This window comes from Podarcis tiliguerta (genome assembly GCF_965153285.1).
Source record: "Podarcis tiliguerta genome assembly, chromosome: 6".
Taxonomy (NCBI): domain Eukaryota; kingdom Metazoa; phylum Chordata; class Lepidosauria; order Squamata; family Lacertidae; genus Podarcis; species Podarcis tiliguerta.
Genome location: NC_139539.1, coordinates 1630110 through 1773440, shown reverse-complemented (window position 1 = coordinate 1773440; position 143331 = coordinate 1630110). Strand labels below are relative to the sequence as shown.

At 49.7% G+C, this 143331-nt stretch overlaps 1 protein-coding gene across 1 annotated transcript; it reads right to left on the bottom strand.

The window, feature by feature from the left end:
* Positions 1 to 37531: 37531 nt before the first annotated feature.
* CTNNBL1 (catenin beta like 1) lies at positions 37532 to 133910 on the bottom strand. Its single transcript, XM_083447438.1, has 16 exons — positions 133767 to 133910; positions 109518 to 109703; positions 108781 to 108887; positions 104607 to 104746; positions 99790 to 99887; positions 96128 to 96221; positions 94572 to 94663; positions 91834 to 91906; positions 91471 to 91529; positions 90079 to 90227; positions 79236 to 79417; positions 53798 to 53895; positions 51041 to 51121; positions 44360 to 44497; positions 43142 to 43214; positions 37532 to 37771 (listed from the first exon to the last, which is right to left on the bottom strand). Exons 1-16 carry the CDS (start codon positions 133794 to 133796, stop codon positions 37683 to 37685), a joined length of 1689 nt encoding a protein of 562 aa, XP_083303564.1. The 5' UTR covers positions 133797 to 133910; the 3' UTR covers positions 37532 to 37682.
* Positions 133911 to 143331: the final 9421 nt, after the last annotated feature.

The following is a 143331-nucleotide window of genomic DNA, read 5'->3' as shown; positions in this document are numbered from 1 at the left end:
TTCTCTTTTAAAGCCATCCACGTTGGTAGCCATCACTGCCTCCCAAGGGAGCAAATTCCATAGTTTAACTGTCCAATGCATGGCTTTCTTTTATCAGTCCTAAATCTTCCAACAGTCACTGGATGTCTGTGAGTTCTAATGTTATGAGAGAGGAGGAAAAACTTCTATCTATTCACTTTCTCCATGTCTTGAATAACTTTAAAAACTTCTCTTACTTGCCTTATCTCTAAGCTAAAAATCTCCAAATACTGCAACACTTCTTCATAGGGGAATCATTTTATTCCCTTGATCATTTTGGTGTCCCTTTTCTAAACCTTTTAAAATTGTACCTTTTTGAGGTGAGGTGACCAGAACGATGCAGAGTCTTCCAAATGTGGGCACACCATAGATTTGTTTAATGTAATTATGTTATCAACAGCTTTATTTTCAATTCTTTCCCTAAGGATCCCCCCCCTTTTTTTTACAGCTGCTGCACACTGGGTCATCTTCACTGAGCTGTCTACTATGACCTCCAGGTCTTCTTCCTGGTCCATCCCTGCTAGTTCAGACCCCAGGAGTGTATGTGAAATTAAGACCTTTCCCCCCAACATGCATCACTTTACACTTGTTTACATTGAATTGCATTCACCATTTTACTGTCCACTCGTTCAGTTTGAAGAAGTCCTTTTGGAGCAGTTCCCAACCCCTTTTTGCTGTAACAATTCAGTGCCCCCAGCAGACTTGGCTCCTTATCTCTGCAGTCTCCTTATTCTCCTTTAGCACACCTTTGACTCCCTTGCCATCCAAACTAACATGGTCTCCCACTTCATCCGGTGAAGATGTGGCTCTCTAATGAAAATATGAAAAACATCACCTTGCCAACAAAGGTCCGTCTAGTTAAAACTCTGGTTTTCCCAGTAGTGATGTATGGAAATGAGAGCTGGACCATAAAGAAGGCTGATCGCCGAAGAATTGATGCTTTTGAATTATGGTGCTGGAGGAGACTCTTGAGAGTCCTATGGACTGCAAGAAGATCCAACCTCTCCATTCTGAAGGAAATCAGCCCTGAGTGCTCACTGGAAGGACAGATCCTGAAACTGAGGCTCCAATACTTTGCCACCTTCTGAGAAGAGAAGACTCCCTGGAAAAGACCTAATGTTGGGAAAGATGGAGGGCACAAGAAGAAGGGGACAACAGAGGACGAGATGGTGGGACAGTGTTCTCCAAGCTACCAGCATGAGTTTGACCAAACTGCGGGAGGCAGTGGAAGACAGGAGGGCCTGGCGTGCTCTGGTCCAGGGGGTCACGAAGAGTCGGACATGACTAAATGACTGAACAACAACAACAATGGAAATATGAAGATGCCCAGCTCTGTAATACTGGCCACCCAGCTACTGGGAGAGGCATACACGGGGCATCTCTAAGTCTGACACCTGAAAAACTTTAGATTGGAGCTCCCTTTAGATTGGAACCAAGGCAAGCATCTTGAGGATGCAAACCATGTACTTCATCTGTGTGCTCCCACTTCACTCTGGACCCTCCAATCCCACGTGAGACAAGGATTGCATCTGACATTTGCGGCCCCAGCCTCCCTTTCCTTTTGCCTTTTTGAATACATTTCATTCCGGCCTTCCTCTTGTCACATCTGCCTCTCAGCATCTGGATTCCAGAGAAGATCTTGGTTATTTGCCCTTTTTTAATTTAGAAAAAGGAGACATGGGATTAATGATCAGCTGCCTTGCATTTCAATGTTGGTTTTCTCCCTGCCCGAGAGGAGTGCCATTTCCCGCCATAGGGAAAAGTCCCCCCTGATTTCCCTCATAGCCTGTCAGTGGTAACTGCTCTAAGATTTGTTCTTTTAATCCAGAATCAATAGCAAATTTCATTTAAAAATAAATTAAAGCCGGCATTGGAAATCATTCACCATGTGGGTTGGGGCTATATGTGGAACCGTCTAAATGGCTCCCTTTGGCTCATCCATCACTGCCACGAGCGGGGGGGGGGGGAGGGGGTGAGAGAGAACTCGGCAACAGCACTGATTCATGGGAAGCCTATTTAAATGTATCAGCTCTTAACAATGAGTAGAGAGAGACCTTTTAACATGCACTAAGAGGAGCTTATCAAGGAAAGGTGGCCAAGGCCAGAAAAGGGGTCTTCTGTCTAGATGGCAGCAGTGACTCCTCCTCTGAGGCACGGCATCATTTCCCAATCCTGCCTTGCAGGGAGGAGAAGGCGGCTGCTCTGCAAGTCCAGTCGAGCAGGTGGGACACAGCTTACTGGAGGCCCTGTTGGTGATGGGTGAGCTATCACTATCTCAGCTAAACTTTGGTTCCTTCTTTCCAAGGTCCCCTGGAGAATTATTTGGGGAACCGCAGGGTCTCACCCACCCACAAACACAGCTAAGAGTTCTCAGGTGCTGGATGAGTTGACTGAAGAAGCAAAGTTGAAGTGGGGTAGGGGGGAAATGTACTTTTCATTCCTCTGTCCGCCTCTCTCTCTCTCTCTCTCTCTCTCTCTCTCTCTCTCTCACACACACACACACACACACACACCCCACATTCCTTGTCAATTCCTGGGACTAAATTCTGGATACAATAAACAGAATTGCATCTGCCATTGACACCACAAAGCTCCCAGCTCAAAGCATGTACAAACTTCTGTGTGCTTCTATATTTAAAGGTAAAGGGACCCCTGACCATTAGGTCCAGTCATGGCCGACTCTGGGGTTGTGGCGCTCATCTCGCTTTATTGGCTGAGGGAGGCCAGCATGACTAAGCTGCTTCTGGTGAACCAGAGCAGCGCACGGAAATGCCGTTTACCTTCCCGCTGGAGCGGTACCTATTTATCTACTTGCACTACATGCTTGCGAACTGCTAGGCTGGCAGGAGCAGGGACCGAGGAACGGGAGCTCACCCCATCGCAGGGATTCGAACCGCGACCTTCTGATCAGCAAGTCCTAGGCTCTGTGGTTTAACCCACAGCGCCACCCGCGTCCCTGCTTCTATATTTACTTACAGTAAAATCCTTTGACTCTTTCCTTATAAAGAGTGTTGTGAAACAGGGCAGTGTTCCTGTCTAAACTCTCTTTGGCATATTCTTCTCCCTGTTGCTCTTGTGTGCCTTCAATTCGACTGCAGATGTTGTGTACTTCCATTCAAGGAGGGACGGGGGTCTGTTCAGCCTGGCACATCTCAGCGCCAAGACAAAAGTGTGATGGATTTTTATCCATAAGATGTTGTTTGCAGATGTCGCAGCCTTGACAGCACGCTCTGAGGAAGCTCTTCAGAGACTCACCAACCATTTTGCCCAAGCCTGCCGGAAAGACCAACACCTTGGGCCAGGACATCACCCACACTCCACACATCAGTACTGGTGACCACACGCTTGAGGTGGTAGACAGTTTTGTCTACCTGGGCTCCACCATAACTGTTGGGATGTGATTAGATGCTAGGAGAGGATATATTTGCCTAAGCTCAGACTTGCAGGTGTTCTCACATTGCTGGCCTGGTGGAGAAGATCAGAAAGAGTGTGTGCCCGGGCAAGGAGGAGAACATATAGCTATGCCCTCTTCCTGTCAGGGCACAAGGGGAGTGTTTTCACAGGGCTCCTTCTAGCAAGTTTAGAGAAAAACTCTGTGAGCCTCAGCTCCTTCATGTGCCTATCTGGCAAGAATTGTTGGGTGAACTGCATTTAATATGCCACGCTAACCAGCAACCTTTCCATTGATGCTGAGCTGGACAAGCTTATTGTCCAGGCAGCTACAGCAATGGCTCAGAAGGGTATGGGAGAATTTGATGCTAATGACCCACACCAAGATGAAGGTCTACCAGGATTGTGTTTTGAACATGCTGTTTTATGGAAGTGAGTCACGGGCAACCTCAGGAGGAATGCCTAAATGCGTTCCATATGCACTGTGTCAGGAAGATTTTGGGCATGACATGGGAGGACAGAGTCTCAAAGAAAAATGTGCTCTTCCAAGTCCAAATTCCCAGCATGTTTGCACCAGGCCAACTGGCAGACTAACTCTGTGTTACAAAGTTGTCTGCAAATGAGGCATGAAGACTGGCAACATCAACCTCTTGTTGTTTAGTTGTTTAGTCATGTCCGCCTCTTCCTGACCCCCTGGACCAGAGCATGCCAGTCACTCCTGTCTTCCACTGCCTCCCAGTTTGGTCAAACTCATGTTCGTAGCTCCGAGAACACTGTCCCACCATCTCGTCCTCTGTCGTCGTCTTCTCCTTGTGCCCTCCATCTTTCCCAACATCAGGGTCTTTCCCAGGGAGTCTTCTCTTCTCATGAGGTGGCCAAAGTCTTGGAGCCTCAGCTTCAGGATCTGTCCTTCCAGTGAGCCCTCAGGGCTGATTTCCTTCAGAATGGATAGGTTTGTTCTTCTTGCAGTCCATGGGACTCTCAAGAGTCTCCTCCAGCACCAGAATTCAAAAGCATCCATTCTTCGGTGATCAGCCTTCTTTATGGTCTAACTCTCACTTCCATACTATTGGGAAAACCACAGCTTTAACTATACGGACCTTTGTCAGCAAGGTGATGTCTCTGCTTTTTAAGATGCTGTCTAGGTTTGTCATTGCTTTTCTCTGAAGTAGGAACTGGCAAGCCACTCCAGTATCCCTGCCAAGAAAACTCCATGGACAAAGACAACAGGCATATAAAACATCAACCTCACTGTGTAGGAATTCCTTGCAGATGACCACAATGCCTGGAAACAGGTAGGTAGGTTGTGGAGTCATAGCAGTGAATCATAGAATCATAGAGTTGGAAGAGACCACAAGGGTCATCGAGTCCAACCCCCTGCCAAGCAGGAAACACAGTGACCAGAGGATAAATGACCACTGGAAGGAGCACAGAGTGAAGAAACAGCCAGGTGCCTGGATGCCTTCTTCTGCCCCAGCTGCAATAAAACATGTCTCTCCTTTATCGGTCTCTACAACCAGAGCAGGTGCTGTAACTCTCCACTGGCGTGACTTTACCCCCGATGGCATTGTCTCTCAAGGCAGACAGGTACCAACAAATTTATAAAACGCTCAACGTAAGAGCTCTCTGCTTAGAATCTCCTGCTGTTTTTTTTAAATTATCGGTAGCTGTGGGGTGAGGGGTCTGAGATCAGATCAGAATTCAGGGGAGGGGTGGTCAACACCCCCTCCCTCTTCCCCTCCTGATTAAGATTGTCCCCTGACCTCAATTTATGCATATGATTGTTCTGAAAAATAAACATGTCTGCAATTAAAGCAATATGTGCTGTGAAGTAAACATTATAAATAATTTAATTTTGATTGTGTGGAATGTTGTAGCAATGTCTGTAAAAAGCAATGCAATAAAGGTCACACTCTTTTTTACAAAAGAAAAGCAAAAACGTTTGCTCCAGGTGTGTTGACAGAACCCACCTGAATGTGTCCTGAATGGAGTTCTGCCCTCACCCAATTTTATTTTAAAGATTTTTGCATACAATATTAATTGCATTCATTCATAACAATTTCAATATTTATATAGGGGTTCTTGCCACCCCCAGACTTCCCTCCACTCCTTCTCCGGTTTCCATCTTTTGTCTCTTATTTTTCCTGCAACTAAGTACTTTAATCCAATCTCTTAAATCTCCCTTTTCCATACATTTTATTACAAATGCTAATCTAACCCTGCTAACGTTTTTAAATGTTTGCAGTGCTCTTCCATGTAATCTATAAAATTAATCCATTCATAAAAAAATTAAAAATCTTGGTGTCTAATCTTCCCAGTCAATTTTGCCATTTGTGCAAAGTCCATCAATTTCAGTATCCATTCTTCTTTTGATGGGGTTCTCTCTTCCTTCCAGCCCTGGGCGTATATCATTCTTACTACTGTCGTCACATACATAAACAGGACCAAATTTCAGGAGTTCTTATTCCCCCACCCTCAATTTGTGGTTGTGGAGTCCTGTATCACCAGCAAAGCAGTACAACAAGCAGGTAAGGAGAGAAACAAGAAAGGTGTGCAGCTTGATCGCCTTGGTGGAATCGCTCTTTGCCTGCTGCTATTTCTTTTGATTAGAAAACCCAGATGGTTAGAAAGTTTTGATTTAGTTTTAGTTTATTGTTATTTTGACTTTGCGAAAGTCTTAAACTATTGCTGTTCTTTCCCCTTTTTTATAATTCTGTCTTTTTCATAAATTGCTTTGAGGTGGGTGGGTTTTTGTTTTGTTTACAATCAAGCAAGCGGTGTATACATTTTTATGAAATAAATCAAAAGTCAACAAGAGCTCCTTGGAGAGTAGGGGGTTAACAATGCCTCCCTCCCTCCCTTTATGGAAAGCAGCAGAATTGCATCTGGCTTTGGGCAGATCACATTTGCACAGAAGCTCATTAACCACTCTGAGCTGGAGGGGGGGGGGACTTTGAGGGGGTGGGAGGCCTTTGATTCCTACATCAGCTGAGCATCAGGAGAGGGCCAACTCTGTATAACAAGGCAGAGATAATTGCAAGCTTTGCTACCGTCCCCAGGTTCACAGCACAGAGATGGATGCATTTAGGAGGGATCACTTTTCTGGGTGCAGATCCTGGTACGTGCACAGCTGGGAGTTGGAAATCCCAGGAGCTGGACGCATAGCTGTCAGCTTTTCCCTTTCCTTGCGAGGAATCCTATTTGGAATAAGGGAATTTGGAATAATTTGATGGCGCGTTGACCTTAGCCAGCAAATACTTTTTTTGGTTTCAAGGCTTTGAAAATTGAGGTGCGCATTAGATTTGATGGTGCATTAGATTCACATAAATATGGTATGTTGGAAGCCGCCCAGAGATGCTGGGGCAATCCAGTCAAATGGGTGGGGTATAATATCAACAACAACAACAAAGTGGTACCTTGGGTTACAGATGCTTCAGGTTACAGACTCCTCTAACCCAGAAATAGTACCTTGGGTTAAGAACTTTGCTTCAGGATGACAACAGAAATTGCACGGCGGTGGCAGTGGGAGGCTCCATTAACTAAAGTGGTACCTCAGGTTAAGAACGGACCTCCAGAACGAATTAAGTTCTTTACCCCAGGTACCACTGTAATAATAATGGAATAAGATGCCTCCTATTTTCATCAGAGAAATGTTGGAGGGTATGGAACAACTGTGGATGGGGTGGGCAGCAGAGTCACCAAGGGATTAACACAAGAGGGGAAGGTTGGGGGAGGTCTTCAGGCTATAAAAAGGAAGGGCTTGCAGGGAGGGGGAGAGAAAAGGACAGGCGCAAGAGGAGGAAGAGGAGTGGCCATCAAGTGAGGGACTCCCAGAGGAGGAAGGCAAGAGGGCACTCTCATCGCCAGAGTGAGGCCCAAGCCAGGAGCTAGAGGTGGTGGAAGGGCCATGGGAGACCCTGCTTCACAGGTGGGGGTAGACCAAGGAAGGAGATGGCTCTACAGTGAGGGGTGTTTGGTGCCCCTTCATCTAGAGAAGGTGTGGGGAAGCTCTGGCACTCCAAAGGCTGCTGAGTGACAGCGCCCATCAGCCAGGCAGGGTTTGGGAGAGACTCCTTCCTGAACTCCTGGAGAATCATTGCTTCCGGTCAGTGTAGAGAATACTGAGCTAGATGAACCAATGACCTAAATCAGAATATAAAGATTGTCTCTTGCGCATGTACATGGTCATCGTGTTGCCTAGACATTGCTGACGTTCTCTTTGCAACACAGGGGTTGGTTTTGCTAACTCGGTATAAGGCATCTTCCTATGTGCCCATGTGCTTTTCCTTGGTGCCCTGTGGCTGGAGCAGGTGGATCTCCCAGCCCTGCAAGGGGGGGGGGGGAGCAGAGGGTGGAGCCTGGCAAGGACTTGAGGCGGCTGAGTTGCGTTGCCTCATCATTCTTTTATTTCTCTGTATAAATAATTTACTTTCCAGAGAGAGAGGGGGGGGGGGAGGCCTTCCAAGCCCGGCCCACTCCTATAAACCACCCAAATGTAGAAAACACAGGCATCGGATTTGCATAGATTATTGCTCCGCGCTGGTACAGAGTAGGTGGCGAAGCCTTCAAATCTCGTATTAGAGACTATTAAGCTTTGATTTTATTGTATCCTCTTATGAAGGGGAACTCGGCAAAGCGGTGATTTGCGATGTGCTTCTCGCACTTTGCGGGGAGGGGGGACACGAATTCTTCTCCCTCAATATGTTGCGTGCATAATGTATGCAAACAGCCTTGCCTAATGCAGCATTTATGGGTTCTCACCATTTATATTTCATGGCCCTCACTCTTGCATTTTACTTTCCCCTATTAACAGAGAGAGATTAGACCACTTAACCAGAAAATCAGGGAGAGCAATGAATGCATTTTTAATAACGATAAATGTGCGCCCCATCCCAAAACAGGGAAACGGGGGAGAAATAAATTTAGGGATTTAATCTGACCTTTGTATATATAAAAAAGTCAGCATCCTTCACGCTCGGTGAGCAGTTGTGGCATCGCCGAAGTCAAGAACCGACAAGTCCAGGGAGATCTTGCAGCCCAACCTCCCTCCTCACCGGCCGAGGAAATTAAGGCAGGAGATTGCTGTGTCCAGCCAAACAGAATGTATAAATTGGATTCATATAAGCTGAAATAATGTGCAAGGCAAGGTTTGCTTGCTGGCGCCTTAACTTCCTCTTGCAATCCTCGACTCTCCAATAATTTGCAAACCGCCCTTTGCTTTGGATGGTGTATGCATCCTCCTTACATCCCAGAATAAGAGGGCCACACAAGGCCACCAGGTCTGGGTCTGGGTCTAGAGGGAATTCCCCAGGCATTCCAACTTGGGGGTTCCATGGCAGAAGGGGCAGAAGAGAGGTGGGCTATAGACTGGGCTTTCCCCCCCAGCTGGAACTCAGTTCTGGCACCCCTCAGTTGGGTCCCAGCCCCTCTCTAGGGGGCACCATGGCCTTTCTAAGAGAATGAGGGAGGGGTTCAGGGTGATTTTTTTCCTTAAAAAATAGCACTGGCTGTAGAAGTCCATGAAAATTAAGAAATTGGAGGGCAGGATAGCCAAAGTGTGTTAGCTGGGACCAGCTAAGTGGAACCTAGAAACCACAGGGGAGGGAGTTCCCAAAGACAGCAAAAATGGGGAAGGGCCACAAAAACAACTATCTTATTTGGCTGAATTTTGAATAAAAATTCTTCAGGGTCTCTACAAAGAAGAGCAATTAGCCCTCATGTAGCACGCCATGTGGTGCAGTGGTCAGAGTGTCAGACCAGAACCTGGAAGAGCTGCTGCTGCTGCTGCTGTTGTTGTTTAGTTGTTCAGTCGTGTCCGACTCTTCGTGACCCCCTGGACCAGAACCGCCAGGCCCTCCTGTCTTCCACTGCCTCCCGCAGTTTGGTCAAACTCATGCTGGTAGCTTTGGGAACACTGTCCCGCCATCTCGTCCTCTGTCGTCCCCTTCTCCTTGTACCTGGGAGAGACCTGGGTTCAAATCCCCACTCAGCCAGGAAGCTCACTGGATGACCTTTTGGGTCAGCCACTCACTCTCAGCCTAACCTACCTCACAGGGTTGTTGTGAGGATAAATAGGAACTGCATACCACCTTGAGCTCTGTGGAGGAAAGGTGGAATAGAAATGCAACAAACAAACAAACAACTGTGTGGGTCCCATGTTTTTTAAACTTCCATTGGGGTTTGGTGGTAGTAGAAGCGCCCAGTGGTCTTTCATGGCACCAGGCAGTTCCCTCCATATCCTTCAACTCCAAAAGAGACCACTCAGCTGCATCTGCCCACTGGGGCTCCCTCATTCATCTCTCTCTCTCTCTCTCTCTCTCTCTCTCTCTCTCTCTCTCTCTCTGCTAGACAGTAATTCATAAGTGATGCATTTTGCATCTGGCAGCAGGGAAGGGGGCAGCTGCAATTAGCCATAACTATTTCATTTTAGTCAAGCGTCCCATTATAATTTGCATTTCACCTTTTAATTGCATGGTGGAGAAGATGGGAGCCGGCTGCCTACCAGTTGCAATGAGAGAAATATGCCGGAGCTATAAAAAGCCAATGCCTGGAGAGACCAGCCCAGAGAACTTTATGGGGAGATTTTATTTACTGATGTAAAAGCTAATCCGGCTTCTGTGTCTGGGCTGCCTTTGTGTGTTGCTCTTTCCCTTTCAGTTGGGTGAGCACCTCTGCCTGGGCTCTGGATAAAGCCTGAGCCCCTGGGTCGGGGGGGGGGGGAGAGACACAAGAACCAGAAGGTTCCACCAAGAAACAAAACCAACCAATTGCCAGTTCCCCCACCCAGATCACCCTGAGCAGGTCAGAACCCTGAGGGTGTCCCAGGCAGGGAACCAACACAATGCTCCAGCCAAGACTAGCCCAGGAAGATGCGCTTTTTTGAGGCAAAACAGAAAATGCTGTCTGTCCCCCCCCCCCGCCACCATGAAAAGTGGGGGGGGGCAGGGTCAGAGGAGGAAACAGGGCCTGTATCTGCCTCTCCTCCCAACCAGCTGCCCTGAGGCTACTGCTTCCCCAAGCTTCCTGGGTGGTCCAGCCCTGGCTTCATCAACGCTGATTGGAGGGATGCAGCGCCTGCTGTGCTTTGCTCAGTTCTTCCGAGGGGGAGAGAAATCAATATGTGGCTGTTTGTTTTGCATGCAGCAAATATTTATTTGTTTCATTTCATTTACATTTCGCTTCTCATTGAAACATCCTGAAGCAATTTAACAGTAAATAGCAAGTGTACATTCCCAAATCAAATGGGATTCAGGACATTCTAGAACAAGACGTTTTTGGTTCATAGCATTGCGATTGTCCCGGCTGCATCACCTGCCAATATAGTTATCCGCAACCCAGAAAGGCACAGACCCAGCAAACATCTCATTTTCCCCACATGGAAAAGAACCACTCAGCCGGCTGCAACAAAGACCAATCTCTCACCCACGGACCCACAACTCTCCATGGCAGGTGATGGGCTAATCCAGTTGGAGTCAAAAGTTCTTCACAACACCCATAAAGAGTGGAGCTGAAAATGAGCAAAATCCACCCACCAAGCCTTCCCAAAGGAAACTGTTGGGTTGTATCCACTGCTAGTCCTCCCCAGAGTAAACCTACTAGATGAGTGCCATTAATTTCAGTGGGTCTGCTCCAAGGAGGACTTGGTTGGACGTTATCCAGATTGGATTGGAGGGCAGCTCAGGGCCAATGTCCAATGAGTATCTTGGCCACAATCCAACACGGTCAGGCAATGCTCCTCTGCCAGTTGAGTCCCAAGTCTTCACACATCACTCTTGTGCCGAATCATTTGTGGCAAGGAGTAAGAGAAATGCATGTGTGAATGTGATCCTTCCTGCTGCCGAAAGGTGAGAACAATTTGTGCACCATGTCACATCAGGACATAGAATCATAGAATCATAGAATCATAGAGTTGGAAGAGACCACAAGGGCCATCGAGTCCAACCCCCTGCCAAGCAGGAAACACCATCAGAGCACTCCTGACATATGGTTGTCAAGCCTCTGCTTAAAGACCTCCAAGGAAGGAGACTCCACCACACTCCTTGGCAGCAAACTCCACTGTCGAACAGCTCTTACTGTCAGGAAGTTCTTCCTAATGTTTAGGTGGAATCTTCTTTCTTGTAGTTTGGATCCATTGCTCCGTGTCCGCTTCTCTGGAGCAGCAGAAAACAACCTTTCTCCCTCCTCTATGTGACATCCTTTTATATATTTGAACATGGCTATGATATCACCCCTTAACCTCCTCTTCTCCAGGCTAAACATGCCCAGCTCCCTTAGCCGTTCCTCATAAGGCATCGTTTCCAGGCCTTTGACCATTTTGGTTGCCCTCCTCTGGACACGTTCCAGTTTGTCAGTGTCCTTCTTGAACTGTGGTGCCCAGAACTGGACACAGTACTCCAGGTGAGGTCTGACCAGAGCAGAATACAGTGGCACTATTACTTCCCTTGCTCTAGATGCTATACTCCTATTGATGTAACTCAACAATGTAGGGCAGCCTCCCCCAACACGGTGCCCTCCAGCTGGCAGCCCATCCACCTCAGTCAGCCTCAGCCAACGGGGGTTGTCACCCAACACAGCTGGAAGGCACCACAACTTCCACCGGGCAGTTCCAAAAGTGTAGCATGACTCAGTGAGCATTGCAAGGCATGGTGGGCTTCACTGAAGTTGGCTACAATTTCTGACAAGGTGGTTGGCTTCAGCCCACAACTCTGGTCTGTCTTCCTTGTGGCAGAATGGTCTCAGATCAGGGATAGCCCTCCAGATGTGGCTGAACTACAGCTGCAGGAGGGGAGAGGGCTCTTGCAGTCAAATCCTGCTTGTGGTGCTAACTAATGGTATTAGTTACTTGTAGCATTTCACAACAGCTGTGTGGGCCTCACTTGGTTCAAAGTGTTCATTAGCTACAAAATTTAAGCACCCTCCATCTTGTTCCCAATAGTGATTAGTCAAAGGTTCTGAGCAGGTTTGGTTAGGCTATCGTGATGCACAGACTTCTAAGGCACGTTGGTGATTAAAATCCCATTGAAATCAGTTGACCCACTGAGCTTGAAGGACAATGAACTTTCATTAGGATGGGCCAATAATGACTTTTTTTGCAAGCTTTCAGGAGCCCCTGATGTTCTCTGCTCTCTCTCACCAGTGGGCTAAAACTCAACGTGTGCTCAGAGTTCAGGACACGCCATTAGCCTGACAATGCTGCCCGCTTGTGTGGGCACCAGACCACTGCTGAATGTGCCATCTGGATCTCAGCATGAGGGTGCATGCAACAAGAAGCAATCTGCTCCAAGGGCAATCCTCACGCTGAGCCATCTCCACCCACAACATCTGGAGTTCCACACCACTACCAGCTGCCAGGAAAGGCCACCAAGAGTAGTCCTTACCAACTGCAGCTACAAAGGCTAAACAAGGGGACTGCCAGGAAGACGGCCAGCCAGGCATGTGACTGCCCCATTGTTTATCTGTGCCTTTAAAATGACAGTCCTGGATAAGGCCTTCCAGATTTTGCTGACTTGCAGCTCCCATCAAGCAACAGCTATGAAGATAAGAATAGCCTGCAGGATCAGGCCAATGGCCCATTTAATCCAGCATCCTGTTCTCACAGGGGCCAGCCAGATGCCTGTGGGAAACCTGCAAGCAGGATTCAAACACAAGAGCAGCCCTCCCCCCTCCTGGGGTTTCCAGCAACTGGTATTGTTATAAGAATTTTAAGGTCTTAGATATGTTATAAATGTCCAGAAATGTACCAAGCAAACACGTACATAAATATATAAACCGCATGTTTGGAATCCCCACCGAAAAAAAGGCCTGAACAAATTGACCTCAATTATTTCTCTGCAAGGTCAAAGTGGGAAACCTCCCCATTGTCTCTTTCCTCACAAATCCTGTCTTATGGGCACTTTTAAGATATTGTCAGGGCTGGCTCCGGGTCCCAGCTCACCAAGGACCAACGCTAGCCGATAGTACAGTATCAAAGTCTTTATTGAAGAATAGTCTCCATTTACAAGTCTCAGCGTCCCAGCCCTACGTCTGGACTTTAGACCGGCGAAGCTCTGTCTGGATCTCCACCCCCCGTGCACCAGTTCAAGACTCTAATCTTACTCCACCTCTTCCTTCTTTCTCTCTTCCTCTGGGTCTTACTACCCCCCGGGGTCTCATTCCTCCTGGACTCTTCCGACGCGGAGCTAGACCCCTCTGACTCCTCCCCCTCTCTTCGGCGGGCTTTAGGACCTGGCTCCTTACCCGGGCTGCCCACCTTGCCGCCCTCCTGTACATTTGAACTTGGCGCGCGCGCGCGTTTTACTTTCCGGATGACCGTTTCCTCGCTCCCTGACGAGGGTGTGGCCACTCCTGCCTCACGTTCTCCCTCTGCCTGCGCGCTCCCTGATCCCGATGCCTTAGACTCCTCCCCCCTACTGCTCTCTGGGGGGGACGCTGGTCCGGATTTCCAGCTGCTACTCTCTGAGTCCCCTTCTTCCCGAGGTGTCCCCCTGGGCACTCCCCTTGCCCTGACCATGGGGGCCCCTTTCTGTGAATCCTCCGAGTCACTGGAGAGACTCAGAGATCTTGGACTACTGTCGCCGCTGACATTTCCTTCCGACTCCTCCCCCTCGCTCTCTGTTTCTTCCCTCTCCAGTGACTCTGCTCCTGAACCCCTGACAGATATGAATAGGGTGTGAGCTGTGACCTGGCTCAGGAACTAAGTATTTATCATTACAGAAGACTGGCCAGGCTCTGCAGGGTATCCAATCAAGTGAGCATTAACAGGCAACCTGCCAGACAGGAGATAAACAACGACAGGAGATAAGTAACGCACTCGGATTTCTGCTGTAGACCGCCCTTTCTGTGATGTAGGTATGATGTATGGAGGGGTGGTCTTGCGCTCCAGGGCAGGGAATTTAAAATGTCTATATAAGGCCTTGCACGCCATTGTTCTGGGTTCCTCCTCCCTCCTGCGTGTGATGAGTGAGGACCCTGTTGCAAAAGATCACTGACGATCAGGCTTACTAGCTGCTTTGCTTCTCAATATTCTCTGGTTGCCCTCTGTTATTTTCTCCTAGCAAGAGGGAACCTACATAAGGACTCTATATGGGCTCTTGGATACCCCATAAGGGGGAAAAGGGCAGCTTTTTGTATACAACAGTATCCAGAAGCATTGCTGCCTCCAACTGTGAAGGCACAGCACAGCCATCTATAGCCTAATTCTCCTCCATGAATTTGTCAAAAGCTCTTTCAAAGCCATCTAGGTTGGTGGCCTTCATTGCCTCCTGCGGAAGCGAGTTCTGCAGTTTAACTGTGAGCTGCATGAATAAGTTGCCACATTCAAGTTGCCCCTAAAAGTTGCCCCTAAGCTTGGGCTGCCGCCGTTCCTGCTTGCCTCCTGCCCTCAGTGGGTTTCTGTGTCAGGCTCTGCCTGCCTAGCAGCTGTGCCACGCAGAGGTAGCAGACGTATTAATGATCTATCTCTGGGATCCCGGTGCCGATGTTGCATAATTACATTTAAATGGCTGAAACCTGCTAAGAACTTTTATTGCATAATCAAATGTGCTTAAATCATGCTAGGTGGGAGCAGAGGAGGGCATAAATCGCGCACAAAGTTAGGAGCGTCTCCAGGTGGGGAGCAGGCCTGCTCCCCATCCATCTCCGTCTCCAGAAGATTTCTGCCTCCCCAGCCGGAGGGCAAATGGGCCCGTAAGTCATCCATGGAGGGTTGACTCTGAGGCTACAGCAGCCAGGCAGGCAGCTGCAGAGCTCAGCATCCTCTGCCCAATGATGAAGACCTTCTGTCATCCCCTCCTATCATACGAGGGAACGGGATTCTGCAGAAGGGGGAGGTTTTGGTCCTTGCAGGGTTTTCATTCACCCCGTGAAGAGGCTTACATTTGCAGGCAGTTCTGAGGCTTATATTCAGAATGAATTCAGAAAGACACTGATGCAGAAGGACAGGACATCCCCCCCCCCAAACACACTTCCAGGAGCCTGTGCATTTGCAAGAACATAAGGAGAGTCTGCTGGAAACTGCAGACTATTGTTCCCCTTCCTAGCAGCTAGGGGTGTGAGATGGGGGAGGCCACCCCCATTTCTTCTATGGCACAGAGCAACTTCTTTGGTGTACAAATCTGTAGGCGCAGACCACCCCCCGACTCAAACTAGTTCATTAAGAAAAACCCCAAACTCGGTTCAATGGGTGACTCTTTGTCATCTCTCTGCGGTAGCTTATCTTAAAGTTTTAAAGTGTCTATACACTTATCGCATTTATAAATTTTATATTTATTGTTGTACATTGTTTTAATTGTTTGTTTTCCTTCTGGGACTGTACCCCCAAGTGTGTTTTATAAGCTGGTCTCCGACCATAATAAATTATCTATTTATCTCTCTATCTATCTATCTATCTTGACAAACCTAGACAGCATCTTAAAAAGCAGAGACATCACCTTGCCAACAAAGGCCCATACAGTTCAAGCTATGGTTTTTCCAGTAGTTATGTATGGAAGTGAGAGCTGTACCATAAAGAAGGCTGATCGCTGAAGAATTGATGCTTTTGAATGATGATGCTAGAGGAGACTCTTGAGAGTCCCATGGACTGCAAGAAGACCCAACCTCTCCATTCTGAAGGAAATCAGCCCTGAGTGCTCACTGGAAGGACAGATCCTGAAGCTGAGGCTCCAAGACTTTGACCACCTCATGAGAAGAGAAGACTCCCTGGAAAAGACCCTGATGTTGGGAAAGATGGAGGGCACAAGGAGAAGGGGACGACAGAGGTCGAGATGGTGGGACGGTGTTCTCAAAGCTACAAACATGAGTTTGACCAAACTGTGGGAGGCAGTGGAAGACAGGAGTGCCTGGTGTGCTCTGGTCCAGGGGGTCATGAAGAGTCGGACATGACTGAACGACTAAACAACAACAATAGATCTATCTATCTATCCATCTATCTATCTATCATCACCTATCTATATCTATCTATCATCTTCTTTGGTTCTTCCAATCACATTGGAGCAGCAAGTGTGAGTTTTACCTTTGCACAGCAGGTTGCTTTCCTCACATGCAACCTGACACCCTTGCCTGTCCAGCAGACAAGCGAGCAGGAGGCGTTGTCAGAGGCCAAGGTCAGATTCCAGCCCCAAAGGTGGGTGTGAAGTGAGACTGGCAAGGGGGGTGGCCTGGGGAGAGACAGTGTGGCTGGGAAAGGGGTGAGGCCCCAGGAACAGCCCCAAGGGCCTGACGGAGAGGCCTGGAGCGCTGCATTTGGCCCCCAGGGCTGAAGTTTCCAAATCCTGACTTGACAAGACCCTCATGAGATGATAGTTCTGTGTTGGATGCCTTGAAGAACTGGTCTGGAGGCTGAAGGGGAAGCGATACGAATTTTGCAGAAGTTATACAAGACAAATCCTGTTTGCCTCTTTTGGGTCCCCATCTGCTTTTCTAGGACAATAAATCCAGACTTTGCTCCTCCTGCCCTGCTGTGTTGGGTGTGTGTGTGTGTGTGTGTGTGTGAAATGATTAGATGAACCAGGGAACGAGCTGAGCTGGTTGGGAGGCCCAGGCATTTTTATTCATTTATTTATTATTTTTCAAAAGACCTCTTTAGAGATGTTCACAGCCTTGGCTGATCATCTAAGGAGCAGAGACTGTCTCCCCGAGCCTCCTGCTTCCTATCTGCAAGCCCAGAGTCTCCAGGGAGAGGTTTGGTGGCAGCGACAGCTTGAGGAACCTTATGCAAAGCAGCCTAGATGCCTTCCTAATGGGTTCTGGGAAAAGCTCAGTTTGGGCAATGTAAGCGCTCCGGTTTTGATGTCCCACCAGCTGCCGGGAGCGGCTGAGAGGGTCCCCCGTGGGGCAGCTTCGCCGAGGTGCGTATCCGCTCATCTCCTCTTCTGATCCCACCTGAGCGGTGCTCTGGAGCCTCGGAGCAAGGAGGGAAACGAGCCGAAATCAGGAGTGAAGAATAATTTTTGGCAGCCTTCGGACGGGGAGAGGAGCAGGACCAAATGCAAAGAGACAACGGGGGACGGAGGGGAGCGCAGGTTTTCACAAACACAAATTCTCCCTTCTCCCGCCATTGCTTAAGATCTCCGTGGCCAGGAATGTTTTATCCGAGGCCGAGGAAAATAAAACAAAGCGAGGCAAATCGGGCGATTCCTTTCAGGTTTTTGATTCCTGCCCCCTGAAAAATCGATATGTGAAATCGTCACAGAAATAATTCTGATCTGCGGTAATGGGGCATCCTCCGCAGGGAGGCTGTCCGCGAAATACAATGCAGCGGAACCAGCTAAATAAAGGGAAGCGAGGGGGGCAAATTATTCAAAGCAAACAATCTTTTCACAGAGAAGCAGCTTCGACGAAAAGAAAAGGGGTGTTGGGGGGGGGCAGAGTGAGCTCAGTAGGTGTCTTTGCCGCATCAGATATTATCCACACAAAGCGTGAGATAAGCTTCATCCCGCAGATTTCCTTTGCCCACAGATACTCTCAGCTTCCAGATTCTAAAACTCATAGGATTGTAGAGTTGGAGGGAACCCCAAGGCTCATCTAGTCCAACCCCTGCAATGCAACCCTTTCTCTCCATCTCTGTGCAGCTCCACACCTGCCATTCTGTTGTTCTCCTCTCACAGAACTCAATTTCCATCTTGGGCATTGAGGGGCAGGGCGAGAAAACGCTGTCCTCTTTAGGCATTCTGGTTGTCACCCTCATTTACCTAACAAAGAGGATATCCTGCGCCTGGCTAGGATATAAATAAAAAAATAAAAAAATTGTCCAGTAGCATCTTAGAGACCAACTAAGTTTGTTCTAGGTACAGTGGTACCTCGGCTTCAGGTTACAGACTCCGCTAACCCAGAAATAGTACCTCAGGTTAAGAACTTTGCTTCAGGATGAGAACAGAAATTGTGCAGCGGCAGCAGGAGGCCCCATTAGCTAAAGTGGTACCTCAGGTTAAGAACAGTTTCAGGTTAAGAACGGACCTCCAGAACGAATTAAGTTCTTAACCAGAGTGTTTTTGTGATTAGTGTATGGTTTGGTATTTGTGTTCGGTGTTTGTTTGTTTGTTTGTCTTTCTTGTTGTATAAATAAAAAACTTTATATATATATATATATATATATATATATATATATATAAAGTTCTTAACCAGAGGTACCACTGTATAAACTTTTGTGTGCATGCACACTTCTTCAGATACACTGAAACAGAAGTCACCAGACCCTTATATATAGTGGGAGGGTGGGGTGGGGTTTTGGGCTAGGGAGATGTAATTGTTGGGAAGAACTGGTTTGGTCCTCTTTTTCCTCCAGACACCAGAAGGCATCCATCCCCCCCCCTAACAGACTGTTTCCAGATGTTTCTCCCACTTCTATTGGCCCCCTCTTAAGGGTGCGTGTCGAGCCATGATGTGGGAATCAGCCCTGAGTTGTCTGAACTCTTCAGTGGTTCAGTACAAAGAGCTGCTACCTGAGGATTCTTCTCAGAGGTCCAACTATCCCATAATCCTCTCTTCCAGGTTCTGCAGCAAAGGCGTTTTCTCCCAGACCTGCTGCATCTGCTTCTGGTTTTGGGTTCCTTCTGTAAACATTAGCAGTTAATTCCTTCAATGTGCGGATTGCCGCATCCACTCCCAGGCCCCAGGGGATGCCTTGACTTATGTCTGGGGTATCCAGGAGCCCCCTCCCCACCCAGCTGGATCTCTGCCTCAGCCCAGACATCCCCTCCTCATCTCAGTTCCTTTACTTACAGAATGAGAAGGAAATCTGTGCCTGTCACAGTGCAGGTGTGAAAGAGGACAGACACACACACACACACTCATGCGCACACACAAAACTGCAAATACATTTGCAAATGAAACACTTTACATAAATGAAAGGAGCTGGCATTGGCCACTTCCTGCAATAGCACTGAGGATGGAATCAAAGAACGGAATTACATTGCAGGGGGTTATGTGGCACGGAGGCTGGACTGGATGGCCATTGAGGTCCCTTCCAACTACAGCTCTAGGATTCTATGAGTCTAGGGCAGGGGGCAGAGAAGCAAGGAAGAAGCCAAAGTTTCCTGGGCCTTTGAGGAAATACATGATATCCCATCACGGCAAACTAACCCAAGAGAAGGTGATTGCAAGTTCATTTGGCGTTGTCATTGTCAAGAGCATAGGAGCATAAGAGGTTCCTGCTGGATTAGACCATCTAGCCCATCATCCTCTTCTCACAGTTGCTGAGCAGTGGATTTGTGGAAAACCAGCAAGCAGGATTCCAAGACAAGAGCAACTATCTCCCCTCCTGCGGTTTCCAGCAACTGTGATTCAGAAGCATCCCTGTCTCCAGCTGTGGAGTCAGAGCAGTGCCATCCTGGCGAGGAGCCTTTCCCCCCAGCAGCTCAAGGTGATCTATGTGGTTCTGCCCGTCTTCATTCTATCCTCACAACAACCCTGTGAGGTAGGTTAGGCTGCATTATAAGTGGCACTTTATATCAGCACATGGGACGGAGGTGGCGCTGTGGGTTAAACCACAGAGCCTAGGACTTACTGATCAGAAGGTTGGAGGTTCGAATCCCCACGACGGGGTGAGCTCCCGTTGCTCGGTCCCTGCTCCTGCCAACCTAGCAGTTTGAAAGCACGTCAAAGTGCAAGTAGATAAATAGGTACCACTTTGGCAGGAAGGTAAACGGCGTTTCCGTGCGCTGCTCTGGTTCACCAGAAGCGGCTTAGTCATGCTGGCCACATGACCCGGAAGCTGTACGCCGGCTCCCCTGGCCAGTAAAGCCAGATGAGCATCACAACCCCAGAGTCGGCCACGACTGGACCTAATGGTCAGGGGTCCCTTTACCTTTTTTATATCAGCACAAGGAAAATCCAGGCCTCTGCCTCCAAGGACCTTACAGTTTACATTTCAATGGTGGAGTGAGAGGGAAGGGAGGCCGAGGTAAGAAGCCTCTGCGGTTTCCGTGTCCTTGGGCTCTTATCACGAGCGCACAATTCCCCCCCTCCTGCCCCCCCTTTCCCGAAGTCACCCAATCCCACCGGCGTTTAAATCCATCTCCAGCCCGGCATTATTTCTCCCATTGAATAAATAGGGCAGCTCTCCCTGCCAGCGCTGCCATAAATCCTTGGCACAGCCTTCCTTTTGATTATTCCTTTTATATCTAAAATCTGCCCTTAGCTGTCTCCATGGAGCTGTTATCGTTCTTGTAACATGCTTGTGTAATAAAACGCTGCCTTTTGTTTGATCGCTGGCTGCTGGTAATGCCATCTTGTGATGCACACAGATCTCCGGGAACAAGAGGGGGGAGGGGGACACCCCCCGCTTTGGGTGCAAATGCCGGGGGGGGGGAGTGTCATTCAGTAAGATGAGGGCGGGTGGCATCAGGTCAGACATCTACCGTCACGACATCTTGCCCTTGGTGTCTCGAAGAGGCAGAAAGAGCAGCAGCTGGACATGGGGGGCAGCAAAAGGTTGGCGTCCTCTTGGACTGCAGCTCCTTATCCGCACAGGCCCAAGGAGCAGACCACAGCCTTCCCCGTCCTGGTGCCCCCCAGATGCTCAGGGCTGCTGCAGCTCCCTCCAGTATCAGCCTCCACAGTCGTGCTGGCTGGGGCTGATGGCGGTAATTCTGGTCCAAAATTTAAATGGGCAGAAATATCAGGTTCTGCACTTAGGCAGGAAGAACCAGATGCACAAATATAAGATGGGGGACATCTGGCTTGCTAGCAGTACATGTGAAAAGGATCCAGGGGTCTTGGTGGACCACAAGCTTAAAGGTAGAGGTAAAGGGACCCTTGACCATTAGGTCCAGTCGTGGACTCTGGGGTTGCGGCACTCATCTCGCTTTACTGGCTGAGGGAGCCGGCGTACAGCTTCTGGGTCATGTGGCCAGCATGACTAAGCCGCTTCTGGCAAACCAGAGCAGTGCACGGAAACGCCGTTTACCTCCTTGCCGGAGCGGTACCTATTGATCTACTTGCACTTTGACGTGCTTTAGAACTGCTAGGTTGGCAGGAGCAGGGGCCAAGCAACGGGAGCTCACCCCGTTGTGGGAATTCGAACTGCCGACCTTCTGATCGGCAAGTCCTAGGCTCTGTGGTTTAACCCACAGCGCCACCCGCGTCCCTGGACCACAAGCTTAATATGAATTAAAAGCATGATGCAGCAGCAGCAAAAAAAGCTAACACTATTCTGTGCTTCGTCAACAGAAGTTTAGTGTCCAGATCAAGGGAAGTCATAGTCCCACTCTATTCTGCCTTGGTCAGACCACACCTGGAATACTGTGTCCATTTCTGGGTGCCACAATTTAAGAAAGATGTTTACAAGCTGAAAAGTGCAGAGGAGGGCACCCAAGATGATCAAGGGTCTGGAAACCAATCCTTACAAGGGGCACTTGAAGGAACTGGGTGTGTTTAGCCTGGAAAAGAGGAGACTGAGAGGAGATATGATAGACATCTTCAGATATCTTAAGGGCTGTCACATGGAAGAGGGAACAGGCTTGTTTTCTCCTGCTCTGGAGGGTAGGACTTGAACCCAAGGAGATTCTGACTAAACTTTCAGGGGAAAAATTCTGACAGTAAGTGTTGTTTGACAGACCCCTTTGGGAGGTTGTGGCCTCTCCTTCGTTGGAGGTTTCTAAGCAGAGGTTGGATGGACATCTGTCAGGGATTCTTTAGCTCTGATTCCTGCAGTGCTTGGACTAGATGACCCTTTAGGATTATGACTACCATGTCCCCAAAGGCCATGTCTGTATGCCCAAAAATAAGAATGTTGCAGCCATTTTCATTTCACAATGCAAGACAATGGAATTTCTTGGTGATTTGCAAAACTTAGATCCGGATCAGGTTGGATCAGGTCCGGAATGGTCCTGAACCAGATTTACAAATTGGAGCCACAAACTGGATCAGTGTCTCTGTGTACGTGTGATAGGGAAAATTCTGGGTTGAGAGACTACTCAGCAGCCCAGCTCGTCGGGGTACCAGTCCCCCACGGGTCCATGTGGTCAGTAAAAGAATGAAATTCCTGCTAAGCAATTTGGAGCAAAACAGCAGTCAGTAGACTTGGATCCTTTATTGTTGCACAACAGGTTCAACAGCAGCGAGTGAACCCAGAGTATGGGGCGACATTAACTTTTAAAACTTCCCACCAGAATATAGTTCGTACAGCACCATTGCTACATCATTGCTACATCACTGACATGTCACAAAAGGGGAAGAGTAGACAGGGGTTACACTAGAAGAAGAGTTTGGATTTGATATCCCGCTTTATCACTACCCGAAGGAGTCTCAAAGCGGCTAACATTCTCCTTTCCCTTCCTCCCCCACAACAAACACTCTGTGAGGTGAGTGGGGCTGAGAGACTTCAAAGAAGTGTGACTGGCCCAAGGTCACCCAGCAGCTGCAGGTGGAGGAGTGGCGACGCGAACCCGGTTCACCAGATTACGAGACTACCGCTGTTAACCACTACACCACACTGGCTCTCCCTTGTCCAGACAAGTCCTTGGTACAATATTAGCATATGGGCAAGACCCAGGTATAAGATGAGCATAGGCAAAGACCTCTGAAGTCCCACCACCCAAAGTACAATTGACCTTCCTTTGCATGTCTGGACCCCTAGGCAAGTCCGATGATGGGGTTAGGCTTTCCTTGGCCAACAATCAGCTCAGCAATTGTCACCTCTGGGCACTTCCTGGGGTAGGAGGTGTGTACACATGTCTTCACGCTTGGGGAGGTGGCAGGGAAAAGAGCCCTTTTTCCAAGGGCAGAATAGTGTTGAAATGGAGGAAACTGGCAAAGGAGTTGACTTCACATGATTGTTAAAGCTAGGTATCTTCCCTGAGCTGTCAAGTCGAAAGGATACATTCAGGCATAATATTTGTAACATTTAACAACTTTAATTTCCACAACAACGTGTTTGTGTGTGAGCACACAGGCCTCTTATTTGTCGCTTTAGGCCTAAATTTGTGGCTTACTCAAGAAAAGGGCAGGAACTCCTAGAGGCTGCCTGTTTTGGATCCAAGCCCTTCCAGAACCACCCACTCAGTGTTTAGTCTAGACCCGGCAGACGGGCCCTCTGTTCAAGAGTCTGGCACTGGAGAGGAGGGAGAAGAGTCGTCGGTAGCTGCCTCTGCTCCTGCAAAACAGAGCTAAGCCTTCCTTTGCTGACAGAGAGGCTTCGCTAAGCCAGTTTGCCATGGAGATTGGAACGCGCTGTTCCACAAACGTTCAGAGCTGGAGAAGGAGATTCGAGCGTCTGATTGGGGCCAAAGGATACAGAATCGTAGGACTGTAGAGTTGGAACGGACCCAGTCCAACTCCCTGCTACAGGACGGAAGGAGTTAATAATTTGTCCCTTGATGCTTTTTGGCAAGCAGAGTTTCCTTGGTGAAAAGCAACCACAAAGTGTGGCCCATCACCTCCTTACAAGAGAAGGCTAAAAGCAGTGACAAGGCAAATACTCAGATCTGTTTGGGCTTGTTTTTAATTTTCTCAAGGCTGTATGATGATCACAGAGTCAATTTTTGTGGCTCGCTCAAAGACCACCAAAGTCCCACCTATCCAAAGGCCAAACCAGCTACCTTCATTGACCAATCTAACATCTCTCTCTCTCTCTCTCTCTCTCTCTCACACACACACACACACACACACAAACACACACAAACACAGAGCCTAGGCAGCCTTTCTCAACCTGTAGGTCCCCAGTTGTTGTTGAAGTACAACTCCCATCACCCCTAGCTAGCAAGGCCAGAGCTCAGAGATGATGGGAGTTGTAGTCCAACAACATCTGGAGATGCACAAGTTGAGAACCGCTGGCCTAGAGTGAGATCCCATGGTGCTGAGGAACAAGGGAGGGGCAGGAGTGAGGGGCACCTTTGGCCAGCCTTTCCCAACCTGTTGCCCTCTGGAAATGGTTGGACTTTAGCTCCTATCTGCCTTGGCCAATGTGCTAAGCATTGATGGGAGCTATAGTCAGACTGCAGCTCTCTGTAGACTTCTGCTGACCCGGGTCACTGTGCAAGAAAGACAGAGGCTGGAATACGAGGGGAGCCCCGTGCCATCCATTCCGTGGATAGGTGTGCAAAACTGAAAATCCAGCAGTAACTGCATGTGTTCACCTTGAACTATTTTTTTTAAGGGGACAGTTATGTTATAAATGTGATCATTTACAAGCAGCAAGAGCTGGGATTTTGAAGCCCCTGTGTGCTGGTCCCGGGGCTGCATGGCCTAAGTCCAGTCCTAGGTCAAGGGTAAGGAGGCTGTCCGTCAGGCGAAGCGAGGTCCAAAGCGAGGAGTCGGGCGTGGTCAGGAACTCAGGAGAGCAGGTCAGGGTGCTGCCAGGAACAGGTTTCCAACGTCATTGCTCCCGCAACCTGGGACTGGGCTGACTGGCCTTTATCTCCTCTGAGGCCTAGGGTGGTCCCGGCCCACAGGTGACTCGCCTCTCCTGGCCTTAAGGCGAGCACTTCTCCTGAGAGAACCCAGTTCCCTCCGCCTCTCTGCCCTGAGCCTCTGCAGCTCAGGGGAGGCTGGAGGGTTACTGGACCCAGAGGCAACCTCACCTTCTCCTGACAGAGCTGGGAGAGGAGCACCTGCAGGCAATGGGTCCTCGATCACCTCCGGAGCCAGAGTGGATTCAGCTGGTGTCTGCTCCTGAGGATACGGCACAGGTGAGGGCCCTTCAGGTTCAAGCCCCAGCCCCGGCTCAGCCGGCCCTGGAGGCGGGGACTCCTGTGCAGGCTGGGACTCCTCAGGTTCAGCCTCTGAATCGGACTCCCAGGCCATCACACCCTGTTGCATTCTGCATGTTGTTGTTGTTGTTTAGTCGTTCAGTCGTGTCCGACTCTTCGTGACCCCATGGACCAGAGCACGCCAGGCACTCCTGTCTTCCACTGTCACTCGCAGTTTGGTCAGATTCATGTTTGTAGCTTCAAGAACACTGTCTAACCATCTCGTCCTCTGTCGTCCCCTTCTCCTTGTGCCCTCCATCTTTCCCAGCATCAGGGTCTTTTCCAGTGAGTCTTCTCTTCTCATGAGGTGGCCAAAGTATTGGAGCCTCAGCTTCACGATCTGTCCTTCCAGTGAGCACTCAGGGCTGATTTCCTTAAGAATGGATGCATTTGATCTTCTTGCAGTCCATGGGACTCTCAAGAGTCTCCTCCAGCACCATAATTCAAAAGCGTCAATTCTTCAGCAATCAGCCTTCTTTATGGTCCAGCTCTCACTTCCATACATCACTACTGGGAAAACCATAGCTTTTACTATACGGACCTTTGTTGGCAAGGTGATGTCTCTACTTTTTTGCATTCTGCATACAGGAGCCCTTTTTCTTCTCCTCTTCTTCTCCCATCGCTTCACAAAGGGAGGGTCTGCAACAAGAGGGTTTCCAAATGCCCCCCATTGCCCCTCAAGCAAGCGCAACAGCTGCTGTGCAAATGGGCAGGAGCAACAACAGTGGCCAGGCCACGTCCCTCCCTTCCCTGCCTTCCACTTCCTCACCCCTCGCCTCCAAGTGCTTCGATCAATCATGCTTCCACTAATTAACTTCTAATTTACCTCTTTAGTCAAATCTGCTTACAACTGGAGACAAGAAAATATGGCCCCAAACAAAGAGGCAATAAATTGGCTCCTTCCCTTTCTCCAGTCCAAGCCCTGCAGGGAAATGGAAGGAGGTGGAAGGGGCTCAAGTCAGAGCTGGGCTCTGTCCCTCCCTTGAATTGCTGTCATTCGCAGGATTTGCTTTTCGAAGTGAGAAATCTCCTTCGAAGGAGGGCAGACTTGTGCGCACCTGAACACTTAAAAGACACCTGCACCTGTGCCCCAAATTGGCATCCCTTGAAGATGCTAAATAAGAATGAAAGATTGTTGTCCCTGGAGAACCTCAAAGTATTGCGACCTGCCACCTCAATCTGTGAGCAGTGAGAAACTCCAGTGGTTCCAGGCACTTACCCAGGTTGTGTGGGATGTGAAACACAAGAGCAGTCAAGTGCAACATTCCTAGAGTGAACATGTTGACACATGGGGAGGAAGGTTTGTCCAGCCAGCAGGTAAACTTCCTAGAATCATAGAATCCTAGAGTTGGAAGAGACCACAAGGGCCATCGAGTCCAACCCCCTGCCAAGCAGGAAACACCATCAGAGCACTCCTGACATATGGTTGTCAAGCCTCTGCTTAAAGACCTCCAAAGAAGGAGACTCCACCACCCTCCTTGGCAGCAAATTCCACTGTCGAACAGCTCTTACTGTCAGGAAGTTCTTCCTAATGATTAGGTGGAATCTTCTTTCTTGTAGTTTGGATCCATTGCTCCGTGTCCGCTTCTCTGGAGCAGCAGAAAACAACCTTTCTCCCTCCTCTATGTGACATCCTTTTATATATTTGAACATGGCTGGGACATCTGCATGTGACTAGAGGTGGGCGTGGCCTCACCTGTGCAGGTAACAACAAAAGCACAGGGCAGGGCAGCCATCTCTCTCTCTTTTTGACTACATGCATCAAAGCAACATCTGCTTAACCAAAGATGCTTCCAGCCGAGAGAAAACAAAGAGACTGTCTCCTTATTAGTTTCTAGGTATATGTTACTTTTCTAAGCTAAGTCTGCCTTCTGGGATCCTATTGTGAACAGAATGATGTGTGAGTAAACCTTTTTATACTTTTATAGAAGACAGTGTCTTGTCTTTTATGAGGGAATAAGGGGGAAATACCAGAATAGAGGCTTTAGTGAGCCTGAGCAAACGCATCCGCTGCAAGTTTAAAAAGCGGAATGTTACTCTGCTAAATTGTGAACTTGTTAACACAAGTTGGAAAGGCTATAATCAGACAATATATCCTCTCCTGCATCGCTGAACATTCCCAAAAGGCCATCGGTGCTGGACCTCAGTGTCTGGGCAGAACGATGGGGGTGGAGACGTTCCTTCAGGTATACTCTCTACAGGAAGCACTCAAAGAGGGAAGAAATTCCTAGAGACATATAATCACTGTGTAGGAAGGGACCCCTGAGTGTCATCTATTCCACCCCCTGTCAGAAAGGACATCCTCATGCCCAGCTGCAATCTCCTTTCTAAAAATTTGAATCCATTAGTTCAGGTCCTCCCCTCTGGAGCAGCAGAAAACCAGCTTGCTCCATCTTCTATGTGACGGCCCTTTGCAGAGTGAAAGATGGTTCTTTCATCACCTCTCAGTCTCCTCTTTGCCAGGCTAAACATACCCATCTCCTAAAACCAGCTCTGCTGGCTGTTGGCTTCTGGGGCTTGGGCCAGGTCACATTTGACTGAAAAGGTTTCTTTCCCCGGCAAACTGTGCTGTGCTTGTTAGATAATCAAGCACTGTTTGCCGGATGGATTCACATTCCGAACCGGAATCTCATTGCAAATGCAGGCAAGAGCTCTAGTCAGAACATCGGAGCAGGAGATCGCCCCGTTTCCCCAGCAAACCCTCCTCCCCACTGGATGCACGGCAGCTGATCTTCGCTTGGAATAACTTGCTCTGGGGCCTTTGCTTAATGAACTTGCTGGGGAATTAGGCAGACCAAGCCGGCATGCTTGCCCCAGCGGGGGAGAGGAAAGCTTGGCTCAGCCGCCTTGCCTTCTCCATGCTCAATTAGCAGCAGAAACAGCCAGTGGAGGAGGCGGAGGAGGAGGCACAGCAAAGGCCTCTCCATTCGGCGGGTGCCGTTGCCTGGCCGGGTGCCAAGGAGACAGCCTAGCTGCGGAGAGGCAAGAAACACAGAATTCAAATAATGGAATTGTACAGCTGGAAGGGACCCGCCGGGGTCATCCAGTCCAACCCCCTGTGATGCAGGGATCCCAGCCAAAGCATCCATGAAAGATGGCCATCCAACCTCTGCCTGGAAACCTCCAAGGAAGGAGAGTCTACAAACTCCAGAGGGAGAGAGTTCCACTGTCCAACGGCTCTCACTGTCAGAAACTCTACCCTTCTGCGATTCGATGAAATTGCTTTAAGGATTTTAAGTCTCTAAGGATTGGAGAATCTTTAAAGAATATTTAGAAAACTATGGAATAAAAGGAAACATCTTGGCAGAATTAGACTGATCCCTGTATTGTATAAACATACGTTTGTAGGGAGATAAAAAGAAATTACATAAGAAATATGTAACTGTGCGGTTTAAAGTAATACATAGACAAAGTACAGTGAAATTAATTGGAAGTCAGTTTTAAATTTATTTTCTATAAATTTTATAATTCTGTTCAATACCAGGAGTATATATGATGATAATTATATTAATCGTCTTATATCTTATAGTGTGATGGTTTGTTTCATTTTCCTGTTATTTGTTTGTTTGATTGTATGTTTGTTTACTTGTATGTACGTCTGTTTTTCATAAGTGTATTTTACATTAATAAAGATATATTTTTTTAAAAATAGAATCTACATGGCATGGCTTCAAGCTACAAGAAAGGAGATTCAGACTAAACATCAGGGGGAATTTCTGACAGTAAGAGCTTTAAAAGAGCGCCGCACACATTTGTGGAGGAGGAGACAGCGATCAATGGCTACTAGCCAGAATGGCTCTGCTCTGTCTTGGAGGAAGCTATGCTTCCAGTCCTGAAAGACCTGCATTGGCTCCCAGTACGTTTCCAAGCACAGTGTTGCTGCTGACCTATAAAGCCCTAAACGGCCTCAGCCCAGTACACCTGAAGGAGCGTCTCCACCCTCATCGTTCTGCCCGGATACTGAGGTCCAGCTCCGAGGACCTTCCGGTGGTTCCCTCCCTGCGAGAAGCAACATCACAGGGAACCAGGTAGAGGGCCTTCTCGGTAGTGGCTCCCATCATATGCAATGCCCTCCCATTAGATGTCAAGGAGATAAACAACTATCTGACTTTTTGAATACAAGGCAAGCCCTGTTTAGGGAAGTTTTTAAATGTTTGATGTTTTATTGTTTTTAATATTCTGTTGGGAGCCACCCAGAGTGGCTGGGGAAACCCAGCCAGGTATGTAGGGTATGTATGTATGTATATAGAGTCATACCTCGGGTTACAGACGCTTTGGGTTGCGCGATTTTGGATTGCGCACAGCGCCGAACCTGGAAGTACCGGAATGCGTTACTTCTGGGTTTCGGCACTTGCGCATACGCAGAAGTGCTAAATTGTGCTTTGCACATGCATAGAAGCGCCGAATTGCAATCCATGCGTGCGCAGATGTGGCACTGCAGGTTGCGGACACTGCGGGTTGCAAATGTGCTTCCCGCACGGACCACATTCACAACCCAAGCGTCCACTGTATGTATATATGCATAAATAAATAAATAAATAAGATGATGATGATGATGATAAATGTTAGCTCTCTCCAGGACGGGAGAGTTGTTCTTGTGCTTGGATCCTGTTTGCTGGTTTCTCAACAGAGGCATCTTCTTGGCCACTGTGAGAACAGGATGCTGGCCTGGCCTGATCCAGCACTCTTCTTTTATTTTTATGGGGTGGGTCAGAGATTCCGACCAAGAGAGGCCTTGGGAAGGAGACTGTGTGCAGATGCCTCTATACAGAGTTTTCTTGGAAGTGGCGCATGCTCTTTGTAGAATGGCCCTGCGATGCGGCTGGTTTTGTTGCCCTTGCCCACTGGCTGGGCTGCAGCTTCTTCCTTGCACTATTGCACAAGCGAACAGACAGTGGAGGAGCCACTCCCCCCCCCCCACCTGCCTTTCCAGAAAGCCCACTTTTCCCTCCACTCTGAAGGGATGGCAGGTGTTCAGCCCTTGCTATGGGTTTAAAGGCTTTAATCCTCCCAAGTCAGTCTTCTGCATTCATCCACTAATAGGTTTAAGAGGAATTACACACAAAACTTGCTCCATGCATACAGGGGATCTTCGACTCTCCTCTCTTGGCAGGGGAGGAGGAGGCTGGATTGGGACCTGCGAAGGAGGACAGAAGAGGGGCCAGGCAGACCTGGCCATGAGTGCCCACTCTGGCGTTCTCCTTCTCCACCAGCCCTGCTGGAATAACAGGAGGATAGAATAGTAGAGTTGGAAGGGACCCCTGAAGGTCCTCTAGTCTAACCACTGCAATACAGGAATAGCTGCTGAAGAATCCCTGTTGGATGGATCAGTGTGCAGATGATACCCAGCTGTAACTCTTTCAAATCATAACCAGTGAAGGCGGTGAAGGTCCTGTGTGAGTGTCTAAAGGCGGTTGGAGGATGGATAGCGGCTAACAGATTGAGGTTGAATCCTGACAAGTACTGTTTTTGGGGGACAGGAGGTGGGCAGGTGTGGAGGACTCCCTGGTCCTGAATGGGGTAACTGTGCCCCTGAAGGACCAAGGTGCACAGCTTGGGAGTCATTCTGGACTCATAGCTGTTCATGGAGGCGCAGGTCCATTCTGTGTCCAGGGCGGCTGTCTACAAAGCTCCATCTGGTACGCAGGATGAGACCCTCCCTGCCCACAGACTGTCTCGCCAGAGTGGTGCATGCTCTAGTTATCTCCCGCTTGGACTACTGCAATGCGCTCTGCGTGGGGCTACCTTTGAAAGTGACCCGGAAACTACAACTAATCCAGAATGTGGTAGCTAGACTGGTGACTGGGAGTGGCTACCGAGACCATATAACACATGTCCTGAAAGACTTACATTGGCTCGCAGTACGTTTCCGAGCACAATTCAAAGTGTTGGTGTTGACCTTTAAAGCCCTAAATGGCCTCGGTCCAGTATACCTGAAGGAGCGTCTCCACCCCCATCGTTCAGCCCGGACACTGAGGTCCAGCGCTGAGGGCCTTCTGGCGGTTCCCTCATTGCAAGAAGTAATGTAACATGGAACCAGACATAGGGCCTTCTTGGTAGTGGCGCCTGCCCTGTGGAGCCCCCTCCCACCAGATGTCAAGGAAACAAGCAGTTATCTTATCTTTAAAAGACATCTGAAGGCAGCCCTGTTTTTAATATTTAATGCTGTATTGTTTTTAACATTCGATTGGGAGCTGCCCAGAGTGGCTGGGGAAACTCAGCCAGATGGGTGGGGTATAAATAAATAATTATTATTATTATTATTATTATTATTATTATTATTATTATTCCCCCTCTCTTTAAAAACATCCAGTAAGAGCTGCTCAAAAGTGGATTGGGCTCCCCGGGAAGGTGGTGGGTGGTTGTTAAACAGGGGGTTCTCTGTCAGGGATTCTCTAGCTGTGATTCCCGCATTGCAGAGGGTTGGACTAGATGGCTTCTGGGGGTCCCGCTGTGAGCCAGAGCCACGCTTCCCCGCTGGAGGTCGAGGGGATGCCACGGCAGGTGGTGGCTCTGCCCTGAGACCCAGGCGAGGGCCCAAGGATGAGGCCTGCGGAGGCAGCGAGGCAGGCAGCCGGCCCCCGAATCAGCCTGGCCGGAGATTTATGGCCCTTGCGCTGCTGGAACGCTGCAGCTTCCTTTCCTAATGAATTTTTACTGCATGTGGGAAGGAGACGCCAGCCCAGCCCAGGCACTGTCCCTATTTAGTGATTACTGTTATTTATGGGCTGGCAGCTCCAGGACCGCCTTGCCAGACACACGCTAAGCCACGCTGCTCTTTCCGGAGCATCTCTCTCCCTCCTTCCCTCCTTCATGTCCTGCTCAAGACCCTTTCGGTGGAGGAAAAAGGCCTCTCCTCTCTCAATATTCACAAGCTCCTGCATTACTGGCCTGCCTGCACCTTCAGCTGGCAAAGGTGGCTGGAGCACAGTGGTGTGGAGCAGTGGTTAGAGTCGGACGAGGACCTGGGAGAGAGCAGGTCCCCATTCAGCCACGAAGCTTGGGCCAGGCACTCCCTCTCTGCCAAACCTACCTCTCAGGGTTGTCGTGCGGTTTCAATGAGGCGGTGAAACCTTGTATGCCACCTTGAGTTCCTTGGAGAGTAAAGGTTGGCTTATAAATGCAATACATCAACAAAATAGCAATAAATAAGTTTGGAAAGCATCGGAAGGCACTCCCTCTCAGCCTAACCTACTTCGCAGGGTTGTTGTGAGGATAAAATGGGAAGGAGAAAGACTGCGCATGCCACCTTGGAGGAAAGGACCTCTTTCCCCCATAACAGCACCCTACACGGGGCAAATGCTGAAATAATGCCAAATTGTTCTAGCAGGAAAGGAGCAGCAGGGCCTTCTCTGAGTCTGCTGAACGTGACCAGTGCAGAGTGAAGCTGGAACAGGCTTAACAGTTTCGGGGGGAGGGGGTGCCTTCCTTGGAGGTCTTTAAAGAGACCTGTGGGTCTGTGGGGGGTGCTTTAGCTGTGATTCCTGCAATGCAGGGGGTTGGGCTAGATGACCTTTGGGATTCCTCCCAACCCTGCAGTTCTGTGATATTTAGCATCCGACTGCACTGAGTATTTTGCTGGAGACCCCAGGAGGGGAGAGTGTGGCTCTTGCACCCGGGTCTTGCTTGGGGATGTCATGTTGGCCCCTGTGAGAACAGGACGCTGGACTGGATGGGCCCCCATGGGCCTGATCCAGCAGATGCTCTGCTTATATTCCTATTGCTTTTTCAACTTTTGAACTGTGATGAAGTGGCGGATGAACATAAATCATTCAGCAAACAGATGCTAAATCTATGCTGGAGCAGGGATAGATTTGCTCGTAGCCTGAACTCTGTGACCTGACTGGTCTCGCCTGTTTCCAGGGCTTGTAGTCAACAGCTTGTCCCCTGTTCCTCCCCTCCAGGGTGGCCTAGTGGTTAGAGTGCAGGACTAGCGCCTGGGGTACCAGGGTTCGAATCCCCCCTCTTTGGCCTTAAAGCTCCCAGAGTGTGACCTTGCTCTGCTCACTGCCTCCCAGCCTAACCTACCTCTCAGGTAGTGTGTGGATTCAATGAGGAGGCGAGACGCTGTATGCCACCTTGAGCTCCTCAGAGAGAAAAAGTTGGGTTGTAATGCAATACATAAACAACATAGCAATAATTAAGTTTGGAAGGCATTGGGATTGTAGGAATTTAGCAGGGTTGGTTAGTGACAGCCAGTCCTGGCCCAGATAACAGGAATTGTGTGCTTAATGCCTGCAACATATGGAGCCTCGTTCAGCATCCATCACAGGGACGAGATACCAAGATTGCTTTGTACTCCGATAAGCTATAGCATTTCAGGCTTTTTTTTATAATCCCCTCAAACATTTCTTTCATTTGGGAGAAGAAATGCAGAGAGGGGGCGAGGAGGAAGACAACAAGCAAGAATTATCTTTGCAGGCTTTGGGCGGGGAGCTCCCGCTGTTCTTTAGAGCCTCCTTCAATGCGAAGGGAAGCACTTTCATCTTTAAAGGTCGGTGCAAAGCACTCCGTGTCCAGAGATCGGGTGTGTGAACTCCAAGGGTCAGAGCAGGTTCTTGACTCATCGTTTCCATTGCAGGGGGTTGGACTAGATGGCCCTTGCAACCCCTTCCGACTCTGCGATTCCATGGAGTTTCTTTAAACAGGTTAGATGGCCACCTGGCAGGGATTCCTGAACTGTGATTCCTGCACCGCAGGGGGTTGGACTAGATGACCCTCAGGGTCCCTTCCATGATCCCTAATGAAAGCACATGTGTCAAGGAGGTCCCATTCCATAGAGCTGGGCTGCGGGGCAGCCCTTTCCTCTGAAAACCTGCCAGGAATCTCTCAGTGGTCCAGAAGCCGACACGTCTGTCTCACCAGCTGCACGATTCCTTTACCTGTAGCTCAAGAGAGCAGCAAGCAACACATGCATGTGGGCGGTTTTCCCCCCCTGGGGTGTGTGTGTGTGTTGTCAGTCTGGATGATGCCCTGAGTCCCTTTCAGTTCTTGGGGTCCTGTACCCACTGAGGGTTAGAGGGTTCTGTTGTTGAGCTGGTCAGGCAAGTCTCTTTGTGAGACAATGGCCTTAAAGGTAAAGGGACCCCTGACTATTAGGTCCAGTCATGACCGACTCTGGGGTTGCGGCGCTCATCTCGCTTTATTGGCCAAGGGAGCCGGCGTACAGCTCCCGGGTCATGTGGCCAGCAGGACTAAGCCGCTTCTGGCGAACCAGAGCAGCGCACGGAAATGCCATTTACCTTCCCACCGGAGCAGTACCTATTTATCTACTTGCACTTTGACGTGTTTTCGAACTGTTAGGTTGGCAGGAGCAGGGACCAAGCAACGGGAGCTCACCCCGTTGCGGGGATTCGAACCGCTGACCTTCTGATCGGCAAGCCCTAGGCTCTGTGGTTTAACCCACAGCGCCACCCAATTAAGTGTCCTCATCAGTATCCCAAAAGAATGAGCTAGGCTGCAGGAGCTGCAACCCAGCTAGCAAGATCCTACCGGCTGGCGCTGATGGGAGTTGTAGTCCAAAGCATCTCGAGGGCACCAGGTCGGGGAATGCCAAATCCAATTTCTATGTGTGCGTTAGTGCATTTGATCTCCAAATATCCCTTAGCTTGGAGAGAAGTTGGGAAAAATGCAAGTCAATACAGTATGGCCACATCTTACGCAGGGATTTATGTTGCAGATGGCGCATATGCTGAAACCACCCTCACGTGAGCATCCCTAGTGTGCTGGAGACGGTGGCACGAGAGAGACTTGCCCCCCCCCTCAACTCCCTGGACCAGAGAGCTCAGAAGCTCCTTTTGCGCCAGGTTTTCCTGGCAGGAAAAGCCCTTTTCAGCTCTCTGCCTTGCTTGCATTTAGTTGGAATTTCAAGCATTCCTGCTGCTAATGGTTGAAATCAAGTGAGCTCAATGCATTTAAGATGCAATTGTTCTGAACAGTACTCTGTCTCTCTCTGACACACACACAGGTACTCATTCCATATTAATCAGTATTTTGCTTTTCTGGACGCTGCTGCTTGACATGTCTGCAACATCTCCGAGTGGGCAAGAAGCAACCCACGCAGAAATGCACAATATGGGTCCACCCCACCCCACCATCTGGTTTTCTTGTGGTTATGGAAGGAAACGAGTTGCCTGTGGCCTCATTCAACGTGGTCCCAGGTTCTTTTGGACCAGCTTGCAGCTGCCAGTAAACAGCGCTGCATGGGGAGGCCACGGGGGTCTCTCGCATGGACTCCCTCCAGCGCTCCAAATAATGGAGGGAGATTATTTGTACAGAACGAGGAAGGAGGCAAAGGCGCCGAGAGCCTCCTTGGAAATGCTTTCACTGCTTTTCTCCAGCCAGTGGGCTCTGCAGATCCCAGGCTGGTGACCAAAATAACAGCCTCCCGGCCTGCGATGCCAACAGGCGCCTCTAAGCTTCCCTGACAAGGCGTTTTTTTGCAGATAAGGAACAAATGCTGCCAGCATGTAAATCTCTCCAAATGAGGCCCAGCCCAGGTCCACGGGAGAAGCTGCGTGGCTTTGTGCCGATGGACAGAGACAACGGCGTGAGAGTGGAGAGCCAGGAGGCAGCCGCAGCACATCCCCTCTGTCCCACAGGGGCACCTTGAAGTGAAAGGCACAGGAGGACCCACACCCAGGAAGGAGCCCCACATCAGGAGCAGGGCTCTTTCCCCACCCTGGAGGAAACAGGGCAAGATCAGAAGCTCAGGTTGGGCAGGAAGGTCAAAGCTCTGGGCGGGAAAGAGAACTCTCTATGGCAGCCTTTCTCCACCTGTGGGTCCCCAGATGTTGCCGAACCACAACTCCCATCACCCCTAGCTCGCAAGGCCAGAGCTCAGGGATGATGGGATTTGTGGTCCAACATCATCTGGGGACCCACAGCTTGAGAACCGCTGCTCTACGGGAATAGCACGAGCCTCGGGGGATGAAAAGCAACTCCAGAAAAACCAACCGCAGCAGAAGAAAAAGTTGGTTTGGGCTCCGGTCCTCAAGGAAGTTTGAATCATGAGAGTCAGAAGTGACTCCAAGGAACATCCTAGTCTAAGCAGCTATTACCAAAGGAGCGACAGAAACATCTTATCTGGGACTCTGTTCCAAGAGTTCAGCATATGCATGAAAAGTGTGTGTGCCAAGACCCTTGGAGCTGCCCCCATGGCCAGCGGGGAGAGAGAAACCTCCATACGTCAGGAGTCCACATACCAAGCAGGTCTTGCCCTTTTAAAGGAGGTCTTGAAAGCTCTTTTTGCCAGGTCTGGCCGGGGCTACCCAGCACGTAAAGAGCTTTAAGGCTCTCTGCTTTCCGGGGAGGGGGGTGGGCAAGGCTCGCTCCGCATGGTGGCTGGCAGATGCCTTTGCCAGACCTTGCCAGGGCCATCCAACTTCTGGGGGAGAATCCCAGGGCAGCCCTTACCCACACCAGGAGGGCAGAGAGCTTAAAAGCTCTTTTTGTGCTCAACCGACCACTCCAACCAGCAGAACTGGTGCTGCTACAGAGGCCACACAACAAGTATTCAACTTCTGTACAAACTTGATCATTTAGTGTGGCAGCGCCTGCAATTTGGAACTCCCTGCCTATTGAAATAAGCGCTCATATTGGCACCGGCTAAAAACATTCTCGTTTAGACAAGCCTACCCAAATGCTAAGAAAGTTAAGGTAATTCTTTTTTGTTTTAGTATTTCATATTTTGTATGCTTTTAAGTAGGGTTGCACATTTTTGATTTTTCTGTTTTCTCTTTTGTAAACCACTCGGAGATTTTTTTCCAGAATCAAGCCGTGAATAAATTTTATGAAATGAGTAAATTTTGTTTACTGATGGTTTAGCAGCTGGTTTTGCTTTGTGCAGTTTTGCTTTTAGAAATGCATAGTTTATTTATTTGTTGCATTTATATTCTGCTTCTGCTCCCCCCCCCCCCCCCGGGCCTCAGAGTGGCATAGCATGTGGCTCTCTTCCTCCCCACTTAATCCCCACAACTGCCCTGCGACGTAAGTTAAGATGAGAGGCAGTGGCTGGCCCCCACGGCCACCCCCAGTGAACATCATGGCTGAGTAGAGTTTTGAACCCTGGTCCCTCTTCCAGGCCCTGGTCCAGTGCTGTAACCACTACACCACACTGGCTCTGTTCACAGCTCTGAGCTCCTGTGGGAGAAAGGAGAGTATAAAAATGGAATCAGTCAACCCAAAGGCATCCTGGGCCCCATCCTGGGGCAAGGAAGCTGGGAATGCAGAGCAGCCGCCATCACAAGATCTAATGGTCTAAAGGACCATCAAATAGCATCAAGAACCCTTCAACTTTTAGCCTGCCCCAAACCTGGAAATAAAGTGGGACATAATGGATGCAGACATGGTTCACCACGGCCCAAGGCAATCCATTCCACTTCAAGGAGGTGGGCCTCATCCTGTGCTCCCACAGCAGAGACTCAGTCAGGAAACGTAAGGAAAAAACCAAAACAAAATATCCTTTAATATCTCAAAAAGCCGCCTAGAGGCTTATTTCCTCCAGCAAGTCCTTTCTGTGGCTCCAGAGTTGCAGCGCGAGGTCACAGGGTCCCGAAAGGGGTGGCGTTGCAGCCGCTGAGTGGGGGACCCTCAGAAATTCTCCAGCAGCTCCACAATCCGCTTCTGCTCGCTCTCCCGGAATTCGGGGTTCTTCCCGTCCCCGATGTTCTCCGCATACTCTGCAGGAAGACAAGAGGTGGCTCTCAGAAGAAGAAGAAGTGGCTGTAGCTCCACATCTGGGGCAACCCCCCCCCCAAACAAAACTGAAATCCAGGTAAGATGGGAACAGAAAGGGAGAAGCCTTGTCTTCGGAGCTTCAATTAGGAGGTAAGGGGCCCTATTAAGCAATGCCTCACCCCCCCTTGAAACCAGCAGGTATACTTGGTGCCATGTTTGGGGGCTAGTCATGGGGGTGGGAATACTGATTATGGGAAGCAGGGCAGCTGAGGGGAAGCAGAGGGGGGCAGCAGGGCCCAGAGCCTGCAGCTGAGCAGGGCATGGCAAACCGGCCCATCCTGTGACCACGTAAGAACTCAAGCAGATTCTGCTGGATCAGGCCAGTGGCCCATCTAGTCCAGCATCCTGTTCTCACAGCGGCCACCCAGATACCTGTGGAAAACCCGCAATTCTCCCAGTAATTCCAGAGGTGCCTCAGAGGGGAAAGGAGCAGCTTTCTCCGTTCCTGTGCAGGGTGCCACCCGGTCTCCAAAACAAGAGCTTGCAGAGCAAAGGGCTCCTGTTAATACAGGAGAAGCGGACCCTGCTACAGGGTGGGTGGGGGGGTCTGTGAGCCCCCTAATGCATGGGGACGCTGCTCCCCCCTCACCTCAAGCAGCACACACAAACAACGCTGCTCTGCCGCCGCCTCTGCCAGGGCTCCAGGGAGGAGAGCCTTGAATATGCATGAAGCTCGAGCCTGGCAGCAGCTGCTGCAATGGGGGCTGTGCCCTCCGTGGCTCGACTTGCTCCAACAGGCAGGGCAGGCTCTGCTCCTCACTTCCAGAGACTGCGGGGAGGAGGGGAACTGGGCGGGAGAAGTCACAGCAACAAGCAGCAGCTGCCCCCTCTGGGCTTATGTGAAAGAGAGGGGAGACCTGTGCCCAGCAGCCCTTGCAACATTTGCAGGCTGGAGGGGGGGGGGGGGCAGAGCGATGGCCTCAAACTGGGCTTACATCCCTGGACCATTTGCACATCTCTCTCGCTCCCCCAAAAGGGTGGCGCTGTGGGTTAAACCACGGTGGTTCGAATCCCCGCGAGGGGGTGAGCTCCCGTTGCTCGGTCCCTGCTCCTGCCAACCTAGCAGTTTGAAAGCACGCTAGTGCAAGCAGATAAATAGGTACCGCTCCAGCGGGAAGGTAAACAGCATTTCCGTGTGCTGCTCTGGTTCGCCAGAAGCGGCTTAGTCATGCTGGGTGCATGACCCGGAAGCTCTACGCCGGCTCCCTCAGCCAATAAAGCGAGATGAGCGCCGCAACCCCAGAGTCGGCCATGACTGGACCTAATGGTCAGGGGTCCCTTTACCTCGCTCCCCCCCCCCCAATAACTGAGGCACTGGAAGCACAAATGGGGCAAGAAGGGCAAGCATGCTATTAAGTGGTGTATCGATTCTACAAACCAGCCCTGCAATCTAGGCTTGCTCATCCCTGCTTCTTCAAACATCTCTGGTCTTGTTCCACCACAGCCTCCCCCAGCTTGACGCCCTAAAGATGTTTTGAACTACCACTCCCGTCAGCCCCAGCCAGTGGAGCTGGAGTCCAAAAGGTCAGCAAGACAGCAGGCCAGGAAAGGCCGTTCTTGGCTGGGAGTCCTGGGAGACCTGCTCCCTGCCTTGCAGGCCTTTTCCATCTGGCAGGAGAAGTGGGACCAGGACTGACTCCAGCTGCAGAAGATGAAGCTGCCGAACAGACTCTTCCGAAAGGGTCTTGTTTGGGGTTTTTTGTTTCAGGTTGCTGCTGCTGCTGCTGCTATCAGTATTAATTTGTTGCATCTTTAGATTTTATTATGCTATATGTGGAAATTGTTCAGTTTGGTTGCGTACTTTTTGATGTTTTATTTATTGTTTCCGCTTTTGGTTATGTTTGTAATTGTGTTTTTTCCATGCTGATGCAGGGGGTGGGATGCCAATGGGAAGTGGGGCGGGGGTCAGAAGAAGTCTGGGCTGAAATCTGCTCCTTTGCAATTCTTTCTCCCTCTCTGTCTGCCTTCTCCTACCACACAGGGCTGCTGCATGGATAAGTAAGAATTTCAAAGCATTTTGCACACAACCGGTACAAGAGTTGTTATTTCTGCACGAGCCGATTCTGGAATTTCTCTTACTCTGCTTGGACCTCAGACAGGAGGCTCTCCTATCATGCTCAGAAGAAATGCTACAGCCACCATTTCCTAAGGTGTGAGTCTCATCCCCCTTCCCGTTCGCCCAGAGAAAAGCCTTCGCCCAGTGCTGCTCTGTGCCAAACAAAAGCATCGGTGACCGAGAGCACACCTGGCAAGACGTGTCAAACTGCAGGCCCATCACTCAACTCCTGGAGAGCCGATTCTGGCCTTACACGCCCCACGAACCATATCCACGAGTTCTGAGCACAATGAGGCACCACCTAGCAGCCCCATTAGGGAGAGAAATGGCTTCTCCGCATCACTTGCGAAGGCACCTCAAGGTCACTGCTCTCCCCTGCATCTTCAGCGCTGGGCTGTCGAGATGCCATTAGCCACCTTAGGAGGCTAAACTGGAAGAAGCAGACAAGCGAACCAACATTCTTCTCAACCAACTGCCAGGAGGCCACCGTTTTGGGGTGGCAAATTCAGCAGCAGTAAGTCAAGTATTCTTCTGGAGAAGGTGGGAAGGTCTGCGGGCTTCTAGGGTGGAGGTGGAGGTGGAAATGGGAGGGCTACTCTGTCTGGTGGGGTGTGCCCCTTTCATGTTCCTCTACCTCCTGGGAAGTGAGCAGATGCCCACACTGCGGCACCCAAAAGGAAATCTGCTCCCACACTTTGATCTAAGGGCAGGATCCACATACGGCCAAACTGATTAATCTGCACTGTTCAAATGACTATGTGTCCCAGGGAGTGAACAAGAAGAGGCAGGAAGTATCTGCAGGCAAGGAGCAATTTAATGCATTCAAGCTCAAGCAAATAAGCTGAGGTCACTTGGAGAAAGAGATACGAGAACATGAGAAAAGTCTCCTGGATCGGGCCCTGGGCCCATCTAGTCCAGCATCCTCTTCTCAAAGAAATGGCAACAGCAATTTCATCTGGCTCTCTCTTTCTCATTCTTTTAAAATGTCTACGTTTTCTTTGTGTTAACTCTGCTGAATCAAATGTGCATTTTGTAGTTGACCTGTTTTGCAATGTTTTATTTTGAAAATTTTAAGATAGCATTTTAGCTTCCTGTTGATTCCTGCTCTGAATGTGTACTTTATTCAGTAATGTTTCATTGTAGATTGTTTTAATGTGTTGTAGACTGCTTTGCCGACAAAGGTCCGTATAGTTCAAGCTATGGTTTTCCCAGTAGTGATGTATGGAAGTGAAAGCTGGACCATAAAGAAGGCTGATCGCCAAAGAATTGATGCTTTTGAATTCTGGTGCTGGAGGAGACTCTGGAGAGTCCCATGGACTGCAAGAAGATCAAACCAATCCATTCTTAAGGCAATCAGCCCTGAGTCTCACTGGAAGGACAGATCCTGAAGCTGAGGCTCCAAGACTTTGGCCATGAGAAGAGAAGACTCCCCGGAAATGACCCTGATGTTGGGAAAGATGGAGGGCACAAGGAGAAGGGGATGACAGAGGACGAGATGGCTGGACAGTGTTCTTGAAGCTACCAGCATGAGTTTGACCAAACTGCGGGAGGCAGTGGAAGACAGGAGGGCCTGGCGTGCTCTGGTCCAGGGGGTCACAAAGAGTCGGACACGACTAAACGACTAAACAACAACAGACTGCTTTGATATAAAGTGGTATAGAAATGCTAATGCTAACAATGATGTTATCTAGCTTGGTGGCCTCCACTCCCATCAATATAGCTTTAACAAATCCCAAGAAACATGACCCCATACATGGCACTCAGAGAGAGGGAGAAGGAACTAAGCCCATCACCAACACTTGCTTCAACACTTATTGGATCTCTCACACCCCAATCAACACCCCAAAGTCCCCTGCCTCAGTAGGGCACCCAGGGTGGTCTGTCTCTCCTAGACGCCCACACCAAGGCAGCTGCACCCCCACCTCCAAAATTTCTCCCCAAAGCCCAGCCTGGTCAGCCATCAGAAAGGAGCCTTAATGAGGCCGTTGCCCCTCCCTGCTTGCCTCCATCCCCACTTAAAATAAATGGAGAGCCCAATTTCTCTCTCCCTTTGCATCCGAAGCAATTCTTGGCCCTCCCCGGGGACCCATCAGCTGTCAGGCTGCCAGAGAAACAGGGAAAATATGTAGGCCATAAAAATCAAACTAAGAAACAGGCTTCCAATTAGCATGCAAAAAAGCAGGAGAGAGAAGGGGACCAGAGCCCTGCATGCAAAGCGGAAAAAGGGAAGGAGGCAGAAAAGATGCTGAATTAGCTGAGCCTCCGCTGGCGGGGGGGGGGGGGGGGGGAGACGGGAGCGGCTTCTGCTGCTGCTTGGGTGCTCCTGCCACTCCCCACCACCATCTGGCTCCAAGCCCCAGAGAAACCCCCTCCCTCAAGAAGAACCTGTCTTCTTCCTGCAGCAAGAATGGCTGACGACTCCAGCTGTGCGAGGCTCAAGGTGAGCAGAACCCCACACCGGTGGAGAAAGGCAGGAATCCAGCTCTGCCCCCCCCCCACTACACAGGGGGAGAGGGTGGCTACCTGGAGCCTGATGGAGGACTTGAGGAAGCCCCGCTTGCCCCGGACCCTCCTAGGGTGGGTCAGGCCGCCTGGGTGCTGTTGTAACCACATGTGTGCCAGTTCAGGTCAGAAGGTGAACTGTGAATTTCTCAGGGAGACTCAGGACCCAGCATGGGGGATCTAGGTCTGGGGGGCTAGAGGTGGTGGAAGAGGAGCTCAGCAGCAATTTTACTTATTTTGTTTTTAGTTATTTATTGCATTAAGAGTCTGACCCACACTGGTTCTCTCCCCAAGCAGGCCTGCCATCGAGGCACCCCACATCTAAATTTGCAAAGGGGTCTCCAAAATGCTCCTCTTCAGCATAGCTGTCAACTTTCCCCTTTTCTTGCGAGGATTCCTATTCAGAATAAGGGAATTTCCCTTTAAAAAGGGGAAACATTGACAGCTATGTGCAGAAGCCCACAGGCCAGGAGCCACAGAGGCCAGCCCAGACCTTGCTGCAGGTGACGGCTTTGCACCGAACACGTACTTTCAACAATCTCGCAGGCAGCACAATGGGACTGGAAGGCAAGGTCTGCCCAAAGGGGGCACGGTGCTGGATGAATAGGCAGAGAGGCGGTCTCTCGCCTGGCTCCACGTGCCTGAGGCTGTGAGGCTGGCTCCCTGCTTTCTGCTGGGGCTGCTGGCCAAAGAGGAGCCTGAGTGGGACCTCAGAGGAAGCTGTCCCCCCCCCCCCCAGGGCTCAAGGACTCACCTTTGATGATGTGCCGAACTATTTTGATGGAGCTTCCCCTCATGTTCAGGATCTGATGGACTCGCTGACGAATCTGGCCAGGGAATGAAAAACAGGAGAGGGCGGGAGTGAAAGAGAGAGAGAGAGAGAGAGAGAAAGCTGCAGTAATTGTAATGGAAACAGAGAAGAAAAAACCCACAGGAGAGTTGGGGTTTTTTTTTCCAGGGAGGCAGCTTGGTTGAACTATGCCAGGATCTTGACACAGCACACTCTCACGGCCCCAAAATGGCCAGAAAGGAAAGTGCCTTTATCTGTGCAAGCAAGAATGAGCAGCCCGGCATATCTGGCCTTGGGATCAGGGCATTGCAGGGAATTGAACCCAATGACCCTTTGGAGGCCTTCCAATTCCATGATTCTGCATGTGGCAGGAAGCAGCCCATGTGGGCAAAGAAAAACCTTGCCAAATCCCTCCCGCCCCCCACCCAGGTGTGTTAGCCCAAGGAGGGGAAACAGGGACACCCAACTTCTAGAAAGGCTGCCACCTTAATTAATTAATTTATATAATAATAATAATAATAATAATAATAATTTATTTATTTATTTATATCGCGCCCTCCCCAGCCAAAGCCAGGCTCAGAGTGGCTAACAGCAATAAAAGTAACACAGCATTCTAAAATCAATTCATTTTAAAATCAATTCAGAGTCAAATTAATGGCAACCATTGGGCTAGAGTTCTGTGAGGATTAGCAAAGGAGCGGGTCAGGCTGTGCCTTGGCCAAAGGCCTGGTGGAACAGCTCTGTCTTGCAGGCCCTGTGGAAAGATGTCAGGTCCCGCAGGGCCCTAGTCTCTTGGGACAGTGCGTTCCACCAAATCGGGGCCACGGCCGAAAAAGCCCTGGCTCTGATTGAGGCCAGCCTAACCTCCCTGTGGCCCGGGATCTCCAAGATGTTTTTGTTTGAAGACCGTAAGGTCCTCCGTGGGACATACCAGGAGAGGCGGTCCCATAGGTATGAGGGTCCTAGGCCATATAGGGCTACTGCCTTCATCCCAAGCCAAGGGGAAACTCAAAAAAGGGGATGCAACATAAAATGTGTGCACCAAGCACCCCCTGATGCAGATGCACTGAGTTCTGGGTCCTCCCAGGTAGGGAGGGACAGAAGCAAAGACACAGTCCAGTGGGGGCCCCCAGACCATGAACACTGGGGGTGGGAGTAACGTGGTAGCCGTGCTGCCCTCACCTGGGGAATGCTGGCATTGCAGATCTCTGCCATGATGTAGCAGATGAGCTGGAGGACGAAGAGGCCGGCGTCCAGGCGGCGGAGGTAGAACTCATCCTCCATGTCATCATCAATGATCTCTCCCCGGCGGACCATGTCCTGGAAGCACAGAATCACAGAGTTGGAAAGGTCTCCTAGGGACACCTGGGACGCGGGTGGTGCTGTGGGTTAAACCACAGAGCCTAGGACCTGCCGATCAGAAGGTTGGTGGTTCAAATCCCCGCGACAGGTGAGCTCCCGTTGCTCGGTCCCTGCTCCTGCCAACCTAGCAGTTCGAAAGCACATCAAAGTGCAAGTATAGGTACCGCTCTGGCGGGAAGGTAAATGGCGTTTCTGTGCGCTGCTCTGGTTCGCCAGATGCGGCTTAGTCATGCTGGCCACATGACGCGGAAGCTGTACGCCGGCTCCCTTGACCAATAAAGCGAGATGAGCGCCGCAACCCCCGAGTCGGCCACGACTGGACCTCATGGTCAGGGGTCCCTTTACCTTTACCTAGGGTCCCCTAGTCCAGCACCCCACAATTTAAGAGTCTCAACCAAAGCATCGCGCAAGACCTGGAAGAGAAGCACCAGGAGCAGCTCCGATTGCAAAGTCCGCAGAAATCCCTGGCGCAGTGAAAGAGCCATTTGTTCCTGGGCAAAACCCGTCCTTGCGGGCTCCCCACTCCCCGGCGCCAGCCTGCCAGCCTACCCTCCACTTTCTGCTGGCTCTGCGCCAGCAGTAATGCATGCCACACGTGACCTTTTGCTATCCTCACGCTGGAATTTTGTTTTGCCAACCCGCGAGCTCCCTGCTGCTTCTGTGATTTATTATATGGCGGCCCAGCAGGTGTGTGGCAGTCCGCTGGAGCTATGTCTCCTCATTAGAGCGGGCACCCGCTGTACCTGCAAGACTTGGCAAGGAGGGACCCCCCTCCTGTGTGTGTGTGTGTCGCAAGCAAAAACAGAGGAAAGGCAAGGCTGCGTGACAGCGGCAAGCTCCTCTGGCTCCCCCAGCCAGCTGCCCAGCCCCAGACCTTCCTTCCCCAGAGCCCACACGAAGCAACAGAGGTCCTAGACTGAGGAAGGTCTGCAAGCAAACTGCTGAGCAAAGCAGCAGCCCACGGGAGGAGTCCAGGGGCAGCAGGAATGCTAAGAACTTAAGGCCCTAAGAACAGCCTGCTGGATCCGGCCAAAGGCCCACCCAGGTCAGCATCCTGCTCTCACAATGGCCGACTAGATGCCTTTGGGATCCTGCGCTTTCCAGAAATGGGAATTCAGAAGAATCGCTGCCTCTGACCTTGCAGGCAGAGCCCCGTCATGATGGCTAGGAGCCATTGAGAGCCCTTTCCTATGTGAAACTGTCTAAACCTCTTTTAAAGCCATCCATCCTGTAGCAGTGAGTTCCATAGTTTAACGAAGGGTATTATCAGGAGAGAATGATTTCTATTTACCTATTTATTTATTTATTTATTTATTTATTTATTTATTTATTAACTTTCACCAAAAGAGCACAGGGTGGTTTGCAACAGAAAAATACAAAACGAGAACACAAAACACATAATAAAAACAAAAATAAACCAATAACCGCGCCCCGCGCCCCCGCCAAACACACTGGAAAGGACACAGATTGTGAATCAGTCAAAGGCCTGGTGACAGAGAAACGTTTTTGCCTGGCGCCTGAAGATATGTAATGAAGGTATGAGGTGAGCCTCCCTGGGGAGAACATTCCACAAACGGGGAGCCACCGCAGAAAAGGCCCCGTTCTCATGTTGCTGCCCTCGGGAGCTCTCGTATTCCTATACTGCCCTCCGACTTCTACCCAACGGGCCTCTTTTGCCCACCTGACCAAGACCGAAAGCCAAGCAGCACAGCGTAGGACTCGCCCAGCTTCATCTTGTGGTGTGTCGGGGCCTTGAAAACACCCCCTCCTCTTTGCCAAGGCAGGTGACAAAAACAGGTGTGCTCCCCTTCCCCTGAGAGTTTGAGACCCTGAAAGGGACAACCCCGTTCAACTCCATTCCTGACTTTTCACTTCTTCCGCTTCCCTACTCCAGCTTTTCCAGGCCCACACCTTGCAGTTTGGGTTTTGGATGCTCAAAACCCGCCGCCTTTCGGAAAGCCGCCACACCCTTCTCTGGTTTGATAGTTTTAAGGAGAGGTTGGGTCGCCATCTGTCAGGGACTCTTTAGCTGTGGCTCCTGCATGGCAGGGGGGTTGGACTAGATGATCCCCAGTGCCCCTTGCACCTCGACAGTTCTATGATTCTATGACCCAGACCCTTTGCTGCAACCAGGACCTGCCCTCTTGTGACCAGGCACTGACCTGGCTTGTGGCGGCTGCCTCTCGGAGAATGCGCTGGAGCCTCAGAGACCCTTAAAATCCTGGCTCAGGATTAGCAGGAATGTCACCGGCAATCTACAAGCCATGGCAGGAGGCTCTCCCCCCTTGCCTCTCCAGCTCCTAATTTCTGCCCTTCTGCCTTGACAGCTCTTGATTTTTATTTTTTAGAAATGCGAATGGCAAGTGTTTTCGAAGCCATCAGCCGTGGCAGCTCAAGCTGACATCTGAGGCGCACGGCGCACGACACCTGCAATCCAGGATAACGAAGTGATTTGGAGGCCGGATCCGCTGATTGCGCGGGACGGCTCTTCTCTCGTGCAAGGCGGGAGCCTCTCCCCGCGGGGCTGGCAGCAAGACAAAAAACACGGCGAGCTCCGGGAAACTTAGCCAAAGCGGCTTGCCAGTGTGCAGGGAGCTGGTGCGTGGATGGCTGCGACACCACCATGCCACTTTTAAAAGCCTTGTTCACAACCACCATTCCTCCCCCTTCAAACTGTTGTTAATCTTTTTCTCTCTCCCCCCCCCCCCCAAACCCTCTCCAGCCGTCAAGATGCTAACCTCCAAATGAGTGCTCAGGTGCCATTCCTTATCTGCCGCGAGATGCCCCATGCTGATGGGAGACGACAGCAAGAAGATGGGCTCCTGTGAAACTGAAGCAAGCTCCCCTCACGGTAATGAGGCTGGACTGACAGTCGGGGAATGGCAAAATGACGATTGCCAGAGCCCAGCGGGGCCTGCTGCAGATTCAAGCAGGGAGGCTTCCGGATCCCAGCGGAGATTCTGCCCCTCTCCTCTCAGCCACCGCGGCCTGCCACAATGGGTGGCAGGATTCTGGGTGCTGGAAAATCAAGCACCAATGCCATTTCCCTTGGGTACTCCGTGGGTGTGCAAGGGGACAGGAAGTGGCTGGCTGCTTTATTGGGGCTTAGGAAGGAGCTTCCTCCTAGTCCTCTGCCAGGGGGTCCAGGAGTAATAAATAATAATAATAATAATAATAATAATAATAATAATAATAATAATAATATTTATACCCCACCCATCTGGCTGGGTTTCCCCAGCCACTCTGGGCGGCTACCAACAGAACACTAAACTACAATAACCTATTAAACATTAAAAGCTTCCCTGAACAGGGTGCCTTTAGATGACTTCTAAAAGTCTGGTAGTTGTTCTTCTCTTTGACATCTGGTGGGAGGGCGTTCCACAGGGCGGGCGCCACCACCGAGAAGGCCCTCTGCCTGGTTCCCTGTAACTAGGCTTCTCACAGCGAGGGAACTGCCAGAAGGCCCTCGGAGCTGGACTTCAGTGTCCGGGCTGAATGATGGGGGTGGAGACGCTCCTTCAGGTATACTGGACCGAGGCCGTTTAGGGCTTTCAAGGTCAGCACCAACACTTTGAATTGTGCTCGGAAACGTACTCGGAAGGCTACTCTGCTGCTTCTTCCAGTGCTTAAGAATGAAAGAGGAGCCTCCTGGATCAGGCCTGGAACTAGTCCAGCATCTTACTCTCCCAGTGGCCCACCAGGTGTCTGTGGGAAACCCACAAGCACAAGAGCCTTCCCGTCTTCTGCAGTTCCCAGCAACTGATATTCATAAGCATTGCTGCCTCCAACTGTCAATAGTCTCCACCATGAATTTCTCTCGTCCCCTTTTAAAGCTCAAGTTGGTGGCTGTCACTGCCTCCTGGAGGAGCAACTTCTGCAGGACGTGGCTTGGTGGCACATGCCCTGTTGGCACACCTTTTCGCGGCCGGGGGCACAGCAGCGCAGACCGCTCCGGCTGCTCTGTGCAAGGTAAGCACGAGTGTCAGGCTAGATTATCTCTTCCCACTTCCCAATTAAAATCAGCTGTCAGGGTGACAGACAGGTTGGGACAGCCCGTCAGGCCAGCTGGGGCGTGAGGAGCAACTGCGGTGAAGCTGAGCAAAGGCTGATGAAGGAGGCTGGCAGAGGCAAGATCTTCCTGCTTCCACCAGCTGGGGCTGCTGGCAGAGGGGAAGAGGCCGAGGGGGCCAACCCAAATCTATGCCAGGCGGGGAGGGAGGAGGACTAATCCTTGAAGGCCGGCAAACACACACACCCCGGCCCCATAAAGGGGAGCTCAAAACAAGGGAGGAGAAAACAGTGGACTGAAGGCCTGATTTCTCTCTCCAGCTTTCAGAGTTGGCACTGAAGGGGCATTTCTGTAACAGCTGCAGCCTCAAGAAGGAAGGCTCAAAACTTCTTTTAGAGGCTGAAGTGTGAGGGAGAGCTGCAAGTTTGGCACCAGATGTGAGACCCGGCACTTGCAGGGCAAAATGATAAGCAATGCAAAACGCACACAAATGTAGAACCCCTGCAGGAGGGGTCGGTGTTGGCTAACGGGAGGGACAACGTTGCTTGTTGCTAGTCACATTTGCAGAAGAGCATAAGGAGAGCCTGCAGGATCAGGCCCGTCGGCCAATCTAGCAAAGCGTTCCCAGTGAGATGAGCCGTCCCATATAAAACAGGTGCAGGCCTTGCAAGTTCTTTCACTCTGTTTGGGATGAGACATCATGGGGCTTTTAGGGTCGGCAGCTGTGCTCTCAGCCGGCAACGGATGTAGGGGGCTTCAGCTCAGAGCCCAGGTGAGGAAGGTCTGAGCAGCTGAGGAAGTTCATCTGGCCTCTGGCAAACGCTGCTGTTCCTCGTGCTCTGCATTAACCCCTTTCATGATCACCCTCTCGCAACGCACTTCTGTGCAATTCAAACCATTTGCTGCCCCACTCAAATGCCAGGTTAATTCCAAAACCCCATTTAGGCTATCAAAGCCCACGGAAGCCGATTCTCCCTTTCAAGGATGGAATGACTTAACAGTGGCACAATTAGCATCTAATTTGTAAGTCGTTATGGCGCAAAGTATCCGGCGAGAGAGCTTTTATTGAATAAACCTGCTGAGCATAATTTCCTCGCAGAACTAAGAAGAAATGCATTAAGTCATCACCTGCCTTTGCCTCCTTTTCTGCAGAGATCACCGCTGAGGCTCTATAATTGCGCCTCGTCTCTGAGGGAGTTAAAGAGCTGTGGTGGCTTTTCCTCAAAACATGAAATGGACTGGGGAAGAGGGGAGACTTGTTTGCCACAACCCGACACATTGAGATTTTCTGAGCGGCAGCATTCCTTGGGGTTCTTGCCATGTCCTGCCTGCCTGGAGGGACACCTGCTTGCTCACCTGTGACTCTGCTGCGTTTCAGGGCTCCAATGCACAGGGACGGCTGCCTTCTCCACGGGACAATGTGGAATCTGGCTTCCCTAAGTCCTCTACCAACCAAATAGAAAGCCACTCTTGGATACACTGTGCTGCTTTTTTGCTATTATTTTTGAATGGATTTGACAGACTTCGATGAAATATTTTAAAAAAACTTTAAAAACCAAACTCGTGGTAGGTATTGTTATTCCTATTCTTATTACTACAGTGGACCCTCTGGATACGAATTTAATTCGTTCCTGGGGTCCAAGCGCCCCCCGAAAAATTCGTACCCAGAGGCAACGCTTCTGTGCATGCGCAGCGGCGAAACTCAGAAAAAGAATTCCAGGTTTGCTGCGTTCACAACCTGAAGTTTATGTTACTCGAGAGTAACGTAACCCGAGGGTCTACTGTATTATTAATTGAATTTATAAACCACCCTATAACTGCAGGTTTTTTGCAAATTATTCTCCAGTGCTTAACTGAATGGAGAACAACACACACATGCCCCCTCGCTTAAGCTGGGCAGCAGGCCTTCGTGTCTGGAGGACGCTTTTGGTGAGCTTGCAGGCAGTGGGGCAGGAAGCAAGCGAGCCCTTGAGCAAACTGCAGCTGTCTCTCTAAGAACCTAAAAATTATTAATACTGTTATTTATTATTAATAATATTAATTAAATGTGTTAGTCACTTTACCTTGCCCGAAGCAACTCAATGCACTAAAAGCACAAAGAGGTAAAAGGAAAACCTGACATATGCATCAAATGGGGGGGGGGGGGTGTTTACATTAAAAACATCCCTCCCACTTCTAAAAGGCCACTGATAGTTAAAGGCTGAAGGCCTGGTTACAGAGCAAAGTTTAAGCTAGTGCCCAAAGATAATGTAATGATGGCGCCCAGCAAGCCTCTCTGGGAGAGCGTTCCACAAAGGGGGAGCCAATGCAGAAAAGGCCCTGTTCTCGTCCTCTGGATCTCTCACAGAGGGGGCACACAAAGAAGGCCCTTGGATAACGGCTGCAGGGTCTGGGTTGGTTCATATGGGGAGCTTTAGCATTTCAGGGAACTTGCAGGGACCATCTCATAATGAATTGACAGGAGGGGGTGGGGTGGGGGTGATGACACCTACATGCTTTTCTCCTTCAATCTTCTTATCGGCTGCTTGCATTGCATCCAGGTACTTGAAATATAACTCCATCAGTCTGTCAACCTGCAGGGGGGGGGGGTGGGGGGAGAGAAGAAGAGTGGAAAAGGTTTGAACTCATCACACAGCCATCCAATAATAATAATAATAATAATAATAATAATAATAATAATAATATAATTTATTTGTATCCCGCCCACTCTGGGTGGCTTCCAACAAAGATAAAATACACATTAAAATGTCACACATTAAAAACTTCCCTGAACAGGGCTGCCTTCAGATGTCTTCCAAATGTCAGGTAGTTGTTTATCTCTTTGACATCTGAAGGGAGGGTGTTCCACAGGGCGGGTGCCACCACCGAGAAGGCCCTCTGCCTGGTTCCCTGTGGCTTTGATTCTCGCAGTGAGAGAACCGCCAGAAGGCCCTCAGAGCTGGATCTCAGTATCCGGGCAGAACGATGGGGGTGGAGACGCTCCTTCAGGTACCCTAGCAAGACGAAGGGCCCACAGACATCGAGGTGCCTCTGCACTGAACAAGTTGGGCTTTTAAAGCTGGGGTGCCACATCCGTACTGAATGGGACACCGGAAAGCAAACAGCCTGCAAGGTCCTGCTCACAGACTGCACGGCGCCCAACAGCCCCAGATGCTCTGAAATCGCACTGATTCTGCTTATCTCAGCACCCAATTCCCTTCCCGTCCCCTTGATCATTGCTCCTCTAAGCTGGCCTGACCTAGGGGCTCCCTTTACACCCTTCTCCGTCTTGCCAACGCAGCTGCATCCACGTCTCCCGAGAGTCAAGATTTCCAAGGCCAAAAGGGGAGAAATCAGCACTAGGCTCCCAGGCAGGTAGTGCCAGGAAACCCACAAGGAGGGCACGGGAGCAACCTCCCTGCCTCTGCCCCTCACTGACAGCTATCTTGGCCAGCAGCCGTTGCCAGACCTGCTCTCCCACATATATTTCAGGAGACGGCAGATTTTATTCCAACGGCAGACGTCTGAAGCTCTCAGGATGCATTAGCGGCTGCTCTTTGCAGAACAAAACCAACAGCAGCCCCTGGGGACCCACTTTGCAAGTCCCACCAGAAGTGCAGGCTTGCACAGGCCCTCCCCTCCAGCGGGACATCCCTGGCTCCCTCTCCGCTCCTCTAATTGATTTCCAAAGAAGATACAGGTCCTCAGAGCCAATATCAATTTTCAGGAGCACTGAGAGCACTAACCATTTCCTTAGCTTGAAATGCTGGTGGTTTAAACTGCAGGTTTCCCCGGAGAAGCCAAGGATTAAGGACTCCGGCCCACCCTATCCATGCAGCCGGGCCAGGGCTGCGCTCCAGGGGGTTGGTGGTCTCAAGAAGGGTCCCTGAAGGAAGCCTATGCCACTACAGTCATACCTCATGTTACGTTCGCTTCATGTTATGTCCTGCGGAGATCCGGAAGTACCGGAAAGGGTTACTTCCAGGTTTCGCCACTCGCGCATCCGCAAAGCTCAAAATGACGTCATGTGCAGAAGTGGCGAATCCCAACCTGCGTGTGCGCAGATGCGCCGCTGCGGGTTGCGCTCTTTTCACCTTCAGGTTTAAGGTGCTGGTTTTAACCTTTAAAGCCCTATACGGCCTAGGACCCTCGTATCTATGGGGCCACCTCTCCTGGTATGTTCCGCGGAGGAACTTACGATCTTCAAACAAAAATATCTTGGAGGTCCCAGGCCACAGGGAGGTTAGGCTGGCCTCAACCAGAGCCAGGGCTTTTTTGGCTGTGGCTCCGATCTGGTGGAACACTCGGCCACAAGAGACTAGGGCCCTGCGGGACTTGACATCTTTCCGCAGGGCCTGCAAGACAGAGCTGTTCCACCAGGCCTTTGGCCAAGGCACAGCCTGACTCCCTCCTTTGGCAATCTTCACAGAACTCTAGCCCAATGGTTGCCATCAATTTGATTTGAATTAATTTTATAATTAAGTGATTTTAGAATGTTGTATTATTTTATTGTTGTTAGCCGCCCTGAGCCCGGCTTCAGCTGGGGAGGGCGGGATATAAATAAAATTTTATGATGATGATGTTGCGAATGGGCCTCTGGAACGGGTCCCATTCGCAACAAGATGTACCACTGATTTCATGCCACAAGACACCCACGTAGCACACACCTGGCTGTGAGGGAGAGCTATGAAGCCATGGCCCTGCCATGAAGCCGGCGGAGGGGGTGGCAGGACGTGGGCAGCAGTGTTGCACCATGGGGCACAAGCCCCACTGAAATAGGAAAAGGGCAACAGCATGGTGGGTCTTGTGCAAGAGAACTCTTTTGGAGGATTGTCATCGAATCACAGAATTGAGGAGGTGGAAGGGCCCTTCATGGGTCATCTAGCCCAACCCCCCTGCAATGCAGGAATCGCAACTCGAACATCCATGACAGGTGGAACATGGTGCCAAATGTTCACTAGTAGAACTTGTGGGGGCAGGAAAAAAGATAACTGATTGAATTAAAGGTGGCATGCAAGGGGGTCCCCAGAGGCAGTGTTTGCCCGCTCACCTGGTGAGCTTTTTATGGCTGAGTGGGGTGATTTGAACCCAGGTCTCCCAGGTCCTGGTAGCCCAACACTCTGACCACTCCACCACACTGCCTCTCACCATCTTGGATACCATTTGGACAGTATCACTGAGACAGTGCCCAATTTCTCCCGCCCCCACCAGGCTCTGAACCCCCCTCCTGTTCCCAGCTCCCCAACACTGCCCCCCCCCGCCTCTCTCACCTTCTCGCTGTCGTTCTCCGTGAACTTGTTGAGCAGCCGAGTTCTCTGCTGTCCCCTCAGATTCCTCAGGAGGGAGGCCAAGATGGAGCAGATGTGCTCTGGGGGAAGAGAAAGAGATGCACACACTCAGGTCAGGTAGCTAAGGCTGCCCCCCCCCAATCCCTTTGCCAAGGGGCAGAGGAGTCGGCAACTTCCTGCGCAGCTGAGTGTGACGGAATCATACAGTTGAAAGGGACCCCCAGAAGTCATCTAGTCCAACACCCTGCAGTGCAGTACGAAGAGAAGCAACTCGAGAGAGGCTTGCCCCTTCTCCTGAACAAGTTCCCATTGAAGGGATGGCAATTGGGACATGACAGGAACAAACGACTCCTGACCGCGGAGCCTGATTTAGCTGAAGCGGGAGCGGATTCTGCAGCTAGGCTTGCATCTATTCACAGAAAGGCCATTGTGCCAAACACGGAGTTAGGCACAAAGGCTGCCCAAAATAATGAGCTTTCTCTTGCCTGCTTTGCAGCCTCTCAGATTTTGCTGACGGGTCAAGTTCAAGGCAGCACAAGTCTTGGGAAAAGACGGAGAGCAGAAGCCCCCAAAGGAAACTACTATTATTATTATTCTGCTTTCTCCGCTGGGCTCTTGCTGGCACCAAGACCAACAGTTCCACTCCAAATCTCCATCCTGCACCTTCACAGGCCTGATCCTGAAGGGCCCAAGGAGAAGGCATCCTTCAGCGAAATGGGAATTTAGAAATGGAAGAAGAGCCCTGCTGGATCAGGCAGCCACCCCAGTGGCCAACCAGATGCCCCTTGTGGGAAACAAGCAAGCAGGATTCGAGCGCACGAGTCCCCTGCCCTCCTGTGGTCTCCTGCAAGTGGTATTCAGAAGCATTGCTGCCTCTGACCCTGAAAGCAGAGCACAGTCCCCGATAGCCGCCTCTCCTCCTCCATGAATTTGCCTAATCCTCTTTTAAAGCCAGGCGGGCTGCTAGCCAGCCCATCACTGCCTCCTGCAGGTCAGAGTTCCACAGGTTAACCATGTGCTGTGTGAAGAAGTCCTTTCTTTAATCTGCCCTGAATCTTCCAACAACACTTTGCTTCCTTGGGTTCAGCTGCAAGCAGTGGGGCCAGCAGCTACGGCTAGCAGTTGCTTATATGGCACCAGTAGCGGCCTCTGCCAACCTGGTGCCCTCCTGGGGTGCCAGCTCACATCCCCAGACAGCACAGCTGTTGGCAATGACAGGCAGCCGTGGTCTAGAGGCACCAGGCTGGGTTTAGCAGGCACCGAACAGAGTCAGAATAACAAGCAACACCAGGGTGCAAAATTGTTCCAGGTTTTGCATGACAAGGGCTCAGTCGGCTACTGTTCCAAGCCTGCGGATTGGTTTGCTAGACCCTAAAAGGGAACACTGAAGGCTCACTGCTGTGAACACCTTGTGTCTGTCTTCGCTGTAAAAGAGAAGCAGAGCTGTCCACTTTTGCACCGAGGGAGCCCAAGCGCAAATCCTCTTGCCAAGGCAGGTGCGGCTGCTCCCTCCTGCGCTCAGAGCCGGCCTCGCCTTGCAGGCATTTCAGAGCAAATGCAATTCCAACCTCTCCACGCCACCTTTGCTTTAATCCCGCCGATTAAGATTGATGAGGCAAGGGGGGCCATAAAATTTGCCTCTATTGGCTTGCCGGAGGAGAGGGGTGTCAGAATCTGTTATTTTTCAGAGAGGAAAATGCAATGTACGGAGAAGAGGGATCATCTCCTCATTGCTGTCAAGACAGATTAACATGAGTTTCCACAGCTCTGCCTTAGCCCGGGGGCCTGAGAGAAGCCGCGATCAATTGCTCATGGAATAGGAGCGACAGGCACCTCTTTGCAAGGGGCTTTCAATAAACCGGTGTCTCGGCCTTTCGCGAGAAGGGCTCTGCAACAGGCACGGGGGATCCCAAGTAACAGAGGAGCCCCTCTCTTATGCCCGGGGATCCCACACTCTGCACCTGGGCAGCGCAGGGCGACAAGGAAAAGGAGAGCCTGCCGGGCGAACAGGTTTTCTAATAAATGTTCCTCCTTCAGCAACAGATTTCAACTTGAGGGGGTGTCAATTTTTCATGCACCAAGGAGATTGGTGGAGGGGAGAGAGGAGCTGACAGCAGGAACAGGAGAGGCGATAAACCTGTTATCTGGTGGGCAGCCCGGCTCAGTGGCTCCATTACTCCGACGGAGCAAGATGGAGGTGAGCTGGAGAGACACCAACGCACAACCTGTTTGAGCAAAGCGTACAGTGGCAAGTAACCACACTGTAACACATGCGCGCACACGCACGCACACAGTCTCTCTGTCAAAGCAGAACCTTCTGCTCTAAAGGAGTGTGGGGAGAGAAATTCAGAACCCCAGGCAAGGCTACTTGCAAAGAATACCAGTCCTGGGAGTTCTTGCCTTTATGTGGAGAGATGGAAGGCTGCAATGCCAACATGACTTTGGTTCTTGCCAAAAAACTGAAGATAATCCCCTTTCCCCATGAAAGACAAAGGGAATTTTGCACTTTCTTTTTAAAGCACAGACACCAACAGCCTAGGAAATGCTGAGGCCGGACCAAATGCCGGGAGCTGACATGGCTCAGGAATTGGCCCACCTTCCCTAAGCAAGGTTCCCTCCTAGCCAAACCTGAGATCCTGCTGTTTTCGCATCTGTGGGGAGGGAGAAAGCCAGGGCCACAGCTCTCTCTCCTTGCTCCATGCCTGGCCAATCTGCTGCACATTTGGTTTGCTTTGTGTTAGCAGCGCCAGCCGCAGGGGAAAGGGGCACAACCAGAGGGGTGCGCCTGCTCTTTTGGTACCTGCTGTTTTGGTATCGTCACCAAACTAAGCACACTCAAAACAAAGGCACCAAGCACCAGGCTCAGCTCTCAGCCGGATCCGAGAGGGGCCGAAGGCGCCAGCGCACACTTTGAGCTCAGTACAAAGCGAGGCGCCTGCAGCAGATCGCATTTGATTTCTCCCCCCCCCCCCGCTGCGGGGCCAGTTTCAGCATTCCGCAGACTGCTGACAGGCCTTGGGGCGACACTCCAGGCATCGCAATTGAGAGCCTGCAGTTTTGCAAAGGAAGCTCCCAGACAGCGGCAGCGACACAAACAATAAAGTTAACTTTCCCAGCCTCAAAAGTCCCAGGGCGGGAAGGAGGAGACAAGAGTTCTGAGCCAGCTAAGTGGGCTGCCATAGGCCTCCGCTTAACGGAAAGGCAGTCGATAATTCCCCGTGGAGCCCTGATCTCTGTCTTCAGCCTGGGTCCGCCCTTTCGGCAGGGTCCACCTGTGCCAGACCACTGGGCTCCACCTAGCTCTGTGTGGCTCCTACTCTGACTGGCAGCAGATCTCGAGCGTTTCCAGGCAGGCAGTGTTTTGCAGCCCTACCTGGAGATGCTGCCTGGGATTGAACCTTCTGGACTCCAAACACGTGCTCTGCCCCTTCCCCCAATTAAAGAACGAAACCAAACCCCCAGCAGATTCACAGCCCCATGAGCAAAATGTGCAGCACAACGCAGGCACTATCTGCCCGACGACCACCGTTCTCCGCAGATAAGAGGGATGCTCTGCAACTGCGGATCAGGCGGCAGGAAGCCGGCTGCCCTGCTTTGCCATTTGAACCAGGGTGCTGGATGCCTTGCCCCGATCTACTCCGTGGAGATTGTGCTCAGGCCAGTTCCCAGCCGTCCACCCCTGGGCAAGCGGACAGGGCTGGGCTGGGGAGAGACTTTGGGATGCAGGGAGCGTCAAAAACATCCTAATGAGATTGATCTTGACTTTGGTGGCTGAGCGGCGGAATGTAGATGAGTCTATTCCGTGACTGGAGTGCTGGCAGCTGCAGGAGGTCCCGTCAAACCGTGCCTCAACCCGGCAGCGTTGTTCTGCCTTTGTTGTTGTTGTTTTCCCTTCTTCCCACCCCCTTTTGCACTGCGTTATAATGGACATCTGCCCAGCAGGGGAGGCGAAAGGCAGCAGGCCGAGTGGAAGCCTGTGCACACTCGGGCAGAATACTGATGCCGGCTCGGAAGAAAACACACAGCCCCCTCAGAAAAACCAACACGGCAACGCACAAAGCGCTGCGGATCCTCGCAGAGGGAGGGTGTTGTGGACTTCTTAGAGCAGATCCAAGATAAAACGCGGCAAGACAGAGGGTGGAGGGAGCTGGGAGGACAGTTTCCTCGCTAACAAGCTCAGGAAGGGGAGTGGAGCGAAGCCACAGGAGCCGCCTGAAGACCCTCTCCAGATCCTGGCTTGATTTTTGATGAGGAGTAGAAAGGGAGGAGAGGAGCTGGGCTTCGTGCCCTCCATGCCAATCGGCTTTGTCCGTCTGCTGCGTTTGCCAGGATGGAACAAGGTGTTCGCAAGAGGCTCCGGAGAGCTGCTGCTCACCGCCTGTTGTTGCCCCCCCCCCCAAAAAGAGGGTCAGGCTGCCTCTTTCAGACAAAGTGCTTCCCGGATCCACAGTTGAGCTGCTAGAATGGAAGGAGCCCCCCACAAGGGTGCTTTGCATTTGCCAGGGACTGTCCCAAGCCACTCCCACCTCCACAACTGGCAGAGGCTCCTCCGTGCCACAGGCACGAGTCTGTCTTGAAAAGCGATGGTCAGATCACTGGCTTTACCATGTAGACACAGAGATGAGAGCAGCTTTTGACAAGGGCATGAAATGCTCCCTTAAAGGAAAAGCTCGCTGCAGCCCGCTCTTCACCCCAGGTGTTGGAAATCAAAGCCAGGCCAGCAAGAACGTCTGCCTTCTTTATATTCAGCTATAAAGACAGCAGTGTCTGCCTGATATTTAAGGGGAGGGCATTCCAAAGGCAGCAGGTGCCACAGCATTGAAGACCTGGTCCCTGTTTCATGGGGAATGAACCTCCTGAAAAGGTATCTGCAGAGCACAGTGATCTATTGGGTACACAAGGGGTGTGAGACCAGGTATCCTGGTCCCAAGGTGTATAGGACTTTGTACACCAACGTTGCTACCTTGAACTTGGTCCAGTAGCTAACCGGAAGCCAGGGCAATTCTTTCCACAGTAGGGTGGCATGTTGGAGGTATCCTATCCCAGTGGGCGCTCAGGCCACTGCATTTCGCACCGTTTCAAACAATCAGCTACTTTTAAAATGCATTTGCACAATATCAACACTCTCAACAGATGCCTTTGTGAGGTACTGAAGGAATCACAGAATTGTGAAGTTGGAAGGGAACCCAAACGGTCATCTAGTCCAACCCCCTGCGACGCAGGCGCAAAGGAAGTACGGGATGACTTACAATGCAAAACAGGCAAAGTCGCCACTCATCGCCTACAGGTGAGGATGATCTCTGGGGCAAGCAAAGTCACGGTGGTCCTAACTGAATCTGAGGCTGTCAAGTGTCCCGCCCTCCGGTGTGGCTGCTCCTTGGGCTTGGCCACAGAACCCTGGCATGCTGACTCTTCTACAAGATCACAAACAAGGGCACAGTTCTATAAAAGTGCTGCAAGGCGCACGTGGCTGCAGCAATATATTGATGATGAGGCCGTAGTTTTCAATAAAAGTATCATTACAACTGCAAAGTGCACATTTCAGCAAGGTTCACAAAGAACCATACCGCACAAAAATAATTATTATAGCGAAGAATGCTTCAAACAGCTGACAACAGACAGGCTTCCAGATAAGGTCCTGTCTGGAATATCTTCCTCGGATGATAACGCCTTAAAAGCATTTCAAGGCCCTGATTGCAGTTTTCACTCCTGGGGTGGGCTTCAAGAGTGCTTCTCTCTCTGAAGAAGTTACCAGATTCCAAGAGGATAATGACACTGCAAGACTCAAAAACCATAGGCAGGCATGTGTGTGTGTGTACGCAAACAGAGACTTTTGTGACTGTTAAGGAAACACAGAATCCTGGCAACAGCCTAGAATGTGGAGTCGTGCTAAACTGAGAGGGAGCTGGTGTGATGGCAGCCTTGAGACACGTTGCACATTGCCTCTGTGTGCAAAAAAATCCAAAACAAAACAAAGCCCCTCTCTCGGTTCTTAGAGCATTGTCAACAGCCGTAGATGTGCTAAAGGGATCTTGTTAAGGTATTATGAAGCTGAAGAGACTGAAAATATTTGCACTGTCAATTAACCATGGTGCAGTGTGGGAGGGGAAAAAGCTTCCATGTAAGACTCGCTGAAACAAACAGGGGCTGCAGCAGAGCTCAGCTGTGCTTTCTGCCCCCAGGCTGGCACAGAAGCTCCAGCTGAGGCACAAGCAAGACTGTTTCCAAAGGACCACATGAAACGCAACTGTGGATTTAGGATCTGGCTCCCTGATAAGATCCACCCCTGTCTGAAAACCTGCCAGGGAGTGTTTGGGATTCAGCTGATGCACTTACTTGAAAGAGATCCTTCCATATTTCCCCAAAGGCTCAGGGAGGAAACACCTCGGAGCATGTAATAAATGCAGCGTCTGCCCAAAACAGGCTCGTCTCCAGCCCCAAATGCTGGCCCAAATAAGCCATATTTTGCATCTGCTTAGGGAACCATTTCCGGCTGTGCAGGAAAGGAATGTGGAAACTAGGGAGCAGCCGCCAGGAATGCCTTGCTGTGTGACTTTGCAAATTTTGCGTATGGAAGGAAACCCCTTCAATTGTCCGAAGACATCTCGGTGGGATACAGAGGAGGCAGATGCAGAAAGGGGGTCTGACCCACTGATGGACCAGTGAGCTCTTCAGCCTAGCTTGGAAATGTGCATTTGAGAAAGCCTGTGGGCAACTCCAACATGGTGCCAACTCCCAGAGCACAAACCATTCACCCGTGGATCTGACTCCCACACCTGCGAAGACAGGAGACACACCCAATATCCGTGGGGTGAAAGAAGCGGATATTGAGGCATTCCACCACAGCTTGCTTGCTGAGAAATGTATTTGTTACCTTTATATCCTGCCTTTCCATGCTTTCTCACTTCCTGGAATAAACACAGCCTTCTGGATCAGGCCAGTGGCCCACCCAGTGCAGCATCCTTTTCTCACAATAGCTGCCCAGACGCCCATTATGGGAACCCCATAACCAGGATCCAAGCACAAGAGGAACTCTCCCCTCCTGTGGTTTTCAGGAACTGGGATTCAGAAGCTCTGCTCTCTCCAACTGTGGAGACAGAGCAGAGCCATCCTGGCTAGGAACCACCAATAGTCCTCTCTTCCATGAATTTGTTTAATCCACTTTTAAAGCAGTCTAGGTTGATGGACACCACTGCCTCCTGTGGCAGCGAGTTCCACAGTCTAACTTTGTGATGCATGAAAAACTAGCACCAGAATGGTCAGCTTTGTTTCTGCGTAGCTGCTGGCTTGTTATGGGCACTGCTCAGACCCAGAACAATTCCATAACCTGCAATCTTGTGCTGGCTGCTTGGAGGGGCATCTAAGCCTCTTCCGAGGTGGTGATTTTATTATTCTGATCACACAGCCGCCTCCACTTCCCTCCTCCTGCCAGGGCTCAGTAACAGCAATGAGGTCACAGTTTGCCTCCTACTTGAGCGTTTCCAAGTCTTCCCTTTTATATTACCCCGAGTCTGAGTATGCAGGCAATTAACAAATTCATTTTCTTCAAGCTACTTGACACTTTGATTCATTACTTTCGTGATGCTGCAAGTGAGATGCATGTTTTGGTGGCGAGGCGATTTACACATTTGACGCTGGATGTCAGCTTAGCTTGTCACAGGGAAAGTTAAACAGGCAGCTGATTGAAGCTCAGAAGCACCGCAGCTCTGTGGCCCAAGGACATCTGGCACGGCCGAGCTCTGAAGCTAGCTGAGAAAGGAGGATTCAGGAGCAGAACTGGTTTGTGCCACCAATTATCCTGGGGCAAATCCCTCCACACGCAGAGAACCAATGAATTGTAGAGTTGGAAGGGACCACAAGGGCCATCTAGTCCACCCGCCCTGGCAATATAGGCATCACAACCAACAAATGCATGACATCTAGCCACCCAACCTGTTTAAAAACCTCCAAGGAAGGAGAGTCCACCATCTTCTAAGGTGGTCCATTCCACTTTCAAATAGCTCCTACAGTCAGAAAGAGCATCCTACTGTTTAACTGGAATCTCCTTTCTTGTCCTCTGGAGCAGCAGAAAACAAGTCTGCTCGCTCTTCCAGGGGACAGCCCTTCAGATATTTGAAGATGGCTATCATCTCTCAGTCTTCTGTTCTCCAGGTTAAACATACCCAATTCCCTCAACTGTTTCTCATCAGGCTTGGTTTCCAGGCCCTTCATCATCTTGCTTGCCCTCCTCTGCACATGTTCCAGCTTGTCAACATCCTTCTAAAATTGTAGCGCCCAGAACTGGAGGCATATCAACTTCGAATGTGTTTCCACGTCCCCCAAGCATATCCATGCATGAAGTGAGATGAAAAGCAATCCATGGCCACTGGAAAGCTCAAAAAGGGTTTTTTTCACTAGCTCCTCTTTTATCTGTTCTACAGATACCACACAAAGAGCTCTATGAATGGCCCAGGTGGGTGCCTGAAATATCTTTTTGCATGCACTGGAGTGCTTGTCAACTCTTCATTTTACCTGTGATTGCAAATTCTGAGTGAACCAGCCTTCAAACCCCACCACCTGTGAGAATGAAAGTGCTGTTTCATAGAATCATAGAACTGTAGAGTTGGAAGGGACGCCAAGGTTCATGTAGTCCAATCCCCTGCAATGCAGGAATCTCAACTAGGTGGCCATCCAACCTCTGCTGAAAAAACCTCCAAGAAAAGAGTCTCATCCCCATCAAGAGCCAAAGGCTTCCTCTTGACAGGCGATGGAAGTCGCTTGCTCCAAGAACGAGGCCTCAACTCGGGATGGGGCTGCCTCTGGCCACATGCACGACTCTGAACATTCTTGTGGATCTCGGCCACGACTCTGAACATTCTTGTGGATCTGTTGGATCCACAAATCTCAGGTGCAACCATACTATACTATTCTGGACAACAGCCATACGGAGAAATATGTACGAGAAATAACTAAGAAATACGAGAAATAACTAAGCAAGTATTAGACACCACCCAGAATTGGCCCTACTAAACATCTTCCAAGACAACAATGCCCATTTACACCACAAAGAACTCATAACCCACCTACTCTCAGCAGCCAGAAGCATCATAGCCAGACACTGGAGAGACCTGTCAGGAGTAAGCATGGACCCATGGTACCAAATAGTATGGGAAACAGCCTTATTAGAAAAATTCATCAATAAACTGAAACGGACACAGGGACAAATAGAAGACGACGCCTTGACCCCCTTGGCTCCCCTTTATCACATACACAGCCCAACAAGACAATGACAATAACCCACCAACAGCATACAAATCAATATGGCCCTCTTCCCCCCTCCACCCCTTCCCCCCTCCCAATGTCTCAACAAATGAAACTGATTTGTAAAAATGTTACATGGAACAAATACGAGAGACATTACACATACTTCTGTAAAACAAGAAAATCTTTAATAAAATTTAAAAAGAAAAAAATGTCAGGTGCAACTATTTCCTCAGAGCCACAAGATGTAGGCGGGAGTTCACGCAAGATGCGGGGCCTAAGATCTGAGCACAGGTGTGCTCTTTGCAGGGGCAGACATCTCCCATCAATGGGAAAGGGAAGGAGCAAGAGCCTCGGCTCCCAGCATTGGCCTTGGCTCTCAGCACCAACAAAGGGCTCTCTCTCTCTCCCTCCAAGCAGCTGACCATCGAAGGCATGAAGACATCTCCAGCCTGTATACGAAATACAGTGCATCACTTGGCTTCAGGAGAGCCTCCCGCAGCCACTGGTTTGTCAAGCATTTTTCTAGTCCCCGCTGGAAGAAAGAAGAGTTTCAGACGCTGAAGAAGCTGGCTTTGGTTGGCCCTCTGGGCACAGTTGGCCTCTCCCACTGCTGAGGAGGAAGTGCCCACCAATGCCTCCAGGTGGCACGCTTCCTTTCAGAGGCCAGCTGTGCCCTGTGCCAATGGAGCCAAGAGCAAGGTTCTGCTACCCTCAGCCACAAAACTTCTGCTGAGCTGTCTGGATTAGCTGCCTGCCTGGGAAAGGTCACTCCCTCCAAGCGCGGCGCCGCAATGCACATTGTGCGCGGCGCTCCGTCGGCTCCTGGGAGGCTTGCCTGGCTTATGCTTCTAAAGGGATCATAATCCTTAATCAAGAAGATTACAACAAGCAGCTAATCCCAAAACAAACAGCCCCAGCGCCGGGCAGAATTAAACTTTTTGGTCGACGCTAATTTCAGTCATTAATGTGACATCACTGGAAGCAATTCCCTGTGTGGCTCCCTCCTCCCTCCGGGTAACGTGTTGGGGGGGGGTGGCTAACGGGTTTCATTAACGCTAAAGGCTGCTTTTAATGTATGATACAGGGCAAACCTGGATTTGCTGCTGTGCTGGTAGATCTTGGCTCCCAGGTGAGCATACCTGTATCGTGTGATACAGGCTGCAGAGAGCCGCGACAGAGGCTCTCTGATTGTGATGGGCACTTCAAAAGTATATAGAGCCAAGAGATGTATTCGTCACTAAATGATCACATTGAGCTGAGGCTATTGGTTGGGTTTCTGTTCTGGCGGCAGCGTCTGTTTCACCTTGGTGTGATTTTCCTCCTCCTCTTCCTTCCCTCTTGAGAGCCAGTGTGGTGTAGTGGTTAAGAGCGGTGGACTCATAATCTGGGGAACCGGGTTCACTTCCCCGTTCCTCCACCTGCAGCTGCTGGATGACCTTGGGCCAGTCACACTTCTCTGAAGCCTCTCAGCCTCACTCACCTCACAGAGTGTTTGTTGTGGGAGAGGAAGGGAAAGGAGATTGTGAGCTGTTTTGAGACTCCTTCGGGTAGTGATAAAGTGGGATATAAAATCCAAACTCTTCCTCTTCTTCTTCCTCTCCTCTTGGCCCAGCTTGCCTTTGCTGCCCATGTGTGATTCTGTCAACAAGTGACTGTGCTCAGGCCAGGTGGCGTTGCCAGAAAAATCACCCAAAGCAGTGACACCGACTGGGTTGAATAGCAGTGAGAGGCTCACCTGAGGCAGAGGAAGTGGAGGAAAATGGCGCTAAGAAGAGCACCTGAAACAGGGCAAAGCATGTTTCGCACTGAGTGCAAGGTCAGTAGAGATCAGAAGCAGTTTGCAACAGCCTTGGCAAAAAACACAAAAATGAGGCTGACCGTTTAGGGTCATAGCCTAGGTCTACACTTACTGGAAGGCGCAAGTACAAACGCAGTGTTTTAGAGCAACCTGTTTTGGGGAGACCACTAGACAAAATAGTAACTTTAGCCGACATCTGCAATCTGCGCACCCCTGTGAAAACATCTGCCAGATTGTCCACTGCTTGCAGCATCTTCTCACCTAGAAAGGACACTATTTCCAGGGAAATGAAGGCATTTCAGGCCTGCTAAAACCATGACCCAGCCTCTCTTGACCAAAGTTTGATTTGACCCATAGCTCACCTGCACCCGGTAGGCAGATTCCCCCTGCTGCCCTCAACTGAGCAAAGTTAACAGAGTCAAGCACATTTTCTGCCAACATGAAGGCTGTCACGACACAAGGAGACACTGGAAGGCATCATTGGTTCTCCTGGATGTGTTTCCAGATACATGACTACCCTCAAAACTGTACGGCAGTCTCTACAGGGACAGGCAAAGGGGAAAAGCAGCTCTCCCTTTTTGACATTTGAAAAGGCTCGGGCAGCTGCAGCTCCAAGCCACTTCGTTATCAAGATTTTAGTGCCACCTGCGGACCTCATGAATAGCAATTAAATTCTAGATTTTGTCGGCTGCCAATCTTTGCTGCCCTCCATAACCTCGGAGGTTCTGGGTACAGAAATCCAGCTCATCGGGAGTGCAAAAGGTGGCAGGATTCATGAGGCTTTGTTGCAATCTTCAAACACTCCCAAGTTCACCTCGATTAAATTTATACTCCCTATCTCTGCCGCGCAGCCAGGAGATTAGGGCGCATGCTGCGGCCTCCGGGCTGAGGCAGCAAAGGCAAGCAAATAATCTCTCCTATCAAAAGAAGTTTTGTTTGTACATACAAGATCAGAAGGGGGCATAAACAACAGGCAGGCTCTCCAAGCTGCAGCGTTATCGCAGGAGCAGATAAGAGCAATAATTAAAAATTTATAGGAGGAAAAATTGGCTGCTTTGTCTGGATGGAGCGGGGGGGGGGTCCTAGCAGAGATCCTTCCCATGCCGGTGTGCTCACTTGTAACCCGGAGGCTGGAAAAGAGGCAGTCGAGTCGGTTCTGGGTGTCAAAAGACCTAACTCAGACCTCCTGAATCAGAGACAAAGGGACCCCGAGGGTCATCTAGCCCAACCCCCTGCAATGTAGGAATCTCAACTAGGTCATAACAGATGCGGAGAAGGCCTTTGATAATGTATCGTGGAATTATTTTGAAAAAAATCTATAGAAGAAACAGGACTTGGTGAAAACCTTGAACACTATCCCAGAACGGCCTGAGGGGACTAGGAGCCTCGAGGTGTCAGTCATCCCCTTTCTTCACAAAACCTCTCCAGAAGAACTTGCAAAGAACATGCAAAGAGCATCTGCTGGATCAGGCCAATGGCTCTTCTAGGCCAGGATCCTGTTCTCACAGTGGCCAACCAGATGCCTATATGGGAAACCCTCAAGTAGGGTTTTAGCAGCACTGCCTCCGACAGTGGAGTCACAGCATAGCCATTGTAGCTAGGAGACATTAACAGCCCTCTCCTGCAAGAATTTATCTAATTCTCTTTAAAAGCCTTCTAGGTTGGTGGTCCTCACTGCTTCCTGTGGGAGGGAGTTCCACAGTTTTAACTATGCACTGCTACTTACAGAAAAGTATTTCTCATTAAAGTATTAAAAATCTAAGTGGTGTGGTGGCAAATAGGAGAATTAAGAGTTCCGCAGAAATTGTTCCATTGTGAGGCATTGATACCGCACCATAAACTTCCCAGAGATAAATAGCTTTAAAATTTCTCCCCTGTAATATACTTTAATGAGGGCCCATGGAATTCTGTAACAAAAGGAAAGCTGCCCAAGCCACCTTGATGAAAGAATACATGCCGGCAGTTGGGGGAAGAGCTTTGGCTAAGAGGATCAATGTTATTCTACACATAATCCGACATGAAGTGCAGGAGGGCTCAGTTGCGTTCCATCTTGTCGAGTGTGATGCCAGGGTGGGCACCCCTTGTGGGAGCTCCAGGATAGGGAGGAAAAGGCACTGCCACCCCGCCTTCCAAGTGGGGCTCCTCTCTGCCCATGGAGACATCTGCCGTGGGAGCTGCATTGCCTTCATAAAACTCCGGGCAGGTGAAAAAGACGCCCCATCCCTTAAGGGCAACGCCATCTCTCTGCCCTTGGGCTGTCACAGAATGGTAGGGTTGTTAGGGGCTCCAGGGGTCATCTGTGGAGCACAAGAGTGTCTTCTGTTGCTCCACAGGGTGCGATCTGGACCAATGGCTTCAAGTAACAAAAAAAGGAGATTCCAATTAAACATCAAGGAGAGCTTTCTGACAGTAAGAGCCTTTGACTGTGGAGTGGAGAAGTTGGCAAGCTCTTCTTCATATGGGTTTTTTTAAACAGAGGTTGGGTGGCCATCTGTCACTGAGTCTTTTGCGGTGGTTCCTGTGTTTCAGGGGGTTAGACTAGATGACCCTTGGGGTTCCTTCCAGCTCTACAGTTCATAGAATCATAGAATCATAGAATCATAGAGTTGGAAGAGACCACAAGGGTCATCGAGTCCAACCCCCTGCCACGCAGGAAACACCATCAGAGCACTCCTGACATATGGTTGTCAAGCCTCTGCTTAAAGACCTCCAAAGAAGGAGACTCCACCACACTCCTTGGCAGCAAATTCCACTGTCGAACAGCTCTTACTGTCAGGAAGTTCTTCCTAATGTTTAGGTGGAATCTTCTTTCTTGTAGTTTGTATCCATTGCTCCGTGTCCGCTTCTCTGGAGCAGCAGAAAACAACCTTTCTCCCTCCTCTATGTGACATCCTTTTATATATTTGAACATGGCTATCATATCACCCCTTAACCTCCTCTTCTCCAGGCTAAACATGCCCAGCTCCCTTAGCCGATCCTCATAAGGCATTGTTTCCAGGCCTTTGACCATTTTGGTTGCCCTCCTCTGTACACGTTCTAGTTTGTCAGTGTCCTTCTTGAACTGTGGTGCCCAGAACTGGACACAGTACTCCAGGTGAGGTCTGACCAGAGCAGAATACAGTGGCACTATAACTTCCCTTGATCTAGATGCTATACTCCTATTGATGCAGCCCAGAATTGCATTGGCTTTTTTAGCTGCCGCGTCACACTGTTGGCTCATGTTAAGTTTGTGGTCCACCAAGACTCCTAGATCCTTTTCACATGTACTGCTCTCAAGCCAGGTGTCACCCATCTTGTATTTGTGCCTCTCATTTTTTTTGCCCAAGTGCAATACTTTACATTTCTCCCTGTTAAAATTCATCTTGTTTGTTTTGGCCCAGTTCTCTAATCTGTCAAGGTCGTTTTGAAGTGTGATCCTGTCTTCTGGGGTGTTAGCCACCCCTCCCAGTTTGGTGTCATCTGCAAATTTGATCAGGATGCCCTTGAGTCCATCATCCAAGTCGTTGATAAAGATGTTGAATAAGACCGGGCCCAAGACAGAACCCTGTGGCACCCCACTAGTCACTCTTCTCCAGGATGAAGAGGAACCATTGATGAGCACCCTTTGGGTCCGGTCAGTCAGCCAGTTACAAATCCACTGAGTGGTAGCATAGTCAAGACCGCATTTTACCAGCTTCTTTACAAGAATATCATGGGGCACCTTGTCAAATGCCTTGCTGAAATCAAGGTAGACTACATCCACTGCGTTCCCTTCATCTACCAGGCTTGTAATTCTGTCAAAAAATGAGATCAGGTTAGTCTGACATGACTTATTTTTCAGAAATCCATGCTGACTATTGGTGATCACAGCATTCCTTTCTAGGTGCTCACAGATTGTTTGCTTAATGATCTGCTCCAGAATCTTCCCTGGTATTGATGTTAGACTGACTGGGCGGTAATTATTTGGGTCCTCTCTTTTCCCCTTTTTGAAAATAGGGACAACATTTGCCCTCCTCCAGTCTGCCGGGACTTCGCCTGTTCTCCAGGAATTCTCAAAGATGACTGCCAGTGGTTCTGAGATCACATCTGCCAGTTCTTTTAATACTCTTGGATGCAGTTCATCTGGCCCTGGAGACTTGAATACATCTAAACTAGCCAAGTATTCTTGTACTATCTCCTTAGTTATTCTGGGCTGTGTTTCCTCTGCTGAATCATTTCCTCCAAATTCTTCAGGTCGGGCATTGTTTTCTTTATCGGAGAAGACTGAGGCAAAGAAGGCATTGAGGAGTTCAGCCCTTTCTGTGTCCCCTGTTTGCATTTCACCATCTTCTCCTCTGAGTGACCCCACTGTTTCTTTGTTCTTCCTTTTGCTACGAACATACCCATAGAAGCCTTTTTTGTTGCTTTTAACCTCTCTAGCAAGCCTGAGTTCATTCTGTGCTTTAGCTTTTCTGACTTTGTGTCTACACGTGCTGGCTATTTGTTTGAATTCCTCTTTGGTGGTTTCCCCCCTTTTCCATTTTTTGTACACATCCTTTTTTAATCTTAACTCAGTTAAAAGTTCTTTAGATAGCCACCCTGGCTTCTTTAGGCACCTTCCATGTTTCCGTCTCATTGGTATTGCCTGAAGTTGTGCTTTTGCTATCTCCCTCTTAACAAACTCCCAGCCATCATGAACTCCCTTTCCTTTTAGTATTACTGTCCATGGGATCTCACCCAGCACTTCCCTAAGTTTTATGAAGTCGGCTTTCTTAAAGTCAAGAAATTGAGTCCTAGTATGCTTGGCTGCTCCTTTCCGTTGTATAGTAAACTTCAGAAGAGCATGATCACTTGCGCCTAATGATCCTTCCACTTCTACCCCATTAACCAGGTCATCGACATTGGTTAGGACCAGATCTAAAATGGCTGTTCCTCTTGTTGCTTCTCCCACTTTCTGGACAATGAAGTTGTCTGCAAGGCCAGTGAGGAATCTGTTTGACCTTATGCTCTTGGCTGAGTTTGACATCCAACAAATATCTGGGTAATTGAAGTCCCCCATTACTACTATCTCCCTTCCTTTTGCATGCTTGGCCATCTGTTCCAGGAAGGCATCATCTATGTCCTCCGTTTGGCTTGGGGATCTATAGTAAACTCCCACAATGAGGTCACTATTATTCTTCTCTCCCTTAATTTTGACCCAAATGCTCTCACTTTGGCTTTGAGGTTCTAAATCTTGGATCTCTTCACAGGTATACACATCCCTGACATATAACGCCACTCCTCCTCCTTTCTTGTCTGGTCTGTTTCTCTGAAATAGATTGTATCCCTCCATTTTTACATTCCAATCGTGGGACTTATCCCACCAGGTTTCAGTGATGCCTATTATGTCATATTTAGTTTGCTGTACCAAGAGCTCAAGCTCATCTTGTTTATTTCCCATGCTTTGTGCATTAGTGTACAGACATTGAAGTCCATTAGTCATTCCCCCGTGTCTCTTATTTAAGGATTTTTTCCTCCCACCACTAGGTCTGCTTGCTGTTTGCTCCATTTGGTCTATGACATTTGGATGATCATCTTCATCAATTAATAGACTCCTACCTTCAGGAGCACTGTCTCCCTCCCCCGCATTAGTCAGTTTAAAGCCCTCCTGATGAGGTTTCTTAGTTTTTTGGCAAAAACATTCCTCCCAACCGTTGTGAGGTGCAGCCCATCGCTTGCCAGAAGTCCATCCTCAAGAAACTGCAGTCCGTGATCTAAGAATCCAAACCGTTCCTGTTTACACCATTTGCGAAGCCAGCTGTTTACTTCCACTATTTTCCTCTCTCTCCCTGGGCCCCGTCGTTCAACTGGGAGGACAGATGAGATGACGATTTGTGCATTTAATTGCTTCAATTTCCTGCCCAGAGCCTCGTAGTCTCTTTTGATCTTCTGGAGGCTATTGCTTGCAGTGTCATTGGTTCCCACATGAACCAAGAGGAAGGGGTATTTGTCAGTGGGTTTTATGATTCCTTGCAGTCGTTCAGTTACATCTTGGATCTTGGCCCCGGGGAGACAGCACACTTCCCGAGACATCTTGTCAGGCCCACAGATCACTGCTTCTGTTCCCCTCAGTAAGGAATCCCCTATCACCACTACACGCCTTCTCTTAGGTTTGGTCAGGGTTCTTCCGTGAGCGGTCCGTTCCAAGGTCGCCTGCACATTCCCTGAGGACTGACTTTGCTGCTCATCTTCATATACGTGATCGACTGTAATGAGGGAGAGATCCTCAAATGGAGTCTGCTCTTCGTCTTCCATGCTAGGGGAGAGGACCTCAAAGCGATTGTGTATTTCTAGACAATCAGAGCGAACCCTGGGCCTCCTACTTCTTTGAGTCACGTTTCTCCACATATCGGGCTCCTGTGTTGGTGAACTAGCCGCCTCCTCAGGGGAGTCCCCTGTCTCCTCCTTGGTGGAGACGGTGTGCTCTGTTGCTTCCAAGAAGAGCTCCAGCTCTCTAATTCTTTGGAGCGTAGCTACACGTTCCTCCAGTTGCTGGACTTTGTCTTTTAGGAGGGCAATCAACATGCAATTGCTGCACGTAAAGCTGCCTGCAACCTTTGGCAAGATGGCAAACATTGCGCAGGAACCGCAGGCGACTGCAGCTGTTCCCTCCCCCTCCATCTTGAGAATGTGTCGTTGGGCTTGAGAGTAGCTCCCCTAAATCTAAAAGATGGTTCAAACTGCGCGCGCCGCTGCCCTGCAACAGAAACCCTGCCTCAACAGAAACCCTGCCCCCTCTGACCTTTGACCAGGGAAAGCAGCTAATCAGCCACAAGAATCACACACACAAGAAAACCCTTTTGGCTCCTTCTTCAGCCGCTGCCCTGCAAACACTGATAAGCTCCTCCCACAGCTAATCACCTGCCTCAACAGAAACCCTGCCCCCTCTGACCTTTGACCAGGGAAAGCAGCTAATCAGCCACAAGAATCACACACACAAGAAAACCCTTTTGGCTCCTTCTTCAGCCGCTGCCCTGCAAACACTGAGTTCTATTACCTTGACAGGCAAACCATGTTTGGATTTGATCCACCTGCTGGACAGGTGTGCTCCTCTGTGCGCATGGCATCTGACTCAGAGAAAGAACCAAGGGGTCATCACAGGAACAGCTAATTATCTGCAGCAACATCCGGGAAAGCGCCCCCTTGTGAGCCGCTGCCAGCAGACCCGCTTTTGTAAGACATCGTCCTCCGCTTAGCGCTTAAGGTGCCCCCTCCCTTCCGGGGAAATTTGCCCTGGGAGCGTGTGCGTCACAAGCAGATGCAACCAACACATTTTTCACTGGCAAAGCGTTTCAGGAAGGTTGTCATCTCAGCTGGCGTAATTAGACTTCTGAGTTAATGGGCCATAAAGGCGGACAAGGAGACGTGTGCCACACGCAGGGCTTGCAAAACGTCTGGCTGGCTGCCGCTTCGGCCCAAGGACGTGTCCTTCTTCCCGCCCCAGGCAAGCCCCGCCCCGCCCAGGTATCCGCTCTGGGCACCAGCTGCCAGGAAGGTCTCCTGCGCAAGGGAAGGGCAGGCGAAGAGTCGGGGGGATGGCGCTGAAGCATTTCCTCCTAGGATAAGAATGTGGAGTGCAAAGATCAAGAATTTTGCAAGGGAGGAGCCACAGCCTAGTGACAGAGCTTTGCATGCAGGAGGTTCCAGGTTCGTTCCCCGGCAGTGTCTGCAGTTAAAAAGATTGGATGATGACAGGTGATGGGAAAGAGAGGCAGAGAGACCACCGGCAAGAGCCGCTACTGCTGGCCAGAATAGACAAGACAGGAATGGATGGAGAATTAGTTTGACCTGCAACACGGCAGCTACCTATTTTCCTAAGCAGAGATAAGAAGAGTCTGTTTCAGGATCTCAAGACCACTGACAAAAGAAGTTCCAAGTTTGCTTCTGCATTATTCTTTCATGAGGCTCTGCCTTTAGACCTCAAGGCTACTGCATAATCGGATGTTTGCAACCTCACATCTCTGCAAAGGGAGACTATTGCTTTTCATTTGGGGGAAAGAGACGCTCATGAGAGATGATAATCACCTCCCTAGGCCCAGAAAACAATGGAGGTGAAGCTGAAGGAGCTACTCCAGGAACCGGATGACTCTTCCCATCTATTCCACTCCTGCCTTTTCTAAATGGAAGTGGTTCTACATGGTCTTGTTCAGTCCTGGCTGAATTGGATCCTTTCAGCTGGAGGGCCCAGGGATTGCAACTAGCTCTCTCCACACGTACACACAAACACCCAATGGAGTCTGCCCGCTGTGTTTTGTAGCCCTTCTTCCAAGGACATGAACTTTCAAAGTTCAATATTCTGTACAAACCCAAATGCAAACCCCAAAGCACTGACCCACACAGAAAGAACACCATGAACTGCCCCAAACAGACACATTTGCACACTCAAATTATGTATTGCCTTGACACCCCACCTTTCCACCTAAGCTCAAAGGTTCCCCTCTTTACTTAATCCCCACAACAATCCTGCGAGGTAGGTTATGCTGAGCGGCACCCAGTGGGTGAGTGGGGATTTGAACCTTGGTCTCCCAGATGCTGATTTTAATGTATGGGTGTTAATATCGTGCTTGCATAGCAACACAGAAATATATATATATAAATACTGGCAACAAAACTCAACTCTAGGGTAGCAACGTTTTGAACCAAGCTATAGGGAGACCGACAGAGTCTGATCTCGGTGCTGCACTTATTACCTCAGAAACAAACACAAACACTGCTAATAAGAAAGTAAAGCTAGTTCCAGACTTCAGTTCCCAGTGGCGCTGTTTTTATGAAGTTTGCAGCAGCAAATATTACAGTTTCCAAGAGCCTAATGGAAATCACCATGGTTGATGATGACTTTGTGAAATCCCACTAGGGTATAGAATTGCAACTGCTTCTCTCTCTCTCTCTCTCTCTCTCTCTCTCACACACACACACACACACACACACTGTTCTCCATTAGTTCATCATTCTCTGCAAGTGTTCAACCCCAGAACTGCTGCCCTTCTTCTACTGACCTTGCACAATCCATTTCTTTCCACTACAGGCTTTTGGACCTGCTTCCAATCCAACTCATGCAGGTGACAGTTGGTGCACTGAAAAAGGCTGGAGCTGGTGGGCCATCTTCAATAATTGGCCGCTCTTTCCCTCCAGTGCTTGTGCTCAGCAGGACACTGAACCTGAACAAGACTCAAGGTGCATCGCTGCTATCCAAGGCAAGCTTGAGGAAATGCTCTTCGAGACACAAGCACTTCTGCTACGGTCTGGCATTTCAGGTACTTCCCAAACTCCAAATCCCAGCCCTTGAGGAAGTAAGACCCAAACCTGAGCAGAAGGTTAAAAAGGAGGGAAAGAACCAGAAGCCATCTCTGAAGCAAAGTCAGATAGCAGTAGAAAGGAGAGGCAGAGTTTGGGAAAGGTTCAGAAAAGAGAAACCAAAATGATCAAGGGGATGGAGAAAGGCTGTGACGTCTGTGACTTTTCAGTTTAGAGGAAAGGGGACATTATTGCACAGCATGGAGAAACGAGATAGGGAAAATATTTTCTCTCCCTCTCCTAACTCGTGGGCATCCGAAGAAGCTGAATGCTGGAAGATTCAGGACTGAGAAATGAAGGTCCTTCTTCACAGATTGCATAGATAAAACTACAGATGGCTTTAAAAGAGGATGAGACAAGTTCACAGAGGAGGAGAGGGCTATGGGTGGCTCCTAACCCTGATGGCTCTGCTCTGCCTCCCCAGCTGGAGCCAGCAATGCTTCTGAATCCTAGTTGATGGAAACCACAGGAGGTTCTTGCTTGCTGGTTTCCCATTGAGGCATCTGGTCAGCCACTGTGAGAACAAGATGCTGGACTAGATGGGCCATTGGCTTGAGCCAGGAGGCACTTCTTACGTTCTTGCTCCACGCTGAAATGTATTTGAAGGACGTATGCAAGGGCCAGAGGTCGATGGCTGAAGGTCTTGCCTTATTGTCTTCAGTCCACAGTCTCAAGCTGCTGATGGTGAGAACAGACACTAATAGGTTTAGATAGACTAAGGGCCTGGCCTGGTCAACATCCCTTGCAGCACTCAAATTACGCACCAAGAAAAGCCAGCTTTCTGTAACCTGCAGAAAGCACGCGCCTTGAAGCAAAAGCAGGTGTGTATTTTTTGTTCGTTTGAAAGAATAGTTTCTGCTTCGACTGGTCCAAGGGTAGGGGGAATAGCTCTGAGCAGCATGGAAGAGACATCCCTCCCCCCGCTCATGCCAGTTCTTGCTGCTCAGCTGACCTACCTCATTTCTTCTTTTTTCCTTTCCTCACCTGCCCCCTCTTCCCCATCACGCTCTGATTTCTGCAAGATATTCTCTGCCTGCACTTTGCCACAGCTCCTGGGAACAGGCTTTCAAAAACATCAAGCGGCTGTTCTGAAGCAGAGTTTTCTTTCGGGTGCCGATTTCTGGGTCCGCTTTCAAATTCTGCATTTTGCAGAATCACACCACGCAGGTCCCTAAGCGTGGAGGATGTGGGCACAGGGGCTGGATGAACACTGGGCCCGTGGAGGGGTGGGGAGAGGTGCTTAGAGCCGGCAGGGATGCTGGAGGAATTTCGAAGCGAAGTAGATCCAAGCTCAGTGGTGAGATTTTGTAAACACCACCAAAAACCATCAAGACACACATTTTAATCCTTGTTTAACACAAAGTGCCTGTTAGTGAACAGCTTAATGCCATTCTTTAATTTAAATGGCATTGAGTGTTTAAGGCTTTATAGTCTGGCAGGGAAAAAAATCCTCTTTGGAGATTTCTGGCTCAGAAGGGTAGGTGGCATGTGTACGCACAAACAGGTGCCTAACACATGGAGGATTTTGCACCTCTCAGGGTCCAGCTAGGTGCTGCACGCAGGTACTATCCCAAAGGCTCTGATTAAGCAGGAAAAGCTGACTGCGAAGAGGAACTGCGATAAGGAGCGATGCCAGATTCAAGATGCCCACGTTGGGGTTTAAAGCCCTAAACATCTCAGGCTCCAAATACCTGAAAGACCAGAGCACCCTCCCCACATCATATAAATTCCCGGCGGATGCTGAGGATGACCTCTTTACAATGGCCCTGACAGCAGAGGATTTGTGTTTTTAGGAGCCAGCCTATTCTTGTGATTGTAATTAGTTTTGAACTGTTTTTAATACAGCATTTTTTAAAAATTGTTGCTATCTGCTCTCAGGCCTTAGGGTGAAGGGCAGGTGAGAAATCTTAATAATAATGGCCTTACAAGCGGGTGGTGTTGCTAGCTGATTTTATAGAAACAAAATCCTATCGAGCTGCCATTCATTCATCAAGGACCACCAACGCAGACCAATTCCTTTCCAAGACTAAGGCTTCAACAATAAGAGCAAGTACTGACTCTGAGTACCCTTTACCATAGCTGTACCATGTCTTTTCCCAGTAACCACCTGTTTACCAACTTTTCAGACAACAGTGGTGCCAAAAGCACAGTTTGAGCATGACTCAGGGTGACGTAAGATCTTAAATTCCATACGAAAAGAACAGAAAGATGACATAGGAGGAAGGAGGCAATGAAGAGGCTGCTGCTAGAAGAGGAAAAAGGTGCTGCATTCTGTTCTTTAGCAACGTCCTCTGAATTTTGGGTGTTTCCTAACACCCATGAGGTTTATTATAGCATGCAGCCCAGCAGAAATCCCTGGGTAAACCAGGACACCTGCCTTTGCAAGCAAAGAATGCAAAAGGAAGGTCCTGGTGAATCTTTGGGAGTGGAGGAGACAGTGACATGAGATCTTGTATGCAAGAATCCTGCAGCTGGTCTTTTGAAGATGCTGCCCGGGAGGGTATGGGGGTCTGTGAGGGAGGGAGGTTTTGTGGGCTGCGCCATACAGTAACTCTGACGAGGACAGATGAGAGCAGACCAAAGTGGTTAAGTTGATGGACACGCCAAGGGACAAACTGAGCCCAGAGGTCTCTAATCAGCACGGAGGGCTCTCTGAGTGACATCTGTTGGAGGCAGGATAACATTGGGCTTGATGGCCAGCTGGTTTGAGCTTGTAAATATGCTTGTACTGTAGCACAATTAGCCTTCCTTTTCATGCCCCCCCAATTTCACTAGGGCCGTTCCATTCACTGTTCCAGTGTACAAGGGGATCGCATCTATCAACCGGGGTTAACAGCTCCAGAGAATTCAGAGTTTTGCCTTCCCAAAATGGGCACTGTTCTGATAGATTGCTCTTTCTCAACTACTATGCTGCGCTGAGTCCCAAACATCCAGCGTTAGTTCTATACAGTGTTACCTCCAGTTACGTACTTAATTCGTTCCGGAGGTCCGTTCTTAACCTGAAACTGTTCTTAACATGAGGTGCGCTTGCACTAATGGGGCCTTCCGCTGCCGCCACCACGCGACTTCAACTTGCATCCTGGGGCAAAGTTCATAACCAGCAGCATCTACTTCCAGGATAGCGGAGCTCATTACCCGAAGCGTTTGTAAGGAGGACGGTACGTAACCCAAGGTGCCACTGAAACTTTTAAAAACTAAAATAGTTTGTGGACGCTACAGGATCGCATACAAAGCAGGGGGCAAGCTCTGCACCCATTGCTTACATCAAATGAGTTGAAGATGGTCCAGCTGTAAATATAGGGCCCAGGTGAAAACAATGGCCCAGCAGTGGCTTGTGTGTGGCACAGGATTCAGATTCAGAAATGGCTAGACCTAGAGACACTCTCAGGCGATCTATGCCTATAGCCCTGCTGGGTTGTCTGAGCACAAGGAGGAATCTAGCATGGCTTGGGAAGGATGTGAAACTGCTGCACCACACACAAACACACACGTACACAGACACACACTCCTCCATCAGTGTAATGGCCAGCCAAGCTCTAGGGAGGCCGCTTAAACATCTCTATTAACTGGAATTGCTACAATCTCAACAACTCACCTGCCCAGCGATGCAAAACAAAGAAAATTGAACCCACCAAAAAATAAATTTAAAAACATCCACTATTTTAAGCCTATCAAGTCCACTCCTGATTTCTGTGAATCCTGCCCTGATTATTATTATTTATTATTATTATTATTATTAATTATTATTATTCCTGGGAACCTTAAGAGACAGGCAGGGACTGGGAAACAAAACCAACCCATTCTCCCCTGTAACAACTTTCACCAACCAGGGTGATGAACTGCATGCTGGGTGCAAGGAAAGCTGCACCCCTGCCAAGTCTCCCGTGGTTCTATCCCACCCCATCTCAGAAGGAAATGAAAACTCCACTTTGCCATACAGAACTGGCTGCCTCTGTGTGGAAAGCAGGCCTCCCTCCCCTTCCCACCCCAAAGGTACCATCCATGATGGCAGCTTTCCAAAGCCTCCTGGTGCTCTGCCTGGAGTCCTCTCTGCACCCGTTCCCAGCAGAGAATCCAAGGCGCAGAAGCTCAACTGGGCAGCTATTACAAGCCCTGTGAAAATGTGTCTTGCCAACCCATTGCCTTCATTAATATAACGTTATCGCGTTCCTAATGCTGGTGCTCTAAAGCAAATGTTCTGTTACCAGCTCACCCACTGGCACATTTTTCAGCAGGGAAACAGCTGCTCGCTGAACCAGTCACACCAACACCCGCCGCCCCTCGCCCCCAAGTGCAATCTTGTCAACAGCACAGCACAGGCCTCTGCCCTCTCCTTTTCCAGCAGGCAGAAAAAAAACACATCTCTCAGCTTATGTTCTGCTCTGGAGAAATAAGGAGGGTGTGGGAAAGACACCCCATCTCTCCATTTGGAATGTGCATTCCGCTGCGGTTTTCGCGGCACTTGTTTTTTCAGTGCATCAAACAATACTGTCTACCTGGTTTGTGTGTGTGTTTAATAGATAATCCTCACTACTCAGTGGTGAGTCATTTTCATTCGCCACTGCCTGCCACAGGAGGGTCAGCCTTTCCTGCCAGCATCTCCACCCCTTGGCAGTAGCGGCAGCGACAACGCCGAGACCAGCGGCAGATCAGGTTGGTGGGGCTTCTGGATCTCCTCCAGGGAGCGGGCGGCTGGGTGGTGGAAGGAAACCGAGAAAGGGGTGGAGGGGGAACACAGGAGAGTCACAAGCAGTTTGTGCCTGCGACGCCTGATGTTCACGTCACACTTCAGTGCGCGGAGCCAGGAAAAAACACGGCTTTGGAGGTGACATTTGCAGTTGGCTCATTACTCTTTTCAAAAGAGCCTGGCATCAAAGAGACAGCTTCAAACGGCAGGCTCACATGCACATATGCAGGAGCTAATTAACCGCCATGCTGGTAGCAGCCAGAGAGGAGGAGACGCTGGCAAGCGACTCAGCCTTACAAGCGCTTCCTGGCTGCGCAAGTCTATTGAGGCTGCACTGCAAACTATGAGGCTGGCAAAGGGTTCGTGGTCAGCAAGGCAGCCTGTGTGGGATTAAATCCTACCTTCGTGCTCCTTCTCGGAGGTCCCAACCTTCTTTATTTTCTTGGGGGACTTCATGAAGAGCGGAAAGATGGTCCGAAGGCCGAGGATGTCAACAAACTTGTGGCAGTTGTCGGCTCCCTCGGGCCCAATCATGGCGTGGTCCAAAACCTTCAGGGCACTGCTCCGGGAGATTTTCTTCTCTCTGTAGAAGCAGAAGGACTTTTGTCAGTGAACTGAGCAATGCACTTTGCCACAAGGTACAGAAGGTTTTCCTCCACCAGTAGGATGAGGCTGCACACAATAATGAACAAGCAACAAAGCTCCATCTTAGTCCGCAGAAGAGAGAGGATGGGAGCACTCTCTGCTTTGGGGTGGCCACTGAGACACAGGGAACTTCTCTGCCTCCTTTCCTCTTGCACCAACTGCAAAAGGGCACACTTGCTCTTTTAGGTCCACCGCATAAGTAAGCACCAATGAATGAGAAACCTGCTTGCACCTCAGTAGGCAAGAAACCAATCCACTTAAAAGCCTTTCACACAGTTAGAATCAGAAATCTGCAAGTCGGAAAGGATCCCCCAAGATCAATCAAGTTCTTTTTTTTGGTAAATATTTTTTTTGGTTTTTTCCAAGTTAATTTCCACAATTAACCACAAAAAAACAAAAACAAAAATGCCCCCCCATCCCCAAAAACATTTCAAAACCTTATCTTTGATGTTCTTTAGACCTCATGACTTCTCTCCATTCTCTCTTCTGGTTTCTTATATTAACAAAATTCTGCATTTTCATACACATACTTCATCAGTTCTTCTTCTGATTCTAACAAAATTCTTCTGCATTTCCTTACGCATACAGTGGTACCTCAGGTTAAGTACTTAATTTGTTCTGGAGGTCCATTCTTAACCCGAAACTGTTCTTAACCTGAAGCACCTCTTTAGCTAATGGGGCCTCCTGCTGCCGCCGCGGTGCCAGAGCACGATTTCTGTTCTCATCCTGAAGCAAAGTTCTTAACCCGAGGTACTATTTCTGGGTTAGCGGAGCCTGTAACCTGAAGGATATGTAACCTGAAGCGTATGTAACCTGAAGCGTATGTAACCTGAGGTACCACTGTACTTCGTCAATTCTTCTTCTTCTTATTTTATCCACATTTTGCTGATTGCAAGTGTGTAATCTGAGCCTGCCAATGTATCAATTTATTTACATTATTTTGCACATATACAATAAATGTTTCCCATTCTTTTCCCTAACTTTGGCATATTTAAATTTCACTGGAAGGCGACTATCAGTTAAGTCTGATTTAAAATCCTGCTCACCTTCCTCACAGTCTCCTCTTAGTCTCAGAGGCTGTAATTTCTGCCTCATTTCAGCCACCAAGGCATTCCCACATATTTCCTGCCCACCTCCCATGCCATCCATATATGCCCTTAGTGTCTCCTGGTATTTCTTCATATCAATCACAATTTCCAATTTTCTAAAAAATTTCCTCCAGCCCTTGCATCAAGACCTCCACCGCTTCTGTTTCCTTTCTCACTGGTTCTATCTTAATAATCAGTTTTGTCACCATTTCGGTATTTTTGTCCAAGAGCAAGCAAGTTCAACCCCCTGCAATGCAGAGTTCACAGCTGAAGAATCCCTGACAGATGACCACCCAACCTCTGTTTAAAAACACTACTGATCATCATTTGGCACTTTCAATTTGGAGGATGGATGGCGGCTAACAGATTGAGATTGAACCCTGACAAGACAGAAGTACTGTTTTGGGCGGACAGGAGGCAGGCAGGTGTGGAGGACTCCCTGGTCCTGAATGGGGTAACTGTGCCCCTGTAGGACCAGGTGTGCAGCCTGGGAGTCATTTTGGACTCACAGCTGTCCATGGAGGCGCAGGTCAATTCTGTGTCCAGGGCAGCAGTCTACCAGCTCCATCTGGTACGCAGGATGAGACCCTACCTGCCTCAGACGGTCTTGCCAGAGTGGTGCATGCTCTGGTTATCTCCCGCTTGGACTACTGCAATGCGCTCTACGTGGGGCTACCTTTGAAGGTGACCCGGAAACTACAACTAATCCAGAATGCAGCAGCTAGACTGGCAACTGGGAGCAGCCGCCGAGACCATATAACACCGGTCTTGAAAGACCTACACTGGCTCCCAGTACGTTTCTGAGCACAATTCAAAGTGTTGGTGCTGACCTTTAAAGCCCTAAACGGTCTTGGTCCAGTATACCTGAAGGAGCGTCTCCACCCCCATCGTTCAGCCTGGACACTGAGGTCCAGCTCCGAGGGCCTTCTGGCGGTTCCCTCGCTGCAAGAAGCCAAGTTACAGGGAACCAGGCAGAGGGCTCTCTCGGTAGTGGCACCCGCCCTGTGGAATGCCTCCCACCAGATGTCAAAGAGTAAAACAACTACCAGACTTTAAGAAGACATCTGAATGCAGCCCTGTTTAAGGAAGCTTTTAATGTTTAACAGACCACTGTATTTTAATATTCTGTTGGAAGCCGCCCAGAGTGGCTGGAGAAACCCAGCCAGATGGGCGGGGTATAAATAATAAATTATTATTATTACTTAGTGCTTTACAGTCTTCATTGTGCTTGCAACCATAGGGCGGATCAATGCTCTACCCATTTCACAGATGTGGAAACGGAAGCTGAGAGAGTGACTAGACCAAGCCTGCACAACAACCACATGATGGAGGCGGGACCAATCTCTCCCAGTTCCAAGCACAACTGTGTATATGGAAAACCAGAATAGCCCCCAACCATCTCAGTGCCTGAGTTGGAACCCTTTCAATTCCAAAGCTCGATTTTGTACACTACTCCAGCTTTTCTCAACCTGCTACCCGATCCAGATGGCTTGGTCTACAACTCCCATCAGCCCTAGCCGGAATCTGGAAGGCACAAGGTCAGGGAAGGCTAGGCTAACCTTCCGAGAGAACCTGGATTGTCAACTGCACACAACCTCCCTTTCTGAAGCCAAGAGATATTCCTGTAAGCTGTATCCCCAGTACGGGGGAGGATGGAAGTCAGCCACGATTACAGTCTAATTCCCAAACTTGAAACAAGAGTGCAAATTTATTTCGCACAAGGTGTTCTTGTTGTTTTATTGACCTTTCGTGCATGGGGACTGGGTCTCCCCTCTTACAGCTGTAACTAGCAAGAGGGATGAGGCGCAATGGATATGTCAAAGGGGGGGGGAGCACTCCCTACTCATAGCCATATTGATCCGCTAATAATGTTTCATATTTCTTGTATGGCAGCTACATGTGTGTGCAAGGAAGCAGAAACGGGGAACAGAGGAAAGGAAGAAGCCGCATTCAGGCTCTTACACCTGCTCAATTCCGTTTCACATTTTCGTTTCAAACGTACGCTTAAAGCATGCAATATGTGAAGTGGCCCTTTATAGGATGCCATCCTCTCACACCCACAGAACCCAGCAATCCACAATGGTTTACCAGCAACCAACTTAATTATTTTAGGTGTATGTGTGTTTTTCTTCCCTGTGTTCAAGAGCAAAGCTGGAACTCAGCCCTCATTTTGGCCTGTGAATGCAGAACACCAGTAAGCAAATCAGCCAGGATTTTCTGCCTTTTTCCATGGCTGTTGCCAGCAGCAGGGAATGAAACAGGCCCTTCGCAAAATGCTGCTGCAAAATGCCACCGCGGACGTATGTTTGAAATTCATGCCAACAAAGAGAATGCAAGGAAGCGGGCGTTTGATTGCCGACACAGCTCCATTCAGCAAAGCATAACTCCCAATTTGTTCGGGGGCGGGCGTCCGATTTGGAGAAACAAAAATCCTAAAGCAAAACCAAAAGAGAAGAACAGCCACCAAGATGCTTGAATTGGAACATGAGCAGATGAGAGGAAGGGAAGAAAGAGGGTGAACAAATCTTGGCAGCTTCTTGCAAGTCAAAGCCAACTCCTTCCAGCACGACGCTAAAAAGGCCAGCACAGCCTCACGCTGGGCCCAGCCAAGGAGGGTCATTCCTTGCCTCCTTGATCCCAGAACACAGGGCTGCGTTGCCAGAGGCAGACATCAGGCATCCTGTTTGCCCTGTGCTGTGTAGGGAAGCCTCCAGGGAAGCCAAGAAGGCCTAAGGAGGAAGAGGAGCAGGGTCAAGATTGCGCACATGGCAGCGGCAAAGAGCAGTAGCTTCAGGATTAATTCCACCACAACTGCCCTTCCACAAGGTGCCGTCCAACTTGCCCATGCCCAGAGTGTCTTTCTGTCGCATGTTTCACAGCCAGTGACGCAAATGATGCAAAAGAGGGGCAGGGAATTGCAAAATATGATGGCACATGGGGTATGCATTAGACTGCAGGTCTGCAGAATCATATGAAGCATAGCTGTCAATCTTTTCCTTTTTTAAAGGGAAATTCCCTTATTCCGAATAGGATTCCTCACAAGAAAAGGGAAAAGTTGGCAGCTATGGTTGGAAGGGACCCAAGGGTCATCTAGTCCAACCTCCTGCAACGCAGAAATCACAGTTAAAGAATCCCTGGCAGACGGCCACCCATCCAAGCAACCAATCACAACTGCACCCTAGAGAAGGCGCTCAAGGCGGCACACGCACGTCACACTCCATGCCTCCATTTTATCCCAACAAAAATTCTTCAATGTAGGTGATGCCAATTCTGAGATCTTAACACCAAGAGGTAAACCGAGAGGTAAATTCTTGCAACTTAAATGTGCAACCATATTGCCCAGCTGCTTTATTAGAAGCCTGCCCTGATTCATCTATTAAGAATACTTCTACACCCCTTTTCACAAGATGTCTCAAAGGGGTGCACAATGTAAAGCAATACAGAAAGCTACCCAAGACATCTGCGCCTTGTACGGTGGAGCGGGCCAAGTGAGTTGATGCTTGGATAGAACGTCACTGTAAGACGAACCCATTTCACAGGCTACCCCTTTGAGTGCTCAGCAGGGCAGCACAGAGCGCTTACAGGAAGGAGCCTGCTGTGGAAAGTAATCCACTCACCTCCTCCTCCTCCCTCTCCTTCCCTTGCCACTTCCAGCTCTCCTTCACCTTGCAAGCGGCAATAATAAAAGGCTAAAAAATAAAGTTCAGGTTTTGGCTGGAGAACTTCAGGACTCCTTTTTCGGGGGAAGTAATTGCATATTGATCAGCATTTAGGCAGGTTGCAGGGAGCTGATCTCTGGAATATTCATTGGGTTTAAGTTCAGGCTTGTAGAGATCAATAGCTGTTTGACTGGACTGTCTCAGGTTGATTTTATTTGAAATATTTATTCTACTAGAGGGCAAGCAGTTTATCTTAGTCTCATCTTGGGCTTATTGAAATCTCTCTTGGGTGAGAACTAATTCAGACACCACAGCCTGGGAGCCTCACCAAACGAGCGACTGACCTGGACCTTAAAAAGACCAGGAACAAACTCATTGCACTGACAACTTCCTGGCACTGGAAACCCACCAGGCCAAGCACAACTCATGCGAAGGCTCAAAAAACCTCCTGGCTTTGGTACATGTCCAAAACTGAAAGAAATAGGGGTGGTGATATAGTAAGCACCCAGCAGGTCACCAAGCAAAGCTTTGGCTTGGCGAGTCACAAGTTGTGCAAGCAGGAGAGTGGAGGTGGGTCAGTCTCCAAGATGGAGAAGAGGACAGTCACAGGGGTGGCGATGGTGGCGGAGGGTTCCAGGAAGGAGGCCGTCCAAAGAGCGCTTCAAAAAGCACCCAGAAACCACTCTTGGCGGACTGTATGCTACATGCTCTACAGCTGCTAGGAGTCAAGGGCAGCCCCTGTGTGGCAGTCTAACCTCCAGAATTAGAGAAGTGAGAATGGCAGCTGCCGGGTCCAACCCCTCCTTCCCTCCCCAGATACCTTGAAATCCTGGTAATCTATAGAAGAATGACTTCAGAAGCACCCACAGGGCATTGGTGCCAAATGACCAAGAACATATGAAGAGCTTACTAAGTTAAGCCAGTGGCCTCTCTCATCCAGCCTCCTCTTCTCCCAGTGGCCAACCAGATGCCCATTATGGGAAACCCACAAGCAGGATTCGACCACAAGAGCAGCCCCTCCCCTCCTGTGGCCTCCAGCAAGTGGTCTTCAGAAGCACTGCTGTCAAACCCTGCCCATCAGGCAACTCCCTTCCTTGTCCCTGTCAGGAAGGAAAACAAAAGACCCCAAGAAACTCCCCCAAGGCAGGGTACCAGAAGCCAAAGTCACTCCACCGAAGGACTGTTATCGCAGGATGTTTGCAGAAGGGTGCGCATTAGGAAACAGTGGCGCGAGGCTCTGATTCTGCTAGATAAACACAGCGTGAGGCTGTGCTGAAAGGAAATTTCAGTAGATACACATTAATTTTCGGGTTTCCAAGGAGCTGATGTGACATGAAAACAAGAGACGTAATGAAATATTTTTGCAGGGGCTGCTGCAGTGCGTTCTGCATGCAAACGCACTCCTGACTTTCATGCGTTATTCCTGACTGGGCCCACAGCCCTCTTGCAGCCAGGAAAGGTGGTCAAGGGAAGCCACCATAAATGGCTTTGCAAGAGAGCCTCCCCACCCCGCTGAGAAAAGCTTTACGAACCTTCTCCCCCACACTCAATATGTGTCTCCATTTCCCCTATGTGTTTCCTGGCACTTAAAAGTCAAGACAAGCTCATTCCCTGCTTGCTATAAATACAGGGTGAGGCCTTCCCAGGCAGCTGCTTGAGAGAAGGAGGGTTTCTCCTCCACACAAGACGGGGTGTAATAAGTCTCGTGCCAATGCTCCCAAGGCACTTGACAATGCGATTCTCTCTCTCTCTCTCTCTGTGCAAGCCTCAGAAGGACACCTCACTTTCTCTCCTGGAAGCCTCAGGCAGCTCCCAATCTGGAGAAAGAAATTGAATTGTGCTTGGGGAGAGACCTTAATTGGATGTGACATTTCTAAACCTCCAGTTGGAGGCCACCAACTTGCAAACTGCATTTGCTCATTTGCAGCCAAGGCAAATACGCTCCCCACTGATGGAGCGGAGTGCACACATGCAAGCAAGCAATCTCGCCTCCTCCCTGGCCTGGCCTTCTCTCCTCCTCCTCACGTGGGACACATCCAATTTACAGGAAGGTGGTCCGAGGGCAAAGGCCCTCCCCACGTCCCTTGCTGAATAAGCAAACAGGAATCCCACCCATGCAGACTCTTCACATTTGGACCAAAAAGGATGCAGCTCCTTCCAGCGGCCTCCCCTTGCCCTTCACGGAGGGAACGTGCCCCATCTCCATACGGATGAGGCACTCCTAACTGCCCCGCCCCCCTTCAGTTCACATGATACACATTCACTCCAGAAAACACTGCTTTCTTGCCACTGAAACAAGCAACCTCAGTGCACTCTAGATGTTAGTAAAACCAGTGGAACTGGTATTCCAGCAATACCAGTTGCTGGAAACCACTTTGAGGGGGGTGTCCTTGTGCTTGAATCCTGCCTGTGAATTAGCCACTGTGGGAACAGGATGCCCCAGCCTGATCCAGCAGGGCTCTTATGTTCTTGTGTAGAGTCAGACTCATCAAGCTGTCTTCTCCAAGCGAGAGGAGCTCTCCTAGGCCATCTAGAAATGGTTCCTGCCCATGACCAGCGGCCAAAGATGCTTTCCGCTGGAGACGCCAGCGATTTAACCTGAGCCCTTCTGTGTGCAAAGCATGCATTTCACCACTAACCTATGGACCGTTCCTCCGGCATGAAGGGAAGGATATATGCTGGAGTTTAATTCCTTCCCCTCTAGAACATGGAAGATTTAAAGTCCAGGTTCTCACATTTTGCTGCACCAGGTTCACCTCTAGCCAGTGGCAAAGCCTCTCATTGAAGCTAGTGGAGTTTGAGGAGGAGGTGAGGTTGGGTCAAGTTATACCATGATGATGATGATGATGATGATCTGCCCTTCATCACCAGGTCCAGGACAGGTCACAACCATTTAAAATCCAGATTTACAATGAAACAGATTACAGGAAAAGGGTAGGTCCTGAAAACACACATCTCAGGTGTCCAAGGCACAAGTAGAGGTGCATCTTCAGCAGTCACCAAAAGCTGTAGAGTGAAGAAGCCAGATGCAGCTCTGTGGGAATGGAGCGCCACAATTTAGGGACTGGCACAGAGAATGCCTTTCCAGACTAACCCCTCCCCAAACTTCTGAGGGAGCTGGAACTAACAATGGGGCTCTCTCTGCTGATCTCAACACCCGAGAGGGTTTGCAGGGAAGGAGGCGGTCTCTAGGGTACCTGGGGCCTAGCCCCTTAGGGCTTTGAACACTAGAGCGAGTGCCTTGAAGTGAACGGGGCAACGAACTGGCAGCCAATGCCGCTGCCTCAGAACCAGAGCTACAGGGGTTCTGAAGGCAACCCAGCCAAGAATCGGACCGCTGCATCTTGGACCAGCTGGAAGTTTCAAGAGTCGTCTTCAAGGGCAACCCCAAGTACGCCACACTGCATTAATCTGGTCCAGATTCTGTGGGCTACAACTGCAGTCAGTCCCAGCCAAGTATGATGCAGCTGTAATCTACAGCATATGGAGGCACCATGTTGGCTCTGCCCTGGCCTTTAGTATTTGGAGGCCGTGATGCTGTGCCATCTGAAGGCTCACGAATACAGCAATGGGAAAGGGCTGCACATTTTGGGTTGTGCACGACCCCCCCCCCCCATGCCTAGCCATCCTTATCAGGGAAAGAGACGTCCCACCCCATTCTATGGTGGAGGCAGAGGTGCTGCTACAGCAGCAGCAGCAACAGATGGGGCTGCTGGTTTATTTACGCTTTGCCCTTCAGAGCTCCTTTTAAATGCAGCTGCGTCCAGGGAGACATTTTCTCCTTGTTGTTATTTGCCAGCTAGTACCAGGGAAGAGAAGGGTGGCGAACAGCACAGCCCCCTCCCCACTCCACCCAAAAAGGAAGGGAAGCCATTAAAAAAAAAAATTAAAAATTAAAATGCAAGGTCCCACCCATATGGCTCAAGGACTCCAGGTGATTAGTTCTGCAAGGCTAGCCGTGCAAGCTTAGCGTTCAGAGGAGAAAAGGACGGGAAATCCAGGAGGCGGAGGGGGGGGGGGAGAGAGAGAGAGAAGAGAAGAGAAGCCTGCCTCTTGTTCAGGGTTTCAGAGCTTTGCAGCTTTGCTTTAATTAGCCTTAAGAAAACTCAGCACTCCGGTCTGAATAATAATCCACGTTCCTGGTTATTTATTCAGTTCCCTGCTGCTGCTGCTGCCGTTGCACATTACCAGCCTTAGTCTGCAGGAATAGATCATTTCTTGCCAGCCAGCACTTGCCAGCCGCCTCTCCGCGCCGCTCAGCCCACCCAGGGAAAGCGAGCGAGCAGGCGGGCAGGCAGGCAGGAAGCCCTGGGCAGGGCGCGGTTTGGGGACGGGCAAGGAGAGATGGATGCTAGAGGGGGGAAGGCATCGAGGCTGGGACTCGGGCACGCAAGGGGGAACAAAAAACGGGAGGAGGGTCCAGAAGCTGTTTCATTAAAAAAAGCTCACTCTTAGCAGGGTTAACAGAAGGGGGGAGAAAAAGGGAGACAGAGCTTTTTATCTACCTCCACAGAATGTCTGTCCACAGCCACTCGTGGGACTGGCAAGAAACAATGATTGAGCGGCCAGCAAAAGCCTCCAGCACAAAGCCTGGTTGGCAGCACTTTGATTCCAGCTGTGAATTTTGGACATGCAAAAGACAAAGAAGTCTAACGTGAGAAGTGTGTGTCTTGTGTACGCCGAGAGGAAGTGGGCTGCCATTCAGACCCACCTCCCTCACAGACACCGTGAGGCTCCGAATACAGGCACGTGTGGGGTGCCTTCAGTCCAGTACGCCACCCCCCACCCCCCCCACCCCAAAGCACAAGCCGTTTGCACAGATGCCTTTGCTGCTGTATGTGAAAACATCTCTGGGAGAGCAGGAGCCAGCGGCAGAGGGAGGCGTCTCCAAATGGGCCTGCAGCCTTCAGTGACCACCATCAACACCTCAGGGTGCCATACAGGCCTTCAGTCTAGTACTTAAGAAGAACATCTGCTGCATGAGGCCAATGGCCCACCTAGTCCAGCATCCTGTCCTCACAGTGGACAACCAGATGGCCCAACACGAAATGCACAAGTAGGATTGGAGCTCAAAAGCAACTCTCCCTTCCTGTGGCTTCTGGCAGCTGGTATTCAGAAGCATCCAGCATCCCATCCTGGCTAGTCGGCCTCTCCATCGCCCTCTCCTCCATGCAGATGTCTAATCCTCTTTTCAAGATATCCTCCTTGTCATAAGAGCGCCACCAGCTATTGGTCAGTTTCCAGCACAATTCAAAGTGCTGGTCCTGACCTATAAAGCCCTATACGGCTTAGGTCCAGGCTTTCTGAAGAACCGTAATATTCCGTATGAATCTGCTCAGGTTTTGAGATCTTTGGCAAAGGCCCTTTTCTCAGCCCTGCCACCTTCACAGGCACACTTGGTGGGGATGTGGAACGGGGCCTTCTCGGTGGTGGCTGCTATCAGGAAACTTTGGAACTCCCTGCCTAGAGAAGATAGTCCTTTTGCTGGGAGCTGAAGGCTTTCTTGTTCCAACAGGCTTCTGTTTTTAACAAAAGGCCTGGTCCTTTGCTGTTTTTATTGTAATGGTCTGTATATTCTAACAGGGCATATATACACAGGCACATCACATACTGTTAAGGTTTTATTGTTTTTAAATTATTGTTTTCGGCCCACTATGTTTTTATCTGTTTCTGTTTTAGCTGTGAGCAGCCTTGAGTCCCCGGTCAGGGAAAAAGAAGGGATCGAAACGAATATAATACTAGTACTAATACCCAACTCCTAGATATATTGGGGGGGGGGGAGGAGTTGTGGGGAGGAAGGTCTCGCTGCCACAAGGGGCCAGGCACCATGTCTCCTGTCCGCCAGTTTTCACCTGAGCATGAGGTTCATCAGCTGCAGCCCCTCTCCCTTCAGGAAACGGTCCCGGTTGGAGCTCAGCATCAGCGAGGAGCAAAGGGAGTCAAAGAGGTTCTCCATCATCTCCTGCTCTTCTGCCGCACCAGGGTTGTGGCGCTTGAACACCTGCGTGGGGAGGAAGCCGGAAGGCTTTATTGTCTGCCTCGTCCCTCCTCAAAAAGCAACACCCCCTAAAACAATCTCATAAATATCAGCTGTATGTGTGCGCCCCCTAATTACTGACATCCAAGTGCAGTGAGGAAAATAAACTAGGGCAGCACAGGAAGACATAGGCAGGGGACCCAGAAGGTCATATCCAGCTCACACTGGGAGGTGGGGCTGGGTCTGCTCATCGCCAGCACTGCAAGGAGGTTCCTTAACAACCTGCATGCAGGAAGTTTTTTTTAAAAGGCATTCTGCGCTGACACGATGGCCGAAACAGGGGATCATGGAGGCTTCCTGGAGCAGCCATGAGTGGGTGGGTGGCAGTGAGGGTGGTGTAATAGTATCAGACTAGGACCTGGGAGGCCAGGGTTCAAATCTCCACCACTCAGCCATAAAGCTTCCTAGGTGTGACCTTGGGGGCTACTCACTGCCTCTCTCAGCCTAGCCTACCTCGCAGGGTCATTGTGGGGATTAAATGAAGAGGGGGAGGCCCATGTCTGCACCACCTTGAACTCTTCGGAGAAAAGGGGACATGGGTGGTGCTGTGGGTTAAACCACAGAGCCTAGGACTTGCTGATCAGAAGGTCGGCGGTTCGAATCCCTGCGACGGGGTGAGCTCCTGTTGCTCGGTCCCTGCTCCTGCCAACCTAGCACTTTGAAAGCACGTCAAAGTGCGAGTAGATCAATAGGTACCGCTCTGGCGGGAAGGTAAACAGCGTTTCCGTGCGCTGCTCTGGTTTGCCAGAAGCGGCTTAGTCATGCTGGCCACATGACCTGGAAGCTGTACGCCGGCTCCCTTGGCCAAGAAAGCGAGATGAGCGCCGCAACCCCAGAGTCACCCATGACTGGACCTAATGGTCAGGGGCCCCTTTACCTTTATAAATGCAATGAAATAAATAAAGCAAGTAATGGCAAGGAGCCCCTGGTGACCAAATTCTCCATGAATGCCCCGGGAGGTTGGACTAGACCCCTTCCAACTCTACAATTCTATGGTTCTTTTAAAGTCATCCAAGCTGGCAGCAAGCAAGTGGGGCTGTGCCCCCTCTCAGGATGGCAGGCATGCGCCTGGAAGCGCATATATGCTGTGAAGCACCTGCCTCTGCCGCTGCCGGGAGCTGCTCTCTGCTCCTGCCCTTCCTCCCCGGTTCTAAAAGCCTGGCTCTGGGGCTCCCAATGGCAGGGAAGATGGCAGCGAATTACTCACAGATAACTGCTGAAGCAGCACATCGATTCCATCCAGTTCCCCGAGCAATTCCCTGTTGTCTACAGGAAGAGAGGGAGGGGGGAGAATGAAGCCAACTGTCAGATTTTACAGCCATCTAACACCGATATATCAGCAAACAAAATCAATATGGCTTGACAGAGTACAGAAGCTGCGGAGAGAAAGAGGAGGGAAGGAGACAGAGAGTGAGCAGAAGGAAGGGGAAGCCAAAGGCAGGAGGGGCGAGGCACCGATGGGGAGGGAAACAGAGAGGGAGAGTGAGCGAGTGCGGAAGCTGTCATGATCTGAAACAAGCCAGAGGCGCAGCCCAGCAGAATACCAATCCGCCGAGGTCAGCTCTCTCACCGTCCTTATTCTGGAGGAGGATGGCCAGGACTTCGCTGCAGTAGAGCTTGTTGGCGTCAAAGGGCATCTTTGCCTGTTGGAAGAGTCAGAGCAGAGAAATCCCGTCAGGTGAGAGCGTCAGGAGAGCATCTGCTAGATCAGGCCAGTGGCCCAGGAAGTCCAGCATCCTGCTCTCTCACAGAGGCCAACTAGGTGCCCGTGGGAAATCTGAGCACGAGAGCACTCAGCCTTCCTGTGGCTTCCAGGAATTTCCTCTGTGAATTTGTCTAATCCTCTCTTAAATCCTTCTAGGTTGGTGGCCATGGCTGCCTCCTGTGGGAGGGAGTTCCACCGCTTAACTGTGTGAAGGAGGACTTTCTTTTGTCAGTGCGGTGTAGTGGTTAAGAGTGGTAGTCTCATAACCTGGGGAACCGGGTTCGCGTCTCGGCTCCTCCACATGCAGCTGCTGGGTGACCTTGGGCCAGTCACACTTCTCTGAACTCTCTCAGTCCCACTCACCTCACAGAGTGTTTGTTGTGGAGAAGGAAGGGAAAGGAGAATGTTAGCCGCTTTGAGACTCCTTCTGGTAGTGATAAAGCGGGGTATCAAATCCAAACTCTTCTTCTTCTTGTCTGTCCTGAACCTTCCAAAATTCAGCTTCACTGGACATCCATGAGTTCTTGTGTCATGGGAGAGGGAGGGAAACCTTTCCCGAGCCACTTTGTCCATGCCATGCATGATTTTATCAGATTCTATCATGGTGCCTCTTACTCTCCCTTTCTCCAAACAGGGAGGAGAACCCTGGGAAGGTCCCCAGATCACTGCCCAACAACAAGGCAAGCTCCCCATTAATGACCCTCCTCTATACTGGGATGCCTCTGCCACCTGGTCACATTTCATCAAGCCCAGCGGAACCCTCCAGTGTGGGATGGAAGAGGGGAAAGGGTGTGGATCCTGCACCGAGGACTGGGAATTTTAAAGGTGGTGAGGCGATGGTGGTGCCTCGAAATAGAGGAGCTGCATTGCTATTTCTAGATGCCCCAGTTTCTAAGACATTGAGGCACAAATACAAGATGGGTGACACCTGGCTTGAGAGCAGTACATGTGAAAAGGATCTAGGAGTCTTGGTTGACCACAAACTTAACATGAGCCAACAGTGTGACGCGGCAGCTAAAAAAGCCAATGCAATTCTGGGCTGCATCAATAGGAGTATAGCATCTAGATCAAGGGAAGTTATAGTGCCACTGTATTCTGCTCTGGTCAGACCTCACCTGGAGTACTGTGTCCAGTTCTGGGCACCACAGTTCAAGAAGGACACTGACAAACTAGAACGTGTACAGAGGAGGGCAACCAAAATGGTCAAAGGCCTGGAAACAATGCCTTATGAGGATCGGCTAAGGGAGCTGGGCATGTTTAGCCTGGAGAAGAGGAGGTTAAGGGGTGATATGATAGCCATGTTCAAATATATAAAAGGATGTCACATAGAGGAGGGAGAAAGGTTGTTTTCTGCTGCTCCAGAGAAGCGGACACGGAGCAATGGATCCAAACTACAAGAAAGAAGATTCCACCTAAACATTAGGAAGAACTTCCTGACAGTAAGAGCTGTTCGACAGTGGAATTTGCTGCCAAGGAGTGTGGTGGAGTCTCCTTCTTTGGAGGTCTTTAATCAGAGGCTTGACAACCATATGTCAGGAGTGCTCTGATGGTGTTTCCTGCTTGGCAGGGGGTTGGACTCGATGACCCTTGTGGTCTCTTCCAACTCTATGATTCTATGATTCTATGATTCTATGAGTTAGCAGGATAATTACAAAGCAGGGACCAGTTTTATGCTCAAGACAGACTTGCGTAGAATAAAATTAGAATAGTGGCCGGGGGGGGGGGGGGGAGAGAGCAGAAAACGTAAGTTCTGTTATCACCTGCAACCAGCAAATTACAAATTGCTTCTGCTAACAAGTGCATAGGGTCACAGAGGAACATTTATGGGTTTCTGCAGCAGGCGGCATATTCCTTACAGGAGTGCGCAAGGGGACTTGTGGCAGCAAGAGAGCAGGGGAAGATGGAAGGACAATGGCTCTCCTCAAACGATAAACTGGGCCCTTGAGCATTCCTGGTTCAGCCAGATTATGTGAAAGGAAAGGCATAAAGGACAAGGACAGCGCAGACTAGGGGGGCACTGCCTTCATCTGCCTCGTCATCCCAAAAGAAAGCACTTCTTCACACAGCGCAGAGTTAAACTATGGAACTCCTTGCCACAGGAGGCAGGCATGGCCACCAACTCAGGTGGCTTTTAAAGAGGATTGGACAAGTTCATGGAATCAGAGAGGGCTGCCGATGGCTCCCAGCCAAGATGGCTCTGCTCTGTCCTCCGCAGCTGGAGGCAGCACTAAGTTCTAGGACCTCTCCTGGTATCAATGTGAAGTTGACCGGTCAGTCGGCAGTACCTAAGTCTTTCCCCCCTTTTAAAGATGGGGACAACATTTGCCTGCCTCCAGCCTGCAGGGACTCCGCCTGTTCTCCAAGAATTCTCAAATATTATCGACTCTGAGAATAAATCTGCAAGCTCCTTTAGTACCCTTGGGTGCAGCTATTCAGGCCCTGGAGGCGGGATAAGAGCTGGCAAGGAAACAGCTGTCTTGGGCTGCAGCTCCCTCCTTGCACCACAGGCTGAGAGCTAACCAGGGAGAGCAATAAAAAGGGAGGACAAGAGGTGCTAAAATCAGTGTCTGGCGCATGAACCAGGAGAAGCCTGGGTGACTTGCCTTCAGCCTCTTGAGGAGCCACTGCATGAGGCCCTGCTGGGCAGCGTCTGAGCACATCTCTGGCCGGAACTCTGCCATGTTCTCAATGATAGCTTTGGAAGGAAGGGCGGGGAAGGGACAGGGAAGAAAAAGAAAGATACGGCACGGTTTTATTTCTTTTACAGATATTAAGGCACATGGTGACTCAGTGCTGTCACAGTACACGCAAATTTCTGGCTCATTTAATACCATATAGAAACTTTATTCTCGATTAGGACAGAACTCACACATGAAGAATACTTTCATATTTTATAAATCTTTATTATTTGTAAAGGGAATCTCTGTATGAATTAATACTTTACTATCCCTCTTTGGAGTTGCTCTTTATATTTGAACTATTTGCCTCCGGAGCTGGGACACTTTATGATTTAAACTTTTGATTCTTGGTGTGGGGAGGGGTTTCATCTCGTTAAGATTGCACTTTTGGGGTAGTTAATAAATCAACAAAAATTAAAAAGTAAATAAATATCCAGGCTTAAACCAGAATTCATAATTATGAACACACACACCCTACCCCCCCCAAAAAAAAACCCTAAACCACCAGCTGCTCTTCTTGAAATGGTAAAAAGCCTTACATAGCAGAGGGTCTTTTGCTTTTGTGGCATTTTTTTCTCTGTTGACAAACCAACCAGCTCTGACACAAGGGCCATTACTTTGGGGTCATTCTTTGCAATGTCACCCAGGAAGCGCGATTCTGTGTCTGGAAAAGGCATTTCTTGGTTGCTGCTTGCTCTGTTTATGGGGAGAAGCAACTTCCTTCTCCAGCATCCAAATAAAGTGAAGAACTCTCCATACACGGTGGGAGAGAAAGAACCTCAAGTTCCTGCACCCCCCGCTACTCCCCCAGCTGCAAAACTCCGCTTTCATCTATCCACATCTACACCTCAATAGCTATTGCACCCAGAAGGAATTTCAGATTCCCAGACTCCAGCACCAAGTCTTCAGGCATTTTCATTCCCTCTTATCTCCTCTACAGGTATATCTAGTCAGCAAAATATCAACCTTTTTTTTAAACTGAGTGGAAGATGACAGATTCAGAGGGGCTGCTGGCCATTATATTGTGGTGGAGCCGATTTAAGAGATTGCTCCAAGGAAACAGGGCGCTTAAGTGGATTGTCATCTGATTCCAGCACCCGGCTGCGAGGGAAACATCAGTGTGAATGAAAGCAGGGTAGTCGCAGATACACCTCATAATTCCACTCAATAATGGATGGCTGAAGGTATGTCCCTACATTCCTAATGTTACGTGGAAGCCCTCGCTATGGAACAAGATGAGCGATGGAGTTATTAGTCAGCTGATTGCCTTCAAATATACTGCTAAGAGATAGCACAACTGACATTTTAAAGGCCTGGCTGCACTCTAAGACCTGCTCCCAGACCCCGACACCAGCAGGTACATCTGCTCTCAAATGAGATCCACCACGTGGAGCTCTATGAACGTTATAAAACAGTGACACACATCTGTGTCCTTGCTGTCTGGGTCCACGATGAGAGGTTGCCCTCCAAGCCCTCCTTACCCAGAGTGTTATGGACACCATCTGCCTCCTCCTTGACACTTTCATCCAAGCGCTCCAGATTCTGGACCAGCAAGGCAACCACCTGCCCATCAACCTGAGCCACAAAAGAGGGAGACATAAAGGTTAGGAGAGGGGTTCCTAAGGGAGTGGGGGTGGCAGAAATCAGTGCAAAGCAGAGGAGTTGGTGGAAAATCAGAAGTCAAAACATAATAATAATTATAACAACAACCAACACTGCAGTGAGATGCGCTCTGATAAAGGAACAAGCTGGCTCTCAAAGCTCCCCCCCCCCCCTTAAACTCCACTGCAGTGTTTTCCCCGTAATTAATTGGACAACTTTCCTACGTCAGACACAACCGAAAAACACCTGAAGAATGTGAACCTTGTCACAAGTCTGCTATTCCCTAAATCATGCCTTGATTGACTTATAATCTCCCCGAATTCCAAAGTGCCAAGCGGAACAACCCAACTGGGCATCAGCTGCCTGTCAGCCTTGAAAGCAATTGCCAGTTGCGGATGGAGCGGGATTCCAGTCCTGCTCGCCTGCTGAGGGGCTGGGGCAGAATCCGAGGGCCAGCAATTATGCATAATGAAAGCCTTAGGGAAGAAATGCCGCCTTTTCAGAAGGGGGAGGGAGGGGGAACACACACCAAGCAATCACTCCCTGCCTTTTATGATGTAGCCTACACAACGAATGCAGCTGAAGGCAACTTTATCTGATTAAAATTATCTTTGGACACGAACAACATTCACTCTGAGCACAATTCGGCAAGCCAAGACATCTGCTATTATGCTGCAACCGATTTCACTGAGCTGGTTCTCATTGTTTATTTCTATTATTTACTGGATTTAAGAATGTAAGAAGAGCCGGCTGGGGTAGACCAAAGGGGACCCATCTACCCAGCATCCTGCTCTCACAGGGGCCGACCAGATGCCCCAGTGGGAAACCCACAAGCAGGATTCAAGCGCAAGAGCCCTCTCCCCTCCTGCAGTTCCAACAACTGGTACTGAGAAGCTCTGCTGCCTCCAACTGTGGAGGAATAGCAGAGCCATTGACAGCCCTGCGGGTGAACATTAGGGTGGGAAAACCTAAACACAATATGTTTAGGCTCCGCAAGGACAATCCATAGGACCCTGAGTTCTTAGGTGGGTAGGAGTCCACGGGATGGACCTGAAGCAAGGGGAGTCAGTAATGGTGTGGGGGTTCGTGTCAGACTAAGACCTGGGAGACTGTCACGGTCCGGTCTACGGGCAATCAAAGTCCTGGCTGAGGACGTCGGGACCGGGGGCAAGATGGCGGGGTGGGAGCAGGAACAAGAGTCCAGAATCCAGGGGACCAAGGGTCAGGAAGCAGGGAGTCACAAAGTCAAGGGTCCGGGGGTCGAGAAGCAAGGAGTCAAGAAGCCGAGGTCTGAAGATCAGGAAGCAAGAAGCCAAACGTAGCAAGGCAGGAAACGAGTTGCTGTGGCAAAGAGCCAAAGGGAAATGCTGACCTTATATCCCTTCCCAGCTCTTGCCACCAGGTGCTGTGAGTTACCAAGCAGCCTCCCCTGTGCGGCTGCGCCTTGCCTCCCCAGAACAAACTCAGGAAGGCCCCAGTCCTGCAAAGCCCTACTGGTCCCAGGGCCTGGCTCCTGCACGCACTCCTGACAGAGACCAGGGTTCAAATCCCCACTCATCCATGAAGCTCCCTGGGTGTGACCTTGGCCCAGTCGCTGCCTCTCAGTCTAACCTACCTCACAGGGTTGTTGTGGGGATTAAATGAAGGGTGGGAGAACCATGTCCACCCCCTTGAGCTCCTCGGAGGAAAAGGTGAGGTATAAATTCAATAAATAAATGCAGTAAGTCATGAGTTTCCTTGATGCTCCGTCCTGAAGATTTGCTGGCACAAGAATCGTTCAAGAAAGCATCCCCTGGAATCTAACCATGTGGACAGAGCTGAGCATGACCAACTTCTGCCCTTCCAGCAGATCTGACTAGATGGTCCGTTAAGATACCCTATCCAGTTCCACGGACCAGAGCACCCTCACAATTTGATGTCAGAACACCACAACACTCGTGGGGTGTGAAATCACGTTAGCGGGCAATCCAGTGACCTTGGCTCAAATGTCCAGAAAGTAATTATTCCCGTAAAATAAAGGGGAGTCATTCAGAAGTCAACCGTGACCCATTTCGCTTAAGGTAGACAATAAAGCACTCTCGAAACCTGGCTATTGTCAGCAGGCTTGGAAGAAAGGAGCAGGCACAAAAGGAGCTTTTGTCCGGGTTTATTGCTTCTCTGCGCAACAGATTCAGAACACAGCCTCTGCACCTACTTCTGGTCTCCCCCCCTACCCCCACCCAGCCTTGCCATCTCATTCATTCGGCCGGCTCTTGTAACGAAGAGCCGGTAATTAAAAAAGCTCAGAGGCCAGCCAGAAGAACTCATTTGGGGCAACGGTAATTAACCTCTGGAAGGTAACATCACAAACGGAGAGGCAGGAGAGATTGCCGGGGAGAAGTGTGCAGCCGCTGCTCTGCTCCTCCAAACTGACAGCTCCCTGCCCTCTCCACCCCCGCAGAGCAGCCAAAAGGCCGCAGAGCAGCCCAGGTGTTTCATGAGCGCAGCAACCCCTTCCCCTCGAAACGGAGGGTGGAAAGGCTCACATTGAGATGTTCGCACTAGCGCTGACAGCTGGCCTGGAGTCCCTTCCAGCACAGCCCCATAGAGCCCGCTCAGCCTGGCAGTTCTGGCCAGCAAAAACTCAAGAATTCTCCCCAGATAAAGCACCTGGGAAAGGCGAGCTTCTGATTAGGGCATGGATGCATTTCCCACAGTGCAGGAGGAGCACCCTTCAACTATGTCAGCCTCTTTGCCTACCATCACTTGCTGCGAAACGAGAGGGGCTGTAGGAGAGAGGTGGAAGGGGAGCTCAGCAGGGAAGAAACGGAAGTTTAGGAGGAAGAAGGGAACGTCAGAACATCAGAAGCGCCTTCTCGATGAGGCCAATGGACCACCTAGCCCAGCATCCTGTTCTCACAGGGGCCAGCCAGATGCCCCAAAGGGAAACCCAGAAGCAGGATTTGAGAACAAGAGCAACCCTCTCCCTTCTGTGGTTTCCCATAAGTGGTATTCAGAAGCATGCCTGTCTCTAACCAAGGATATTCGCAATTCTCGTTCATATTCCAATTTAGTCCTTTCTGTCCCCAGATTTCCCGTGGAGAAACCATTTTTCAAAAGGGGAAGCGTATCCCTGGCTGCTAGACACAATGGCTGACCTTCTCCACCCGCTGTTCAGAGCGTATTCAGACGCTGTGCTCCCTTCCAGGTTGCTTGGGATCACGAGTGAGGAGAGGGGTGTTGCAATCAGGGCCCACCAGGTCCAGCTGTCAGCTGAGAGACCAGGATGCTGGACTAGGTGGGTTCTTGGCCTCACCCTGTGAGGCTTTTGGCATGCTCTCACGAGAACAGCAAATGGCAATGCACACTGGCCCTCTTCTTTCAAGCTGAGTGCTTGCCTTTGAAAGCACTGTTCATCTCTCAATAGTTGCAACCAAACTGATGATTGTGTATGGCCATCGTAAGAAAATCCTGGCTTGGTGTTACAAGGAAATGCAAGCCAAGAGCCAACCACAGGGGGCTCTCACCCAGGCAGGTGGTCTGGCCAGAAGGGGCTACTCACCAGCGCGTCTATGAGGACCTCAGCTCCTTCCTCACTTTCATGAAGGGTGTCGATGTCTGTAAGCTCCTGCAGAAGATCCACCACAGCTATAGACACATGTACAGAACGTTAAGGAACGCCAGGTTTTCCAAGTAGGCAAGGCTGCTTGCAGTAGCAATGAAGACACCCCTTTTCCGCTGTGCGCACACAGACACTGCAACCACAACAGGACCCCTTGCAAAACGAGATTCCAGTACTTAAGTTAGTCAGTAACCAACATGGCAATTGCTTTATTTGGTGGTGTATGTTTTGACATGCTTTTTCTTCATTGCCTGTGATTGCTTTTGTTATATTTTTGTAATTAGGCAAATCTTTTCATGTTGTAAGCTGCCTCAAACAGAGTTTCAACGATGGGAAAGTGGCATACAAATCAAAGGTTCTGGCGATGATGAAAGAAGTGCTGTCAAGGGTGACACCTGGCTAGGAAGTGGTGCTGGGGAGCCTGGGAGCGCCAGGTGCTGCCTGCAGTAACTGCATCTGAAAGTGACTGTTAGCCAATTTAGATTAATCTTTTTAGCTGTGGCTTGGAAGCAGTGGCTGAACATTTTGTTCGTGGCTAGAGTTTATCTGCAATCCTACCTGGCCCTCCAGTTTCTTTGACTCCCCCTTTTCTCAGGAGACAGCCCAGAGTCTCTGCAAGGCCCATGACATCTATGGCTCTAGCCAACACCACTTGGCTGCTCCTGGGGTTACGACCTGCCCTAGACTTGATAGCCCCATTTATCTTCAACACCTGTCCAGGGAGCAGCAGGGGACCGAGGTACCAGGACCCGTGTTTGAATTAGCAGGCAGCAAGCTAGACCATTTGGGTATGGCTGCAGGGCATGTCACACAGGCAGAGTAGAATCACAGAATCTAGTATGGACAGCAACCCTAATTTTACTGACAAGGAAGGGAGGTGATCTGACAGCCAAGGCATCCTACAAAATTCACAGCTTCTGGGGTCAACCCATCCCTTTTTCCCTGTTTTTTGCTATCTTACTTGGGAATAATTTCAAAGACTTTGTGGGCAGGTCCACAGAAAACAGCGCACTGCAAAAATCCAATCTGTGGATGTCATGCTGCCATTGCGAACTTGAAAGCAAACAGACTCTTAATGAGGCTGCCATGCTCAACTGGGCCAGGATGCTGCTGCCCACAAAAACTTCTGGTTTCCAAACTTCTGGTTTCTTGTTCCCAAACCTGTAACTCAGGGCTTATGTAACAGATAGATCTTTTAAACCGCAGTGCAGCTCCGTCAGAAACATTCCCGCTCGTTAGGCCTACTTGACTATTCTCCGATACGCGACGATCAATCCTGACCTATTCTCTGCACATCACAAAAGGCAAACCCGCATTTTGAGGTGTCCTACATAGAGGCCTCCTGAAGTAACTTCCTAGGGCAGCAGAGAAAGCTCACTGCCTTCATCTCGTGTTCCTCCTTTCCCTCCTTCTGGAATGTATAGTTGGTCTCCAAGGCCAGGCTCCCCAACATAGCGCAGCATCAGAGTTGTCACTTCTCCACAGAAGATTGAAGCCGCTTGCAGCAGGAAAAAAAAGGCCCTGCTGAATGTCGAGCCCACAAAGCCTACTTCATAAATATTGAATATTTTCTCTGGCCCACCAGGAAAGAGGAGTTGTAGCTGTTATTCATTAGATATGTTGTTGTTGGCCCTCTACAATGGGGTCCCAGAGAGGACTACAACTATTTAAAAGTACAGTGTAAATCAGTTAAATCAATTAGGTGTCAGAAGCAAATCTGTGAGGAGAGCGCTCCACAGTTCAGAGAACACCCTGGCTGTGCTTTCTGGGGCAGGGGGAGGTAGAAACTCCAAGACAAAAGGTGTGATAGAAATGCAATAAACAAATAAAATATATTATATGCTGGAGTGATGGCTCCGCCAGCAGCCTCCCAGCCCACTCAAAGTTCCCAATGGGATCAACAGGAGGGTTCTATTGATCAAATCAACAGCATACCAAACAGGCAAGTCATGGGCTCGTGTGTGTATCCTGAAACTTGTTCCATCATGTAACGAACTCTCTTCCACCTTGCACACCTCCCTCACTTTTGTTAAGAGAAGCATCTGAAAGCTGGCTTTCTAGTGAACGGGGGCAAGTAGAACGGGAGAAGGGATATTTAGCTTGCAGTCCTTATCTGGGTGGATCAGAGAGTGCGGCTTAGTGTCAAGATTTATCAGGGTGGGGGCTTAACTTATCATTGTAAACTGCGGCCCTTGAGGGATGCAGCAGGATAAATATCTTTGTGCACAGCTCTGCAGGTAGGGAATCAAGAAGATGCTGAAGTCCCTGTGCCGTTAATTCATCTTGGAAAGGCCAAAGGGGGAGAAAAGGAGGGGATAAGGAAAGCAGGATTTGTCTCTGTCAGCCATGCCCTCAAGCCTCAGCTTGGCTACACACACACACACACAGAGAGAGAGAGAGAGAGAGAGAGCACTCTCTTCTGCGTTCCAGTTGCCATCGCTGCAAAATAAAATTTCAAGCTCACACAAGGCCTGTTTCAAGTCTGCAATCCCTCTCCATTAAGAGGCAGCTTTTTCAGAATCAACTTGCTGCAGATGTTGCCAGCTGGGCTGAAGAGGTCTGGAGAAGGAAGCAGCTTCTCTTCCCAGGAGGCTCTCAGCCTTTGCTAATTTAAGCCACCACCTGAGCATTACCGCTTCCTCGCATCCTTGGCTCTGGTTCAGCAGAGGAGCTGCCTTGTCCACAAATTAATTTTATCGCTGGGGATTTTATCCACCTCGCCTCTCCGTCCTCCTCCTGCCAAAGCACCAACCTTAAATCAAGTGTGAAGAGCCAGCTCAGTTTAGCACTCCTTTCGGGGGGCGGGCGGGGGGGAGCCTTCAAAACATCTCTCTGGTCTCACTTTACACAAAGCCGCATTTGCCCAGGTACTTCACTTCAAATGATCCTTGCATTCTCACTTCTGCTAAAACGCAGCGTTTCAAGTCTAAGGATTCGGTTTGCTCTCTCCTGCTTTGCCTTCCAACATTTCAGAGGAGTTCCGGCAGCTCTTGGCAACGGCGCCTTCCCCAGGGGGGCTGCAGGTCACCAGCCGAGCCTCTGCCCCCAATCTAAATGACAGATACAGGATGACCCCGCTTTGCTCGATGCAGGGCTGAGCGATGGATATTCTGACAAGTCGTCAGCAGTGGCCGTCACTCCCAGGCATTAGCTTCTCAGGGCTGGAGAGACACAACACTCTGCATTCCTTCCTCTTAAAGGTCAGCGCAAGCAAGACCACCAAGTCCCAGCCAAACCCCCCACTGTTTGTGTTTTTCCCCGAGAATGACAAATCCATGCTGACCTTTGGGTACAAAATGCCACTCTCAAGCTGCCCGCAAACCTCGTCTCCGGCCAAAGCTTTGCACTGCCACGAACTAAGGTGACAGAGATGGCCAGGCACAGCAGGCGCTTCCTGCTTTGCTGCACTCGCTGGGCTTTAATACTCATTCATTGTTCTCCCTGCAACTGGAGCACAGGGTGGCTAACGTAAATTGAATCAAGTGAAGCAGCACAACAGTAAGACACAATTAAAACCACAAACCCACAAGTCTTAACAGAGTGCAACTGACACAATCATCTCTAGAGCCACCGAAAAAGCATTTTTCTCCAAACCGTATATCTGAACAAATAAAGATGTATTTAGCCTTTATCTACAGGTTTCTCCTGCAGGGTTGTTTGATGTTATTGTTAAGCAACCGGGGGGGGGGGGGGGAGTTCTGTGAGCACAGGCACCACCACCAAAAATGCCCCGTCTCCTGTGACTGGCCCACTCACCACTCCAGCCAGCGGGACCAAAGACAATTGACTTCGCAATTTTCCCACTCCAGACCAGGGAGAAGATGAGCAGCGGGGTTTGATCTGCAGAACGTTGTTCTCTGCAGAGGCGAGTAAGCAGCAAAAAGCCTAATACAGAATCCCGCTAACCCAGGAGCAAAGGGTTTGTCTTGCTCTGAATGCCAGATGAGAAACAGTCACAGGTTGGAGCGCTGCAGCTCACGGGAAAAGCTTTCCACAAAAGCCACGTTCATTTTCATGGAGGAATCTGGTCTGCACCTTTTGGACACACACTGCCCAACTTGCGATTAAACATTCCCACTGCAACAGGGTCATCCTTAAATGACTCAGAACTTTGGAAAATCCTTATAAACAAGTCATGTGTGTGTGTTCAGCCTGCCTGCTCATCTGCAGTCCTTTTGCCATGGCACTTCTGTGCCTAGCAGACCAAGCTCTAAGACAGTCATAGTTTCATTTGGTGTGGGATGTGGGGGGAAAGGGGGTAGTACTTCTGATGAAGAACATGCTGTGCTCCTTCTGGGGTCCTTTGTCCACCTTTGGTCCCCATCCTGCACTCAACTCTCACCTGTGGCTCCTAGCAGCTGTCAGCATGTGTCTGCACCTTCTGAGAAACACTGTGCTCTCTGCAGCCTTGAATTACTATTCCCAGTCTCACCTGCTCCCAAGACGTGGTCTGCTTCTTCTTCTGCTGCTTTTCCCAGACTGGGTTCCTCCCCTGCCAAGACTGACCTCTGCAACATCAATCCTATCAGCACAGCTCACGCTCCCTCTAGCCCAAGGTCCCCCCGCTGGCTTTGAAGCCGAGGGACAATGCCACAGCAGGCTGCTCTAAGCATGCATGCCTGGCTTCAGACTCTCACGAGAATCCCAATTGTGCTGTGAGTGGTAATACACAGAGAGGGGCAGCGGCAGGAAACCAGAACTATGGGGGGGGGGAGCACTGACAGCAGAGCCTGGCTCATCCACCCCAGAAAGGATATCGGTGTTGTCGTGGCCAAGCAGCCCGAGGAGGGAGTGCACAGCGTTGAGCTCCACCAGCAGGTGGTACAGGTCCGGCATGGTCGCGATGACGTGCATCTCCTGGATGATGTCGTTGAGATCCAGCTCAGACTCCATGAACCTGCAGGAGGAAGCAAGGCAAAGCTCAGCAGGGCCAGCAAAGGTCCATGGCCCACCGGCCAGCTAAGTGCCCCCTGGGGCAGATATGGCTGCTGCCATCTCACTGCCCATAGGAAACCCCAAAGAAAAGAAGGAAACAGGAAGGGGATGAGGGAAGGCCGACCTGTTGTGTGTCTAGTCCAGCATCCTTTGATGCACCTCTTCCCCTAAGGCTTAATAATAATAATAATAATGATAATAATAATTTACCATTTATACCCCGCCCATCTGGCTGGGCTTCCCCAGCCACTCTGGGCAGCTGCCAAAAGAATATTAAAATACTGTGATACATCAAACATTAAAAGCTTCCATAAACATGCTTAATAAATAGGCAGCATTCTGCAGCCCTGGACTAGCCAATGTGGGGCAAATTCCCTTTGTGGGCTCATGTACAGAGATGCACACCAAGTTCCCAACTGCTCAGACTTTCTTCAGGAATACATTACAGGGCAGAATCCAAAGAGAGCTCTCCATTAGAATGCAAACTATATAGGCAAGATGTGTGTCCCCTTGGCTGTTTCATCTTCTCCTCAAACAGCTTCTGCCAGGCCCATTGCCCCATCGCTCAGCCAACCACAATCCTTAGAAACACTTACTCAACCCGATGTTGTTATTACTGTACATATCAGAACCCTCCTTGTACCTTATTTGGAACTGTTTTTTCACTCTAGCATTTAGCTGTTAGGTTACTCCTTAACTGGCTCTTACTGGTTTTGTGGTCAGACCATACTCTTGTACATTAGAACTTGGCCTCATTGATAACGGGTTTTGCTGGTGCTTTTCTCCTCCATATTCTTCCGAAGCTTCTTGGATTTCCTTATCTCCCTTCTCAACCTTCACCCATTTTCCTGACCCTCGCCTTCCCTCATTTCTCTAGACCTAACCCTGCTCAGACTTACATTCTAGACTGTAAGCAGCTGAATGTTGCTCTCACGGAGGCAGTGACAAGTGGAGCCAGGTGTATGTCGGGTGCCCACACGGCCACCATCTCGCCTGCAGGAGTTCCCTTCCTATCATGGCCAAAGACACTCCCCAAATCCCAAACCCAGCAGATCCTGTTTATGCAGACCCTGGAAACCTCCCCCCACTCCACCCCCATCCACCCACACAGCCACCAGACTACCTTGTGGGCTCTTCTGTGTTCCAGCAATCCCCAAAATTTAATTTATAACTCTGTCATTTAGAAGAGAAAGCATGCAAGAAGGATCCAGGCATTTTGTGAAATTGAAAGCTACAGGACTGTGGCAAAGACCTGATCAGCCAAAACTGCGCACATCAGCATAACTGCCCATATCAGGGCACCAAGTGCCAAGGTGCTGAACAGAGAACACTGCTGCTGCTGCTGCTGACGACTGATCAGTAAGTTACATGCAGTGCACATTCTATTAACTTCAATTGGAAAGTAAAGGAGACAGGGCGCAGAACTTCTCAAAGGCCATTTCAATATTGCAAAAAGCAAAGCAGAGTTTGGAGGAAGATTTTGCTGGGTTTTCATTTTGCCAGGACCCAGAAAAAACGTTACGTTGTTCTTTCACAAGACCCCATACTTAGAGCTGTAAAAACACCCACCGAAAATGATGGCACATATTCAGCTCATCCTGAGCATTCCTAAGAGAGAGGCTTCAGATGTAAATTAATTATACAAATTCCAAATGCATCCAGTTTATACCATGGGGTTGGGAACTGGCAATCCAAACGGCTCAGCCCAGCTCTTTTGTGTGGATGCCGGCAGGTCCAACACTTTGGGCTATTATGATATTGATCCGCAGGAGATGTTTGTGCGCAAACAAGAGAAAGGGCCCTCCTCTCACTGCATGTCTTCAGAACTGCCTTCTACCACAAACAGGACTGCGAAGTCCAAGCCTGCTATTTTGGGGACACTGACTGCCTTGGAGAGTGTCCAGTTAAAATGTGATTATTTTTCCATGCAGTATTTTAACAACATTTTTTAAAAAAACACCATCCATCTTCCCCGTGTGCTTTGGTGCCATTATACTTGCCAAACAAAAAGTCCTGTTTGAAATTCAGCAAGTAAGGCTTGCAAGCACACCGCTGGCAGAGACTAAATTTGAACCAGATACAATATTGTGATTCTGCCCACGGAGCAAAGGGGGGTTTCGTTTTGTTTTTCCACACTGCCTTTAACTCGCCCACTGGGACCCTATCAATTCCGTCCAAGGCGTTCTGCTAAGCAGCTTTTTCTCCACACTTGAAGGAAACTCTGCCCTCCAGAAAGGCTCAGGGTGCCCTGGGGGATCCGGCATGGATCGACTGCTTGCAATTCACCAGCTGGGAGGAACAGCGGAAGCAGGGAGCTGCAGCTCAGCCTCAGCACACCCGCCTGATGCTCTCAGGGGACACAAACACGGCCTGATGGGCCGCAAGAGATCTGGATTTTCACTGGGCTCTGGAACTGAGAAAGAGCAAGTGCCAGCAGAGGCTAAGCAGGGTAGCAGGTGGCCAAGATAACCGGCAGGGCTGATGTACGGTGACAGCAGCTGCGGGAAGGGAGAGCTATTGATGCAAAAGCCCCAAAGAAGGGGAAACGGTTCGTGGTCCGTAAGAAACTGCCACTCAGAAAGGTCTGCAACAGAGCAGCAAAACCCATTCCTGCCACAGAATGGAGAGCTTCTCCTCCCTTCACCCCAAAGCTCCCTGGGTGCAGCGTCCAATGGCTAGAAGTGCCATTCAGGCAACCTGGCAAGTCCAGAGTACATGCTAAAATAATGATGGGAACCTAGTGCAGGTGAGCAGGCACCTGGCAGGCAACAAAAGTCACCCTAGGCTGAGCTTACAAGGAGTGCAGCAGGCCTGTCAGAGGCTAGAGTGGAGATGCGGGATGCAAAAAGACATGCAAAAAGAATCTATGATTCTATGGACCCTGGAGCACAGGAGATGCTGGAGCATCTAAGGGGCAAGAGACCGAGCTGCAAATCAGGAAATCCCGGATTCAAATCTCACCTATGTCACTAGGTAGGTGGCCTTGGGGAAACAGCTCCTGCAGCCTCAGTTTCCCCATCTGTAATATGGGGGTGATAATAACTGACCTGCCATTTAAGGCTGTTTTAGGATTACAAGAAGATGTTGAGTAGGCAGAGATCTTTGAACGCTCTTTAAAGGGGAAATAAAAGAATAATTGACTGAGAGGAGGTGGACAGAGAGAAAACTGAGCTGTAAGCAAGCATGAGCTCAAAAGTGTTCAAGGAGGAAGAAGGAGCAAGCTTGTTTTTGGTATCCAATCCATACAGGAAAGGAGATTCCGACTAAACCTTAGGAAGAAATTCCTGATTGTAAGAGCTGTTCCAACAGTGGAACGGACTCCCTCAGAAGGTGGTGTGTTCTCCTTCCTTGGAGGTTTTTAAGCAGAGGTTGTACAGCCATCTGTCTAACTACCAATACTTCAAAATGAAGCCATAGTGTTTTGCCTCAATGCTCAGCCGGTTTCTGTACTAGCTCATGCCACTTTCTGCCTTATATAGCTTTCTTAAATGCTACTTGAGCTTCAGTGAAGCCCCTCCTGCTAATTTCAAACGCTGTTTCTGAGCTATATGTGGCATGATGAGAATGTAAAGCAAAGCACATCCCTCTGGTCAGGTCTGTTTTCTTGACACCAAGCGACAGCAGGGCAGAGCCTCGCTGTACAGATTTGCACTGAATAACAGCTTGCCAGATCATGTGCAAGAACAGAAGCTGACCTATCGAATTCACAAGCCACTGGATCCGCGAGAAATTGCTGAGAGCTTTGTTTCTGAACCAAGGAGCCGCCTGACTTTGAAGGCTTATTTCCAAAGTATAAAGAGGTCTCAGTTAAAAGCCTGCGAGTGCCCAGCTCTCATTCTGCAAAACAGGTTTCTCTGCATTAAAAAGCAACAAAGACTTATCCACCAGCTTGAAGTCTCTCTCGGCCGGACCTTTTGTTAATAGGGAACTCGAGTTAGTAACCTGAGTACGTTGGACGAAGCAAAAAAAAAAAAGCCAAATCATTCCAAGACTTACTTCTCTGGGTTATCAGGGAACTTGATCCGGAGTTCCTGGTTCTTGTAAGACCTCTTCTCAAAAGTGAGGATCATCTTCTTCACGGAGCTTTCGTCCAGAGGTTCCTCCTGGCCAAACACACAAATTAACTCATCTTACGAGACTCTCACAATCCAACAGCTGTGAACTGGTTCTAAGTTGTGCAGTCTCCCCACCTGCCCACCCCCACCTCCCTTTACAACCCTTACACAGAAGCAAGCTTGCTAAATGTCTCTCCTCAACCCCCAAGCCTTGTTCTGTCCCCCGCCAAACCTTCAACAGAAAGGGCAGCCCTCCATGAGTGTTTGGATAATAGAGTGGGATCAGCTCCCAAGCCCCATGGAATATCTTGTGCCTGCTGCGGGGGGGGGGGGGGGGGAGAGAGGAGAGGAAGAAGTACACTTGTGGGTCCAGAAGGAAGGGGTGCAACTCAAATCTTATCTCCTCCACATATGCACAAAATGCTGTTCAACCGAAGAGGAAATTCAGCATCCGCAAAAAAAGTGGGTATTTACTAAGCTGAAAACTGAAGGGCACAAATTTCTGCATTGGGGTTCCTTCCAGCTCTACAGTTCTATGATTCTACAAAATGCTCCCATCCAGCTATCATGGAAATTCATCCCATGCTGCTGCAGACCACAAACCATTGTACACTGAATTCACGTGCCTTTGCTTTCCAGAGAAAGAGGGGCAGCACAGCCTCCTCGTGAGAAAAGTACCTCTTCCTCTTCCTCCTCGCCCTTCTCAATGATATGAAGGACCTTCTTCCTCTCGTCCTCCGTCTCCTCCGTCACAGGCGCCTCCTCTTCCCGGTGACGGCCACGCTCCCGCGCAACGCCCTGCTTGTGCCGCACTTTGAGATCATCTTCCTCATCTTCACGAGGCCGTTTTGTCCCTCTGTTCGGCTGCGGACAGGGAAAAATATATATATAATGATCCAAGAGAACCCACTTCCATCCCTTTCCCTCACACAGGCAAAAGTGAAAAAAACAAATGGTTATTTCTTTTAAGGGTTGCTCTCGACACATTGGCACGCTTTATAAAGTCCAGATACATACAAGAGATCCTCCCTCTAGGCACCCAGATTTCTTAATGTTTACTTAATGTTTAAATGTATTTATATATTGCTGCAATATCATCACAACCAATTTTATAAATGTATGTGAACATTTGTAGCGGTAATTTAAAAAGTAACCAATCAATCCTCCCATACAGGTAGAGGTGGGAATTGCTGGGATTGGGGAATCAAGTGGAACTGAGACACAAAGCTCTCCCCCCCCCACTTGTTCAGGATCTTCCATCGCGATGTAGGGCAAGTCGAGATGCCTGGGCAATCCAGCTACAAAGGGTGAAGCTGCTGAACAGGCCAGAGACCATCTTTGCTGTGCGTCTCACAAGACCTCCTGGCTCACAGTGCCCAGAGACTCTTGGGGTGGGGTCAAGATTTAATTTTGGAGGTGCTTACCTTTTGCTGCTATTGGTACTGATTTCTTGCATCTCTCTTGTAAGGCCTTAACATGACATATGGAGATTGTGTCTTTTTACTGAGCGCTTATTGAGACATTTTATTTACTGCTTATGATTACTTTCATTATATTTTTGTAATTGTGTACTTTTTTTCACATCGAGTGTGGTTTAATTATGGAAAGGCAGTTACAGGTGGGTAGCCGTGTTGGTCTGCCGTAGTCGAAACAAAATAAAAAAATTCCTTCCAGTAGCACCTTAGAGACCAACTAAGTCTGTTACTGGTGTGAGCTTTCATTTGCATGCACACTTCTTCAGGTACCTGCATGCACACGAAATCTCATACCAATAACAAATAGGTAAACTAAGGCCTGGGCACCAGATCCGGCCCAAACATCATGGATGGTACAGGAATCAGCGTGTTTTTACATGAGTAGAATGTGTGCTTTTATTTAAAATGCATTTCTGGGTCATTTGTGGGGCATAGGAATTCGTTAATATATTTTTTCCCTCCAAAATATAGTCCGCCCCCCCCCCCCAAGGTCTGAGGGACAGTGGACCGGCCCCCTGCTGAAAAGGTTTGCTGACCCCTGCACTAGACCCTTTCAGTGGCAGGGACTGGCATGAAGCAGAGCCGATCAAGGCACATACATTGCAGCTGCAAGGGAAAAAACACCCCACATTCAGTCCCAGAAACCACAGCTGTTTGGAAGTGCTGTGGGGGAAGCACTTTTTGCAACCCAGCACTGCATTTGTGATTAGAGACGCTCTTGGCCTACAGGGAAAACCGACCCGGTTCAGTTTACGGTGCCCCAAAAGGAGGTGTGCCAAGACTGGAGGTGCACATAGCGTTACAAAGCAAACCTGGCATTTGCCTTGGAACGAGAAAAAGAGGGGAAGGGTCCAGCTGGAGAGCAAAAGGTCTTGTGGGCAGGAGGAGGGGCGTAGCAGCAAAAATAGGAACCTGTTGGAAAGGTCAAGCAAGCAGCTCCTGCTGCCAGTTAAATGCCCCTCTTTCCCTGCCTGCACTTTACTTGGGCAAACAGAAGTCTGGAAATAAGCACTTAATGGAAGCAACATGTAATTCCGCCCTCACTCAGCTCCACTTAAGGGGCGAAAAAACATTCTGGCAGGAAAGATGCCCCGCTAAGCTCCGTTTCCTTGAGAAGGAACAGCTCTCGCACCCAGCTTGAAATTGCAAGTTGAAAGTTCTGAAATGGCTACAAGCGTTTGCTTTCGACTCTGCCTATCAAGGCAGCGTGCAATCTAAGGCTGCCGGTTCTTGTTTTTCTCCCTCCATTTTTTTTTTAATTAAAAAGCAATGAGACTGCAGCCGTAATGAGGGGCTAGGGGAGCACACCGTTTGGTTGGACGCAGAGTAATGTACCATAGAAGAGGGCTACATCACCAGAACAATTGCTAAATTAAAACTCCACTACAAAGCCAACTCCATTTCCTCCGAGCCTGCAATCGATGTCATTATCGGCAGTTACGATCTGCTTCGACCTCAACTGGGGAAGGCGGGGGGAGAAATCTCCTCTAATATGCAGTAACGGAGTCATTAGGATAAATTATGAAAGTGCCTCGAGTGTAATTATTAATGCTGCCAACCGACTGGCACCCGAACGCCACTGGATTCCTAGACAAAAACTATGATGCGCAGATCCCAAGGCGCACGGGAGGAGTCTCTCTACGACAACCTTCCCCGACCTGGTGCCCTCCAGATGTTTTGACCTACAACCACCATCAGACTCAGCATCATACAGCCGCGCCGGTTGGGAGTGATGTGGGCGGCAGTGATGGAAGTTGCAATCTGAAACTTCTGGATGGGACCAGGTCAAGGAAGTATCAAACGATCACCAACAGGGAGCCAAACCATGTCAAAGTAAAACAGCCATCAATACTGCAACAGGGAGATGAGTGATCAGGTCACCCAAACTGTCTCAAAGAACAAACCTTCCATATTCAAGGGCAATACACCTCTGAACGTTGGGGAGAAACAAGAGGGGAAAGATGCTATTTCTCTGTCTGGCCTCCCAAAAGCACCCAGCTGGTTGCTATGAGAGATCATTGGGGGGGGGGGGGGCAGACCTTGGGATCCTCCTTTTCATAGCCTCAAAAAGAGAAAGAAGAGCGCTTTCATCCTGACCATCAGGCTGAGGTTCTTCTGGAAACCCATTTAACAGATTGTTCCTCGCCCCCCGCAAGAAGTTCCATACATTTCTAATTACTAAACTTTTAAAGCACCCAGCATGCTATTAGAGACGGGCAATTTTGTGAGGGCCTGGGACATCCGCCCAATTTTTCAGCTGGGGAGCGGATCCCCAGGAAAGGGTTGTGCTCTCCTAGCCACAGCATCAACACAGAATATATCTATACATATTGTGGCATTTCAATGGCTCTTTAAAAAGCTCTTTGGAAGCCTCGCAAATGCTTCTCTGGCTGATCTGCTGCAGCTGCAACTTGCCGCAGGTGACCAGACAAGGGCCTGTTGACAGCAGCACTGGCTCCCCGAATCAGTTCTTTTCGGAGAAGTCCGTCATCCCTAGCTCCTTCCAGTGGAAGAGTGAATTGAGGAGCTTAGCTCTAGCGACTGGCAACTCTTCATCAGCCACTTGGTGTGATTGGAAATGGAGAATAAGAAGCCGGGGGGGGGGGGAGAGAAGGGGAGGGGGAGAAGAATCTGGAAATGAATTAATAAAGCCTGCTTAATAAAAGCAAAGTGCCTGCTTTGCATGGTGCAAAAGCAAAATAACCTTGTTACCGTGGAGCTCAGAAATCATTTGTTAAAAGAAATGTGAAATGAATCTTTGGAAGTGAAAGGGCTCCCTTTGTGCGTGGATCTCCGCCGGTTGAATATAGCTGGAAAGAGCCATCAAGAAGAACTACCTATTAGCTGTCAATTTAGAGAGACTTCAGGAAGCGAGCCTCAAATCTCCAGCGATATCTTTCCAACCTCTTAATCTTTTTTCTAACACCTGTGTTAAGCCAGCCTGCCTTCAATCCTGCTTTTCTCTAGTGCATCTCAAAAGCAATAAGCAGTGTCAGGTAGAGCAAGAGCTAAACACTTCCCCCACCCCCCAGCCTTTCGTTTTAGGAAATTAAGCTGCCTTGCAGAGGAAAATTCATGGGCATTTCTAAAGGGTACATTTCATACTAGCTAACAAGTGAGCACAGAGAAAAGAAATTGCATGCATACAGCTCTGTCTGCATGGAGAGACTAGGCTTCTCACCGCCATAAACTCCGAAGGGATGAACCTGCCCATTCTCCATAATGGGGGCAGGCTGGCGCAAAGAGAGTGGGCCAAAAGCCTCAAGGTGCCCCGGGGCCTGCAATGGCTCCCCACTGCCCCATAAGCACAATTCAAGATAATACAGTGGGGAGAGTATTTGATCCCCTGCTTAATTTGCCGATTTGCCCTCTGGCAAAGAAATGACCAGTCCATAATTTTAATGGTAGGTTTATTGTAGCTGCGAGAGACAGAATAACAACAGGAAAACACCCAGAAACCCAGAAGACAAAAGTCAGAGACTGATGTGACCTCACCTGCCCATGTACTAGTTGTACACTGGATGAAGCATTACAATGCCCTTTACGTGGGGCAGATTGGAAATGGCAGCTGGTCCAAGATGCAGCTCTGCCAGGATACTGGCCAGGGCATTTCGCAATGCAGGTTCTCCACTCTGACATACTGTGTTTACCGTGGCAACTATTCCACTGTCTTCCAGCAAGCACAGCAACCCCAAACTTTCCGACAAACCTTGGAGCTACAGAAGAAGGCGAGACGGTCACCTGAAAAAAGTGGTCCCTCATTACACCATCTTCCCATTTGTTCCGTTTTGGAAAGCAACGCAAGGAGGCATAACAAGGGAGCAAATGCAGGTGAGGAAGAAGCAAACTGCCCCCCCCCCCCCAGGCCACAGAGAAGCAGGAGCAGCCACCTTTGGTACACGCAGCACTGCTTGGAAGTTCTGCTTTGGCCATCTGGGCCATAATGGAGACAATAAGCAGACTGGCAGAGTTGGAGAGGAGCAGCACCAGAATTCCTGCAGATCAGACACTCCACATCAAAGTCTGTCAAGACAGCTTTTCCTGTTGCCTCCGGAGACATGAGAAAGCAGACAAGCATCCACTTTGCGGAATGTGAAACAGATTAAAGAACCAGGCGACTCTCAAGATTTCCCTGCCTGGCATTTTGCTGAAGGGGTGTGTGTGTGTATATATGTGCGTGTGTGCGCGTGCTCCATTCTTGTTTTATTTGCCAAGACAGCAAAAAGAGAGCTTTTGACAGCAGCCCTCTCAAGAAATGCCTTCAGCTGCAAGAGCCACCGGATCCTATTCCAGCACCGCTCATTTCCAGTGGCGGCAAAAACACACACTTGCAGGTGGCCCTTTTACAGGTTAGGAGGGTGAGCCTCAACTAAGCTGAACGTTTCTCATATTTGCTATATAACCCACAGACTAGAACCGTTCATGAAAGCCCACAGCTGATGGAACTGTTAAAAAAAATGTTGATGTTTAGGAAATGAGCTAGACCACTGCTGCCAGGATGAACACAGACAATAGGAAATTAAAATACAGAGCAGATCTATGGATTCCTGACATACTAAAGTAGGAACTGCAACAAAATATTGCGGCTAATAATCCTGCAGGACACTCCCGGCTGTAACTCTGTCAGGGTCTCGAGCTGGTTAGTTCACACCCATCCCCAGTCGTCCATTTTCATCTTCTAGCCAGCACTCAATGCTCTGTGGCTTCTGGAGACCACTGAGCATGCTCAGCCCTCCATGGGGTTTTTTATTTATGATTCCTATTAATTAAATGTATACAGTTACACACACACACACCCTTCATCCAAAGATCGCAAGGTGGCAAGTTTACAGTACAAAACACAAAATGCGTAACGTAACAACAACCCCCCTCCCACAGATACTTTTAAAAGGCTATAGATTGTTTCATTGGTCAAGGGTCTAGAAGAGGAATGTTTTTTCCTGGCACCTAACAATATGCAGTGAAGGCACCAGGCAAGCCTCCCTGGGAAGAGCATCCCACCAGTGGGGAGCCACTACAGACAAGGCCCGTCCTGATGTCACCGTCGTCCGGACCTCTCATGGAGGAAGAACACAAGGAAGGGCCCCAGATGAGGATCAAAGGGTTGCGGTAAATGGGGGGGGGGTCCTTGAATTACTGCAGTCCGTTAAGGTCAACCTTTTGTTCTTTATGGGGGTGCCTTTGTTTATATCTCTGTGTCAGGGAACTGCCATCGGAAGGACAGGAGGTGCAAAGGCTCACTGAGGTTGAGAGAGACGCAGCAGCTGAAGAGGGAACCAGTAGGGGGAGAGCAGGAACTTCAAGGGAAGGTGAGTCGGAGGGATGGCTCAGAGATGCTTCCAGCGAAAACAGCGGGGAGGTCTCAGGACTCCTATAGGGACACCCATTCCTCGCCGGAAACTGTCACGCCGAGAGTCCAGAAGACGTGTTTCCGTTAAGGAGTTTTTATGTTGGAAACGATTCCGAAAGCAACCACTTTCGGATTCTGCTAGCGATTGACGCAGCCATGCTGGAGGGGCTCCGTCACAGGCAGAGGTTTGAAAACTTGATCAATCTCTGAGGGACTTGCAGTTTACGCACAAGCAGCTCATCATCCCATCACAGCAATCCGAAAGTCACCGAAAGCTAGCTTGTGCAGGGAGAGGCATCATGAGCGACCCAGCCGGAACCGGAGGAGCAGGAGCAGCTGGAGGGGGTCCAAGCCTGGAGGAAAGGTACAGAGCGTTGGAGATCCAGCTTGCCTTGCAAACGGCGAGGCTTGAGGAGAGGAGGGCTCAGGATGCAGAAAAGGGGAAGGAGAAAACCACCCCGCTCGCCAGAAAGATGCCAGGATTGGTGCAGAAATTCGGGGGGGACCCCAGAAACTATCATGCCTTTAGAACAGAGATGCAATACGCTCTCAACCTGCAGTTTGATGACTTCCCCGACGAGGAATCGCGAGTGGCTTTTGTAATTGGCCATCTCGAATCAGGGGCGAAGGACTGGGTTAGACCCCTGATGGCAGCGAATAATGAGATCCTAAAGGACACGAGGAAGTTTTTTCGTGCCATGGACCTGATGTTCTCCAGTGACATTGAGCAGGGAGTGGTGCGAAGGCAGTTAATGGCTTGCAAACAGGGGAGCCGGTCTGTCCGTGAGTACTGGACTGAGTTTACTATGTTGATTCATAGATTGGGGTGGGACCTATCGGCGGAACCCATCCAGATGCTTTTCGAAGAGGGGCTTTCTTCGGCCCTTAAAGATGAACTTTCCCGGGCCCCCAGGGCGGAGTCTATGGACCAGCTGACCAAATCCGCGCTGGCCATAGGAGCGCGCCAGGAAGCGAGGGCTTTGGAAAGGCGGGAAGGGAAAGGAGAACGTTGGAGGGAGCTCCGCATTCCAGACATTCCAGAGCCGCCTTTCCCGCCGGCAGAGCCGATGGAAGTTGGAACAGCGCGGGCGCGCGCAGTTTCAAATCTCAGTGAAGGGCGGAAGAAGGAGGGAAAGAGCGCCAAGAAATGTTATCTCTGCCAACAGCCAGGACACTTTGCCAGAGTCTGTCCACAAAGAAAGGAATGGCAAGGGATGGCAGGAGCTGTTGGGGGAGAAGAGGAGGAAAGCAAGGAGCAAGTAAAAGCCAACGCCTGGCTGCCACCGTCGGGGCACAGCAGCCAGGCCAAAGAGCAGTGAAAGTGCCCACGCCAGAACCTCCCAGACCTGCTTTAGTGATAGAGGTGTTGCTAGAGCTGCCAAACGGACACCCACTACAGATCAAGGCGCTTTTGGATTCAGGCAGCTCCTGTAATTTCATGAGTAAGGAGTTTGCAGCTGAGCACCAGATACACACCATCCCTTTAAGTAACCCCTTGCAGGTGACCACGATTGACGGCAGAGAGCTGTTGGGAGGAGAAGTGAACCAACAGACAGTCCCGATGATAATGAGGGTGGCAAGGCACACCGAAAGGATAGCGTTTAATGTGGCCACCTTGGGAGGAGCTCCCATCATTTTGGGGATGAGCTGGCTGGCACTACACGATCCTCTAGTGGGCTGGCATCAGAGGGTGGTCTCCTTTGGGTCAGCGCATTGCCTAGAACACTGCAAGCAGGGGAAGGTTCCAGGAGGAGCCAGAGTCACCCTAGCCGGGATGGAAGTAATGAATAAAGGGAAGGTGCCTCCGCAATACGCAGATCTGAGCAACGTATTCAGCGAAAGGGAAGCAGACAAACTGCCGCCGCATAGACCCTTTGACTGTCAAATCAACCTACTCCCTGGGGCCCAACTCCCAGTGGGCAAGCTGTACGCCATGTCAGACAGGGAGATGCAGGAGTTGAGGGAGTTCATTGACAAAAACCTGAAGCGAGGTTTCATCAGAGAGTCCCGAGCGGTGGGGGGCAGCCCAGTGTTTTTTGTGGACAAAAAGAACACAGATAAGCCGAGACTTGTAGTGGACTTCAGGGCCCTAAATGCCGTGTCGGAACCCCTGGCTTTTCCTATGCCCCGAATTGATGACATTCTGACCAGGGTGAGGAAGGGGAAGATTTTTACAAAACTGGACCTGCGGGGGGCATACAATCTGATACGCATAAGGAAGGGGGATGAATGGAAGACCACCATGTTCACCCCTTTGGGAGCATTTGAATACCTCGTTATGCCCTTCGGTCTACAAGCAGGCTCGGCGTGCTTTCAAAGTTTTATGAACCACGTCTTGGGACCTTTGCTCTACAAGAATTGTGTGGCCTTTTTAGATGACGTGTTGGTGTATTCGGAAGATGAAGAGCAGCATGTGAGGGACTTGCGAGAAGTGTTGGGCCGGCTGCAAGCCAATCAGCTGTGGGTGAAACTGGAGAAGTGCCAGTTTCATACCAAGGAGGTGGAATTCCTGGGGTACCGCTTGTCAGACAAGGGATTGGCCATGGATCCAGGCAAGGTCCAAGCGGTACTGGAATGGAAGACACCGAAGACCAAGAAGGATGTGCAAAGATTCCTGGGGTTTGGGAACTTTTATCGGAAGTTCATCAAGAACTTTGCACACTTGACGGCGCCCATCACCGACTGCCTCAGCAGCAAGAAGAAATTTGTTTGGACGGCGGAGGCGGAGCGAGCATTTGAAGAATTGAAAAGGGCTTTCGCCTCGGAAGAACAACTTCTGCATGTGGACTTACGGAAACCCATGAGAGTGGAAACAGACGCGTCCGACCGGGCGGTAGGGGCGGTACTTCTTCAACCGGGAAGGAATACGTCGGAGTGGAGACCGTGTGCCTTCTTCTCGAGGAAGCTGAATAAGTCCGAGCGGAACTACACGGTGTATGACAGGGAACTACTCGCCATTCACGAAGCGTTCCGGAGGTGGAGACATTTATTGATTGGGGCACAACACAAGATGCAAGTGTGCACCGACCACAAGAATTTGGAGTATTGGAGAACAGCTCGAGTACTCAACCAACGACAAGTGAGATGGGCACAGGAATTCTCCAAATTCCACTTTGAAATTTGTTATGTGCCAGGCCCAGAAAACGTCAGGGCGGACGCTCTCACGCAAACCAGAGTATTTGGAGGGGGAGGGGGCAATCGAAGAAAGACATGTCATCCCTGAGGACCGCTGGGTGTGTGGGGCGGCGCTGGTGGGGCGACGAGAACTGGTAGAGGAAACGGAAAATGATGAGTATGCCCAGGATAAGCTCAGAGGTCTCAGGGGAGAGGGTGAGAGCCCCGAAGGTTTTGAGGAAAGAAATGGGGCATTGTATTACAAAGGGGCACTGTATATACCAGAAGGTGAACTGAGGGGAAGAGTACTCAAGCAGTTGCACGATAGCCCCACGGCGGGACATTTTGGGCAACACAAGACCATGTGGATGGTTACCAGGGAATTTTGGTGGCCCAAGGTGAGGGAAGATGTAAAGGAGTATGTAAGAGGGTGTGACCAATGTCAGAGAGCCAAGGGGGAAAGAAGGGCGCCGGCAGGGTTATTAGAACCATTACCCACACCAGAACGGCCTTGGGAAGCGGTATCAATAGATTTTATGACGGATCTGCCGAAATCCAAGGGGAAAACAGCCATCATGGTAGTAGTAGACCTGTTAACTAAGATGTGCCACTTTGTAGCATGCTCACATGCAGTCACAGCGGAAGAAACAGCGAAGTTGTTTGTAGAACACATCTTTAGGCTGCACGGCGCCCCCTTGAGGGTGATCTCAGACCGCGGCAAACAATTTACTTCCAGGTTCTGGAGGAAGCTCATGAGATTGCTGCACGTGGAAGTCAATTTTTCGACTGCCCGGCACCCTGAAACCAACGGGCAGGCGGAAAGAGCAAATGGCATCCTCCAACAATATCTGAGGTGTTATGTCAATGACAAGAGAGAACGATTGGGTCGAAAAGTTGGCGCTGGCAGAATTTGCCTACAATAATGCGGAGAATGTGTCCACAGGGATGAGCCCCTTTTTGGCTAATTACGGGTGTCACCCCAGGGCATTTCCAGGGGAGGGAGGCGAGAGATGGAGCGTCCCAGCGGCCGAACATTTTGTAGAAGAGATGGAAGCGATCCATCATCAGCTCCAGCTCAACTTAGAAAGGGCCAAGGCACAATATAAGAAGCAGGCAGACAAGAACAGAAGGGAAGGTGAAACCATAAGGGTGGGGGATCAGGTGTGGCTGTCAACCCAAGGGTTGCCGTTCAAAGGGGGTTGTAAAAAATTAAGACCCAAGAGATTGGGACCCTTTGAGGTCATTCAGCAGGTCAACCCAGTGGCTTTCAAACTCCGGTTACCCAGCCACATGAAATTGCACCCAGTGTTCCACAGGTCGTTACTGTCACCGTACGGGGGGGACGTGAAGGGGAGCACACCAGGGGACCAGCCTTGGAAGAAAGGGAAAGCAGCAACCATGTAGCGGAAATCCTCGATTCCAGGTGGAAGGGAAATCAGGTGGAGTATTTGGTGGCGTGGGAAGGGGAACCGGAGTCAGAAAACACCTGGGTGACTGCAGGGGAGGTCAATGACGAGGTTTTAACAGAAACGTTCCACCAACGATTCCCGAGGAAACCACAGCCGGTAGCAAGGTTTAGGAGGGAGTATTTCGGCACCACCGACGAGGAAGAGGAACTGGAAGGATTCGCGGAGTCGGAGTTGGAAGAGGGAATGGACTCCGATGACGAGGAGTACCGAGAGACCAGGGACAGCAACAAGTGGAGGAAAGTGTTCGAAACTTCGGACGATGAGGAAGGTTCTTTCAGGGGTTTTACCTCCTCACAACCCATAGGGGAGGAGACGGGAGGGGGTGAAGGGGGCCCTGGAGGGGAGGTGGATGTCAGGGAACTGCCATCGGAAGGACAGGAGGTGCAAAGGCTCACTGAGGTTGAGAGAGACGCAGCAGCTGAAGAGGGAACCAGTAGGGGGAGAGCAGGAACTTCAAGGGAAGGTGAGTCGGAGGGATGGCTCAGAGACGCTTCCAGCGAAAACAGCGGGGAGGTCTCAGGACCTCCTATAGGGACACCCATTCCTCGCCGGAAACTGTCACGCCGAGAGTCCAGAAGACGTGTTTCCGTTAAGGAGCTTTTATGTTGGAAACGATTCCGAAAGCAACCACTTTCGGATTCTGCTAGCGATTGACGCAGCCATGCTGGAGGGGCTCCGTCACAGGCAGAGGTTTGAAAACTTGATCAAACTCTGAGGGACTTGCAGTTTACGCACAAGCAGCTCATCATCCCATCACACTCTGCATCCCCTGGGGTTCACCCTACCATTCTGAAATCTCCCTATTTTTTCCTGTGGTTCCACTGGGCCTCCAAGTCCATCAACACACGAACACAGAGTCTGCTATTCGAGGGAATGAAAACTGAATAAAAAATCAGTTCTGGCATGTTTTAGAACTCTGTAACTTCAGGCAAAGTGGCTGAGCTCTCCACTACCCAGGCCCCTCTCCTCATCTCCTGGGTGGCTCTTTGAGGAGTGAGCCGGGGCAGAAGTCTCCCAAGGAATCCCACTAGAAAATGGCCTCTCAACTGTGGGGAACACGGGAAGGCTGTGAGGGAAGGGGCTTGAAAGAAGGCTGCGTCTTGTCAAACTGGCTGCCCCTGGCATCTAGTGGGCTCGCTACAGGCAGATTTATAGCCTGTTGCCTACCAGAGCAATCTCAAACGCTTTTGCACCAGCGCCAGCGCCAGCAGGAAGAGCCCACGATCCATCCTCGTCTTGCCTTTCTCAGCTGTCCTCAAGCATCACGCAGGCATTCTGTTCCGAGGCCCAAAAGTGGCAACTGGGAATTGACTGACTGCAGCAGCACAAATCAGCTTTTGGCAATCGTGACAATTGCTTTCCCCTCTGCTCTCCCGAGATGGATTGGAAGAGGAACCCTTGGAAATTGCTGGACTTGGCTGCGACCCCTTAATTACCCGAAGTAATCAGAAACCAGACACATGGGGTATGGGCACAGCCTTTCTGGGCAAAACAGCAGCAATATTTAATCATCGGTTTAGGCCATCTGCAACTGTTTTGCTGCGCTGTGTAAAAGTTTATGGGTTCCCGAGCTCTTTGCTAACCGACAGGTGCTGCACTCAGTGCAATTGTTGCAGGGGGGGCCCTCCTTCCCTCCCTCCCCTGACCAAATGTTTGGTGCCGAATTAAGAGGCACGGTGCCCAGCGTCGCCCAAACCAAACCTGGCACGAAGGCAGAGCCACTATTTGATGGAGCACAGCACAGATTAAATGTTTAGAGAAGAGAAATCCAGGACAATCAAAATGGGAAAGCAATTAGTCGAGCTGGCTCAGAAAAGGGGGGAGCCGTGTACCTAAGGACCTCGGCAACACAATCGCGAAGGGCCAAGGGAGCCGTCCAAATGGCACTTCTGCACAACCACCAATCCATTTCCGTGTCGGGACCAAAAGCCTTGCCTGGAGCAAACACATTACACCTGGAAGCAAACTCTCCAAGCCTCTGCACCAGAATTAACTGGCCTCAGACTGGGAACACAATAATACAAAGCTGGCTTCCGTTTAATCGGGCTGCTGGCAATGTCAGCAAAACCACGCAGGGCTCCTCCCCTGACCCACACCTGGTGCCAAAGAATAGCTCACCGCCAGCTACTGACAGCGGTGCAGACACAGCATTCTGTCCTCCGGTCCAGAGGGTGCAAACAAATCACCATCTTCTCCCTTGGCTCCGTGGAATAAAGATCATAAGCACACTCAACGCAGCCCAACATTGCCTCAAGCGCGGAAAAGCAGAGGAAACAAGGGCATGCACGCCGTTAACTGCCACTTTAAGATAATGTGTTCAACAATTGCCTCAACACAGATAGCCCAGAGTCTTTGTTCTCAAAGAACTATTTCAATGGCATCAGAGGAGGAATGAATGCAAGGCCGAAGGAAGTCCATGGAGGCGGTGCTGAGGCATCCCGCTTGGAGGCCTGGGCTCAAGCTGATCTACGGGACTCAGCCCTCCAGGGGGCCTGGCCATCCAAATGCAAGACAAGCGGCGGCAGCATCCGAAGGGCATGCACACATAAAAACCCTGCTTTCTATTGCACCCCACTTCAAAAACATGTGTTCCACTAAATAAGTAAATAATCGTGGATCTTACAAGAAGGGGAAGAATCCAAACCCTAGACCAGTCATCCTCAAACTTTTTTCTCTGGGCCACACTTTCAGAACAAAAACGTGCTTGCGCCACACCGAATTTTTTACTGGTAAGAAATGCACTGGAAAACGCAACTAGGATTGTCCTTGGTATCACTTGAGGCTCTTGCTCTCGTTTTGAAAGGGCGCCTATCTATATTTTGCAATATAATAATGATGATAATATTTTAATACTACAGTGGTACCTCTGCTTGCGAACGGAATCCGTTCCAGACGCCTGTTCGCCACATGAGCAGAACTCAACCCGTGTCTGCACATGTTGCGATTCACCTCTTCTGCGCATGCGCATGCTATCATTTTGCGCATCTGCACATGCACGAGCGGCGAAACCTGGAAGTAACCCTTTCCGGTACTTCCGGGTCGCCGCAGGACGCAACCCGAAAACGCTCAACCTGAAGCAAACGTAACATGAGGTATGACCGCATACTGTACTATACTACACTGAGCTGTGCAAATGTTTATTTGATTGTCCTTGCATCTTCCTGCCACGCTTGCCATCCTCTGCTGCCACACCTTTTGCGAACCTCTGCCTTAGATCGTCTTCCTTCAGGGATGTTTTCACATCTCCCTGTAATCATCAAATATATTGGGAGTCTGTTAGGAAGAAGGTGGCCGCAAGCCTCCCTGCTCACAGACTCAGCCTCCGTAATCCCCACAGGTCATGCGTGGCACCAGCACCAAGTGGGAATGAACAGGATGCATCCCCAGAAGGGATATCACCAGACAACAGGCAAGTAAACCAAGCCTCACACAACTCCCCGGGGGATGAATGAATGACAGCGTTCTGATGTGATGGGGCCATTTCATTGAAAGCGGCAGGCGGGTCACCCAAGCGCAGCGCAGGCCAACGCCTGAGGGGGTCTGAGAAGCAGAAGGGAGAGGGAAAACGGGCAGAGGCTGACTCCTAAGTAATACCCAGACTATGCCTTGAAAACAGGCAAACAAATAAGGAAATGAATGTTTATTTTCCCCAACCTTGCTTGCAGAAGCCTCATCTCACTGGGAAATGTGAAGCTTGGGTGGGGGGAAAGAAGGGGGGGGGGAATGTTGCAGGGATTTGAAATATGCCTGAATAGATGCCGGCCCCCCTTTCCTTTCACTGCGGGAGCCTTTCATTTCTAAAACCGGGAAGAAAAAATATGAGCAAAATCAATCTTCTTTTCCAGACGAGCTGTTGAAACAAGCGGAGCTCGATGAAATACAGCACAGCATTACATTTTCTAATGTCTTCTGTGCCACATGCAAATTGCATCAAAAATACTTAGAATTAAATAAGAGGGTAATAAATAATAACGAAACCCATGAAAACTGGAGAAACAACGACAGGAGAAAAATGAATGTTTTCACTTGGGATTAGAAGCAAGATGAAGAATTTGTACAATGTGTGGAATGTGCAGGAGTCAGGTTGGGGGCGCGGAGACGGTGGGGAGAGGGAATTATATCAGGAACCTGTGAAGATCCAAGCACTGCGCAGAGGGAGAAGGGATTGTGGCAAAGATCAGCCAGAGAAAGGCAATTCAGAAATGTTTCCAGGAAATCCCAAGTATACTCAGAAGTGAAGCTGACAGGAATTGAGAAGTGTCCTTGCAGTTCCTAGAGGGAAACCCTAAGGCATGGGTAGGCAAACTAAGGCCCGGGGGCCGGATCCGGCCCAATCGTCTTCTAAATCCAGCCTGTGGGCGGTCTGGGAATCAGCGTGTTTTTACATGAGTAGAATGTGTCCTTTTATTTAAAATGCATCTCCGGGTTATTTGTGGGGCATAGGAATTCATTCATTCCCCCCCCCCTTCAAAATATAGTTTGGCCCCCCACAAGGTCTGAGGGACAGTGGACCGGCCCCCTGCTGAAAAAGTTTGCTGACCCCTGCCCTAAAGCATCCTTTGCCTACCTGGCGCCACCCAGATGTTTTGAACTAACACTCCCATCGGTCCCAGCCAGTGTGGCCACATGATGCTGGAGCTGGTGGGAGCTGCAGGCCAGAACATCAGGAAGGTGCAAGGGTTTTTCGGCTGAGGTAGTTGGGCATGTTTAGCCTGGAGAGAAGACTGAGAGGTGGCAGGATATATCCATCTTCAAATATCTCAAGGGCTTTTGCATGAAAGATAGAGCAAGTTTGTTTTCTCCTGCTTTGGAGGGTAGGGCTCGAACCATGGGATTCAAGTTGTATAAGAAAGGAAACTGGACTAAACATTAGGAAGAATTTTATGATAGTTAAGAGCTGTTAGACCAGCCTTTCTCAACCTTGGGTCCCCAGATGTTTTTGGCCTACAACTCCCATCATCCCTAGCTAGCAAGGGCAGAGCTCAGGAATGATGGGAGTCGTAGTCCAACAACATCTGGGGACCCAAGGTTGAGAAACACTGTATTAGACAGTGGAATGGACTCCCTTAGGAGGTGGTGGACTCTACTTCATTGAAGGTTTTTAAAGAGAGGCCATGTAATCTTTAGCTGCGATTCCTGCCTTGCAGGGGGTTGGACTAGACAATCCTTTGGGGTCTCCTCCAACTGTACAACTCTATGATTCTGACGCAAAGAAGGTATCGCCCCAGCAAGCCTATGCAAAAGGAACCACACAGGGTGAGCGCTTCCCATTATACTCTAAAAGCAGCAGACTCGCACCCATCTACTCCCAGCCGCTGCCACTGCTGTGAAGAAGATAAAGCATCTTCACGAGTGTGATTGCAGCCGATGCAACAGCAAGGTTACCAACAGAAGCTGCTCCCAAGACATCCCCAACTGCTAGACTCTGAGGAAATCAATCTAGCTGAACCTCCCTTAAATGAGAATGTCCCTCTGTAATGACTCTGGCTAATGCTTTAACTGCTTTTTGGCTTCCCACTGAATTGTCAGATGAAGAATAAGCTTGTTGGAGCATGAAACTCCGGGCCCTGCGCAAATAAATGGATCAGAACACTGTTATAAAAACATCAGTCAAATTTAGCGAGTCTGCATTCGGCTGCCCTTGCAGGGTTATTCTGGCAAGGGGAGGGAAAATCAACAATTGGCCACAGCTTCCTAGAAAACCATCCCTGAGCACTCGAAGAGGTTGCCAAGGATGCCAGCCAGCAAAAAAAATTCACACCATGGGGCAGTTGCTGGCCTGCTGCCCGTCAATGGAGCCATTTCCCCAAAAGGCTCTTAAAAATGCTTTTCACATTTTTGTGGGTATCAAAATGATAAGCACTGCTTCTATTTGCACACTCTTAATGCCATCAGCTCCAGAGTTGGAAAGGCTGCAGCAGAAGGCAGAGTACGGATTGCCACAGAAGAAAGGGCGTCATTAAGACCCTATCGATTAACGGGAACAGAAAGCACCACCCCACTGCCACATTTCTAGAGGATATCACATGCACAGCCAACCTTTCTGATAACTGTTTTCACATTTCAAACACCCATGCAGACAGCTTGGAAATAAATTCCATTTGCCACATGAAGAGAGCTCAGTGAAATGTGCTCAAGATACAGATTTGAGTTTCACAAATGCCTCGTCAAGGGTGGTAGTGAAGTGACGCACGGAGGATATCATTATAAAGGCATGGCTATAATGCAAAGGGGTTGTGGATTCGTTCTGGAGGTCCGTTCTTAACCTGAAACTGTTCTTAACCCGAGGTACCACTTTAGCTTTTGAATTATGGTGCTGGAGGAGACTCTTGAGAGTCCCATGGACTGCAAGAAGATCAAACGCATCCATTCTTAAGGAAATCAGCCCTGAGTGCTCACTGGAAGGACAGATCCTGAAGCTGAGGCTCCAAGACTTTGGCCATCTCATGAGAAGAGAAGACTCCCTGGAAAAGACCCTGATGTTGGGAAAGATGGAGGGCACAAGGAGAAGGGGACGACAGAGGACAAGATGGTTGGACAGTGTTCTCAAAGCTACCAACATGAGTTTGACCAAACTGCGGGAGGCAGTGGAAGACAGGAGTGCCTGGCGTGCTCTGGTCCAGGGGGTCACGAAGAGTCGGACACAACTAAACGACTAAACAACCACAACCACAACAACAACACTTTAGCTAATGGGGCCTCCCGCTGCCGCCGCACAATTTCTGTTCTCATCCTGAAGCAAAGTTCTTCACCTGAGGTACTTTTTCTGGGTTAGCAGAGTCTGTAACCTGAAGCATCTGTAACCCGAGGTACCACTGTATAGCAGTGCGGTATTTTTAGAACTGGGAAAGGAAGGGAAGAATTATATGAACTTAACTTGTTTGACCTCATAAATGTTATTCCCATTTCAGACTGGACACTGAGATGATCGGATTGCTCGGGGCTACACAACAGGGGGGCAGCAAATTTCAGCAAAACAGCATGTGATCCAAGAGTCGCAAGACAGAGTCCCTTGCAACTCCAGGCGCCCCAAGAGCTATTCCTCAGCATCCTCTGCAGAACTGGAAGGAATCCAAAGGTACAACGACTGGGATCAGAGTCATTTTCTGGGCACCTCCAAAAGAACTTCTCCTCAGGGGCTGCTCGGGCCGGCAGAGCAGAAATGATAGGCCCCCTGGGTACTGTAGCAAAGAGATTTTTTAGAAGGGGGGCTGGAGACAACTTAAGATTCAGTAACAAAGCTTCCTCTTTCCCAGCACAAGCAGCTGCTCCCCACAGCCTGAATGTGTTGGGCCCAGTACAATAAAGAGGGCAGACAGCTGCTCTGGATTTAATTGCTCTGTTAGAAGAGATTAGATGGATTTCATTCTTTTATATAAGTTGCCTTGGGACTCCTGAATCAACTCAGCTGCCTTGGTTGTGGGTGGGGGGACCACTTTGTAGCGGTTCTAATTGCTTCTGGATGAAAGTGGTGCTTGTGGGGGATGTTCCAATATGGAATTCTACAGCGGCTGATCATACTCCCCATGCCACTTAACATCTATATGAAACGGCTAAGTGGGGTCACCTGAATATTTGTTTTGCAATGTCATCAATATGCTGATGACATGCAGTACTATTTCTGCTTTGTACCACCACAGGTCTGGCAAGAGCCGATAAACTGGAGCTCAATCCACGCCAGACTGAGGCACTGTTGGTGGGTGGATAGGAGCCAACCTGTTCTGGATAGGGCTGCGCTCCTTGGATCCCAAGAAAGACAAAATGCTGCAGGCTCAGCTGTTCAATTCCAATCTGTTTCCTCCGAGGATGTGGATAGGCTGCTGGGACGAGTGAAACCAACCACCTGTCTCCTTGATCCTTGCCCATCCTGGCTTATAAAGAGAAGGGCTGGGTAATGGGCTTCACGGGGTGGTGAATGCTTCTCTCTGTGAGGGAGCCACTTCGTAAAAAGAAAAAATCTCTAAACCCAGCCAATATGGCCAACTATCACCCAGTCTCAAATCTTCCATTCTTGGGCAAGGTGCTTGACCAAGTGGTTGCTGAACAACTCCAGGCATGCCTGGAAGAAGCGGACCATTTGGATCCCTTCCAGTCGGGATTCAGGCCTCTTCATGGGACTGAAACTGCCTTGGTTGTGCTGGTTGATGATCTCCAGCGGGCTAGGGACAAAGGTGAGCGTTTCGTAGTTCTTCTGGATCTCTCAGCGGCTTTTGACACCATTGACCATAACATCCTTCTGAACCATCTAGAGGGGCTAGGAGCTGGGGGCACTGTTATACAGTGGTTCCGCTCCTTCCTTCTGGGCCGGTTCAGAAAGTGGTGGTGGAGGATGAGTGTTCAAACCCCTGGGCTCCCACTTGTGGGGTGCCTCAGGGTTCTGTCCTCTCCCCCATGCTTTTCAACATCTACATGCAGCCGCTGAGAGAGATCATAAGGGGTTTGGGCTGGGTGTTCATCAGTTGGAAGCCGCCCAGAGTGGCTGGGGAAACCCAGCCAGATGGACGGGGTATAAATAATAAATTATTATTATTATGATGTTCCCAAATATTATGGCCTTGCAACAGCACAAGGATAGGGAACCTCTGGCCCTCCAGGTGTATCTGCTTCACAGCAGGGGATTTGCAGGTGGTCCTTGTGAGAAGAGGAAGGGAGAGTCCCGAAAACTCACCTAGTAAGGACCCAGGACTAGAAGCTTGGAAAGGAAGAGGCCAGGGGGGTGGGGGGAGTAGGTGAGGAAGGAACAACTTTTTTTTTAATGAAAGGGGCGAGACGGAGCATCAAATTGGTTCTCAAAATCACCTATTTTTGTTACATGGAAACTGGAAAAGCAAATGAGGTGCAACTTTAATTTAACCCACTTCAAATACCTTCATTCTTGAGAAATTATTCAACTGTTAAATAGAAGCAAAGCTGCATCTCCTCTTAGCTTTCCATGGATAGAATTGCATCTCCAAGCATGACTAGAAACTGTCACGGAGCTATTTATTTCAAATGCACCTCCCAGGTCTGCCTCCTACAGTTTTCCTGCTATCGGTACAACCTTCTCTCTTTTGCATGTTCTGCTTCATTTGAGCACTGAGTTTCAACAGGGGAACCTGAGGCCTTCCATATGGGTGCTGGACCCCCCCCCCCAACTCCCACCAGCCCCAGCCAGCCTGGGAATGCTGGGAACCACACACCAGCACAGGTCTCCCATCACTGCTGCTCCATGGCACCTTAAGTGATTGATATTTATGAGGTGGGCATTAGAATGAATGCAAAAGGCTACGTGTCTACCACCAGACAAAGGCCACACTTTCTACCACCCGCATTTCAAGAACATGAAAGTGACAAAGTGAAAGAATGGCATCACCATTCTCAGCTACAGCAGCCCTAATGGCTTCCTCCCCCCCCCCCAACTGATAAAAATCTTAATACCGTAACTATTAAAAATCAAACAACAAACTCAAAAATAGAATTTTCAAGAAATAGAGAAATCACTTCTGAAAGTAGCTTAGCTTGGTGCAAGATATGAATTCAAGCACACACCTGTGTGATGGTGAAGCCACTCTCTGGAAAGGGGGCAGAGCCAAGCACCTGCAATCAGCACATGTACAATCCAGGTGCAAGAGAGACACCTGGCTGCTCCCCAAGAGAGACTTTGTTTCTCCAGCCATCTCCAGCCACCCATGGATCCCTTTCTCCAGTTACTTGTCTTTCCCCGTTTTCTTCCCCAAAGCTGGAAGTGGAACCCAAAGAGGCCACACAAGGCTTCCTCACAGAACACAAGCCCTGAAGGTGGATCAGGCGAAGGCAGGCTATTTAGTGCAGCAGCAGTGTGGCTAATCAGAAGCCACTCGAGAAACCCGCAAGTATCACATGGAGGCAACAGCTTCTCAGCAAATGGTATTCAATGGATGGAGGGCATCATTGGTTCTAGTATTATGGTGAGACAGGAAGAAAAAACTGGCATCTACCCGAGGCCTTATGTGAGTCCTTCCTAGTCCTGATGACACCTGTGATCCTTTCAACGTGGAGATGCTGAGCCCTGAACCTAGGAACTTCTACACACAAAGGTGGTGCTTCTATCCACCAAGCCACAGGTTATTTCTCTTTCTCCAATGTTTATTACTTCTTAAGAGACTTATACAGTCATACCTCGGGTTCAATATGCTCAGGTTCAATATGCGCATGTGCGGAAGCGGCAAAACGCGACACGCGCAGACGTGTCGTCGCGTCTTATGTTCCATTCAGGATGTGAACGGGGCTCTGGAATGGATCCCGTTCGCATCCAGAGGTACCACTGTATACTGCTTTACACTGTAAAATTACCCAACTGGTACAAGAATAAAACAGCACAATAAAATTGCTTCAAACTACATGCAGAGACAAAACTGTGAGCAGAGGACAATTAAGTGAACATTTTAAAACCACTTTGAGTTTGTTTTTTTTACAATCAAGCGGTGTATAAATTTTATGAAATAAACACCAATGGCCAGTAAATGCTTATGGGAATAAAAAGGTTTTATATATTTAATAACAAAATATTATTATTCTATAGCAATCTAATGATTGCTGAATGTTACTTTATTTGATGCAAGTTGCTTATTTTAAAGATGCTTCATTATCACATTTTTGTATTACATTAGGCTGTTATGGTGGTGCTGTGGTCTAAACCACTGAGCCTAGGGCTTGCCGATCAGAAGGTTGGTGGTTCAAGAACGGGGTGAGCTCCCGTTGCTTGGTTTCAGATCCTGCCAACCTAGCAGTTCGAAAGCACATCAAAGTGCAAGTAGATAAATAGGTACCACTGAGGTGGGAAGGTAAACGGTGTTTCTGTGTGCTGCTCTGGTTCGCCAGAAGCGGCTTAAGTCATGCTGGCCACATGACCCGGAAAAACTGTCTGTGGACAAACGCCGGCTCCCTTGGCCAGTAAAGCGAGATGAGCGCAGCAACCCCAAAGTCGTCCGCGACTGGACTTAACAATCAGGGGTCCCTTTACCTAGGTTGTTATAAGGTGTGCATTCTTTGTTTCTTCGGCTTGTAAACCCCCTTGGGTATTGTAAGATAGAAAGATGGTATACAAATTACAGGTAGGTAGCTATGTTAGTCTGCTGTAGTTGAAACAAAATTTTAAAAAATTTAATCGTGAAGCTGAGGCTCCAATACTTTGGCCGCCTCATGAGAAGAGAAGACTCCCTGGGAAAGACCCTGATGTTGGGAAAGATGGAGGGTACAAGGAGAAGGGGACGACAGAGGACGAGATGGTGTTATCGAAGCTACCAGCATGAGTTTGACCAAACTGCGGGAGGCAGTGGAAGACAGGAGTGCCTGGCGTGCTCTGGTCCAGGGGGTCACAAAGAGGCAGACACGACTAAATGACTAAACAACAACAAGCTATGTTGGTCTGCCGTAGTTGAAACAAAATTAAAAAAAAATATTAAAATTCCTTCCAGTAGCACCTTAAAGGTAAAGGGACCCCTAAGTATTAGGTCCAGTCGCCAACGACTCTGGGGTTGCGGCGCTCATCTCGCTTTATTGGCCGAGGGAGCCGGTGTACAGCTTCCAGGTCATGTGGCCAGCATAACTAAGCTGCTTCTGGCGAACCAGAGCAGCACATGGAAACGCCATTTACCTTCCCGCCAGAGCGGTACCTATTTATCTACTTGCACTTTGACGTGCTTTCAAACTGCTAGGCTGGCAGGAGCAGGGACCAAGCAACGGGAGCTCACCCCGTCGCGGGGATTTGAACTGCTGACCTTCTGATCGGCAAGTCCTAGGCTCTGTGGTTTAACCCACAGCGCCACCCACGTCCAGTAGCACCTTAGAGACCAACTAAGTTTGTTCTAGGGACGCAGGTGGCGCTGTGGGTAAAACCTCAGCGCCTAGGACTTGCCGATCACATGGTCGGCGGTTCAAATCCCCGCGACGGGGTGAGCTCCCGTCATTCGGTCCCAGCTCCTGCCCACCTAGCAGTTCGAAAGCACCCCCGGGTGCAAGTAGATAAATAGGTACCGCTTACTAGCGGGAAGGTAAACGGCGTTCCGTGTGCTGCGCTGGCTCACCAGATGCAGCTTGTCACGCTGGCCACGTGACCCGGAAGTGTCTCCGGACAGCGCTGGCCCCCGGCCTCTAGAGTGAGATGAGCGCACAACCCTAGAATCTGGCAAGACTGGCCCGTACGGGCAGGGGTACCTTTACCTTTTAAGTTTGTTCTTGGTATGAGCATACACACTTCTTCAGATACACTGAGACAAAAGTCACCAGACCTTTATACAGTGGTACCTCGGGTTAAGTACTTAATTTGTTCCGGAGGTCCGTTCTTAACCTGAAACTGTTCTCAACCTGAAGCACCACTTTAGCTAATGGGGCCTCCTGCTGCTGCTGTGCCACCGCCGGAGCACGATTTCTGTTCTCATCCTGAAGCAAAGTTCTTAACCCGAGGTACTATTTCTGGATTAGTGGAGTCTGTAACCTGAAGTGTATTTAACCCGAGGTTTCACTGTATATAGTGAGAGGGTGGGGAGGGGTGTTACTCAGAAGCGGGGTGGGAATGGGTGACTGGCTGATAGGTGTGGTAAACCTGTTGACGACTGTTAATGACTGCAATTGGTCTTATAGGAAAAAGCAAGGGGTGAGATGGCTAAAAATAGCTTTATCATGTATAATGAGATAAGAATCCAATGTCTCTATTCAGACCAGGTCTCTCCATAGTTTTAAGTCTGACAATGAGTTGCAATTCAGCAGCTTCTCTTATAGAATCATAGAATCATAGAGTTGGAAGAGACCACGAGGGCCATCGAGTCCAACCCCCTGCCAAGCAGGAAACACCATCAGAGCACTCCTGACATATGGTTGTCAAGCCTCTGCTTAAAGACCTCCAAAGAAGGAGACTCCACCACACTCCTTGGCAGCAAATTCCACTGTCAAACAGCTCTTACTGTCAGGAAGTTCTTCCTAATGTTTAGGTGGAATCTTCTTTCTTGTAGTTTGGATCCATTGCTCCGTGTCCGCTTCTCTGGAGCAGCAGAAAACAACCTTTCTCCCTCCTCTATGTGACATCCTTTTATATATTTGAACATGGCTATCATATCACCCCTTAACCTCCTCTTCTCCAGGCTAAACATGCTCTCTTTCCAGTCTATTTCTGAAGTATCTGAAGAAGTGTGCATGCACACAAAAGCTCATACCCAGAACAAACTTCGCTGGTCTCTAAGGTGCTACTGGAAGATATACAAATTAAAAGTGATGGTGATGATGATGATGATGATGATGACTTCCATGTCGTGAGCCGCCCTGTGCGGGCGAAAGGCGGTCTTAGATGCACACATTTAACAAGGGAGAGCAACCATGGGGGGGGGGAGGCAGGGCTCCCCCCGGGCCCCTCCCCCACCCCGAAACAACAACAAACAACAAGACATGATGCAGGCCCCCCTCCCCCCGCCGGTAACCATGGCGACACCTCAGGCGCCCCCTCGCCCCGGTGGGGGAGGTGGTGGGAATCCCTCCCCGGCTCGCCCACCTCCCCGCCCATGCTGACCTGGTAGCTGAGCAGCTCCCCGACGTCCATGCCGGCGGCGCCCCTTCCCCGCCGCGAACCGGCGCTTCTCTCGCCGCCTTCTTCTTCCGGACTGTCGCAAAAGGCCGCGAAGCTGCCGCAAAGCGCCCGGAAAGGGCGGGGGAGGGAGACGAGGTGCCGCCGCCGCCGTAAAGCGTGGGCGCCGCACGTGGAGGCGTCGCTCGGCCGAAGGAGGAGCTGCGGCGGCGGCGGCTATTGCGTCTAGCGCCCCTGGCGGCCGGGCTGGGAATCGGCGCGCTTGCTCGCGGCATTCCTTTCCCCCGCCCTCCTTTCGAGGGAGGCAGTGTTGCGCAGCGGTTAGAGCGGCGGCTCCCAAGCTTTTTTCCGACCCCATCATTATGATTATGATTATTTTCTTATCCTGCATCTTGTTTAGGTGGTTTTGTTGGATGGAGGGGAGGCTGCTGCCGCTGATGATTTTAATCTTTTCTATCATTGTTTTAGATCTTCTTATGATCTATATGGAAATCTGTTGTGTGCCTGTAGGTGTTTTATTTATTCTTTACGGCTATTTCTGTTATGTGCGTAATTATGCGTGTTTTTTCCTGTTGTAAGCTGCCTACAGCGTGGTTTTTAACTATGGAAGGGCAGCATCCGAATAAAATGATGGCTGCATGCATTAAATTTGTTGGCTGCTTGTCACCCAAAGGGGAGAAACAAAAACAGAAGGAGATGAAGGGGAAAGGGGGGGTCATATGATGCATTAATATTTCATAACACTTATGAAAAAATAAAAACCACACACCCGCTTTATAAATAATAAAGCTACACATTAAAATTCAGCAAAGATAGGGTGGGGGTGATGCCTCCCTTGATAGGTGGGGGGGGGGCTTCTGTATATGCAGATGTTGTGTCTAGATTCATATCAGAGCACACTTTGCATGTAGAAAATCCCAGGTGTAGAAGTTCCATCCAGAGAGGAATGGCTGGTGAAGATGATGGATTATGCCAAAATGGCGAAACTGACTGGGAAAATCGGAAACCAGGAAGAGAAGAACTTTAAGAAGGAATGAGGGAATCTATGATGTATTTAAGAGAAATACATTATATTTCTCCATCTTTCCCAACATCAGGGTCTTTTCCAGGGAGTCTTCTCTTCTCCGGAAGTGGCCAAAGTCTTGGAGCCTCAGCTTCAGGATCTGTCCTTCCGGTGAGCACTCAGGGCTGATTTCCTTCAGAATGGAGAGGTTGGATCTTCTTGCAGTCCATGGGACTCTCAAGAGTCTCCTCCAGCACCAGAATTCAAAAGCATCAATTCTTCGGCGATCAGCCTTCTTTATGGTCCAGCTCTCATTTCCATACATCACTACTGGGAAAACCGGAGCTTTAAGTATACAGACCTTTGTCGGCAAGGTGATGTCTCAGCTTTTTAAGATGCTGTCTAGGTTTGTCATTGCTCCAACATGGCTATCTACCTGAATTTTCAAAAAAAAAAAGGTGTCGTTGTAGTGATTTCCACCATTTTAACTACATGCTTTAGGGATGCAGGTGGCGCTGTGGGTTAAACCACAGAGCCTAGGACTTGCCAATCAGAAGGTCGGCGGTTCGAATCCCCGAGACAGGGTGAGCTCCTGTTGCTCGGTCCCTGCTCCTGCCAACCTAGCAGTTTGAAAGCACATCAAAGTGCAATTAGATAAATAGGTACCGCTCCGGTGAGAAGGTAAACGGCGTTTCCATGCGCTGCTCTGGTTCACCAGAAGCGGCTTAGTTCTGATGGCCACATGACCTGGAAGCTGTACGCCGGCTCCCTCGGCCAATAAAGCGAGATGAGCGCCGCAACCCGAGAGTCGGCCACGACTGGACCTAATGGTCAGGAGTCCCTTTACCTTTACCTAACTACATGCTGCGTGAAGAAAGTCGTTGTTTTATCCAACCTGACTCTTCCCACATTCAGCTTCACTGAATGTCCACAAGTTCTAATGCTATGAGGGAGAAAAACTTTTTCTTATCCACTTTCTCCAGATTTGCAAATAAACCCCACTACTATTTCTTGCAAAAGTGTTCTATGTGTTCTCTGCTGGAAAATTATTCTGCAGACCGCTACCCTGAGAACCCCCTCATTGCTCAAGGAAAGTGGAGGAAAACTCCTCCGTTAAACCAAAGATGTGATCCATGGATTTCATTTGCAGGAGATCTGATGTAGTGAAAAGCAAAAACTGCCAGCACAAATTGGAAAGGAAAGCTAATTGCACGGAATCTTGCAAAACATTGTGTAGTATGTCTTTTTCTCCCACCCCCTTTAGGAAAACAAACAAACAAACAAACTCCCGTATCATTAACAGCAGAGAACGCACAGTTATCTCTGTGGGAGTTTTCTTGAAAGGCCTGAAATTAAAAACATATATAATTTTTTGACAGACGCCTTCAGCCAGCGCCCCAGTCGTTTCAGTGTAGCTGAGGACGAACCAGTCAGGATGAAATTAACTCCACAAATCTCTGCTCTAAAGAAGAGATAAATGGCACATAATTATTGCATCATCCTTTTTATTGAGCATCCAGATAGAGCCAGCTGTGACCAAGGGACGCAAGTGCAGTTACGCTGCGGAGATCAGTGTATTCTTGGGAATGTTGAAGAGTCACTGGGAAGCTTGATGACTAGTGCTGAGCAAGAAGGCACAATAATTTGTGCATAAATAAATAGAGAATAAACACTTGCCAGCACAAGCCTACGCATGATGTGCTCAGACCCATGTCCTGTTCAGTTAAGTGGACCCTGCTTTTGCTTCCAAGTCCCAGTTGCTGGAAACCACGGGAAGAAACCACAGTTCAAGAAGGACACTGAGAAACTGGAACGTGTCCAGAGGAGGGCAACCAAAATGGTCAAAGGCCTGGAAACGATGCCTTATGAGGAACGGCTAAGGGAGCTGGGCATGTTTAGCCTGGAGAAGAGGAGGTTAAGGGGTGATATGATAGCCATGTTCAAATATATAAAAGGATGTCACATAGAGGAGGGAGAAAGGTTGTTTTCTGCTGCTCCAGAGAAGCGGACACGGAGCAATGGATCCAAACTACAAGAAAGAAGATTCCACCTAAACATTAGGAAGAGCTTCCTGACAGTAAGAGCTGTTCGACAGTGGAATTTGCTGCCAAGGAGTGTGGTGGAGTCTCCTTCTTTGGAGGTCTTTAAGCAGAGGCTTGACAGCCATATGTCAGGAGTGCTCTGATGGTGTTTCCTGCTTGGCAGGGGGTTGGACTCGATGACCCTTGTGGTCTCTTCCAACTCTATGATTCTATGAAAGAGGGCTCTTGCGCTCGGATCCTGCCTGCGGGTTCCCCACAATGGGCATCTATCTGGTTGTCCACTTCTGAGAACAGGATGCTGGCCTTGATGGGCCATTGGCCCTCATCCAGCAGGCTCTTCTTCTCTTTTCTTAGAATGGCCGCCTAGGAAATGTAAAAGAGGCATTGCACAAGAGTAAAAAGGGAAAGAGTTACAGTGGTCCCTTGGTTCTCAAGCTTAATCCATCCCGGAAGTCCGTTCCAAAACCAAAGCGTTCCAAAACCAAGGCTTGCTTTCCCATAGAAAGTCATGCAAAGCAGATTAATCCATTCCAGACTTAAAAAACAACCCTAAAGCAGCATTTTAACATGATTTTTTTCCTATCTAACAGACCCTTGCTCCATAAAATGAAAGCAATAAGCAATGTACTGCAGTCACACAATCAATTAATCATTAGATGAACTGAACTGGGTTCCACACAGTCACAAAAACAAAACATAAAATAGCCACAAAATCATAAAATAAATAGCAAAAAGAGACAGACCTCAGCATAACACTCAAAACAGAAGTGTGGCACTCAAAACGGAGCACATTCGGCTTCCGAAAAAAGTTCGCAAACCAGAACACTTAGTTCTGGGTTTGCACTGTTTGGGTTCCAAGTTGTTTGAGTACCAAGGCGTTTGAGAACCAAGGTCTGTACTGCAAAACAGAACCGAAAGCCCAGCAGATGTAACACCACAAGCAAAATAATCAATTGACCCATCTGAGTGGCTGTTTCTGCAATAGCGCCTCTAGTTCATAGAATCTCAGAGTTGGAAGGGACCCGGGGGTCATCTAGTCCAACCCCCTGCAATACAGGAATCTCAGCAAAAGCATCCATGACAGACGGCCATCCAACCTCCACTTAAAAACCTCCAAGGAAGGAGAGTCCACCACCTCCCAAGGGAGACCATCACAATGGATCCGTCAAGGCTGAAGTCCTTTATCGTTATTATCACTCTAGTATTAAATTTGTTAAATTTGTATGCAATCCTTTGCAGTGCCAGATAGCAGCCTCCTGTGTCGTCCACAGAATCTAGCCTCGAATCTGCCGCCTGGACCAGGCAAGTGACGCCACCCAAATGCACAGCATTGCCCAGCAACTCATCACCAGCAACCCACCCGGGCCCTGGCAGGTCTGCTGGCTGGCATTCCTCTTTGGAAGGACAGTCCAGGTTTCTCCTGCAGTTGCCGAGCTGAAATTTGTGCACAGCCTGGGGGTGGATTTGTAGTCGGACCTTTGGGTGGAGGCTTCTCATGAGCCACACTTCTGGGGGGCATTTGCAGATCTCTACAGCCACAGAGAGGGAAGTGTATTTGTGTGTGTTGAGCACATGGAAGGAATGAGGGGAAGTCTGACACCTCCTAAGGTAAAGGTAAAGGGACCCCTGACCATTAGGTTCAGTCGTGGCCGACTCTGGGGCAGCGCACAGAAACGCTGTTTAGCTTCCCGCCGGAGCGGTACCTATTTATCTACTTGCACTTTGACGTGCTTTTGAACTGCTAGGTTGGCAGGAGCAGGGACCGAGCAACAGGAGCTCACCCCGTCACGGGGATTCGAACCGCCGACCTTCTGATCAGCAAGTCCTAGGCTCTGTGTTTTAACACACAGCACCACACCTCCTGCATATACACTAATCACCACATTGTTCTGCTTTATTTATTGATATTTAAATGATTTTTTATTGACAGCTTCTCTGTCTTTACTGATGCATTTCTTTGCCTTTTCGGTTTTAATTGTTGCTTTGCATTTTTCTTTTAAAAATCATCTTGCTGTGTTTTATATAAACCGCTTAGGGATTTTGCATATTTAGCGGTATATAAATGTTTTTGATGATGACTACAATGAACAAGGGATGTGGGTGGTGCTGTGGGTTAAACCACAGAGCCTAGGACTTGCCGATCAGAAGGTTGGCGGTTCGAATCCCCGCAATGGGGTGAGCTCCCATTGCTCTGTCCCTGCTCCTGCCCACCAAGAAGTTCGAAAGCACATCAAAGTGCAAGTAGATAAATAGGTACCGCTCCGGCGGGAAGGTAAATGGCATTTCCGTGCGCTGCTCTGGTTCTCCAGAAGCGGCTTAGTCCTGCTGGCCACATGACCCGGAAGCTGTACACCGGCTCCCTCGGCCAGTAAAGCGAGATGAGCGCCGCAACCCCAGAGTCGGTCACGACTGGACCTAATGTCCAGGGGTCCCTTTACCTTTACCTTTACAATGAACAAATTGGGTGTGGGTTGGAATCCTCAAACAAGTTATCACTGCGGTTGGAGACGGCTGTCTCTGATGGCTCTTTGCTGCTTTCTCAATTTGCTAACTTGAGAAAAACAGACAAGACCTTGCAGAGGTCTGGCTTTCCCAGAAGCCCCTAGGGCTCCTCTCTCGCACACCTCCGAACCGTAGCGCCGTTTCTGGCCTCCGAAGACTCCAATCCGGCTTTATTGCTGCCTGGGAAACTAAATTCTCTCCCCCACGATTGCGAGGGAGGATTCAATAACAGAGCAGTGTTATCCAATAAAGGGAGATGGAGCATGGGGACAAAATATTGAATTAAAGGCAAATACAGAAAGCAAACCAAGACGAGGAGAAGCTGGAGAAAACAGGAGGGGCAGCTGGGAGCAGGTTGCAGGCTGGCTGACTGCTAGGGTGGAACTGTAGCCTCAGGTAAAAAGGAGGCGATGGGAGGGGGGGCACCAAGCAACCACATGTCCGCTCTCATTAAATCATTTTTTAAACACATAGAGCCTGATGCAGCACAGAGGGGAGTGTACAGGTAAGAAGAAAACACGAATTAAAATATCTTGCACAAGTTTTCCAGGGGCTTGGGGTTTGGGAGGGGTCAGTCTGAATGGTGCCCTGAGCTCCTTCCAGTTCTTAGGATTCCTAAGTGGGGGTGCAAATCTAATGGAGGACTTTGCTGAACTGGTCAGACAAATCTCTTTCTAAGGCTGAAATATACTCAGAGTTGAGAGTAGATTTCCTGCTCTTTATTCATAGTGGTGAGGAGGAATGGAAGTTCCCGCAGAATGTCTGCTTTATATACATTATTTACACAATGGGCCCCACATGATTGGCTAATTCCGGGATTCACCTGTAGGCCCATCAGGTTGCGGATTCACTTCCACCTGGAGCTGGATTGGGTGGCTCCCGCAGACCAATCAGACTGCTGCATTCTGGACCCTGTTGTTCTAGGACCAATCAGACTGCTGCATTCTGGATCCTACTGTTCTAGGACCAATCAGACTGCTGCATTCTGAACCCTATTGTTCTAAGACCAATCAGACTGCTGCATTCTGAACCCTATTGTTCTAAGACCAATCAGACTGCTGCATTCTGGATCCTACTGTTCTAGGACCAATCAGACTGCTGCATTCTGAACCCTATTGTTCTAAGACCAATCAGACTGCTGCATTCTGGGTCCTATTGTTCTAGGACCAATCAGACTGCTGCATTCTGAATCCTATTGTTCTAGGACCAATCAGACTGCTGCCTTCTGGATCCTATTCAACTCAGTACATAACAAAGGCAGTGACCTTAGCTGGCCACTTTAGGGTCCTCATCAGCACCCCAAAATAATGAGCTAAGGCTGCAGGAGCTACAACTAAGAGATTGGGCCCTCCAAGCTTAAGGGTGGGTCTTTCCTCCCCTCCCCTCCCCTAGCTGCTAGGTAGGAGAACAAGAGCCCGACAGGTGTGAGAGAGCTGGGCTGGAAGCAAAGGTGGAATCTGGAGACCCAGAGATCTGCTGGCTCTGTGCTGGAACCAAAGCTGTGACTAATGGAGAAGCGAGATCCCCTGGGGTCTTAACCATAGCTGTCAACTTACAGATTTGAAAATAAGGGCCACAAGGCCTATGCAGCCTCAACTTCAGATGGCTCCCCGGCCTGGCTTTGCACTGCAAAGTTTGCAGCAGCACGTGCAACAAAATGGCGTCCAGCATTCAAAAACCTCCTCAGCTTGCATTATCTAGCCACACACAAGGCATGCAAGCTCCAGCCCCCAGTCGTTCTTAGACTTCTTATTGGATGAGCAACACAGCCAAGCAACACAGTTGGAGCCTTCCTCCTCCCTGGCCGGCAGGGAGGGAGGGAGAGGAGCTGCTTCCTTTGAAATTTAAGGGACATCATTTAAGGGACATTTAAGGGACATCTATCAATAAGGGACAGCAGCGGGACATGGCGCTGGAATAAGGGACTGTCCCTTCAAATAAGGGACACTTGACAGCTATGGTCTTAACGCTTTAGACTTTGGCTTGGTTACAGTTGGATGTGAGGTGGTTTCGGTTTAGCCCAGCAGTTCCCAAATTGGGTGGTAACACCCGATGGGGGCAGTTGCGTGGCTGGGGGGGGGGGGCGCTAAGAGGGAGGGGGCGGGGGCGGTGAAGCTGTAAATGACCAACAGGTTTTGAAAATCTAGTATCGCTGGATCGAGTCCATCAGTTTTGTTGAATTAACTGAACTCATTTTAACTGGATGTGCAATTGTTGCTATTTTGCTTTTTATTCCTCAGTGGGTTGTTAACTATTCTTTTTATAGGGTGGGGTGAAACTCACTAAGTGGGAGTCTGTGCAACTGAGAGGGCACTGACCTGAAAAAGTTTGGTAACCACTGGTATAGATAGATGATAGATAGATGATAGATGAACGGGACGTGGGTAGCACTGTGGGTTAAACCACAGAGCCTAGGGCTTGCTGATCAGAAGGTCGGCGGTTCAAATCCCCATGACGGGTGAGCTTCCGTTGCTTGGTCCCTGCTCCTGCCAACCTAGCAGTTTGAAAGCACATCGAAGTGCAAGTAGATAAATAGGTACCACTCCGGTGGGAAGGTAAACGGCATTTCCGTGTGCTGCTCTGGTTCGCCAGAAGCAGCTTAGTCATGCTAGCCACATGACCCGGAAGCTGTACGCCGGCTCCCTTGGCCAATAAAGCGAGATGAGCGCCGCAACCCCAGAGTTGTCCACAACTGGACCTAATGGTCAGGGGTCCCTTTACCTTAGATGATAGATAGATAGATAGATAGAGAGAGAGAGATGATAGAGATAATAGAGATAATAGAGATAATAGAGATAGAGATAGAGATAGATGGATAGACAGATAGATGATAGATATAGATAGGATCATGTTATCGCAATTTAGATGAGTTGGATTTGCAAGGCGCCATATCAACGCTGCTTTCCTTTGTGCAAACAAACCAGCAACTGCAGCCATTGTCTTCTCTTTCTCTCTCACCCCCCAGCTCATTTTTCAGCTGCAAGGTTGCTCCGCTGTGCCGATGACGAGCCACGCAGGGGATGCGCCTCGCAGGCTGCTTCTGGCCCATCCATCAAACCCCCGACAAAGCGCTCGTCTCCCACAAATAAAGTTATGACAAGAGCCCCCAACCCCTGGCTCCTCTCCCTGCCGTTGCCTCCACAACTCCATCATTGGCGGCATTATGAAGCAGCCGCCGAGCTGTTTGTCAGGGCCTCTGACAGTCCCCAGTGAGCAAGTGGAAGCAGTGCGGGGGCAGCCATGGCGCTGGAATTGGGGGGGGGGGCTTCGGTACTGAGAGGCCCCCCACATGTAATGCATGCCAGGAAAGAGAGGCCCAGACGCTGCTGCCTGGAAACAGCTTCCAATGAAGCCCAAAATTTGCTGGCCTGGAAGCAGAACATCATTCAAAAGCTGCTCTTGCAACTCAAAAGGCATATTCCCTCCCAGGATCGCCCTACAGCAGTCTTCACTTTCCCACCCCAATTTTCTGGGGTGCTTATCCTGCTTCTATATTCTGGGATCACCCATATTCTGGAGCTTGAGAGTTGTGTTGTGGTGCAGTGGTTAGAGTGCTGGACTAGGGCCTGGGAGATTCAGAACAGATCCAAGGAAGTCCTCCTTCACGCAGTTAAACTATGGAACTCCCTCCCACAAGAGGCAGTGATGACCACCAATTTGGGTGGCTTTCAAAGAGGATTGGACGAATTCATGGAGGAGGAGAGGGCTATTGATGGCAACTGGCCAGGATAGCTCTGGTCTGCTCCCACAGCTGGAGGCAGCGATACTTCTGACATGCTGGGAGTCAGAAGGGCCCTGCCCTGCTTCTCTCCACCTGGCTTGGGGCGGGGCCTGACAGGCTCCATAAAGGAGTGCTGCTGCTGCTGCTGCTGCTGCTGCTGGGCAGAGAGGGCTCCTTTTTTGTTTTCTTCTTGTTTTCAAATTGCTTTTATTTTTTATCTATGTCATTTAAAATTTTGATTGATATTAATGCTGTACAGTCATACCTCAGGTTACAGACTCT

Coding starts and splice junctions, on each gene's coding strand:
- CTNNBL1 (XM_083447438.1), bottom strand. CDS start 133,796: ATGGACGTCGGGGAGCTGCTCAGCTACCAG. Junction 91,907..94,571: donor GGCTCCTCAAGAGGCTGAAG/GCAAGTCACCCA, acceptor CTCTTCCAACAG/GCAAAGATGCCCTTTGACGC. Junction 43,215..44,359: donor GCAATGCCAGCATTCCCCAG/GTGAGGGCAGCA, acceptor TTCCCTGGCCAG/ATTCGTCAGCGAGTCCATCA.